The 108,360-nt window shown below is 42.5% G+C and overlaps 3 protein-coding genes across 8 annotated transcripts; 1 reads left to right on the top strand and 2 right to left on the bottom strand.

The window, feature by feature from the left end:
* Positions 1-1,123: 1,123 nt before the first annotated feature.
* Positions 1,124-22,359, bottom strand: pitx3 (paired-like homeodomain 3). 2 transcript variants are annotated; one of them, XM_041049822.1, is made up of 4 exons: positions 22,131-22,359; positions 14,222-14,339; positions 6,577-6,782; positions 1,124-2,674 (listed from the first exon to the last, which is right to left on the bottom strand). In XM_041049822.1, exons 2-4 carry the CDS (start codon positions 14,328-14,330, stop codon positions 2,105-2,107), a joined length of 885 nt encoding a protein of 294 aa, XP_040905756.1. In that variant the 5' UTR covers positions 14,331-14,339; positions 22,131-22,359; the 3' UTR covers positions 1,124-2,104. The 2 variants fall into 2 exon arrangements, with proteins under 2 accessions (XP_040905756.1, XP_040905757.1); XM_041049823.1 differs by lacking the exon at positions 22,131-22,359 and adding an exon at positions 18,210-18,295.
* An 8,518-nt stretch (positions 22,360-30,877) lies between these two features.
* gbf1 (golgi brefeldin A resistant guanine nucleotide exchange factor 1) lies at positions 30,878-93,913 on the top strand. Of its 5 annotated transcripts, none has more exons than XM_041049474.1 (40): positions 30,878-30,923; positions 33,636-33,740; positions 37,592-37,658; positions 63,846-63,977; positions 69,594-69,712; positions 69,935-70,043; positions 70,304-70,364; positions 74,104-74,158; positions 77,355-77,499; positions 77,702-77,934; positions 78,091-78,259; positions 78,456-78,667; positions 78,906-79,004; positions 79,182-79,376; positions 79,480-79,672; positions 79,848-79,985; positions 80,079-80,167; positions 80,278-80,480; positions 80,591-80,714; positions 81,137-81,262; positions 82,657-82,739; positions 83,081-83,317; positions 83,836-83,929; positions 84,716-84,892; positions 85,078-85,142; positions 85,286-85,409; positions 85,589-85,660; positions 85,801-85,895; positions 86,050-86,203; positions 86,328-86,553; positions 86,702-86,859; positions 87,002-87,251; positions 87,917-88,149; positions 89,257-89,407; positions 89,516-89,646; positions 89,788-89,889; positions 90,148-90,261; positions 90,408-90,585; positions 90,745-90,927; positions 91,264-93,913. In XM_041049474.1, the coding sequence occupies exons 2-40, from the start codon at positions 33,645-33,647 to the stop codon at positions 91,515-91,517; spliced, it is 5,646 nt and encodes a 1,881-aa protein (XP_040905408.1). In that variant the 5' UTR covers positions 30,878-30,923; positions 33,636-33,644; the 3' UTR covers positions 91,518-93,913. The 5 variants fall into 5 exon arrangements, with proteins under 5 accessions (XP_040905408.1, XP_040905407.1, XP_040905409.1 ...); XM_041049473.1 differs by having other exon boundaries at positions 30,888-31,166; positions 33,641-33,740; XM_041049475.1 differs by having other exon boundaries at positions 30,888-31,166; positions 87,917-88,137.
* Positions 93,914-95,542: 1,629 nt separating this feature from the next.
* LOC121189526 (core histone macro-H2A.2) lies at positions 95,543-103,554 on the bottom strand. The gene is made up of 9 exons (XM_041049716.1): positions 103,375-103,554; positions 101,672-101,849; positions 99,369-99,475; positions 97,740-97,937; positions 97,317-97,421; positions 97,132-97,231; positions 96,915-97,004; positions 96,130-96,304; positions 95,543-95,928 (listed from the first exon to the last, which is right to left on the bottom strand). The coding sequence occupies exons 2-9, from the start codon at positions 101,841-101,843 to the stop codon at positions 95,763-95,765; spliced, it is 1,113 nt and encodes a 370-aa protein (XP_040905650.1). The 5' UTR covers positions 101,844-101,849; positions 103,375-103,554; the 3' UTR covers positions 95,543-95,762.
* Positions 103,555-108,360: the final 4,806 nt, after the last annotated feature.

Genomic DNA, 108,360 nt, shown 5'->3' with positions numbered 1-108,360 from the left:
GAGGGGTAGAGACCGTTTCTGTGTTGGGAAATAAAACAGGAACTTAAACCTTTAGTTTTAAGGCAGAATGTTTTGTCTTTTTAACGTCTTTAACTTCCACATTTGTCTATGAAACCTTCCTTCCTTCCTTCCTTTATTTATTTATTTATTTATTTAGCTAACTAGCTGTGCTTTTTCACTATGGAACTGACAGACTGTGAAATGTAGTTGAAAGCTCTGGGAAAAAAAAGCTAGAGATTAAACTTTGGGTTAAGATAATTATGCTATAGTCCATGCAGAGGTAGTTGGACCTTTTGTGTTTTTTGGCCCTCATATTTAGTAGCCTGTAAATGGGCCTTGCGTTATTAGATTGTTTGGTCAAATTTCTAAGTGCCAGATCAAAGTTACTGAATTTGTTGTCAGTTCTGTTTGACGTGCCAAAACGATTGGTGCTTTTTTTTTTTAAATCTTAGTTTTGAAAATATTTGTGGTGGAATCAGCAGCTGAATTTCAGTGTTGAGTGGTTTAACTGTTGAGATCGTTCCACCTTCATGACAAGATATTTAAAGGAAGCTATGTGATTAAAAATGTGACTTTGTTGAATTTACCAGGAAAAAAAAACACACACACACACACACGCACACACAACATTGGAAATGTCAGAGCAATAAACAGTTGCGGGGGCTGATGGGGATTGATGGGCTGCTAACCCCTCATTTGTGGCTCCGCTGGGACACCTCGCTCCTTGAGGCCCTTATGTAATCCTGGCGGCGCTTCAGCCTTCGGCCTCTGTGAATTCCTGCTGTGTTACTGGATAGCCTGCAGTTACCACTCGGAGTGTAGGTCAAACATATCAGTGAGCAGCTATTGGGAACATCTACGCCTCCCCACGTCTCTGCCTCCAACCTACTACTCCTGTTCACCGTTACGTAAGTGTTGCCATGGAAGTGAGTTGGGGTTACCATGGCGTTGTGCACATTGTTGTGAGTACATCATGTTTTGGCCTGTGTCATGCCAACGAACGTCACAGGCTATAGATTAGCGAGATACGGAGGGACGGGAACTGTTCCTTTCAATGTAAAAGTCCATTTGTAGTTCATAAAAATGGATCCTTTAATTGGTTCTTTAATGAGACAAAGCAGGCTACACCAGGAAAAAAAAAGCTTGAATTTTTTTCTTATAACAACTGCACTCTTACATACATTTTTACAGTCATGGACTCCCTTTGTATAACACCACACAAATCTATATACTCAATGGCTTTTTAGAGTTTTACTTGGAAAAAAAAAATCTTGCTGATATTCTGGTATATGTGTGTTTGTAAATTATTGTTGGGTTTTTTTTGTGTGTGTGTGTGTGTGTGTGTGTGTGTGTGGGTGTGGGTGTATGTGTGTTTAACTGCTTGAGGGTGTGTTCACTTTCCAGTATTGCCTCCCTCTCTCACCTCTCTCCAAGCTGACCTTTGACCTATGAGCTTCCAAGGGGAAAGGAATTCACAACAAAAGTTTAAAGCTCCTAAAAGGATGTGCTCATAGTACATCAACTTCAGGCCCGTTTGAAAGAACATGCTTTTCTCATCTTTAAAGTACTACATTTTCATATATTTTTTTTTGTCACATACAAAACAGGAAAAGTCCATTATATACATCCTCCATGTCTCCCGCATCGTAACGACAGGTCCCTTTTCCTGCGACAGTAGCAAAGATCACATTTGATATTTTTTTTTGGGCCAAGGTGTTGACCACCAGTCCAGTCGAAGCATCCGTGTTTTTTTTACCCTTGGTTTCTACGTTTACTCTAATCATGCAGTTCAAAAGAAGGAGAAAAAAAATGATTATGGATAATAGCGTTTAGAAATCCTTTGAAACAGTTGGTCAGTTCAGTGAGTCTCACAAACAGAAGAGAATTCCTTTTAAGTGTGGTGGTCCATCTGGGCATGGTCTATTCGCTGCATCAGTTTCGACAATGATTCTCACTGTGTACCAGCAAAACATGATGTGTCAGTCTGCGGTGCATCTGGTAGCTTAGAGATGGGAACTGAAGAGTTGTGAAGTTGGGTAATAATGGACTTACAGCTGGTCAGTTGGGTCGGGGGTGGGGGGGGGTTCACATCGGAGCTTCTTCTTCATACCGGCCGATCCACAGCGTATTGGCAGGGGCTCAGGTTGGACACAGGGTTCTGCACCGCCGGATACGCGAAGTTGGTGTGCTGCTTGGCCTTGAGCCGCAGGCTGGCCAGGCTGGAGTTGCAGGTGTCTCTGTACATGTAGGGACTGGCTGTGGTGGCGTAAGGGCAAGTGGCCGCAGTCACTGCTACTGAGTTGAGCGCCGTGGGGCTGTTGAGGTTGTTGAGGTTGCCCAGGTTGTTGAGCCCAGTGGCAGGAACTCCAGCCACCGCTGAGGGCACCATGCTAGAGGCCATGTTCATGGAGGGGATGGAGCTGGGGGGGGAGAACATGGGCTGGGATGACAGGGGGCTTACATTCATTGAGTTAAAGAATGGAAAGCTCTTAGCAGAGAGCGGGCTGTTGGCTAGGCTCTTTGTGGCCCAGTTATTATAGGAGTAGCCCGTGTACATGTCATCATAAGGCTGCATGAGTCCATTGAACTGGGCACCAAAGCCATTTTTGCATAACTCTGCCTGCTGGTTCCTCTCCCGCTTTCTCCACTTGGCACGTCGGTTCTTGAACCATACCTGGGGAAGCCAAAGGGAGAAAGATACCTGCGCTTGAGTGTACAGTCGGTTTGGAGCTCCACCTACAACACCCTAAAAACTTGACATCTAATGTCAGGTTTTTCTCAATAACATGAAACATGCATGACTATGTAAGCAACAGTCAGTGTTGTGATTTTTTTTGGGGGGGGGCGGGAAGAGAAAAACACAAATATAGAGATCATTGATGTGAAGTAACCCCAACTGTGGCAGATTATTCAGGTAAGATCCTGTTGCTCTTTGTAGGAAGCTTCACTGAGAAAATATGTTTTCAGGATTTCACTTTTTACTGAACAAAATGAAGGATCCAAGCACACTGATATTAAACACAGGGGATGACAAGAGGTTACAAGAGGGACACCAACTGTATTATATAATACAAATTGTGTTAAATATAAAGAACAACCACGCATCTGAAGCTGTCCCTAAACACAACCGCAGTGAAGTCTAACTGAGGCTTCACCCTACTCTACACACGTAGACAGTGAACACAGACTGAGGAAGTTATCTTCAAATACTTTTGAAAGAAATCAGAAAGAGTCTGGAGTCAATAAAGTTTAATTCTAAAGCACATCCAGTCAGAGTATCCTAACTCCTCTCAAATAGTTTCAGTAATATTGTGTGCATGTGTATTCAGACTTTTCTGACATAATGATCCCGGAGAGTAAGTTGAAGTGTATCATCAAACAGTCATATTAAGCAAGGCTTATTAAAACTAATCATTGACTTATTTGAATAGTGAGATCCCAATGAAAGAAATGTCAGGGAAGGGCAATCTTCACATTTTGTCATTTTATGGTCCTATATTTGGAGGATATGAGTTGGATTAAAGCTTAAGAGGAAAATCTAAATTGAGAGTTTTTAGAAATAAAAAAAAAAAAACTGTGGTTCTGCAGGTGAAATTCTGGACCAACTTCTGCTCTAAATTTGACACAAATTTTTTCTTGGTGGATACTGAAAAGGGCACAAACAGCACCTGACAGAAGCCTCCTGGTCATCTGATAAATATCTGTGTATTTGTTTTACATTAAAATAATTTGGTATCAAATGTTTTATATCATCAATCGTCCTAAAGCTTTTACAGGAATTTCCTGTGTTGATACTCAGCCATCCCTCTGCCCCCCTTGGCATACATGCTGTGTATCATCCAATCCTCTGTTATTATAGCAACAGAATGCTGTTGATCATTAATATGAGTGTAAAGTGCATGACTCTGAGTTTTCCATCCAACTCAGTGACAGCAGGGGAAATCCCACGCTGGAGGACAGAAGCTACCCAATTTTGTAGCGTGACTCAGAGTCAGCGCCCGTTTGAGGGTTTGTGGAAAAGGCCGAACTTCAAGGTTATTCAGAGGCTCGACTGCAGCCATGTTTTTATGGCCTCTGAGAAATGGTGTAATGATTTCAAGAGAGGGAGATTGTTGGAGCCAAAATCATCGTCTTGATATGAATTTGCATTTTGATTCATCGTGTGTAAGTATAAGGAAATATGGGGAGTTTAAAAGGGAAATTAGTCATTAATTTATGGATGAGTTATTGTTCGAACTCCCCTCTGGACAGTCTGACAGCTGACTGAGGCAGTAATTGAAACAGCTGGTGTATCAGAGCTGTCATGGAGGCTCTGGTCTTTGGTTTCCATGTATGTATGTATGTATGTATGTATGGACAAGAGGGGAAATACATTACAGCAAATACTGAATGAGAAGGAAACATACATACATATTATAAAACTCAGGCACTCATTTCAAAGGTTAGCCTAGTTTTCTTGTCGATGTCAGCACACTGCAGGTGTGTGTGCTACACAACATCAACCTGAACATGTGCAAAAATGCATTTATTTGATTTTAAGATCATGGCCCTTGTTAAATATCAGTCCAGTCTCTTCTAGAACAATGTCTAATTCAAGTGCTCAGTGCCAGTGTAGCAGTATGACATTTAGGTGGAGTAACCAGAGATAAGGGGTGAATGTGGATGTCATACAATCAGCTGGTTGCTAAACTTAAACTTGTATCCATTTGATTTTTTTTTTTTTTTGGCTTCATTAAAATGTCTGAAAATCTGCTCCTCAGTGTTTCACTGTATTCTAATTGCTCAGAACACCTCAGCATCAGGCCACATTTTCACTTTGTCACATACTGCGTGTTTGACTTTTGCCCAAATACCTGCAAAAACTAAAGACATTCCCATTAGCTTCAGCTGTGCTTCGCACTTGTGATGCTAATTACAAAATGTTAGCATGCTAACACACCAAAATAAAATGGCGAATGTGGCAAATATTCGAAATATTGCCTGCTAAACATCAGCATGTTAACATTTGAATGGTGAGCATACAGCATCCTGACAGGAGAACTCAACTCAAAGCTCAGCTGATTTATCGGGGCTATATACCAGAACACATATAGCGTGTGGCCTATTTTGGTGTCATGCTCTGAATGTCCCATGGCATGATATACGATAAAAGGGTATCAGTTGAGTGAAGTCAATTTTATTTATATACCTTGAAATCACAAATCATACATTTGCTTTCAAGGTCTTTACAGTCTGACACCCCCCTGTGCTCAGACCCTCAGCAAACTTTGATGATTAACAGCGGCTCTCTGAGAAATCACATGAATCAAGCTGACAGGTGAAGTATTTTGGGCATGTAGGAATTTGCCTACATGCAGGGGTTAGACTGGCCACTGATAGACACTGGGAACCAGACAATGTGTGGTCTGTTGTCCTTTCAAAATAACAACCAAGAGTGTGCGCTATGTGACCTTTCATCCAGCCAACATTAATTTGATCCATTACTTGTCAGGCAGGCCAGCGACTGTATTGTCATCCCTCAGAATGTGTGTCCTCCTGCTCCATATAGCTGCACTGACCAAACCACTGGGTGTGGGCACATTCTCCTGCACCTTTGACATTTCGGTTTAGCGTGTGAACCGAAGCGTTGACAGAATGGAGTAAAATATCTTACCTCGTACATGAAATAATATTTTTATTCTTGTATATACATATATTTTTTTTTTATATTAAGAACTCACGGAGGCCTACATGACCACAGAATGTTTATGATTGGAGCAGTGTTTAGCTTTGGGAATGATAATGGCATATTTTAAAAGTTTAGTAAACTGAATAGATGGTCACAGGGAAATTTGTGAAAATCAAATTGCATTTGTTTTCACGTGGTGGTCATAGCCATATATTTTCCTCCTATATTATATTTTATTCATAATTTCATGTGGTAGTGGACAGAGTTTAAAAATTGTTTAAAAAGTTTTGTTTATCAAAGGCTTTAAATCTGCTTCAATAGGCTTTTTGGGGGACGATGAAAACTTGTGAGCAAATTGTTGCAGATAGAGTAACATTAGCATTAATACTACAGCCGCTTTGAGTTGAGTATGAAAGTTGATTCTCAATCTTAGAAACAGCAGCTGGACCAAAAAAAAAACAAAAGTTTTAATCGCATCTCACAATCTTTCACAGTCACAGATGGCAGATGGAGGAAGATAAAGAGATGTGGTTGAAATCCCTGGAAAAACTAGTAAGTGGTCATAGATTACCCTTATTTGTGCAGCTTTAAGTTCATTCCCCCGACAATTCAAAGGTTTTCAAAAGACCTAGCAGCATATGGAACACTTTGACACTGACTGATGACAAAAAGCCCTGTGTTAAAACTGTGCTTTGGATCTGCACTGGCTAAGGTGTATTGTGCACCCCTGAGACAATGGAATTGTCTGTTCTGTTATTCCTCAGGCTTCTATTCTAACCGGGTACTACACCTCACTGATTAACACACCTTTCAGCTGGAGAGGAGAACCTCATTACTGAAATCAACTGCTGTAAAAAAAAAAGTTCAGGGTTGTATGTGCCACAGGGGCCGTGGTAGAGTGTACCCACCCTGACCCGTGCCTCTGTGAGGTTGGTCCACACTGCAATCTCCTCTCTGGTGCTCATGTCGGGGTAGCGGTTCCTCTGGAAGGTCGCCTCCAGCTCCTGGAGCTGCTGGCTGGTGAAATGAGTTCTCTGCCGCCGCTGCTTCTTCTTCAGAGAGCTGTCCTCAGCGCTGGACTCATCCAGCTGGTTGTGGTGGGATTTCTCTGTGTCTGCAGACACACAGACACACGCTTTTGAGTTCATCATACATTATGTTATGTTTGGGATTTAAACTCTTAATCTACAAATATTGCTGTCAGTATTTTTCTCTGAAATGTGGTGGGGTAGAAGCATGAATTAACATCAAATGGAAAAAGTAAAGTAAAATGTACTTAAATGTATATAGTTGCTTCTCTTCACCTGTGTAGCCAATGAAATGTTCCTAAAGCACTAAAACATCAATAACTGAAAAATAATCAATTTAAAGCGAAGATTTCGTAATTTACAACAATGAATATTCCTTTACAAGTGAAAGCTTTATTATTATTACTGAAATAATCATCATCATCATAATCTTTATTTATAGAGCACTTTTCTAAACCCACATAAAGTGCTCTACACAAAGTAGCAAATTAAAACAGGCAGGTCAAGGCACAGACATAAAACAGCAGATGTCAGGGTTCACTCTGGGGAGCCAGGGTGCTCTTATTTTGTTTTGCTTATTTAGGGTTTCCTGTTTTATTTTGACAATATCTTAGTTTCCGGTTGTTCACTGTTCTCCCTCTCGTTTCAGGTGTCTCGACTTTCCCCTCTCCCTGTGTGCTCCTCCCACTTCCTGATTACCCTTCCTCTCCTAATGTGTTTCACCTGTTCGTAATTGACTCACCTCCCCCTGATGTATTTAGTCCTCGTCTTCCCTGCACTCGTTGCCAGATTGTCTTGTGTGTTGTTGACCAAGCTTTCCAGCGTTCTTTACCCGTTCGAGTTCTGTTGTGTTCTTAGTGTTTGTGTATGACCTCCGCCTGGATTTCTGGATTACGAGCTAGCCTTTTCCCTCTGGTACTCCTGCTTCCTCGGACTGATTCTGTGTAACGAACCTGGACTGATTAAACTGTGTTGATTCCACATACTCTGACTCTGCGCCTGTGTCCTCATCACTACTCCCTCGAGCCTGACAGCAAATCATAGAAACAATTGCAGTATTTTGTACTGTGGTACAAATAAAACCAATTACAGTGTTACCAGCGAAGAGGCAATCAATACTAATCAATACAATCTGTAAAAATCTATAAGAATCAAACAAAGGGCCTACTATAAAAACAAAATCCAATGACAGAAAGGCAATCAATAAAATGTATAAAATCCATAGAAATCTATGAGAATCAAGTAATCTGGGCAGTCAGTAAAATTATGTAAAATCAGGAGAAGCTCTTTAATAAAAATGTGTTTTAGGAAGAGATACAAAAGAGGAATCTGATCCTGCCAATCTGATTTCCTTCATCGTTCCATACTTTCAGGGGTCTGACTGCAAATTCTGGTGTTCAGTTGCACCTCAGGAACAGATAAAAGGCCTCTGCCCGAGCATCTCAGGCAACATACTGGCTCGCACGCTAAGAGGTCAGATATAGGGAGCACGGGGAGAGGCAGTAAGATTTTAAAATCAATAATGGGAGCCAGTGCAAGGAGGCGTGATGTGATCCTTTCTCTTGGATCTTGTTAAAAGTCTGGAGGCTGAGTTCTGAACAGTCTGGACCCGATTCACAGTTTTTTGGTTGAGGTTGTTGCAGTAGTGGAGGCGTGAGGAGACGAAGGCTTGTAAAATGGTCCCTGTGTCTTTGAACGATAAAATAGATCATATTTTGAAATTATTTTGATGATGATAAAAACTCTCTGCGCAAAGTCTGCACAAGTTTTGTTGTGTGCTGTTCAAAATCTAAGTCATGAACAAACCAATCACCAAGATTCAAGATTTAATGTGTTCCAACAGGGAACCAGCAGATGGCAGGATTCATTTAGCTATGCGATGGGAACCAATTACAACGATCTCTGTTGCGTTTGAGTTAAGCTGCAAAACATTTTGTGTCGTCCAGCTTTGCACATCACGTAGGCAGTCACGCAGTGAACACGGGCTTCCAGGATCAGTGGCTCTAACGGGCAGGTATATCTGTGTGTCATCGGCATAGCAATGAAAGGAAACACCATGTCTATTAATAATGTGTCCAAGGGGAGGCAACAAAGACAATAAAATTTGTCCCAAAACTGACCCCTTGTGGGACACCATACTCAGCTGGGTATTTTGTTGGTCAGGCAGGCGAAGCTGACACGGGGAGGTAAGTGGGGCCATTTGTTGTAGATATGGAGACTGGGGAGCAGAGATTAAAAAAAGGCCAGCACAGGTCTAAAAGTGAATAGAGGTTTCTCCAAGTTTCTTGAATCATATGCTCTGATTTTTTTATGTCCATGCCCTGCTGTGCTTTGAGTGATAAACGGTCTTGCCATTGGGACTTCTGTCTTTCATGTTACTTTACTTCTAATAATTATAATCCCAGTAATATTCCTGGTAAAAACAGATTGCTTCTCCTTTCAGATGGGGATGAAGACCAGGACAAACTGCCATTCTTTGACTGGAAGCTTACAGGCCCCGCATTGCCCTCTTCATCATTTGACTGATCCTCATCAGTTCTCACATAGTCTGGATCATGTTCTGCTGTCTTCCACCTCTGACACTTCCTCTTCAGTTTCATCCCGTCCTCTTGCTTCCTCACCAGTGTCATGATCAAAGATCCAAACGAGAGTTTCACAAAGAATCAGTCATGGTCATTGTGGTGCCATAATAAAATTTGGGCAATACCCAAGAAGGTTATACTTCACAGAGCTGCCAGGAAGGTACTTCTGCACCAATGTTGTAATTGTTTGCAATGATGATAATATTCCCATAGTTAAAACATTTTGTCTGGAAGGTTTGGTTCCTACGGGGGGGTCCCAGGAAATGTAGTTCTTCCCTTTGCTCTCATTGATTCCACCAGATGTTGGAAACCTTCCTCTGAGCTTCTGCTCCATGTTGACATGATTCATCACATCATTCAAGCTGCCAATCTCCTGTTCTACCATATCCCAAAGGTGTTCTACTGGATTCAGCTCTGGAGACTGTGGAGGCCTCTGAAGTTCACTGAACTCACTGTCATGTTGATGAAACCAGTCGGAGACGACTTTAGCTTTGTGACATGGAGCATTATCCCGCTGGAAGTAGCCATTAGAAGATGGTGAACTGTGGCCATGAAGGGATGAACATGGTCAGCAACAATACTCAGACACACTGTGACATTCAGACCATGACTGATTGGTATTAAGGACCAAAGTGAACCAAGAAAACCTTCCCCACACCATCACACCACCACCACCACCAGCCTGGACTGTTAACACAAGGCAGGTTGGGTCCATGCATTCATGTTCTTGACTCCAAACTCTGACCCTACCATCTGCAGCCTCAGCAGAAATCCAGATCCATCAGACCAGCCAACATTTTTCAGGACTGGAACCTGATGTGGTTTCTGCTGTGTAGTCCATCCTCTTCAAAGCTGGATGTGTTGTTTATCCTGAGAAGCTTCTCTGTTCTCCACAGCTGTACAGAGTGGTTTTCTGAGTTAGCGTAGCCTTTCTGTCAGCTCTAACCAGTCTGACTTCTAACCTCTCTCATCCACAAGATGTTTCCATCCTCAGAGCTGCTGCTTCACTTGGTTTTTGTTTCTGGCTCCATTCTGAGTCTGTGTGTATCTGTATCTGTGTGTGTGTGTGGGGGGGGGGGTCTGGGAGTAGAAGTCTGTCTATTTGATAGATGAAAATCTTTTTATACACTTTGCTCTTAATTGTAGTCTCAGCCATTCATTTCCTATGGTTGGTCACAACACCACAGAAGGACAAAACTTTAAAGCAGAGTTCTTTAGGTAGAACACTTGAACCCAGCTCTTGTCCATGTCGAGTCTAATTAGCCGAATTCTGCACAGAGAAGCAGAAACTGTCAACACTTAAAAAGCTAACACATTCTGTATCTGTTAAACAGCACATTACTCCAACACCTTTCACTCTGGATCAACACCATCCAATCCCCGCTGACACTGACTAGACAATATTGTCAGATCAAACTTCATCTGAAATCTCTCGATCCCATAGGCTGGAAAATGACAAGCGTGGCAAGAGAGAGTGATTCCAAACACTGTATTACGTTCAAAGATGTGCAGGAGCAGCAGGTGATTGCTTTTGGCCCCCCAGCGCAGTGATTTTAAAGGACCACACATCCATGTTATGTCTGCCAGGGCTTCTCCCTGCCAGATCTGACTCCCACAATTTGAGGACCTCACAGAGAGAAGTGAAATTAGTTTGCCAGCTAATCCTTTGGATCAAGCTTTTGTGACTGGGGCAGGTTGGGCTCTGTTTGGCGAGGGCTTAGCTCTCTGGGAGCAGTTCAAAATGATCAGCAGGGTTTAAAAAGAGGCTCCACAGGGCCACCAGCAAAACCAATAAGGGCCAGGCCGAGGCTGTTATCTGGCAGTAAACTGACACTGGGTAAGCTGTCACTTAAGGCCAAAGTCTATAACACAATACAGAGTAAAGGGCAGCTCTTTTTAGAGCAACGCACTGACCAACAATAGGAGCAATCTGACTGATAATGCGCCGACATGACAGAGTTGTTCCAGGTCAGCTTCTCAGAGTGCTTTAATCTGGAAAATGACTACAAGAGGCTTTTAAAGAAATCACTTCTCAACATCTTGGAAAAAAAAAAAAAAAACGTCCACAAAGTCCACAATCAAAGAGCAATTATGACTGGACTGTCAGATATTCAAATTTATATTTTTGTCCGGCTCAGAACAAAGTAGTTTCTACAGGAGCTGCACCTTTCTTTTCACAGAGGGAGAGCTTATTATAAAGAGACACACTCAGGTCATTCAGTCGTGTGTGAGATAGTTCACTTGTCCATGCCTATGGCATGGGCGTCAGCTTGGAGTGGTAAGGTGTGGCAGCCACATTATACTTCATTATGACTGAATCCAGATTTAAGCTTGTACTTTGTGTTCATTATAAAGGAGAACAATAAACTGTAAACATGTATTCATGCTGATCTTAAAAACAACCAACCGTGGATAATTCAGAAGCAGCATTTCCTCAATATGGTTTAGTAAAATATACTGGAGAAAACATATTCATAAAGGGATCGTCCCTCATCAAAGAAAGTCATTTTGCAATATTTTCTCAAAGTGACATGGTTATTTGTACAAATGCTTTAGCCCTGAGAGAAAGTCCTCACCGCTCTGAGAGAGCTCTGACCACAAACCAAGGTGTCTAAAATCTGTATTTATAGGATTTTCTCTGTTCCATTAAATATACAAATGCATTTAAAATTGTAAATCTGATAAACATTTCAGGGGAGAAAATATGATTAAGACTTTGCAGGCCTATGAGTTTTCCCATTGAAACACATGAAGTCTCAAAATAGTGAAATGAGTCCCCACAGTGTGCTTTAAAAATGTTTCCTCATATTTGATACAAAATCTGATCCTATTGTTTTTCACAGCTCTTACTGTGAAACATTTCATTTGATTAATAAACGTGTAAATTGGAATAATATTTACACACAAGTTAAAATTCATAATTGCCTAATTTACAATAATAATTATAATTGTACATCATCACTACATTTTCCTGTGATCATGGTTTTTACCTTCAAAATAAAAGCCTTCAATCAATTCAAAAGAAACACCACAGAGCACTAAGATGTCTGAGAGATGCCTGTCAGGAAGGAATGTTGGTTCAAATTGCATTTTTTAAAATTAATTAATTTAATTTTTGTTTGTTTTTTGTTTGTTTTTTGTTTTTTTTTCCCTCTGCCAACAGACACCATCTGGAGCTGTGTTAAAATAATCAATCTGACATTTAGGCTCCATGAAAACGCATAAGGTCCCATTAGAGAAACGGATTCAGAGATAGCAAGTGAGTCTTCTTTAGGATTAAAGTAGCTACATAAGTCCTCCTTCAGAGAGCAGGAGACATCTGAAAGCATCTGTACACCACACTTCTGTCCAGAATAGTTTGTGTTTGACAGTTTGTTAGGACTCGACTTCTAACCACATACAGTTTAGCAATAAGACCGGGTTACAACACACACACACACACACACACACACACACACACACACACACACACACACACACACACACACACACACTCCACAAGACAGATATAAATAGACAGGTAGATGGATGAGTAAAGATACTGTATGGCGAAGAAGTTAGAGTGTGTGTGTGTGTGTGTGTGTGTGTGTGTGTGTGTGTGTGTGTGTGTGTGTGTGTGTTCAGGTGAATATTAGTAATATATAACACTTGGTGAAGTTACATAACTGGAACGAGCCAAAATGGTCCATTTACAGTGAGTAAGAGTTTTCAGAAGCAGAGGAGCAGACGTAACAGAGCTGACCTCCGTCTGACTCTAATAATTATCACTCACAATAATCCTCTGATCAATACTCAACATTTACACGACTCAAACAAGTAAAGCACCTCCACGAGCGCGAGGAAAAAACCCGCTCCCTGATGAACGCCGCGAGGAGCGGCTGGGGAAAAATAAATAAATAAATAAATAAATAAATAAAAATAAATGAGCCTTGAATTATTATTAGTATTATTGACAGATATGTTTCAAAATAGAGCTTTGTCTCAGTCTCAATATAAAAGCTGAATGCCCCGGCAGTTCCCCTCCAATCACCGCGAACGAGGTTGAGTTTTTTTGTTTGTTTTTGAGTAAATAAAAATAACCCTGATGTTATTGATAATCATATACAGATAATTGAAATAACCTGTAGGTCACACATGATGAAGCCGATGACTATGAAATAAGATATTTCTTGATTTATAATGTTGCGCGGCGGCTTTGATTTGACTCAGCATCGTGTCCTGGAAGCATCACGCGCAGGCTTTTGCTCTTTTGCAATTCATTTTCATATTCAAAGTCAGATGAGTTCGGATGTGTTATTACAGCCCGTCACCTCAGCCTGAGCCTGAACAGGTCGCTGCGTAAAGACACCGTCGGAGAAACCGACACGAATAAACCTCCAATTAAAGAGGCTGTGGTCTCAGCGTCAGGGGCTGTGCGGGTTCACGGACTGTGATTCCTCTCCAGCTCGTTTACAAGCTCAAAGGCTGCAGAGTTAATAGCATGTTTGTTTGTTTGTTTTTTCCTTTTTATGAACTGGCTTTGATTGCTCTGTGCTGCATTGACTGGTCGCAGTGTGGGGATGGTTCTGTTCTGTGATCCGTCTCTGATCCAGCGTGAAGAAATACCCTAAGACACTCTACAGGCAGCAAACTCTGTTATTAAAGCAGAAGATAATTACAATCTGCTCGGTTTGGGGCCAATTTGCATCCATAATTTATAAAGAATTATTACTAGTAGTAGTGTTGAATGTCTCTTTTTTTTTTTTTTTGCATGATCTGCCTAAGCCTCCGCGTTTTCTTTCATTTCAAAGATAATGTGTGTTGATCCAGCGGTGCACCAGGCGAACCGTGACATCCAGTCCGTGTGAACATAACATCATCAAGTCTACTTCACATCACATATATCAACAGATATATAGAGAAGCATGCACGGTGCACACACGGTGCTGGGGGCTTTCACTGACCGCTGTTGTCCTGGCCTTTACATCCCTGGTCGTGCTGAGGGGTCCCGGAGTCCGAGAGCGACAGTGCCGGGCTGCGGGCTTCGCTGTCCGTCAGCAGGTTAAAATCCATAACCAGGCTCTGCAGACAGACAGACAGACACACGCACACACATGTCAGGCTTCATCCTCCAAACAGTGACACTCAGTACCACCCCCGTGCCCAGCATCATCCTCATCATCGGTTATTACTCTAACTCGCGGACGGATGATGGACGCGTCCTTTAAAATGTTCCCACAAACACATTTAATGCGTTTATCAGAATTATATTTTGTTATCACTGAATCCCTGTAGCATAACTATAATGTCCCCGTAATTGTGATACACAATTTAATATATATAATATATGATACTTAATATAAAGAGACTTTACATCATCATCTTAATTCTTTTTTTAAAAAAATAACATTTTAGCTGGAAGATCATTTTGATTTGTTGGCCTGATAATATTTCTATAATTCCTGAATCTGGAGGGTTGCTTTGTATAATCGTGGATCTGACCTCAGAATTGTTTTTTTGTATTTTAGTTTTTTTATTTTGTATTTTAGGCTTCATTTAACCTTCCGACTGGAAATTAAATCATTAAATCTGTAGGAGCCCGACATCCTAACAGAATGACTGCAGACACTACTCAGGTAAAAAAAAAAAAAAAAAAAAAAAAAAAACTTACGGTAAAATGATTAAAAATGGATTATAATAATAATAATAAGAAGAAGAAGAAGAAGAAAAGATTTTACCATTTATTTTCTCTTCTTTTCAGAAAAGGACATTGCTCCTTTTTTTTTTTTTAGTAAAAATGCAGTTAGAATCAACTTAATCTTAATCAATAAGACCAAATGTGATTTTAAGTCTATTAATAATTTAATAATTTATAGAGTGTTTCTAGCTCAGGTGCAGGGGGCCTTCAGGTGGCCCCAGGGTGGGAAAAAGAACCCCCCCCCCCCCCCCCCCCCCCCAAACGGTACTGACACCGGAATGACAACAACCACAGCAACATATCATTTGAAGTTCATTTGTTGCAATAAAAGCATGATTCCCATGATTTCATCATAAAGTGTTAATACTTGATTGATGAACATGTTTTGTGTCCCCCTCATAAATATTCACACTCTTTTCCTCCTGATTTCCAGTTTCCAATTTGGGGCCAGAGTATTATCAGTTTCTTAAAATCCGTCCAGACTCTGTGTGACGTGAGTTTGTGTCCATTTGTTTCGTTTGTTGGTGAACTCTGTTTCTATTTTCTCCTCGATCTTTCCATTCACCCCTGGATGTGGTTGTCATCCTGATCCCTTTATAGGAGCCTGACATAAGCAGCTATAACAAGACCCATGCCCCGAATGGTCTATTTCGGGCAACGTGAGAGCAATAGAGTTATTACTGTAAAATATACAATGACATTTCCACAGCGAAATTCCAGCCGCTGAGGTTCGAACTTTCAGCCCCCAAAAATAGTGTCAGTGTTTATTTATCTGAGAGCAGTTAACACCATGAAAACACTGATGGAAAAAAAAATGCAGCCTAATTCAGTGACAACCGCAAGAAATATCACGCACAAGGAGTCAAAGGTCCAAGGTTTTGCTTCGAAAAAAGCAACCACGGCCTCATGTGACTTATCTGTGATGTGATGTCAAGTCCCATTTACCAAATTTAAATCTATTGTCATCACATGGAGTGAAGGAGGGACAGAGCAGGCATGCCAGGGAGCGCTGGGCACCACCTAAACTCAGTGTTTACCCCTCCTGTTTACCCTCCTCTTCTATTTACCCTGCTCTTCCCAGGACATCAGGGAGTAAAAACCTAAAGTTTACAGGTTTGGAGGGAAAGTCTTAAGGCTGCAGCCGACTACAACCAATCCGCGTCATTAAAGATTTACAAAGGCGATAAACCTGCAACCCTGCAAATCAAAGGCCGACTCCGAGCGGGGCTTTTTAACCATCCCTCCTGAACTGTTTGGACACTGCCAGCCTGTGTGCATGTAGTCAGCATTGTGGCCACGAGCGTTATTCTTAGCAGCAGAGTGTTTGTGCCCCCCCCCTACCCTCACCTCTCTTCACCCCTGCAGAATGAGCTCCCTTGCTGAGTTTCCCTGCTCTCTTTCTGCCATCATGCCAGTCCTTTGTGTGCCAGTCACATGTGACCTGTGCTGGGGTAAATCTGAAGCCTGAGGTGAGGGGGGGGGGGGGGGGGACTGGGTGGTCAGGGGTTCAAGGAATGGCATGGCATCAAACAACACACACACACACACACCTCCTCCACCACAACCGTCAACAACAAAAACAACAACACATTGTACAACTTGATTTGAACTCTTGAACCAGAATGGCTGTCACCGTTTGAAGCCGCTGACGTGACAGTGTTCACCGTGGTGCTCTCTGAACATCAGGACATGCTTTCTACGTTATCAGCCACTCAGCTCTGAGAGCTGACAACAACCATCCTCCCTCTGAAAGTCTTTAATAACACAGGAACCAGCGGAATCAAATGTTCTTAGCCAGTGAGACGCAGTCTTCAGTCTGTATTAAAAATGTTCTATTATCATTTAATTCGCTGTTTTTGTAGAAATGCAAAGCCTCTGTGTTCGACTGTAGGATGTAAACTCCTCCTCCTTTGTGTCCTGATCAGCAGCTGCAGCTCTGTTTAACTCTCAGGTAAAAGCCTGAGTTCCATGTTAAAGACTCAGAGTTCAGAGAGGTTAGAGGTTTGTTTTTACTATGAAATGTTTGGTTCATGTTTTGCTGCGTCCCTGCTTTTTATTTACTGTACATTTGAAGAAATGAGAGGAAAAGTGAAAACACATCCGAGTGAACCTGAGGGTTGGACCTGGATGGATGAATATGAAAAGTTTAGGTTTTTAAAAGACCTAAAAAAAAAAACATAAAAGAAAGAATCAGCTGCAGTGATTGTCTCAAATGTATCATCCACTTCAACTGGGCTTTAAAACCCAGTGAGGTTGAGTTGTCATTTTGCTCCCAGCTGGTTCCCACACAGATCATTAGCATCTTCCTCTAAACACTTCCTGCCCTCTCACTTAACATCATGATCAGTCACTCTGACAAAGCGACATAATGCTGCGCCGAAACCAACCTGCATTCTCTGATTAAAGGTTTAGCACCTTGTTAACATCTGATGGGTGAATCAAAAAAAAAACAAAGAAACAAACCCTACAGCTCTTAAAAACACTGCCTGACGCACATTTCATATTTCACTGCTGACACAAGAAACATTTCCTGGAGGCTTCATTTGTTCTTGGTTTAGCGTCCGTGAGAACGAGCAGAGCGTTTCGCAAAAAAAGATTAGAAGGCACGGAATCAGGCTCCGACTCTCAGCAGAATATCCCTGGGAAAGAAAGATGCGAAGCTTGAGGATAAGGTCAAGTCTCCCAGTAGAGAGATTACCTCGGTAAGCACACTGCCTCTGTGCTGTGGCTTTGGATTAATGAGCCTCTGATATGGATTTACGGGGTTAAAGTTGACGAGCGGGTCAGAGGGATCTGCTGTCCCCCCTTGTTCCTAACCATACAAATATTGTTTCTTTATCATCTTTTGAGCTGGTAGTTCAAATTAAGTGGCTTTGTTGGTTTTCTGTTCGCAATGGAGAATACCTGATCTTACATCTGTCTCATTTTCTCATCTGACATTTCAGCGAGCCTCATCTGATAGAGCCGCGTGCACCGTGTTCCATAACCTGCCACGGTGACATGTTACGGGCAAATGAACTAAGCTGGCAAACATAACCAAACCATCACGCTGTCGCCTTTGCTGTAGGATTCTTTAAACTTCTCTTAATTAAAGATAAAACTGCTCTATGCTTTCCTTCTGCTGAAAGCAGCACAACCCAGAATGAATGTAGCACAAAAAGAAGCAACAGCATCAAGAGAATTCAACACACAACAAGCAGCTTCTGTGTTTGATGTTTTTTTTTTTTTTTTTTTTTGATATAAAGCAGCGTTACCTTTGCCTGTAGTAGACCTGTAGTGTGCTGAGGCCGTTTTTAAAATCAAAGACACTCCACAAATGGCTCGCAGAGGCTGGTCAGGGTACTTGCCCAACAGAGCAACAGCTGTCCCTTTTGTGAGTGCAGAGCCAGTATTTTGGTCAGAAATATGAACGTGAGCCAGTCGGGGTGGTGGTGGTGGTGGTGGTAGAGGTGGAGGGGGGCTATTTGCTCCCCCGTGGCAGTGATGGATGGACAGACGGTCTGGTGTCAGCGTGGTGCTGAGAGGTTGGCCCTGCTTGACAGCGAGGGGAGTGCAGGTGTGATGCAAGCCAGTCATTTTGCCCAGAACAAGGTGTCAGTGGTCCCCCATCCAATTAAAAAAAAAAAAAAAAAAAACCCCAACCCTCCACTGCCCCAAACCCAGCCCTCCCGCCCCCGCCCATGCCACACAGCTACACCACATGATTATATTTCCAAAATCAAGGGCAGTTCAACACCACCCCCACCTCCCTGTGAGCTCAGCGGGGCCAACAAGCTATCACTGAGATAACCAGCAGGCTGAGGCCCTCTCAGTCAGTCAGAGGCTGATCACTGAGGCTCTCTGCTGCTCAGAGCCTGGATGTGCCGCTGCTGATTTCCTGACCTATACTCCTGAGTAAAGTTTATGGAAATCAAAGATTAACCTGACCTGATTGGTTGCATCTACCTCAGTGGGTACCAGCGGGCCCAGGCTATTTCCTTGGAAGACCTGTTCTACTGAAGCAGTCAACTCCAACCCAGTTCACCTGACATGCTGTCCCGCTCCCTGCAGGCTCGTGTAAGGCCTGAAACAGTGCTGGGGACTGGACTCTGTGTTTGCGCCTCGTGCTCAGAAATGGACGCAAATCATCATCATCATCAGCAGCAGCAGGATGAGGAGATGAGCGTCTCTGGTTTTGCATAAGCAGGCGCCCGGTGACGGCGAGCTCATTAAAATATATATTTGGTAATAATAATAAAATAATAATAATAAAGATGAAGGCAAAAAAAAAATCCTTTCATTTTTCGGGAGATTGGCGGGTCCATCTGGCGGCGCGCGCGACAGACTGCTTGCATTTCCACGGACCGCAGGCATTAGCCCGGGAATTATTCATAAACGCTTGGAGAATTAATTCCCGGGATTAAGAGTTGATTAAGATGTGTGTCACTTTGCTGTCTGAGAACTTATTAAGGACCTCCTCGAAGAAGGCGGCAGATGGAATTTCAGTCCAATGTTTGTAGATGTTAATTTCTGCCCTCCTATAACAGCCATTTGCATATGATTGAAGGAGCGAGGCCGAAAGAGAGAGAGAGAGAGAAAGGAAGAGAGGGAGAGAGAGCCTCCGTGCAAAGACGGCGTGGGGGGGAATAATGGGCCGCGCGAGCCAATGGAAGTCCGAAGCAGTGATTACCACGCGGCCTTTCGATATCAAGAATTTATTATGGCCTGATCAAAAAAAAAAAAAAAAATAGATTTCACCGATTGGACTCAGTCTGGACGCGTCGAACAACGTGTCCGATTTAGAGGAAACCGTTTGTGAACCGGTCATGAAGACCAGATGATGTGGTGATTTTTTTTTTTTTTTAAACTGACGCATCTTTATGTTCAGGACGTGATGCTCCGTTTGCAAAAAAAAAAAAAAGTTTCCCTTTTTGCAGTTACAAAAAAAAAAACTATATAAATTGAATTTCCCGTCTCCTGCTTTGAATGAATGGAAATGCGTAGCTCTGCCTGTGTGAGCTTTGTTTTAATGGCCGTGTGTTTACTATGATGGAGCTGAAGCCAAACGCAGCCTCTCACCTGATCTGCGCAACGAAGTTTGATTTGTCCCGTGTAAAAAAACAAACTAACGCGATGTAAAAATACATATAGATCTATAATGAAGATTTCAAATGAAAATGGAGATTTGAACATGTTGGACCTGACTAATGTAAGCAGCGGTGTGTGTGTGTGTGTGTGTGTGTGTGTGTGCCAGCTGTGGCCCCCCTCTCTCAGCACAGCAGGCCGTGGCCTGCTAGACCTGCCTCTGAGAGCGGCGTGGTGATAAAACCACTGAAAAGAGAAATATTTATCCCCTGCGCCCTGAGGCCAAACGTGAACTTCGATTAAACAAATCTTATTTTCATACGTCCTGACCCCATGGGAAAAAGATGCAAAAGAGGCTCCTAACTGAAGGCCTGCAGGAGGGCGTCTGCTCAGGTGATTCCTGAAAGCCAATCTGCGTTAGCTTTGATTTGAGTTTAAGTTGTTTTGTTTTTTTAGTTTTTGTTTCCGCTTCTTTTTTTTATTTTAGTTTTTTTGGTTTTTATTGCTATTAAAGAAAATTAACGAACGTGAACAGTTTGGTAAAACTAACCATTTATGGTCTAAAATACGGATCAGGCCTTTTTAGATTGCAATAAGAAGAAGAATTCTAACCTCTCTGGGTTCAAACATCTATTCGCTTCTTCTTTAATTTCATCTAATGAAAGCATTTTGATTCATGTATTTATTTTGTAGTAATAACGCAGGAAGGGCTCCGGGTTTAATAAAGCCTTAGCCCCGCTCTAACGACGGGCCTTGTTAGAGCAATAAGGCAAATATATTTCTTTTTTAAAGTTTTTTTTTTCTTCTTTTTATTGATACCGACCTAAAATAAAATATGAAGGCTATTTAAAATCCATCCATCCCAACCTGTGAGACGCTGGTACAAGGCTGGTACCAGACCTTACATTTATATTATTATTATTATTATTATTATTATTATTATTATTATTATTATTATTATTATTATTATGTCATTGTTATTGTTGTTGTCGTCGTCGTTGTTGTTGTTGTCAAACTGTTCATCGAATTCAAGAATTAACCTTAAATGTCTAAACCTAAATTTGAAAAGCCCGAGTGGTCTGATCCTCGTGTGTGTCCCATGGATGTAAATATTAGAAACAGAAATGAGATTGATTTTGTGGGTGTGTGCGGCGCGTGTAGACGTTTGTGTATGTGTGTGTGTGTGTGTGTGTGCGGATGGGGGGAGTGGGGAGGGGGGTGGTGTTGCTGGTGGTGGAGGTCGCACAGTTCTGTTTTTCTGTCCGTGGTCTCCTGTGGCCTCGTCAGCCACCTGCCACCTATCAATTTCCTCCACATCCCCAAATATTCCTGACCTCCCAGATATTTTCACAATGTCCGTTTCTGCGAAGCCCGAGAATTTAAGCAAAAGACAAAAACCGAGCTGGACAACACGATAATTAACACGGTATAATAATTCCCTCTAAAGCTAAAACAGAGAAAGAGCTGATTTTTTTTTCTTTTATGGGCGTGGAAGTTGAGCTTCACGCAGTTTTTTTTTTTTCCTACCAACAGGCCTCAGACACGGAGAAGGCAAACCACACCACACGGAGCTTTAACCCTCTGATCCAAGACTTATTTTCTATTTCTAATCACGGGGATTATTTATTTATTTATTTATTTATTTTGGCCTGTTTTAAAGATGAAATACAGACTTTAAAAAAAAATCTGTTTAACATTTAGTGGATAGATGCGTCGCCTCTCATCAGCATCATTATCTCCTCAGAGACAGACACACACACACCCTAAAGTAAAAAACTCCTGCGTTTCTCCTGCTACAGCTTGTTTTAGACCTTTAAACTCGGACGTGAAGAATCACGCTCTGCTGCTCCCAGGCACGGCTGGGAATTATAACTTTAAAAAAAAAAAGAGTTCATGAAACTTCCCCCTCCTCCCCCCCAACCTCTCCATCCACCACCCTCCTACTTCACATCAAGGTTCTGTCAACTTTTACGCACCAATCAAATAAAATAAAAAAAAAAAAAAAGAAATTGCCGGATGTATTCCAGCTCCACAAAGACAAACAGAGATCATACAGACAGAAAGAGAGAGATGATGTGGGGGGGAAACAAAGTGCGGTCATTCACACTTACGTCGAATCCCGGTCTGGTTAAATTAATCCGTGGAAAATGTAGAGAGCTGTGCTGCAGGCTGGTGGCTGTCCTGGCCTCAGGTTTGCTAGTGACATGGACAAAAAGTTCCCCGGTGCGTCAAAAAGTCCGAAAAATAAAAAAGGCGTCAATCAGTCAGTCAGTCAGGCAGTCAGTCTGTCTGTCAGTTTCCTCCTTCTTCTTTCCTCTTCTTCCCTCTGTGTTGTCAGACATGAAGGCTGTGGAAGAGTGAGGCTTGATCCCCACGCAGAGTATAGCGAGGGCGGGAGGGAGGGAGGGGGAGGGCGGGGGGGCGAGGAGGAGGAGGAGGAGGGGGTTGACTTCATGCTAAATATCGTGTGTGACAGGTCCGCTGTAAGGACGGCCCCCCCTACTCACTCTCTGTCTCTCTCCCTCTCTCTCTCTCTCTTCTGCACCATGTGCGCACACACCCGAACTCACACACACACACACACACACTCAGAGAGCACTCTCTCCATCGTTTTCTCCCTGCAGCCTCCACAGGACAACTTTCTATTGTACCTTCTAACTTGTACCTTTTAACTTGTGTTTATGTATATATATATGAACACACTATTGCCCATAAAGTTGGAATAAAATATATTTTACCTCTTCTCATGAAATGATTGTGACATTGTGATTTATTCTTGATAGATAAAGTGAATATCTTCTCAAAACTTTATTGATCAATCTCTTCCAATGTGATTACTGATGTGTATAAATAAAATAAAAAGAGGAATATGTCTGAAAACAAAATTATTCCACAGTATATATATATATATATATATATATGAAATCAAAGCAACAGAAACAATTTCCAATAATCAGTGTGACATTTGTTGGCGTACGGTCAGTTATGATAAACAGTGATAGTACTAGTACAGTACAGTAAAATAAAATAGAAATATATTCACACATATATACACAACCTTACTCCTATTGTACACATATATTATACACATATAGTAAAGTGAGTCAAAGTGTGCAGAGAAATCTAAATTTACAGAGGGAAAATGGTCCTGATTATTTGCAGTTGAAATGATTGGTTGGATTTTTGAACTCGAAGATGAAGATTCACTTCTGCTCCTGCTTACAACACTAATTCAGCCCCTTGGTCATTTCTGACTATCGAATATTGTCATGGGTAAGAAATAACACAGAGGCCGAATGTATTCTAGTGAGTGTGTGCTTTGTTGATGGAGCTGATGAAGACTCACATTAGTTTGGCAGGTTTAGCCATGTCTACAGGAAAGGGCAGTATGAGTCACTTATCTCTGCTGCTGCTGTTGTGTCTCCTCTCCAGGGTGTTCGGGCCCAAAGAATCCCTGAAGGCCTCGACACCACTTCATTTTTCCAGGAAGTTAGGTCATTCAAAGTAGTTTTAAAGAAGGTTATCAATTTATTTTGAAATGAAACGTGTAAATATAAATGCTAAATATTCTGTGTATTTAATCTTTATGTATTTGATTGTGAGATGAGGATCAGACTCCTCTGTTGAATGGTACCTCTGGTCCAAGTTGTTTTATTTTGTTTCTCATGTTCACTATGGATGAAAATGAACTCTTGGTGCTGCTAACAGGAACATAATGGACTCCTGCTCGCTGCTGAAGATTTGCAATTAAGATTTTTTTTAAAAAAATAGTTTCCTACTGAAAACAGCTGAAGCTCAAGTTGGATCTGAAGCTGAAGGGGCAGTCTGAATCCAGTTTCACTGGCATTAAAGTGGTGGTAAACTGGAAACCAGTTGATGTTATTCAGTCAAACACAGCCAACGAGAGCAGCCCTCTCTTTGCTGTCAGGAGGTCGCCATCACATTTTTCTAGTGCGCATGTGTGTAACATGATACCCTCTCATAGTATGTATAGAAGCATGTGCACATCCGCATGCAAGTCCACAGCTGTCCACATCCACGTCTGTCCTGGAGTGTGATCAGGGCTTGATGGCGTGTCCACATAGAGAGAGAGAGAGAGAGAGAGAGAGAGAGAGAGAGAGAGAGAGAGAGAGGGCTTCAGCTGTACTTTTCAGTCGCCTGTCTCACGCACGTCTGAGAGAGCAGATACTCTCCTAACTTTAATCAATAATCCAGTCTACACAGGCCACATAGATCTGACAGTAAACATACCCTGAAATGTGTTTTTACACTTTAAGTCTATTTTTCTGCATTTTATGTGCTTAACTTTTGTGTATTGGCAATTGATAATTTTTTATCACTGCAGCACAGCAGTGGTCCGTGGCCTCTTTAACTGCACATGGCTGCTTGTTGATGATTGGCTCCTTGCTCTGTGGAACCCCCCCCCCCCTGCAAAATCACTTCCTCTTCCGTCAGCTTCCGAAACACACCAATAATCCAAAAACCAGCATATTTACAAAGATGAGAAAAGAGAGGAAGCAAGTAGAAAGCAGCAGATACAGGGTACAAAGCAACACACAGTCACTCAGTCCTCCTCTGCAGCAGTCCCCATCTGTGTCTGATGTAAATGAGTCCACAGCTCCAGTAAAACTGTCAGAGACTGATGGCAACTCCTGCATGCACAGGAGCTTGGTTTGAGTCACTGTGTTCACATTAGTTGTTGCAGACGGTGATCACACAGATGTGGAGCATGCTCAGAGCTTAAGACACGAAACAGCTGAAATCAGATAAAAGTTGATTGTTTGATACTTCTAATTTTTCATGTTGGAATTCAGGCTCAGGCGGTAAAGTGAGTTGTTCCCTGGAAAAGATGAAATGCCAGGGAAGCAGAGAGGAGCAAAGTGCCCCAAAAAGTTGTAGCTTATACATAAAAAGAGAGCACACGAGCCATAATCTTTTAAAATGAAATCACTGGTCTGAACATGGATGAACATGGATACACCAAACCAAACTCTCTTAAGTGCAAGGACAAACTATGTGTTTTGTAGTTGGATTTAAAGGAGTTGTTGACTTTGACTCAGGGCCCCGCTACAAACCACAGTACACCACAGGCCACAAGACAATGCGGGATCCATCTTAGTTGATATTGTACTTTGTGGCTGCAAATTTCAGCACAAATGTGCAATCAATTCCATCAAATCCTGGATGTTTGGGCGTTTTCAAGTTCTCCAGCATTGTGGTCACAGCAGCACAGGACACACTAACATGATGTGTCAGTGCTGAGTGGGTGTACAACAATGTGCTTCAGTATTCTCCCTAGATATGAAGCTGCAGGCTGCAGACAGGTGATAACTTCTGAGATCAAAAAGTGTTTTTACTACTTAATGTGATAATTGTGTTGATGCTACATGTGTATTTTCACAGCAAATAAACAAAACTCTGCCAACACATACACATGTTGCATCATGGCAGTAGTACACATAATATAAAAAACCAAACCTGGAGACAATAGAAGTATTCAGATCAGAGCAACACACACAGCTATGGTAAACCACAGATTCACTCTGTCACCACCTGCACTGAATGAAAACAAAATACACTTTATCACACAGCACTCAGGCGAGTTTGAAAGACTAATTCTTTCATTCATACACGTGACAGTTATGTTTTAATATGAAATACAGTAGGTGGGTGTAGATAATAGATTCTGTCAGTGTTGGATTTAGCGTGCAGGCATACGACTATTTCCTGGAGGCAGTATGTATCAGTGTAAACTTAAATCATGTTGCAAAACTTACAAACGCAACAATAAAAAACAGGGTCTTTTTTTTCCTTTTTGACCAGCACTATCCTTCATCAATCAATCAAAGTTCTCAAACCAGCTAACATACAGTGAAACTGAGGGTTGGTTATTTTTTTGGACCCACAGGGCCTCGGACCCTGAACTTGTTCAGCCTCTTTCTGTTTAAGGCAGAAAGGCTTTTGGGGGGGACAGTGATGGGGATTTCTCTCCCACTCCTCCTTGATCCCTGCCTGTACCTCAAGCTAAAAACAAATGTTAGCACGCCAACACACTTAACTAAGATGGTAAACATTACACCTGCTGAACGTGAGCATGGTAGCATTGTCACTGTGAGCGTGTTAGCATGCTGGCGTTCGTTCAGAGCACCACTGTGGCATTTCACTGTCCAGCTGCTTTTATTTTTAATATTCTACTTATTCAGTTAGCTGTCCAGTTATGGTCTAACAGTTATCCTAGCTTAGCATAAGGAGTGGAAAGTTGGGAAAACAACGTCTCTACCTTACCAATTAACTTGTTGTATAAGATGTTTGATTCATCTGTAAATAAGTAGAAATGTGATGATGTATTATCTCTGGTTGACCCACTAGAAACAAGACGTATTTGATTTGTTGGTACTAAAGAAGCACCCAGTTCACTCATGGTTGACCTGTGGTGTTATAGAGGACTTTTGTCCGTCTGACAGAGGCTGAGTGAACACCAACAATGATGCTAAATGTTTTCTACACTACCCTTCTAATGATGCTAATTAGCATCAGAAGTTAGTGAGTGTGTGTATTTTTTTTTTCCGCTTCAAAGTCCGAACTTGGGTCAGTCACACTAATTTTCACTCATGCTGCACTGTAGAGCCCAGCTGTTTTAAAGGAGAGGAGCTGCAACATGAACAGGCTGAGGTGGACAGAGCACAGTAGAGCCTTTGTTTTTGGAGTCAAGAAAGAACAATGTCACAAAGTCAGCGCTCAGCTTCAATCACTAAAGCTGAAAACCACGAACCAAGGCAGAAATCTTGGTGTAGTCATGGACTTAGGTCTGAATTCTAACAGCCACGTTACGACAATGACAAAATCAGCCCATGGAGGTGGATCATATCACTCCAGCTGTCAGATCTTTACACTGTAGCTAACCCTAACCCTGTCTGTTAAAGAACTGACTTCAAAATACTGCTGTAGGTTTATAAAGCACTGAATTGGTTTAGCGTCAAAATATATTTATATATTTCTGATCTGCTGCTATGTTATGAACCGTCCAGGCCCCTCACATCCCCTTTCTGTCCCCAGAGTCAAAACTAAACATGGAGATGCAACATTTAGCTTGGATGCTCGTCATATCTGGAACAAACTCCCAGAGAAGTGTTGATCTGCTGCAGCTCTCAGTGCTTTTAAATCAAGGCTGAAGACTTTTCTGTTTGCCACTGCCTTTTATCGAATCAACTAATGACTCATTTCTTACACTGCACTGTAGCTTTTACTCTCTAAAGGTGGTGGTAATAAGTAAATCTGTCTCTATGGACAGAGCCAGACTGACCGTCTTCCCCTGCTTTCAGTCTTATGCTAAGCTACGCTCACTTTTCAGGCTCCAGCATTGAAAAATTGAACTGCTCCTTTAATTATAGAGAATAAACTGGATGTGACCCTGAATGCTCCCCACTGATTCTTGACAAATTACAGCTGTGACTGTGATGAACTGGGAATCGTAGTCAAGTCCACATCACTGTACTACCTGCTCTGCTGACAGCGAAGCCAAAGGATGACAAACTGTTTTGGGTGGTTGAACCGTCAGTCTCTTAATTCTGGCACCATCACTTTTACTCACATTAAAATAAAATGGTTTGTTCCCTTCTCACACCTTCTCATCTGCCCTCACCTGTATCGATCCACGTCATCTGTACCGCTGAATGCTGAGAATCAGTTTATCAGTGCTGGTGTGCAGAATGAGCTACATTTCACACACCAGGTGTTACAGAAAAACAAATACACCTGCCTTCGAGTTTTGGTCATTTTCATACCTAACCTGCTCTGGTGGTCGATTTTGCAAGCCTCCGAATTCCAGCATCACACAGCAAAGGTCACTGAGAGATGACAAATGTTGGCATTGTGTACACCAACATCATATCTCAAAGCCCACAGCTGTGTTAAGAATGTGTTAACACTATTCAAATAACTGTGATTCATAGCTTGCTTTGAATCGGTGTAACTCCAGGACAATTAGTCTCTCCCAACCTTTCAAGCTTCTGCTACTGAGTGAGTTTTCCATTCTGCTAAATAATAGGCAGAATTAGGAAATATGTATAGTTTGTAATGTTTAGCATTCAACAAATATCATCCCATGTGATGACAAAACATTACTTTTATCTGGTTGAAATTCACTTTTGAGTGAGTTTGAAGTGTAAAGTTGACAGCTGGGTCCTTAGCACCAGTGGCTGAGGCTCATGGTCTGAGCATATTTAGAGCCATCCCAAAAGTTGAAGTAATAATTTGTGGTCACTCCAGAAACCTACAGAATCATCACACCACACAGGAGAGTCCTGTGTTTCTATTTTCAACAACTTTCAGGATGTCATTCAAAGGAAAAATCTAACATGCTAATACAGAACAGGGGGAAAACACCGGTGGAAGCAGTGGCTCCTCCTACTCTGCAGCTCCACAGGGAATTATTGGTGACAGGTTAGACTGTTATTATCCCCTGTCATGCACACATTTTCATAACCACCAATACACCCTCAGGCCCCAAGCACTGCTGAAAATTAGCTCCAAGAATGTTAGAGGAACTTGTGATAAACAAGCCTCAATTCATCACTTCCACATCTTTCAAACAAGAACACACTTGCCAAAAATGACACAACTATTTTGCAACACAAAGTAGGGTCTATATTATATTGTCTGGGTTTTGTTTGTATGTTTTTGGGTTTTTTTTTTAAAAGCCAAAATGCTGATTCCTTGTCTTCTTACCAGACAACCATGCTCCAAGGCAAAGCAGAAACACAAATGACACAAGTCATTGCTCACTGAAGCATCTAACTCTCACCTGGAGCCTGACAGAGTGGTGTAAATGTGTAACTTGGGATTTTTTTTTTTTTTTTTTTTGGTTTGAAGGATTTTGGATAAGTTGAGATGGTTAAAATGAAATGCATCTCCTTGCTCTTATTCTTGTGTGTGTAATTAATGATGAACAGACTCACATCCAAGACGCTAGCTTACATAAATATTTTCAGTTTGGATGAAGGAAATATAAATAAGAGAAATCCAGCTGTTTCATACATAGCTGAACAAGGATAGGGCGGGGATATGGAGGATAAAATGTGAGTTAAAGTCATGGTTATTAACAAAGATTTCTTAAAGTGTTACAGTTTGTTTGATGATGGAGGCTGAGTCTGTAGGAAGTGACATTTAAATCAGTGTCTGACCACATGTTTATTTTCCATGTGATAGAATGTGAAATTTACAGTTTCTTCAAATGACACATGTATGAAGTGTTGTTGTTGCCTCACTGCTGCAGATGTATCTGCCTCTGTGGAAAATGATGTGTGTATATTTGCAGATGAAATGTTGCAGTTACAAATCCCACAGGTGATCAAACACTGCACAGAGCAAACAGAGGTCTGACACCAGTAGATTCTACATGCTTTAAAAACACAGAGCAGTACTTTGAGTGTAGGTGTTGAGCAAATGGCTGTTTCTGATTGCACACAGAGATAGGAGGCTGTAGGACTGTAGCTGTGCAATCTTTGCCTGGACACCTATAGTCAATGTAAATCACACACACACACACACACTGACACATTGTCACAGACCCCTCATTTTTGTTTTGCAAAGAACGACTCCCGATTCTTTTCTGAGACCCAGAATAAATGTTTCTTCTGCAGTAGTCAAGTGACAGACGTTATCTCAGGACACTTTTCATATAGATCAGGTCTGGACCATACTCATACTCTTTATAATATTATTTGCAGAGACCTAAGGTGGTCCTCCTTGGTCCTCTTTTTGCTGGACCCCATGACATTCACATTTTGGGTGATTTCAACCCAAATGTCTTTTTTTGCCAGTCACTTCTCCACCCTTTGTAGAATCAAAACTTCCTACTATTAAGGCACAATGGCACCTAACACACAAGGAGTGTGCTTTTCCGCAGCAGGTCCTTTTGAGTCCATGGTTCCACCTCTTTGGTGCAGTGATCATAGAGTTTATAGGCCTTGGGCATGATTGATTTATTTAACACAAGCCAAAGCACATCAGCTAATTGATGTTTACTCTGTGCGTGTTTGAAAAGACCAGTTACACAGTCATCTTATTCAGCCTTTCACAGAGGACTTGCAGAGTCGTACTGACGTCACAGGTATTGGCCTATCACCACCACTGGTTTGGTAGGAGAGGATACTGTCAAAGGGTGTAAACAATACATCACTGATGCTGTTGTAAACAATACACCACTGAGGAACTGTATGCTCGGTTTTGCTTTGGGAATGCTGATATCAAATACAGAAAACTCCCACGAATGAGAGGATGGAAATAGACAATGTATGGCATTCTCACATTGAAGTGATCATCATCCTCTCTTTGGACCTGTTGACCTAAGTCTCAAATGTCCAGAATGAACCTCCATGCTCAAAAATCTAAATAGGTACATGAATGTTCATGTTAGCAAATCATCCCATTCAGATTTTGAGGATGATACAGTACATCCGTCACACCGTGTGCCCTCACCACCTTTCACTCCACTGCAGCATTAGGCCACAGACTCCTTTACACAGTCTCTATGACGTCCACTTGTCAATGTGGGACTTTTCTCTCCAATGGGAGGTGCAAACTGTGCCCCCGTCATCAACCCCGGCGCAACCAACCTTCACTTCACTACTGCTTCCTTTGTCCCGCCCTTTTTTCCTCTTTCACACATTATTTGTTTTCTCTTTAACAATTCCTGTTGTGTTACAGGATTTCAAAAATATAGAAGGCGCTAATACAGCCTCAACTTAATTCTCTGACCTCTACGTTTATTTTAGAGCTCCGCGTGACGGTTAAAGTGATGAGTATGGTAGCCTGTCAATCAAATCATCATCATGCTAGGTTGAGACTGCAGAGTTTTTCCACGTCAGTGTGTTTACCAAGACCAGATTGACAGCAGTAGGAAGGTGCCAAATTTATTCACGTATGGAGCATTGTTTTGAAGAATGAATGAATAAGTGGTGTTTGGACATATTACGCTATCAAGCAGTGGAATGTCCGAAATTTTCAGTTTGTCTGTTTGTCGTAGTGAACTGAAGTTAGGTCATCCTCATTCACTGTTGGCCGACTAGCCTAGCGAGCTTGCCGGGCTAGGTAGGCTTGCATTAGCTACAGCAAGACTCCGTCTTCGAAATAGCAGCCACACACAGGTAACATATTTATTTCTACCCAAACAGATGAGCGTGTTTATATGTGTGTTAGTAGGCATTTTGCTTCATTAAACAAAAGAAATACATTGCTTGCCTGAGATGACAAACGCTGAGGAATCAGCTTGCTACCTTCAGCAAGTTGAAACGCTAGCTAGTTGAGCTAAGCTAACTAGTTGGCTGTAAGGTTTCTGTGCAGTGTTTATGCAACGACTATGTTAACTCTTCAATACGCTGATATAGTAATTAAATAGTGTTGGCGTGTCCTCTCATTGTGTTTTTGTATGTCAACAATCTTTCAACCCCTTAATGTGATGGGGAGCTAACCCCTTTACTTGGTGTTTGACTAGACGCTCTTGACTTTATCTCATTAGCAAGCTAGCACCTTCCTAGCTCACCTGACAAACAATTGGCTGGCTTGTAATAATTGCTTTTGACCATATTAGATTTCAGTGAAATATAAGTGTTTAGGTTTTAATTATGACTATGATTGGCTGGGCCTGTATGTCTGGAAAAGTTACCGGCAAGGGTGTTGTGGTTATGTGACATTCAGCTGGTTGTTATCACAAACCAGCATGAACTGCCAGCTGTTACTGATATGCAAGAATAAGGGAGAAAGTCTAGAATTCACACAGTAACATGCTGTTCATTGGTAGACTGACCATGAGCATCACTAGGAAAGTTTTGCTCAAGACAGGCAAAAAAACATCACCTTCCAAAATAGTTAAATCTGAATATCTCCCTTTGTAAACAGCAGGGAGTCCTTCTGGCCCCTGAGGTGACAGATGCAAATGTAGTATTAGACCCTGATCTGGAGGGGAGACGTAAACATACAGGATTTTAATTTTTTCGGCAATTTGAATGTGTAGAAAGTGTTAAATAGTATCATTTCAGAATCCAGAATGAGGAAGTGCCATTAGTATTAAGACAGGCATTGAAAAACCCCACAATGTACACATTGTCAGGCGCTCTGGGGCAAATTTGTGAGTTTTGGGCTAAATTATTAGACTTGACATGACTAGGTAGCATTACTTTCAAATGCTGCTTGGCAAACCTGCAGGTAAATTGAAATCACTGGTTTGTTTTTGACAAAGGATTTGAGAACTAGAGGTGTATAATATTTTGAAAACAGAATAAATGAATAATTCTCCATCGTTCTGAAACAACTGTGGCTTATGAAATGAACATCAGATGAATCTTCTTGACTTCTGTCTGATCGGTGGGCTTAGTCTCTTTTTAGCCCTTTCACCCTTTTCCTCTTTCTGCATGAAGGGCACTGAATCTGCTGTGTACACTGTACAACTGTACTGTGCCGGAAAATATAACATCAGATCAAGACTCAACATCATTGATTCAGATTGGAAATGGTGGTTTAAAAAAAAAAAAAACTTAATCGGTACATCCCTAGTAAAGTCTCATTTATCCGACCGTCTTATCAGCTATAACCCTGTCACTCTGTCCCTACATCCAAGCCTCTTCCTATTACACCTTCATCCTCTTATTATTTTGAATAGGCTGCTTTCCATGAATTTGAAAGAATGTGACCTCAGTCACCTGGTCTCTACGCTCATAAGTCTTTCTGTAAAATAAGAGTATTATTTGGCATGACACAAGGAAAAAGGTTAATCCAACCATTTTTGAGGCATACTGGTTGCCAAATATGAACAGCATGTCATTTTATTTCTGTTTGGTTATCCGTATTGGTTTTAGGAAATATGATGTTCGGGTCTTAGATTGTATATTCATTTGAGGGTGAGTGTTTTTGGTTTGACTTTAAGCTTGGCGACTTAATTTTCATATACTTTATGTAGCACTTCATATTTTTATGTTTGATTTGTTAAGTCTAAAAGACAGTTTATCCATCACTTCTGTTGAATTCCATTGTACCCACATCAGTTATTGTAGGCAAAATATGTTTAACATGCAAAACACTATCAAATGGTTTTACTTGATGGGTCAGTGGCCTGTACTGCATTATTTACAGTTAACAGGATATGGCACATCTCTTGTGCAAATTCTGTGCACGAGAGATGTGCCATATGTGCCATATAAATGCAAGTTTGTTCTATATGTGATTTTGAAACCCCACATATTTGTGTGTGTTTAATTGATTGATAGGACTGAATTAAAAAAAAAAGCAAGACTTTCGAATTAATTGGGATTTATATTATTTGAGATTGAAGTATTGATTCTTAAAATCACAAAATGTGTTCTGCATGTGTCAAGGAAAAGAAAATGTTGGTTGACAGTTTTATAAACAGGAAATGTGTTTACAAGTAATGTGTGCTTCATGTAATATTTTATTCAAGGAAGTAACAGTGTTGCTCACTTGTTGTATGTTGGCGACAGCAGGTTTATTTTAACCAGCAATTTTTTTTTTATGAGATGGAAGAGTGACATATAGACTTATTATTCGGCCCTGGCTTGAATTTCTATCAAAACTAACCATCCCCTCTTCTGTTTTTCTGTCAGAAAAGCAGCATGGTGGACAAGAATATCTACATCGTCCAGGGTGAAATTAGCACTGTTGTTGGAGCTATCAAGAGGAACTCCAGATGGAATACCCACACTCCTCTGGTAAGTTAAACACAACAATAATAGTTACTGTGTTTTAACTGTGGTAATGTTACATTAACTATTTAGACGTATTATGAAAAACTTGTTCACATAAATTTGTGTATCTGGAGGGCCTGCCAACTCACAAACTGTGAAATAAGACAACCCAGTCTGTAGAATTATTCTGCCCATCCATCTGAATATCTCCATCCACAGCTTGAGAACTACCTTTGTGGTTAGCACTGTCGTCTCACAGCAAAAGGATTCCAGGTTCGAACCCTGGTCTGGGCTGTTCTGTGCGGACTTTGCATGTTCTCCCTGTGCCTGCGTGGGTTTTCTCCGGGTACTCCGGCTTCTTCCCACAATCCCAAAAACATGCACATTAGGTTAATTGGCTACAGTACATTGTCCCCAGGTGTGAGTGCGTGCGTGTGTGGTTGTCTGTCTTTGTGTGTTGGCCCTGCGATTGACTGGCGACCCTCTCGCCCGTAGTCAGCTGGGATAGTGACCCTGACGGATCAAACGGTATAGAAAATGGATCTATGGAGATGCGCGATTTTTTTCTTGCAAGTGCCAGACACGCTATCATTGTGTCGAAGCTAAGTGCTAAACAAGGGATCTGCTCTGTAGGCTGCGCAGACCAGCACACATCGCTACATCGGTAACTACTTTGTGTGTGACTGATTTTAAAAAGTGGGTTGGTACAACGCGGGACTGGCAACAACTTTTCCTTAAAGAGATCAATACCAGCTGTCTGTGGCAGATGAAGGACACGTAAGTATTTAAAAAATAATCATGCTATGTGTTTCTTGCTACGTGCTACGTTTAGCACAAGCTAACTCTAACAGCTGAGGTAATAAATTAGATGGAATTTTCTAGAAAGTTACTTCCATTACTTAGTGCAGGATTCACAATATTGCTAATGCTATTAGTTTGTTGAATGGCTGTAATAGGACCTTATCAACGCTCTTAGATAATGTGAAAGTAATCTGGGTGTAAATCGCTCTATGCATCGCCGGAGTGTTTCTAGCTGCTGATTTTATAGAGATTCACAAGAAGTTTATCACATGCCATGAATCACTGAGGCCCTTTCATCCTCACCCCCCCCCCCCCCCCCCCCCCCGTCCCCTCATGTAGGTGGCCTGCAGTCAGAGTTACAGTTGTGTTCCACTCTGTAGTCAGGGGTTAGCAACGCTATCATGTTGTGCAAGGGATAAATGTGCTTCATGTCCTTCTGTAATTTGTAAAGCTGGCAGGCTTTGCAGTGTGTAGGTATGTATGTTAGACTATGTGTGTCGCTGCTAGAATGAGCATTGACCTGATGCAAAAAAAACTGTATGGGAAAGATTAGCACTCTGATGCAGGTCAGTCATTAGTATCGTCATCAGTGCTGTTTTTCATAATTAAATATTGTAAATAGAGAGCGCTAAAGTAAAAGAAAAAAGCTGACATGGTTAACCATGCTTTTATCTGCTTTTTTTCTTTTACTATCAGAGTAATTAAGTAGGTGGAAGCTACCACATTGAGAAGGAGGGTCTGAACGTGGTATGGCTTTTTATTGTCACAGACTGTCAGCCTCAAATCCAGAAATTCCTTAGGGATGCCAACATCACACTCTACTATGATGTCTGGCTCATGGATGAAGGTTCTGTTTACTGTGTTTGTGTGTAAGGGAGTGGGGGGAGGGGGGGGGGGGGGTGCTCGGCCCGTTATCTGTAACAGCAAAGTGTACATGATATTTAGTCAACAGTATACAGTGACACCCGTTTATAGTGTGTCCGTCTTTTTTTTTAATCAATTGTTTGACTTTTGTTCATTGTGCCTATTGTCCAACAGTCAGCACTGCTGTACCAGGTGGTATAATTTTGTTTCAAAAGCTGTATGGAATTTGCTGTAGTAATCTTTCTGACAATAAAAATTAAGTCCGTAAACAGATTTCTTCCAGTGTTTGATGTGTAACACGTTAACAAGTGACAAACGTTAAAGATAAACAGTAAGCAACGTAACATAGGGGGAACGGTAATTTATTGTGTTCTTTCTTACTCATAATTGTATTGCAATTATAACTGATAGGTAATATGCTTAAAAAAATGTACTGCTCTGTCCCCCTTAGACCTTAGAATATAGAAAAGGTTACAGAATTTCATTTTCATTCACCAAGAATTCATGCTGACTGTGTCAGCAGACATTCGTTTTGTAGGCGTTGTTGCACAATTCCCACAGATACACCTTTGCCAGGAAAGAGATTTTACAAGCTTATTTGAATATTGCAAATAGAGACATAGGAGTCACTACTGTAAGAATTTAATAACATTAATGTTATTAAGTACATAATGCTTAAAAGCTGTAATAATTCGTATACACATTACTGCGAGTTAGTAGTAGTGGTGTTGGCAGACATCTAATCCAACCTGCCTGACCCATTGATCGGTACTGTTACCTACAGTGTTTGAGCTTTAGGTTTTACTGGTGTTACGGGAGTCGCTTAATTACCTTTACATGAACTAATACTTATTTAAATGCCAGAAACCTAGCTTTTAATAACCAGTACATAAACACACCATATACACACCCCAATCGCTAGCTGCGTTGTCTGTGACAGAGACACAGCCAGAAAGGCCATGTGACCTTAACCAACTTACAAACGCACATAAAGAAATGCCGAAATGACATAAAGTTAATAACTAACCAATCAGAAACGTTCTGTTGTATCCTCGATTCACAGACCTGCTCAGGTTCTGACTCTGGTTCAGACATTTTTCCCAGGGTTCACCCTCCAAAGTTTCCATGATTGCGCGAAGCCATACTCGTGTTGCAAACACCTTGCGGAAGAGGGTGAGCAAGTGGTTTGTTATCATTTAAAGGAACAGTCACTCAAACTAGCCGCTCTGAACCAGGCTGTTTAGGGAGGCTGAGAAGGGTGCTGTGGTGCTTGATCCTTGTGGTATTTAGACCAAAGCACGTCACAGACATTTAATTAAGACCCCAGGGAACTCTGTTGACTTGTGGGAAAGAGGTATGTCTTCGTTTAAGGACGTTTTTCTGGTGAGAATCACAGGAATGGCAGACTAGTCCACAACAATCGCTGCAATTCATTGCTGCTTACTGCAGCTATGCCTTTGTCTTCCACTTAAATATTTTGCAATTAGTGGATGCTGATGTGAAAGGAACAGCATGCATCAGGTCTAACAAATAAATTATTATCTCTTCAATTTTTTTTTGTTACAACACAGATGCCAATGGGACCACTTTAACTTGTTTTTTTCCTGATTACAATAAGGAAAGAAATAGAAAGAGATCTGGTAACCTGACATCATTGCGAGTCCTATGACAGTTGAGCTGAGATTATAAAGCAAACATGTTTGAAGCCAAAACCATTGGTTGTAAAATTGAGTGAATTAGTTTAGTTTTAAAAGAGATGACCGATATGAAATTATTATATAATAATGCAGAGGCTCTCAGACCTGGCTACACTTTAGCTACCCGATCAGGGACTGATATCGTTAACCTGCTGACTTCATGACAAAAACATTGTAATCATGTTTTAAAGAACTGGGACTGAGTACTGCTTCCACATGATGTTAAACTAGAACAAAACTGCAAGGTATTGGGTATTGGGTACTTCTTTGGAGGCACAAACATCATAAATCACAGTCTGACTGATACATTTCTGAATTAGCCGTGTCTGTTTTTATATAGAAAATAATCAATAAAGGGCTTTACGTGTTACTAGAAGTGGTTGGTTTTATTACACACATTCAGCTTCACACATACCGAGACTGAGAATTCACCTATCAAAATTGATTGATCTACTCTTTATGTATTAGATGCTCCCATCATTGTCTTACCACGTTTTTTTTTCCTGTGTCCAGGACGAAGAGCAGGACCCATTACTCAACAGCTTTGGTCAGCTCAAGGAAATACTCAACAACATTAAAGGTATGTGGGGCTGGGGAGATGTAGGTTGGGTGTAAGGTAATGGGATCGGTACCGTTTTGAATGGTGTAAACCAAGCTGTTGGACTGACTGACTGACTTGAATAAACCTCAGGGGGTTAGCACTGTGAGTGCCTTTTCTCCCATTTGGTCTGAATGGTAAGGGGATATTTAATCAGATGTGCTCAGTAGATTTTCACTGAGGAGACATGTCTTGGCCTTTCAGACTTCACAGTTCTGTCTTGCTGTATTGGATCCTTTCTCCAGATCTCATAAGATGAGAGTTTTTATTCTCATCTCACAAATGTGACGAAGCTCCAAATATTCAAAATAATTTACCTTTCCTGATGCATTTTCATTAATATGTTCCCATAATTATGATAAATACTTTAAATTGAAAGAGAAATACTTGACAACCATTTCGATATTTCATTAAGTTTCAAATCATTTGTCATTGGCTCACATATATGTGTGTGTGTGTATATATATAGATACAGATATAGATTGATAGATTGAATTCCTTCTACAAAATGAATGGCTAAGAGTTACGACTTTCTCCACTGTAATCGCTCTATCTCCAAGTGTGGTGACTGATCATTTGTGAGTCCAAGTGTGTGTTGAAGTGCTGCTGTCCGACACCTCCTCTCTCCTTCTGAGAGACCCAGTCTGGCTCTGAGGACAATCCTGCATGTTGTCATGCCTTTGCAATGATGGTCCTGGCAGCTCCCACCGCCCTACTCCACTGTTGTATAAGTCATAAGCAATGGGAAAGATGCAACACATGGAGCTGCCCAGCCTGAGCCCCCACCCGCTGCTGTCTTCCTCCAGGGAATGCCTCTGCCGCTAAGACAGACAGGCGCTGCTGGCTGAGGAGGAATCCACTGTACTGGTTAACCCTGCTTTTTCCTTTTCCTCTCCCAGTAACCCTTTCCCTTCAGCCCTCAAATCGCCAAAAGACAGCGTTTCTCTGTGACCATCCCCTGAAATGATTTCATTGTTTTATTGCGTTTGACCACATTTGAAGTGGAATATGAAATTGAAATGTTTTTTTTTTTCACTTTTTTGTAGGGCATTTGCATGAAGTAATGAATCCATGTCAAGGATGTTTGAAGGCTTGGTTGCATCCTTAAGCCCAAATCCCTTGTGCGCTCAGCCTCTCAAATGTTACTTCCATGCCCTGATGAGAGACAAAATGGAGCTCAAATAACCACAGTAGAGATGAATTCTGTGCTTGACAGACTGATCAATTTGTTTGGTTTTTCAGCGGCGTAACAGTCTAATAGATCTCTCTAGCTGTGTCTGAGAAACACAGGAATATTTTGGTAGGAAATCTTGCGGGTGGGCTGTGTTTGTGCCGCTGCTTCGAGGCTTCGCAGTAGCCCAGCTGTCTGCTTAATGAAAGCACAGTTAGTTCATTCACTCTGGCAACAAAAAAGCCATCCAGCAAAGGAAATATGAATTAGTCCCCACAAGGTTTCTCAGCCACTATCTGTCTCTCTTCTCTTATTTTCTTTCTTTCCATCGTTCTCTGTCGCTCTCTCCGTTTGGCCGAGGCTTTCGCTCCTTTGGCGGTCCTGCTCTGTTGTAACTGGTGTGATTGACAGGCCCATGTGCCATAGAGCTTGAGAGTAGTGCAGCTGGAAGTATATCATCTGCAATTTTAGTTGGGTAAATATAGCAGGGAGCCTTGTCAAGCAGAGAGATAAATTGTTCTGGGAAAGGAAGTGTTGCCTCTCTTTTCTGAAAGCAGGGGGAAAAAAAAAGTTTCCTTCAACTCCTGGAAAATGGAAGGTCCTCTCTCGACTCCCGAACAATGAGAGCACAGTTGAAGGCAGGCAACGGTGGACCATGTGTTGTGATGCCTCAGCTCCATCTTGCTCAGTCAGCTAGGCAAATCAGCCCCAGGAAGCAGCAGCCTTTCTGATTTAAATGGGCCTGATATCTAATGCCCCATCCCTAAGCTCATTCGACCCATATAATTGACTGCTTTCCACAGTTTTGTGGCCAGCATCTGTCTTTAAATGTGCACTGGCTTGCAACGAGATATGGTGTTTGCTGTCCAACAAAGGTTTGTTGTATTTAAACCTAAAAAAACGGCAACAATAATAAAATTTTAAAAAATAATAAAAGTGGGCAAAAACAAGCTTCCATTTAATCTTTTGCATTTTTCAGATGGCCACTGGGTGGAGAAGAGAGCAGTGAGATGTTCACTTGTACAACATAAGCCATTATACAAATACACATACTGCTGAGAATATACAGCAGAGCAGACTGAACTGTCGGTTCAGTCCTGGAGTAAATTGTGTGTAACATCTTTTAGTTGAGTGTGATGCTGAGCCGTTACACAGGGTGTTCAGGTTGTTATGCCCCATCAGCATCGAGAGTAGGTCCTTTGTAATAATGCTGGATCCTTACTTGCGTCTTTTACTTATAGTGACCATACCAAAGTTGTGCCTGCGTACTGTGACCCCTAAGTTGCACTCGGTTCTGAACCGTGGATTGTGTGTAATTAAACCCATAAAATCATTTGAACATTAATATGTTGTTCACAGTTTCATATAATGATGTTTGATTAATATTTTCATGATCATTTGAACCTTTATCTGACAGTCCTCGTGGTGTTATTGTGATCCTACGATAACGTTGGCGAACACTTCGCTAAACAGACCCGTAGCTGCAGCAGTGACATGAACACCCATATGGGTGGTGTTAAGTCTAATCCAGGCACTACACTAGAATTAAAACAAGCCCCTGATAGTGACACATCAGTTGCTTGTTTTTTTTTTTTGAATTGTTGCTGCGTATAAGCATGAACTCCCATTGCTGACTATCAAATATAAGAATGCTCAGCGAACCTTATTGTATTTGGTGTCCTAACATCTGAAGCACAGAGCTGCAGATTGAGCCTTTTCTCTTACTTGACATTGACGGGGGGGGGGGTCTCTCCCGAATAGGATTGTCATCAATCTGACAAATCTGTTTCAGTCTCTTGTTGAATAATGTGGATTTGTCTTATTGCCGGACTATACCTCAGACAGGAAGAGTGTGTGGAGAAGAGCCTTTGATTCTGACATACATTTTATTTTCTCTCCTGCTCAGTTTTTTTTTTTTTTTCCAGTTGTACCTTTTTTTTAATGCAGAAGTCACTGAGCCTCAGCTTCACAAATCTTCAATTCTTTCCTTCCACCCTCCTCTCCCTTCAACCCCCTCCTCTGCAGCGAAGGGCAGATTTTTTTTTTTTTTTTTTTTGACAAGTCTGCTCCTAAATCCCTTCATTTTTATTCATACAAATACAGGTTTAGAGCCCCTTGCAGCCCCTTAGATACAAAGCCAGAGTGGCCTTTTGACTGACAGCTTTCTTCTTTTCATCCAAACACTAACGAAATTCACAAGCACACCCTTAATTGACCCGAATCAACCAGCACAGCACCAGAGGTAGATATCAGGGGGCATAGCAGTGGATTTGCAGCATGAACATTGTAGAGGATGATTTGATTACTCTCCAGATGACCTTTAAAATAATTATCCTGGTTTTCCCAAAGCAAAAACAGAAAATAGAGCTAGTTTGCCATGGAATAGTAGAATTGTGACAAAAATAATATATATTTTAATGACCTAATTTTAACCTGTAATGTTCACTGAATGCACTCATTGAGAGCTTTTATCTGTCGAAATAAATTGAAGGCGTTCAGCGATACAGTTACATTTGTTTGGATTTTTTTTCTTTTTTGTTTTCACATAGCCTAATCCATGTGCCGCTGGTAACCACACTAATTCATCACATTTTACCGTCGTGTCAGTCATCGAGACAGAATGCACACATGCTGTCCCCCTTCGTCTCATTTCAAGGTCAAGCGTGTATGTGTTGTCTCCCCCCCCCCCCCACCCCGTCCCCGGCCGCGGTCAGGCAGCCGCCGGCGGGCCTTTGAGGGTCGCAGCCTGAGAGCACTTGGGAACTGGCTGCGACCTTTTACCCTCCTTCCTTCCCTCACCAGTCCCTTCCTCTTCCCTGCTACCTGATCTTCACACATATATCACTCCCAATTGAACCGGCAGAAGGCAGCTGGCAACTGCCGAGGAAGAGGAACCATAATTCATGTCGCTCAGCCACTTATGCAAATATGTTTACTCATGAAGGCATTCTGAGCAAGGAGAATCTGCCTCATGGCAATTCTTTACATGTCTGCCGCGTGGCCCCGGTGTCCCGTAGCTTTAAGTATGAGATCACGGGTCAGATTCTCGGTCCTGCTGTCAGTGTTATTTTTATGGCATGGTCAAAAGACGATAAACTGAGTGGGTGGACTCGTCACTTACATTAATTTCTGGTCAGGCTTGACATTGGGTGGCTGGATAAATGAATCCCTTAATGTTTATGGATAAGCATGCACACAGGAAATGTAGTATCTATAACTTACCTCCATTATGGATAAATCCCATTGTTTTCATTTTCTTTATTGCTACTTTATAAAAGTCAGAAAATATTAATAAATGTTGATATTCTTCTTGTTTTAGTCTGCAAAAAACAAAACAAAAAAAACAAAACAAAAGAAAGAAAGAGCTGAAATTCTTTGTATTTGAGAAACTGGATCGACTGAATTTGGGGCATTTTTATAATTAAAAAAAATATGTGAATGATTAATTGATTATTGAAATTGCTGCTTTTCTGTAAGCTAACCACTTGATCAGGTGGGTAGTTGTTTGAGCTCTAATAGCTTAGTCAAGGTGACAATGATGGAACAAATGATAAAGGAATATACTGAAAATCATGATCTCATGTTTCACATGACCTTTTTACAGTCATACAGATTTATCTTTCCAAGTTATGTTACTGTGAACGCCTTACATAATTGTGCAGACGGGTGTTCACATAGTTGTCAAAATCATACTTTTAGTTTTGTTTTACACTTAAGCTTCTTGTTTGATTTTGCTCTGGTGGCTTCAAGTGGAAGCCTGCAGACTTCTTGGACCTCAATTTGGACTCTTAAATTTTACCTTTCACAGAACAAGTATTTATTTATTTATTTAGTTGACAATGAAGTTTATGAATCCGTAACTAAACAGTCTCATATTTTGTTGCCACGGCAGGGCGAGGGCATTTTGGATTTTCTTCATTTTACTTAACTCAACTGGCCAAAATCTACAGGTGTACTCAGTCCAGAATGATTTGCTGTAGGCTCTGCTTCATCTGATTGTCAGAGACATGGTCCAGTCATTGACCCTTTCATTCTGATGGTCAACTGACTGACTGTCTTAGGTTAGTTTAATACACATTATTGCAGAGCGTAGCAGGAGTAGACTAATTTGTTTGTTTGTTTGTTTGTTTAACAGGGACCATACAGATTAACACTGTTACATACTGATACATTGTGACTTTTCTGAGCATTAAATCTTAGACTATCATTTTGCCAGTGTTGTATTATATAATAAACAATTCTGAACTAATGATAAATTTTAGAGTTGATTAATCTTGTGATTATTTTAAGATTTATTATTTTATCTATAAAATATTGGAAAGTTGTAAAAAAAAAAAAGTCATCTGAATTTTTCCAGAGCCCACGTTGACATATTGCTTTTATTGTCTGACTGACGCCATGGATTATGCAGGTGTTATACAGTGGCAAGCCTTTGGCCTACCAGTTGAAAAACTCGACATCAAGAGAACGATGATTAATCGTAGCGGCTCCCCCTTCCCCAGACAGGCTGCCACCTAGTGCTGGTTAGTAGCTGTAAATCTGGCCAGTTAACGGCGCCCTAACCGGGGACTGACAGGACGGCTTAGGCCCAGTGTGAAGAGGGGATGCAACTGTTGTCCTGTCTCAGAGGCTCTCAACAACGTGCTGAGTGGATAGAGAGTCCCAGCAGAAGGCTATTAATCATGCCGCCTGGGGTGTCTGTTGGGTGGGGGGGGGGGGGGGGGGGGTGGTCGGGCTCTGGCATGGAGGGAGCTGAGGGTTAGATGGAAGAGAGGGTTGAGGGTGCCATGGAGAATCTGGATGCGCTGACAGGAACTGTGGAGATGATGTGAGCAAAACAAACTAGCCCCCCATAAGCCCCAGAAGAGAGGAGGCGGAGGGCAGGCTGGGCTAGGAAAGCAAGAAATGTGCTATGCATTCACACGAAAGCCTCCAGCACGCATGGAGGAATTTGAGCTTGTTTGAATGGGATTTAGGTTTTATGCACTGTGTTATACTCTCCACAAATGGTGTCCAACCAGTTTGGCAACACGGAAACTCCACTTATTTGGGAAATAATGATAATGATAATGAGTGCTCCTTGTCAGCATCTAAACTAAGTCACTGATTAAAAACTTCTACCAACACTTTAACCCGTTTGCATAAACAAAAGAAATGTCTTCCCAAATCAAATTGGGATTATGCCAAAGATGCTACAATAGGCTGCTTTTAATGGGGCTATATGTAAGTATTTTATTTTTAAAGATCATCAACAGAATGTGAAGAAATAACAGTTTTGACAGTTGTGTTGCAGAGATATCTACTGATATCTACACCTTGAGAGGATGAAGAAATAATTAGAGAGGTGGACGCCCTGACTTCCTGGTAATAGGCCCCTATTTGTTTGGAGTATGAATTCATCTGTTGGCCATTTCTTACTCAATGGCCCTATAAATGCTGTGTGTTTTAGGCAGCTTTTAATTCTCTTATACACTTATTGTCACACATTTGCCTTTGTTGCCACTGGCAGTAATAATGACAGTAATTGTAAATTGTTGTTCCAGTTTCTATGATGTTGTGGAAGTGGCAATTATATAATAAAAGTTAGGCTCTATTATCATTTTCCTGTAAGTGTCACTTGGTTTATATTTAATTGAAAGCCTGTTCCATTGCTACACTGCTGTATGAAGTTCATTGTTTGAGCAAACTCAAACCATGAACAATATTGCTCACATTAGCAACAATATGAGCTAAACTGACCTTGTTTCATTGAAATAACAGTATGTTGATACAAGCTGAAGCTTTCATGAGTTGCCAGTGCCTTTAGGCACGAAGGTTATTGTGCTTTACATTTCATTTTGCTGTTGTTGAAAAGGTCTGGCTAACCTGAATCTCTTTGTCTGTTTCCACATGAAGCAGATTCATTCATCTTTAGTTCAACTCTACATTGTTGTTTTGGTTGTACAAACCTAAGATTTGGCATCTGTTTGTCAAAAAAAAAAAAATCTCAAACTTATATCAATGTACAGTGCTTTTGATTGGCTGACTTGTTCTATTGGAACTGGAACTATTTGTGTTCCCTGGATACTTTTAGCTTTGTATTACCTGTTTTCACCGCCTTTAACAGTGCATTGCTTCGGCCTAACCCTTGTACACTGCAGAGCGGTTAGCTTAACAGTTCATTGCTGGAAAACAACCCAACATAAATAGGGCTAAGCGTGTTAATGTCACAGAACTGTAGTTTGACTTCATGTTATGTTGTCAGAGCATAAGTCATGGCTGGTTAATGGCATCCCACACCATTCTGATTTCTGCACTGTTGCCTTACTGGTGGTTGTAAAATGTGTTTGTGAGTACACAGACTAAAAAGGGGTCTTTAAATCTGCTGCCCCTTTGACAGAGCCCTGTAATTCCATATTGACAGTTATATAGGGTAAAGTGATACCAGAGCAGTGTGAAGCCTAGTAAACCAGGCTTCACACTGCTCTGTTGATCATTATCATAAACATACAATGTTCGGAGGGGTGAATCACAATGGAGGGTCAGCAGTAAAGAATTGAGGCCGTTGTTGATAATCTCCTCAGTAGGACAGTAAAGCTGGTCAAATCAAAGCACACCCCAGCACTAACGGTGGAAGCAGTGGTGGTATGGAGGTGTTTGGCTTTGGTGTGTGTGGGGGGGGGGGGGGGGTTTGGGAGGGTTGTTGTGGTAGAAAATAAGGGCCCACATTAGTATTTCGGAGAGGCGCTGTCTTGCTGTCTTGCTTGTGTGGCGCTCACATCCTTAAGCCTTTGGTGTCTCAGTGTGAATCCCACAATGCCTTGATGGACTGGGTTAATAAACCTCTCAGCAGCCATCCCTCCCACACACACACACACACACACACAGACACACACACAGACACACACACAGACACAGACAAACTCAGCACACACATGAAGTCTCTTGACACACACACAGCTGCTTGTTATTTCATGCCCCATAAGGGTGCTGTGACCACGGACATTGTAATACACATATCCAATTAGCTAAGCATAGCATCACGCATTGGTCTCGAGCTGGGAATCTCACAGAGACATACACGCTCACTTGTATTGGACGTAGAATTTATTTTGCTGTTTGTCTCAGGTCAGTAAGCACTGCTTTTTATATATACGCTGGACTTCCTTCATATAGAAGGTTAAGCGCCAAAGTGAATCTTTTATGCTGTTTAGGACGATGATATTTTTGTCAACTGTTAGCAGGTTTCTGTTGATGGTGTGATAAATCACAGCCTGGCCCATATCACCATTATCACAGACTCCCGTGACCATATTTAAAATCATTACTCTTAATTTGAAAGGCCTCACAGTCTTTTAGGTTTTCCCTTTAGAGTCGAAATTAAAAAAATAAATTGCTGAGTATGGATCCATGAGGCTCAGTGCTAGATCCTAACACATTATGAGGGACTCGATTTTGCTGTAGTCTTAATTTTATTTGGCAAAAATGGAGTATTTATTAGTTTTAGTCAACTATTAGTTATTTTATCAATAGTTGTTGTTGTTGCGTTGATGCATACAGTGGACTGTATGCCTCCACAGAGATCTGCTGCTCATAGAATAAGACTTTGTATTTAAACAGTAGTTTGTCTTTCAAATTATTGGTCAGTTTCATTGACTGAAACTGTAATACATATTGCCACAGTGTTTGTGGTCAAAGGTAACTTCTTATTTTGTTTGCATTACGGGAAAAGCTTGTCAAACTTTTTCATCCTAACTTTTATTGATGAAATGACCACAGGACGCAGGCTTATTCAGTGAATACGGAAAGGGTGACACTCGATTTCATTTCAGGGAAATCATTTGACAAACTCTGCTCTTCATCCATATGGTTGTCATCCCCCTCCTGTTTGAGCTTGGAACAGGACACTAGCACAAGACACTCGCCTGTGAGTGGACACCCAGAATTAGAAAAAGCTGTCCTATTTCTGGGCTGCAGCTGGGAGTTTGAAAGGAGTGTGTGCTGTAAAGGTGACATGGGTCAAAAATTTCTTGTCGATGGACGGTGGGAGGGTTATTGGTGGGTAGAGGAGGACAGGCGTGCTGGTGGGCATGTACAAAGGCGATGGGGGTTGGGGAGGTCGGGTGGGGTTGATTAAACAACTGGTCGCATTTCATAGCACAGATATTGAGTCAAAAAGAGGTGACACATGCAGCAGGAGTGCTTTAAACTTGTTGACACACCCCTTCTTAAATAGAGTAGGATCAGCATTGCCGATAACAAATTTTGACAAAAGCCACCCTGCTGACAGGGGAGGGAGCTGAGCAGGCCGGTGTGGCCCAGTGCAGCTGACGACGAGACCTACTAACAACCTGGGACAACAAGAAGGTGTTGATTGCTCTAAAAGCAAAATAGACCCGCCGATATGTATGACCATGTTTACTCTCTGTTCTCTGGTCCGCTGTTTTTTTTTCAGTAAGACATCCTACTCCTGTTGATAATGAACGCCTGGAGGAAGTTTTGTCCACCGGAAGAGGCTGATCTGAAAGAGTGGAACACAAACTTATTCCTTAGCAGCAGTGATAGAGCTTTATTTCCAGAGGATATTGGAATCACCATCGTTCGACCCTCTGCCTCTCTTGTCCCTTTATCCTTTGGCGTAAAAGCAGCAAACTCTGGGCAAGAAAGTGATACCTGCAGTTAAAAATGAAGATTTCAAGAGAAAAGGGAATTTTAAAAATCTAAATGTCTGAGTTAGTAGAGTTTAGCAAGTATTCCTGTGAATGAATCTAAGTATGTGTTTTGTTTTGTTTTTTTTTTTCTCTGCACAGTTTAAATATACCTCCATAGCTTCCCCACAGGTGGTAATAACGTAGCGAATAGCAGATGTCTGTCCCTAGATTTGTCCATTGTTCTTCGTAATCCCTTGTGAGAAGAGCAACACTCTGTGCTCTGGCTCTTCCCAGTCTGAGCAGCGCCTGTACGCACAAGGCAAGCCAGGAGCCATCCCAGCTATGCAGATATGTCTATCTTAGTTTTAAAGTGTAAAAATTCCTGCTAAACGGGCAGGAGCGGAGCAGGTTATGAGTGGTGAAATGTGACTGAATTTATGGCCTGGAAGGCGGGGTGTCTTCTGGGTTGGTTGACTTGAGGTGGGGTCGGGGCTGGGTGGGGGTGGGGGTGGTGGCAAGGGGTTCAGACGCAGAGGTCAAGGGAGAATGAACTTGTGAACCAGTGGGCATCAATGTTACTGTTGAAGTCAAGTATAGGTCAAACTAATCCAGGGCTCAAAGCACAGATTCCTCCAGACTCAACACCACAGATGTATTGGTCTGGACTTTATACTACATGTGCTGTGAGAAAACAGGGCCCCCAGGTTTGTACCTTTTCTTACAGGGACTGGAGATTTTAGAGAAAAGCATCTCACCCAGTTGCTTCAGTTTTCTTTATAACTCTACATTTCTCTGTATTTCTCTATAACTGTAATCGTTTTGTTAATCCACGGATGAAGTAGATACATTTTTTTTTTTTTGGCCATTGATTCTGGTCTGAGTACTTTAGTATTACCCTTTAATGTAGCTGGATCTGATACTTGTGTTTACCTAATACTAATCACATATCTAATCACACGAAGGTCCTAGTTGAAAAATATGAAGTTTATAAGCCTAAATTAGGAATATGAAATGAATGGAAGTTTATTTGGGAGTTTCTTTTTCCTTTTGCTGAATTTGATGTGATGGGATCCACTGTATAGAAGATTGTGTCACTCACTGCACTTGTACAGATGTTACGGTTGTGGAGGATCATACCTCCCCAAATGATCTTTGCTGAGCACAGCTAACAAAGCCCACAACAGACAAGTTCAGTTACACTTGTCATCAGGTTATTCCTGTATTTAATATTAATTAGCAAGAACTGATATGAATTGCTTTGAACCAGTGGAAGTGATGGCCAGCTGGATGTCTGATACACTGTTCTTAATGAGAAAGAGAGAGGAGGGGGTAACAGATTAGTTTAGTGACTCCATAGGTTTGTTTTGCCAGTAAAGCTGTATGAACTCAGACTCACTCACATTCACACTCACACTCACACACACACAAATTTTCACTCACATATGCAGTGAAATGCTCGTGCTATAGAGAGGCCGGCTCTTGTAAAGGACAGCGGTTGCTGAAACACCTGCAGGCTGAGGTGGAGATAACACAGTAGAGTACCGAGAGTATCTGGTTTTTGATGGACTTTATTTTAGCTAAGGCTGATCCATTAAAAATATATCTGGGTTGTCCCTGAAACAGCTTGGGACATTTCTAAAAATTCAATGATTCAATGGTGTTTTAGGCCAGTGGGCATCTGTGACCGCTGTGCTCAAAGTGCCTCACAGCCCAGAGCTTTTCTTTGAGGTCTTGTTGTGATCTCATCACCGATCGTTAGGGTCTCTAGTTTGTGATTAAAAAAAAAAAAAAAACCCTGCAAAAAGAAGATTCTATCAGTCTCATCATGGAAAGCATGTTAACATCACTGTGATCATGCATCAGTCACTGCCACTTTTAGATTTACTTCACCTTGACTGTTAAGAACCAAAACCAAATGTTGGAATTCAGCTTGTCCTACTTACAGTTTGGTTTTCCTCACAGAGAGTATTACAGCCTCACAGTTTGGTAACCTAACCTTTTTTTTTTTTTTTGCTGGAATTTTTCAGTCTATAAGCCATTGTGACTGTTTCCTGTTGCTATAGTACCTGTGAACTGATGTACAACTTGTAAAGCTGTAAAACAACTCCAACACACTGGGCTGTCTCTGAATAGATTCATGTGACCGTTGTAGGACAGATTGAAAGGAAGTCTCATCAGATGTAACTTTTTTTTTTTTTTTTTTTTTTTTTTTAAATTTCAGTATCAGTGATTGAGTAGAAATGTCTTTTCTGTCCCGTCTGAAGAATCCAGTGGATTAAGTAAAGGTGTGAAAATGATGTGTATGTGGTATAAGCTGATATAAGTACATCTCTCTACTGTTGTTTACAGAGAAGTTGCATTTAGCCATACAGACCGTTTCTGTCACTTACACCCATGCCATCTTCTTTAAAGGTGACAAAGGGGATAACCAATTGTTTTTCTGTTTATCAGAGGTGACATGACCAGTGGCGCAAGGGGGCGAGGAGGCCCTGTGTTGCCATAGCTAAATATACATCCCTGACAGCTCCATAATAGGTTCCAGGAAGTTCAGTCGAAAATAAAAACAAAGCAACATTTCTAGCTGATTGGCTTTGAAAGGCCGTTTTTCCTTGCTGAATGGGAAAAATGTGGACTTCAGCATTCCATGGCCGTGATGCCAGTCGCATTGGATAGGCGCAGCCTTGCGTGTGCAGAACGAGCTCGGCGAGTGGGAGACACATTGCACTGCAGAAAACCAACTTTATGGGAAAGAATTTGTCTACATGTTTGAAAGAGCTCACAGCGTAGAAAAAATAAGGGGGGAATATTTTGGAGCGGTGCTGGCCTGGTTTTTTTATTTTATTTTAGAATTTCGTGAGCGAGCGAGCGAGTGGTTGTATTTCTGTTCTTTTAACCCCCCATACAGTGTAGTTTTTCAAACATTAACTATATTGACCCTGGCACCTTTTCACTTTTCTTTTTTTTTTTTTTTTTGTAGTGTGCAACATTGAAGAGTATGAGGCCCACCATTTTGTGGTTTGGATCACAGTGTAAGCCAAAGTAACTGGAAACCATATACTCCTAATTTTCATGTGGATTATGTTAGGTATCTTTTCACTTTAAAGTTTTTTTTATTTTTTATATTTTTTTGATTTGACGTCTACGATTTTTGCTTTTCCAGATGTTGGTTCCCGAGCAGGGTGCAGCGACGACGACACTTACGTTTCTCTTTTGACTCGAGCAGCGATGCAGGCAGAAGTTCAGTGAGGCAAACGGAGGCACGTGAAAGCACACTGCCGCACACTGTACTCGCTCTTCAGCTTTTTATCTTAAAAGCTGACCACAAGACACTGTGTTTACAAACACCTTCCACTGTCACTTTCAGACAAGATTTAGTCATGAATTCATAAAGATAATGCACTCCCTGGATACCTTCCCATTCGCTCAGCTGTCTGACATTACCCCACAGTATCTTTTGACGAGCCACTTACTGCAGCATGGTTTAGAATTACTGCACTCCTGGCAAACGGCCTCAGTATTAGACTCCAACACGCCTTTTGTAAATTATGTTTGTATTCCTTTTTTTTTTTTTTCCCCTCTCTCTCTCTCTTTCTGACTCTCAAGTTTGGTTAAATTATGTGCTGAGAGATGTTTTATGACAAACAGCAAGCCCTAGGGAAGTGCTCTTTATACATCCGTGGAAGTGAGCTGCCATGTGAACAGCAGTGAAGTGGCTCATTTTTTTTTTTTTTTCTTCCCCTCCTTCTCAACCACTCAGCCCCCTTCTCGAGTTGACGTGCAGAAGAGAAGGCTGCAGTGTTAGAGAGCGCGTTCTGAAGTGATTTACCACTTTTATTTGATGGAGGATTTGTTCATTTGTACATAGATCTAGAAAATAAGCAAACAAAAATATACCAAAACGCAAAACGCCTCGAAGTGAAAAAAACAAACAAAACAAACTCCCTTTTCTTGCTGTTTTCTTCTTCATATATGAGTGAAGAGGTACTGCAGCAGTGTTACTGTTGTGTGGTGATCCTTCTGGCTAAGTTTCCCTAAAGCCGTTTCTTGAATGGCCGACATGCAAGCCCACAGGGGAGTCATTTATGACAGTTGTCACCTTGGTCTCCTAAGCCAGCACGGGACATCTCCAGCCACTTTGAGCGATGCAATTTAGTGCCCCAGTGGGGATAAAACCCGATTGGCTTTAATGTTTGCCCGTCATGGAGCCTGTGTGGCATCAGCGGACAGAAATGCCCCCCCCGTAAGCCTCTGTTGTTTGAAAGTCACCATGTGTTGCCATGGAGAGGGCAACCTGTTGCACATGGAGCTCTTACATGACACTGAAGCTTGTGTGTATTTGTCCTTTGTGGACAAAGCTGTTATGAAAAGAAGTGAGACTTCTGAAATAAATAAAGCTTTATTAACAGATTAGGTTTTTTGCATGCCTTCACTGTGTGTGTTCCACTCCGTTGACAGCCAGTGACAGCAGGTAATAACATGAGCTATCTTACCCAACGGATCAAAGAGCCAAAATGAAAGTGCCTGTTACGTTGTAACCCAGAATGTCCACAGTTCTTCAGTAATTGGTTAGATTCATAGGTGACTCTACTGCTTTGTTTTTCAAAAACTCAAAAAGAGGACCTAGGACTTCTTGTGGCCTCAGGTCACTGATCGCCAAGTGGATTCTGAGTCTTTCAGCTCTGTATATCCAGTCACAGATTTTGTTTGTTTGGGTGTTTACCCCAGCTGTTGGGGTGCTATATGTAGGGGTGTGTGTGTGTGCTCTCTGGACTAGCTGAACAGAACGTGGTTCTGGCGATGAATCACCAGCCAGGCTTTTTCTTTGGCAGTGATGAGCATGCAGAAACAACTCAGTAATGTACTCGTGTTGTTTAGGAAGAGACGGACTTAGCTGCTGGCCAGGGGAGGACACACACACACACACACACTGTTCTGTTGTCCCCTCAGACCACCCGTCCCCTTCAGCCCAGAGGAAACTGAAACAAGCCAAGATTAGTATTAATCCCTCTTAATGCCGTGGCTCATAATTAGGTGACTTGAGATCAAGCCATCCCACCTAACTGCTGCGATCTATTAAACACACACACAGGATTTCCTGTCAATGCTGGGAGGTTATATCGTGTCTGAATACACTGATGTCAGCTTATTAATACTGATGAGCCCGATGAGCTGTGAATGATGTGAGTGGTTACTTTAATGCTGAAGCAGGGATGACATGAGATGACTGGGATCTTCACTCTCTCCTAAATCTTTAACCTCAAACACCATTAAACACATTTTTTTAGACTCTCATCTCTCACCAGTTATGGTATAGTTGGCTCTCAAGTAATGTTAAGAAAATCAGCCATGGCCCTGAGATATAGTTGAGTGTTTTTTTTTCTGGAGGGATGTCACGCAGAGCTTTGGAAATCTGAGGATCATGGTGATTGCCTTTTGTCATGTCATGATTTCTGTTTGAGTTGCACTGTATTGATATGTAACCAGACCTGAATATTTTTCGGACTGATATTGTGCTGCCACATAAATCATAAAACACTGAACGCCTCTAATGGTGCCATTTTATTATTACTAATAATTCATTATTCATTCTGACTGAGAAGATGTGAATCTGAATCCTCTTGATTCCCTAATCAGATTAAATTAGGTTTAGCTTTTAACATTTGCAAGTAACTTCACTCCTAAATAACCGAAACTCAAAGAGATTTTGAGTCTCAGTTCAGATCTATAATCACATTTTGTCGGCTCAAGGGGAAGAAACTGCGGTTTTTAGTGTGAATAAAAATGAGATGACAAAATGTAACAGTTAGGAACTATTAAAGTTGATGAAAATGAAATGCTGAAATGAAATGCTAAGTTTAAGTAGGAAACTTTGACTCACGAACTTCACATGACATGATTAGCGAGATCGTTTCACTACAGAAAGCTTACTACTCTTAAGTGTTTTGTTGGATCTACAAAAACACCAATCCACTTTGGCAAGTACAGACACTGGTTTACAGAGAAACACCGGCAAATACCCAGTCAGGCCATCCTTCTCTAATTTCAGCCATTAACAAGCTGTTGCTGTTGTTGCTGACAGTAATTTTTTTTTTTTTTTTTTTATATTGCACAATGTTGTATAAACTCCAGACCCTTGTGGTTCCCAGGAGGATGGCTGGGCTCTGAGATACTGGTACAAACCACTTCTGGCACCAACACATCGCTGCATGTTCAAAGCCACTCAGATCACTCGTCTTGCCCACTCTAATCTTTAGTCAGAATGTAACCAAATCTCTTGAGCCTGGCTACACGCTTCATAAACTGAAGTTCAGCCATATAATTCAGCGGCTAATAGTGTTAACAATAAAGTCGGCCGATATATATATATATATAGTTGGCATTGTGTGGATTCTAATATAAACATTAAATATATTAAAGAGTGAATATCGGTTAAAATATCATAACATGACATCCACATCAATGTCATGCTGACTTTAATGTAGCTGTGAAATGCGGCTCTCAGGCTAAGGCTAACAGATCCACTTTATGTAAATAACACTCTGTGGTAGTGTTTCATGTGAAGAGACCTTATCCATTCGACTGCAGTTTTTTCAAACAGCACATCAGTTTGCTCCTAGCGGCTGTGTGTGTGTGTGTGTGATTCCCAGCAGAGTGCAGTTGCAGTGTGTGCCTCTGTGGCAGTGGTGTATTGTGTCTTGTGTGTGAACACAGTAGAGTCGGCCTGTATAGCGCATTGGTTTCTGGAATCTCTCCTACCCCCCCCCCATGGGAATGCCATTAGTGGGGAGCTGAAGGAGTGCAGCAGGTGAAACAAATAAGGACGATAACTCCCCACTCCTCCACACACACACTCACACACACACACACACACACACACACACGCCCTCACCCAGCTTTGTCTCTGTGTTGGCTGCTTTGCTTCAGTCTTTTTTTTTTTTTTCTCTCTCTCTTTTCACATCTCACATATTCTTGCCCTCTTTCTCTCATCAACTCCTGTCTGTCCACATTCTGTTTTTTCCTCAGTGCCACTTGGTATCCTTGCGGTGGAAATGATTTCCCTCTTGTTTGTACAGACAAAAGCACCCGTTTGTCAAAAAAAGCAAACAGTGTTGTAATCTTTCTACACACACACACACACACACACACACACACACACACCACCATCCCCGCAGCATGACTATCTGTGTCCTGGCCTAAAGAATAGTCTGACCAAAACTGGATTTGAAGGCTAACACTGATATCAAATGTAAAAAAAAATCAGATAATAATGCATCGGCTCACAGGAAATGTTTTTTTTATCATAAACATATACACAAACAATCTTCATATGGATTCTTTACTTAAATGTTTTTTTTTTAAATATTTATAACCAAGTTACATTTAGAGTGATATATATAGAGTGGGACATTTGACACAAAAATCAACTTGTCAGTGCTCTCTGGTGGACAAATGCCTCTTCTGTTCTGCATCAGCTGACGTGTACACTGATACTGACGTGTGTAGATGTGAATGTTTTTCTTCAGAGATGGGTTAGTTGTTTTTTTTATATATATATTTTCCCCGGCTCAGATCCCTTGATGTCTAATTTAATACCTGACTGACTGGCGGGCCAGTTTTCTCGGCCAGTTTTAGCTAATTGAAAACAAGTTGGTCTCTGTAATGGAAAGATAGGCACAGGTGCTTGAGCTATTTCTTTACCGGTGTTGCTAGTACATAGTTTGTTTAGCAGACAGCACGTGACACACACTAAGTAAGTAAAAGTAAACCTTACAACAGGTCATGTCAGCTGTTTAGGCTATAGCCTGTTGACAAACTTGATTTTGCATTTATTTGTAACTGACAACGTTCCTGTCATTTTCTCCCTTGTCAGTATGGTGTTGACAGCTGCTATAAAACACATAGGCTTGTAGTTTTTTTGCTGCTAAATTAGTTAAGCATGTAGTTAGCTAATGGCATGGCTTATCAGTGGAAGACAGTTAACGTTTAGAGTTATACTCATTCTGCCTAAATGGTAAATACATCTGGGATGCACATGTCAGTACAGTTACAGTCCATGCTCTGGGAATACTGTACTGATTTTCACCAACTGTATTATACTGGCCCTTTGTTTTAAAGTTTTAAAGCTGAGACAATTCCTTTTCAGAATTAATGCTAAGACATATCAATGACAGTGAAAGCTAATTCAGACACTCCCTATACTCCCTATACCAGTAAGATTCATGGAGCGGGGCTGTGAGTTTATACCAACAAAGACTGGTCCTCAAATGCTGTGGTGCTGGTCATACCATTTGCTGAGGGCATTCAAGTCTTACCCTTGAGACTGTGCGATGGTTGTTTAACCTGCTGTTGCTTTGCAGCACCTCACCTATACGTCTCTGACCCTCCGTTCTTCTTTTTGTCCGTGCTCATCATGGATGGTGTTACTGACCAAGAGGGGTGTGAACACCAGCCTGAGCATGTGAGCTGGTTTACCCTGCTGAATGGATGCCATCTGCAGCTTAACCCTACACTTTACCCAACCCTGAGCCCCCCAAACTTCATTGCCCCAACTGTATGCCCCTCCCCCCTCTCTCTCCTAACCCTCCTGATCCTGTCCACATTAACCTTCTTGTTTCTCCGCCCAGCATCTTAACCACAACACATGCTCACATTGGCAAGGATACACCGTCAAAGGATGGGAGGGGAAATGATCTTGCTCTCCACTGTTTGTCTCTCTGGAAATACAGGTGATAATACAACCCGGCCTCATCTGAAGGACACTTCACTGTGTCAGTACAAGCAAAGAATTATGCATCAGATTGAAATGGAATTATTTGGTTGAGGTGGCTGCATTTACGGCTAGACATTATCTAAAGATATGTCTAAAGAGTTAATGCTTTGTCAGCTCCAATGAAGGACAAAGTTATTTAACCATGAAGGATAAATTCATGTGAGGAATGTCCTGATGAATTACTTCTTTGAAGTCACAGGGCTACAGAATGTATTTCCTTCTCCTATTTACCACATCCATACAGAAATGTGCACTCCCCACAGGTTTAAACTGTGCATGATAAAACATCCGTTATTTATAAATACTCTGAGCGTAAAGTATGTCCATCCATCACAGAGGGGACAGCAGGCTGTGAAACACATTAAGTGGACGTTGGGGCCCCGGCCCCTGTGCAAAGTATGCAGCATAGAAAATACATTTTATGTACAGGATAACAGGTGCAAAGCAGCGCAGTGGCTGGCAAGCTCCAACCCAGGCAAGGTTTTGTAATGAAGTCATGCTGTTTGAATGCACCTGCTTTTTTTTTTTTTTTTTTTTTTTTTTAACTGGCTCTGCTTTTTTTTTTTTTTTTCCGAGGTGACACACAATTCTACTGAAAGGAGTCGTCCATGAACCTAACAGAGTATTTTGGTCAAGTCGCCGCTTTGTTTAGAGATCCAAGGTCTACATATTGTTTCAAAGGCACAAAATAGTTTTTTTTTTTTTTCAAAACCTGCAAAACCAGTTCAGTGGGTTACCCCAGTAAGTAAAGCACAGACATCCAGTTTAAAAATCATTCTCAGTACAGACAGGGCAGAAACCAAAATCAGGTCACTAACTCATTTACTCCCTTCAAACCGACACCACCAGCAGCTGGCTAGTTAGCATTGGCTACCGGGCTATACGCGGTTTTCTCGCTGCTAACATTTCTCTGTGGCAGCGCGCCAATTCCAAAAACTTTGTTGCCAAGCAAAAATAAATAAATAAATAAAATCAAACAAAATGATTTTTTAAGGAGGAGAAAAACAGACTTCTAGTAGTTGGGGTTACGAGGCCTAATATTTGACCTTGCTATGGCAATTAGCCTCACCAGCTTGTCCGTCGAAAAGCTATACTATGTAGGCTTCATTTATTACCATTAGTAATAACACAGATGCTGTTGTCAGAGATAAGAAAATTAGGTGGTTAAAGGTAAAAGATCACCTTAAGGCAGTTTAAGTACCACTGAATTTTCACTGAGATAAAGTAAGTAAAAACTGTTTCCTTTTCTGAAGAAAAGATGTGAAGACATCTTTGATTGGCTTAGTGATTGATTTGGCTTCAGGAGTTTGTCAGTGCCTGTAAGGCTATTGGTTCTCTTGCTTGCTGATCTTTCTTCCTCCTTGAACAATTCAGTCAGGGGGTTCTTGTAAATACAAATGCAAACTATATTCCATGTGGCCCTTCAGGAAATGTTTCCTTGTAGTAGCCATTACAGCCGTCCTCCCAAGCATTTGGAAAACTTTTAATTTCTCTGGGGCTTTCAAATTGCCTGTTTAGTTTGCGCAGAGGCATTGTTCCAAGCTTCTATAAAATACCACTGTGGCCCAACGAAATGACCATATGGAGCTCCATAGCATTGTTCAATCCTAATTGCCCCCTTCTACAAGTGTCAATTTCATTCAGGAGAATACAGGGACCAAGGGCAAAAAAAAAAAGAAAACCGAAGAATGAATGAAACAAAGGTGGGGGCCGACAGCTAAGGAGGCTGACATTCATCAAACTTCTCCCGACAGATGGATAAGAATACTGTCGTGCGAGACTTTGTTCAGCAGACGAACAGTAGAATTCTCCCCGGATTTCATTTAGCCTTGCTGGTCTTGTTAAAGCGTTGCCTCTCTCCTCAGCATCCTCAGCCTTGGCATTGCAACCAAGGACCCTGACTCTTAATTTTAGCAGCTGAAGAAGTCCAGATCAATAACCATCAGTGTTTGGTTTTGGGCCGCTGCGTCGATCAAAGGGGGGAGGGGGGGAGGGGGGTGCTAACCCTTCCCTCCTCTGCTGCTCCCCCTCTCCCCCGCCTCTCTCGCACTGTTATAGAAGGTGTCATTTTGTTTAGTCCACTTTCACTGAGAGCTTATGAACTGTGTGTGTCAGTGTCAAGGTTGAGATTTCTGTGTATGTGCCCTGCACACAGATGTATACTGTAGTGATGTCCGAGATGTAACAACTGGACAAGTTTCTTTTTGGATTTCCTTTTGCTGCTGTCTACATACAGATACATTGATTTTATTTTAAAGTCCAGCTTTGGCACTACTGAACATCAGTTCCCACCAATAATTCTTGCTTTCTGTCAAAATGTTTTGATCATTTAAAATTTTTTTTAAATTCTAAATCATACAGGTCACACTTTTGGATGGACAAGCAACAGTAGGAAGGGCCTATCTGTTGCTGTCACACTCGTCCTGTAGTTCAGTTTCCTTGTTGTAGACTAAGAAAAGAATCAGAATCAGAAAAACTTTATTAATCCCCGTAGGTAAATTCTTACTGTTACTTACAACTCCCAGTTGAAAATGAAGAAAAGAGGAAAATTGCACATAGAGTGTGTAGTAAGAGAAAAAAGTTTCTAAAATAAATAAGTGAAGTGAAAACAAAATAAAAGTATAGTATAATGAAAATCAAGTAAAAATCAAGTAAAAAATATTGCAATAGAAAAAGCACGTTGCCTTTTAATTGTTGACATTTTTTTTAGTCTTCACCAGAAATGAAGAAGCTTCTGAGATGAGAGGCGAAACGTCTTCAGGCCACGGACATATCTCTTCACCAGAGTTTTGGTGATATCTTTCAAACCAGCTGTAAGGAACTGAACTAATCAGGCAGATCCACCAGATTTCTTATCAACCAGGCCAGTGATATACAGTGTCCTGGGACTGCTACTTAGCCTGATGATAATTTGATTGATGATAAAAGCTTAAATATATATTGTTTGGAGCTGTGGATGGTAATGCAGCTGAGGCAGAGGCCTGTATCACATATGGTGACACATTGGACGGGCAGATTCAGTTCTCCATCCCTTTGTGATTTTAATGAATCGACAACAAATGAGCTTCCGAAAACTCATCAGCTGCAGAGTGTTTGTATTTCTCTGTGAATAGCTTCCTCGCGCCGTCAGCACCACCATATCTTGATCATAATTACTATGGCAGTCCTCCATCACACACAAGCACACACGATGCACACCGATGCATACATTCCAATGGCTGCCTAGTTTGGAAAATTGGCTTTTTGTTTGTACAGCATCACTCACAGAGATTCTCTCTCAGCTTGTTTAGTCTCGTCGTGCATCAGAATGGAAACGAACAAAAAGAAAGATATGAGTGGAAACCAAACAGTGCACGGTAAATTCAGACACTAAGATCACACCACTTTCTCTTCTTGAAGTCTGGACCTCCAGGTAATAGTCACTTCAATATTAATCTGCGTCTTACATTTTTTTTTTAGATCCACAGTTAACTTTCAGTATTTTTTAAGTAATGATATTAATCACTGTGACGTCTTGTGAATATATGAAATACTCATTAGATATGTGCTTTACACACTGAAATAACAGGTGGAGCAAACTTTTAACTTTTAATCATATTTTCACAAGCTACTTGTTCCAAATATTGGAGGCCATGATCTGAACTGGAGAGCTGGTAGATTTACATTTATGATAGAAAATGAAGCGTGACAGAGATTGTGACTGCTGAAATGAATGTAACTCGATCGGTGAGATCCTTTCAGTTGAACTGCACACTCTGTTAAGTCTTTCGGAGCTACGAAAACACACAGACCCTTTGTAGTTGCAGGGTTACAGCCAATTCATAGTTTTGGTTTCCCCCATCCTCATGTCTGCATGACAGAAATTTTTTTTTTGTCCAACTGCCCAAAGTCTGTGAGCGGATTCCTGTGCGGATGTTCAAAATTTGCTTCCATGTGGTGAATCCGCATTGTGATCGCTGGATGCCGGTTTTGGGGAACTGCACGAATGTAGCTTGTATTTCCATGGCTCCCCTTTGTCATTTTAACCGACAAAGGACACCTGCATTACCCCCTAAAAATGACAAGCTGCCACCTGAATATTTTATTCAAATTTTGGGAATGAGAAAGACCTAGCAGGTAAAAAAAAAACCCCAGATTTGTGAACCCCGGAACTTCACATCTGGGTATTTAGCTCTGCACTCTGTTTGACATGCTTTTGTAAGACAAGCAAATTGCTCAGTTGCAATGCCAGCGCTATAAGAATGTCATCTTCCTCTGCTTTGAATGTATCGGCCATTAAAAGAACTTGGTATTTTGCTGCTTAGTGCTCAGCTCCTCTGCACTGTGAATCCTGTGGAAGACAGGATGTTTGTATAACTCTTGAACGCCTTGCAACGATCCCACATTGAAATATTTGTGTGTTTCGAATTGAGATGGTCCGGTTGGGTGCAGATATTTTTTGTGTTTCGTTGTTGATGTTCTTTGTCCGTGTTGTCTGGACAATAAGGTGCATCTGCCGCTGTTGCTCCCTGTGTTCTGAGGCTTTTCTGCTCCAGTGCCAATAGATGTGCATGTGTTAAAGATGGCTTCTGTTTTGCGGTTAGCCGGCCTCATCTTGAGGTGCTCTCCTGGGGCAAAGGTCCACCCCCCCCCGCCTTCCCTCTCTCACTTCGGTGGGGTCATTTGGAGAGGTAAATCCACACATGGCTGGATACTCTCACTACAGCTCCGAGCAGAAAGATGGAGCTCCGGCATGGTAACGGTAGATAGGATTAGGCTCATGCTGAATCGTAATGGGCTCATTTCACACAACTATTTTTTTTAACTAGCTAAGCTAAGCTAAGCTAAACTTGAGTTAGGCTTGTACACACTCTTAAGTCAGGTCCTGTACCCAGAAAACCCAGCCGTTAAAGGGCGACATGCACAGCTGGGTGAGCCACTTTAATCTTGTGTTTTTTTGTTTTTTTTTTGGGTCAATGTCAGCCAGAGGTCAACCTGGTTATAGAATGATTGCCTCACCGTGGCTGCAGCCGTCGTTATTTATTTCACTCCACTCCACAAGCCTCGGAGATTGAGTCGAAGTACAGAGCCTGTATTTAGACTTTATTTAAGAAGATTGGTTGTGGCCACCGACAGACTGCTCCCGTCAGCCCTGTGTTCACCGATGGCCGGCCGGATCAATACAACACAATTGAGTTTTCCAATCTGTGGTCTTTGGGAATGCAGCCATAGCACTTACAGGGTGATCGCTTCTGATGAAGTCTTCATCAGGATCTATTGACAGATTCATTTGAGCACCCTCATTCCACCCTTACTACATGTTTTTTTTTCACACTGTAAAGTAATGGGACACTAAAACCCCTTTTAAAAGTTTTCTGATGGACAGGTTGAACCAGCGGAGCTGCTTCGCTCTGTGAAGTTGACACCGATTCTGATTTTGTATTTTAGTTCAATCCTAAGTTTATGTTTTTATTTGAATCTTTTTTTCGCAGGGAAAAAAAAAACGGTTTATTTTTTTGTGCAGCCGTTGCTAAATTTAGACCCGGTGTCACCCATCACCCGTTAAACCGAAACGGCTGCGCGCTTTCTGATGTAACAATGATTAAAATCATCTAACCAGGTGAAAAAATATTTAATTAAGCAGCAAGCAAGAAATTTGCTGTTGAAAGCGAGGCCTAAAAGTAACCTGGCGGCCGATAAAGGGACTGTGTAAATTGCCAAATTATTTCATATTTGATTTCTAAACACGCCGCAGGGGATATTGGATATCGCACGCTAATTCACGGCTGCGACATGTGCACCTTGGAAATTGGTTTTGATGTCCAAGTTGTTTTTTCTTGTCTTGAGTGGAGCGGCTCTTAAGAAAAGCCATAATCCTCATGGTATTGCTGTGGCAAGCAGTCCGCTGGCACAACATTTCCCAGCGCTGTGCGTGACTCCGCTAATTTTCCCCATTGTTGTTTTACCTGTTTTGTATTTTTGCTTCCCCCAACTTGACCCCATTTTTCTCTGAATTCTCAAGAGAAAGAGAGCCCGTTGAAGTCGGGGTGGATTGGCCAAAGGTGCTTTCCCAGAGTGGAATGCCAAGCAAAGCGCCTTTTTCCCTGTGAACTGATAACTGCAGCTGGCTTTAATAAACTGTAGGATTCAATTGGTTCGGCTCATCGACGCTAATGCTGATGATCGTGGTTTGCTTCTGATGGCTGGTATTTTACTGTGGTAAATTATATAATGGCTCATTATTTGAGGTGTTTATTGGTAAAAAAAAAAAATAAATGTATCATTATTTATTTCTAAAAAAAAGGTCAAAATCTGATGAGCCCTGTGCAGCACAGACACTGCAGCCTTTTGCATTTCCCTCATGAAGGAGTTGTTACTGTTTTTAAAAGCAGTTAAAATCCGTTCAGTCAGGCTACATCCACACTGCCAGCTCTTTGAACATGCTCACAGTGACAGTGTTAACATGCTGATGTTTAGCAGGTATGATTTTTATCATGGTCACCATTAGGGCTGTGCTATATGATGAGAGAGAGAGAGAGATATCTATATCTATATCTATCTATCTATCTATCTATCTATCTATCTATAAATATATATATATATGTGAAAACAGATCATTGTCCGTCTATCATTTTGCTGTGTCATAGATCGTACTCTTTACAGTAATATTTTTTTTTTGTCTTTTGGATGACGCTTTGTTTTCTTCCAAACACCATGGCTGCAGGCAGGAACTTTAAATAAAGGCAACACAAACAAACGGGGAAGAGAGTGAGCGTGACACAGAGCGGGGTAATTCTGATATAAAATGAGGAGCTCATACCTGAAAGAGGAGATATTTCTGCTGCGCAGATGTGGTTTGGGTAGGAAAAGTTGAAGCTGAAATACAGTGTCATAAGAAACAGATATTATCATCTGGTAATTTCTTTTTAAAATAAACTATTTATTCTTTGAATCCTCAGAAAATGAGCAACATTATAATGTTTGCAAAACATCTAGTTCAGTCTGATGGAAATGTCATTAGTTCTGCAGCTTTAGGCAGGTATTAGGTAAACACTGGTTTTGACCTGATTACTGGGTTAGATATTATTACAGCATGTACTGTCAGAAGCATAAATGTCTGAACCAAGTCTCATGGCCAGTAACAGTTGTTGAGACATTTCACTCTGAACCAAAAATGTCACCTTCAAGGTGGTGCCTGAGGAAAAGTTAGGGGACAGGTGTGGCACTTTATTCTGACAGTATTTGCAGATTTACCACCCGATATTTATCTGACATTTTTGGAACAATAGACCTTCCACTTGAAATCGAATTAGAAAAGCAAGCTTCTCCTTTTTAGCCAGAGACAGTTGACTTTGGCAGCTGTAATGGAATATCACCTGAAACCACAAGGAGTTGATTTTACATTTCTGATCAGGTGTTGAATGTGATCTTTACAGGTGTTGGTAGGTGTATTTCTACAACACTGGATATAGCCAGGCCAGATATGTGTATATGTGTGTATATGTACTGTTTTAATTATAAATATTGAACCTGTTGGTAAATAAGTTCATATAAATGTGTGTTTAGTGTGTGTTTACATGGCTCATGGGTTTTGTGTATCTTTCTCCTTTCTCCTTCAGAGCTGCCAGATATTGAGCCCAACGTTTTCCTGAGGCCCTTCCTAGAAGTGGTCCGCTCTGAGGATACCACTGGACCAATCACAGGCCTTGCCCTTACCTCTGTCAACAAGTTCCTCTCCTATGGCCTTATCGGTAAGAAATCTTGACAGTGTCATGTGTATTGAAACTGTGTTGATTCAACTTCATGACCATTTTTTTTTTGTAGGATGTAATTTGTCGGCTGCTCAATCGTATTGTGTTATAAAGACAGATGTTTCTATTATTTTGTCCACCCTGTTTATATCAATAAGGGTAGCCTAAGTTAGAGAAACCCCTCTCTGTGTAATGCAGCACAGTTCAACAGCACCACAAGCTACATCCTCCAAAACAGTTACATTTCAATAAAAAGGAAACTCTGGCCACTTTAGAGAGGTGTGTGGTGCAGAGACACAGGAAGGCCTGGTAATTCTTAGTCCCTCATTCATAATGGGGTTGATGTTGATACAGCTTAGCATAATAGTCAGTTGGCATTACCTCATCGACTTGTGACTTTTTCATTTAATCAGAGAATCATCTTTGGCAAGTTTAATAAATATCTGTACACGGGCTCACGGATCCGGTTCACACCTTTCACGAACATGCATCTGGTAGTATGTGTTTTTTATGAAGCAGAAACACATGCTAATGCCCGTTTATCATCTTTAGCAATCTCAGATGATTCTGAGCTGTCCGTTGGGAAGCTCCGCTTTAGCCAATAGTGTTGCTCATCATTAGGTCAGTCCAGGAATGCCAGGAATGGGGTCTATTCTCATCATTGATGCAGAAGAATTGCTGGCGGACCGTCAGGACTGCCTGTCCTCATTAGCCTCATCATGGAAATATGGCCCAGTGTCTGCCAGTTGTTTTGTTAAGTGTGAAATAAGCATGCATCACCAGATGTTAGTCTAAATAGCGGGAGTTGAGTCAATGTTACAGTGGGGTCAAAACAGCTGCAGTTGCATTGCTAAACTAAATAAGAGCCTAAGATTATAAGAACATTGAACGTTGTTATAAAAGCTGCTGGGAATGGATCTTGCATTTCCTCGGTCCTATAAGTAGTTTGTGGTTTTCTTTTTATCACGTTAAAGTGAGCAACCATAGGCGGTGGGATTTTATGTTGTAGCTAAAAATGTCTTTAAAACAAAATGTCATGCATGTATATAACATTTTCTGGAGCAGATGAGGACTGAGCATTTGCGGGTGTTCATTCAGACACGAAGACCAGCAGTTGATGCTTTCCAGACCGATGGAAAGCATGAAGTGCCTGAGAGTACGAGTTAAGAGGACCGTCTGCCCCTCGACGGGGCTGACACATGTTCACACAATATCTGTTCAAAGATCACCTCACAAAACTCGCCGCCTGAGTCCCAGAGCCTCTGTCTGTCAGTCCAGACCTGACACCAGCTCCCTTAATCCCCGCCACCCCCATCCTGACGCCACTGCACCGCCACCACCACCACCACCAGCATCTCGGCAGCAGCGTTGTGAGAGACGCACGAGGAAATGCGACAGTGGTTCAACAACTTTATCAGCCCTGCTGCGTATCAGTTTGGCTTTTCTTCCTCAAACAGAGCAGCTACAGCAGCAGCCTGTTAACACACACTCGCCTCTCTGCTTGTTTTACTTAACCATGCATCCATTTTTTTTTTTTTTTCCTCGGGTCTTGGGGGCAGGGTGGAGCTATGGAGCAGGACGGCTTTGAATTCAAGTTCAAAGAGAATTGAAACCTAATCTGAAGAATGTGTCAGATGCTCCCAGAGGAAACTGAAGACATATTTTCTTATGAAAGAAAGAGTTTCTTATTCTTCTGAAAGTGTAGAATGACTGTGAATAAGATTTCAATTCAGTGAGTTAGTTATAGCGTAGTTATATGTACCATGTAGTCATGTGTGTAACTACAAAATTTAGCTTTACAGGGAGTTTTTCAAAAGTGCTTTTTCCTGGAACATATATAAATATATTATAAATATAAATGTATATATATATATATATATATTTCAGGATAGCTTAGTAGATATGAGTAATAAGTGGACAGAAAGTACAACGACACTGGTGTTGTCAAGTACTGCCATCTCCTGGCTAGGATGAAATGGAAAACCTAACACCGTCTGTGATGAACATCGTCTCTAACAGATTTATGTGGCATTAGCTTTGTGTGTGACATCTCATTTTCAGATTTATTTATCTACCTGCAATAAGACAGATCCTTGTGTTGATGTGTCTCTGTCACTGGACATGATTTGGCTGCTCAGTTGTGATGCTTGCTGAATGATTCGTTTTGCCATGTTGTTGTCCCCTAAGCTTTGTGTGTTGACGTTTAGGGTCAGTTTAGGTTTACATGATCATCCCTCTCATCTCTCTAAGTCTTGAGGGAGAACGCAGCCTCCAGCCATCGGTTGTGTTCCTGTCCTCTGTCCTGGATGCTGTGTTGAATCTTGTCCTCCTTTTCAGGGTGTCTCCCTGTCCCCTGCACCAACAGCACCACCCACTTTTGTCTTTTTTTTTTCTTTTTTTTTCCTCAAGGGCCAAAAGAAAGGGAAATGTCTCCCACTCACTCACTCCCCCCCCCACACACACACACACTTATTTCACTCACTCATTTCATTTAGTCCGAGGTAATTCCTCTCAGTCTGTGGCCTGAGGTCTACTGGCATGGAAGGAACAGCAGACTAAGCCTCGGTGCTGACAGATATCCAGATTCCCATTGCCCCTCTCTCGTCCCCCGTCCTCCCTCATTTTTCCCCTGCGTTTCTCCTGCCCAGCAGAGTCAGCAAAGCCCCCCCCCCCGCTGTGCTGCTAGCAGCCGCGTGGTCACTAGCCCACCTAGGGCTCAGGGAGAGGCTCAGCTGAGGCTTAAGTTGCAGCCACTGGCAGAAGAGATGAGCTTAGAGCGCAGCTGTAGCCTGCCTGTGACTTCAGGGTTGAGTAAATTGTTATTAAATAAAATGGCTGTTATAATAAAAGACCAAAGGACATCATTAGCATGAGCAGCAACAAGGTTCGACAAAGAAAAGAGAAACACCTCCTGCACAAACTCCACGGACAGAAAATCCATGGGAAAAGACTCACAGATGAAAAAGGGGATTTTTATTTTCATATAATGGACGGGGGTGGTTTGGTGGTGTAGCCTCACAACCACAAGGCTCTGGGTTTGAACCTGCTGTCCAGCCGGTGGAGTCTGCATGTTCTCCCTGTGCCTGTGTGACTGGCTTCCTTCCTCCCACAGTCCAAAGACATGCAGGTTAAGTTAATTAGCGCAGATGTGAATGTGAGCATGAACGGTCGTCTGTCTCTTTATGTCAGCCAATGTGATAGACCGGCGACCCCGCCTCTCACACAGCGTCAGCCGGGATTGGCTCCAGCTCCCCCCCCCCCCGCGACCCTTAAGGATAAGTGGTACAGCTAATGGATGGGTAGAATAATGGACTGACAAAACTGCTTAAGCATTTTGGTGTGAAGCCCTCACCACAGCACGGATGATGACAGCCGTGGATACAAATGGGAATAAAATGAAAGAATGAATTGAAAAAATAGTCCAAATTAAATAAGAGATAAAGCTATGAAAATAAACACCACCCCTTTAATAAAAATACATTTAAATAAACAGGAGGAAGATCATAATCCAAGTTCTACATTGATAAAGCTCCTGAGACAGTGAGTTGCTCATGCCACAGTCATGTCTTCATGTCTCATCATGGCATACGATCTTGGGAAACGGTAGTGCAAAAAAAAAAAAAAAAAAAACACCACCACTTACAATCAAGAAAACCCAGATCTTTAAGTATGTGCTTTTCCATGTATTTAGCGTAGTGCACAGTAGCGGTGTAGCTGAAGCTGGGAGCAGAGCAGCCCGGTTGAAAGGTGATATTGTGCTATTCAGAAGATGAACAGGTGAACAAACTCATTTTCTTCTCTGACCATGGAAAATGCGGCAGCGCCTTTTGTTTGATTTCTAAAGATGTATTGGCCCTTAAGCAGTGTGCGGCTCGAGAGCTTTTTGTGTGTGCTGCTTGCTTAAAACCAGCCACTCTGCCCTGTGTGTTCGCTCTCAATCACGCTATGGCTTTGATTTTTTTTTTTTTTTTTTTGACCAGAGTTTGATATACTTAAACTTCTTTATGTGGCAGCTGGTTCAACCCCCTATTGACTTTGCCCAAATACCCTCAGGCACGTACACACACACACACACACACACATGTTGAGCCTCTCCTTTCCTCAGTGTTATTTTAACGAGCCCCCAACCCCTCCTCCCCACCTCCAACACCCCCCCCCCCCCCAAACCTCCAAACTCCCACCCCCTTCAAAACCCCTCCTTTGGACACTGGTTGTATAGACTGTGTGCCAAGAGAAGGATTAGTGTTTTATATCACTTATGACATTCTGCTGGATCCCTCTGTGGCTCCAGTTTCTGCGTCTGGGCATTGGGTGTTTTCAGCACAACGTCCACGCTTGTTGTCGCCCTCGCCTCTGGAGGGATTTTAGCATTGCTCCGTCTCGACGGCCTTAACCACACTTAGACCAGTTTTCAACAAGTAACCAACTTCTTACTGGTATACTGTGTGCTCCAGTCCAAACTACTTGCTAAGTGGGTATTTCCCTAAGTAGTATCTTCAGTTATCCAAAGGCTTCTTGGAACCACAGGCTCCAACAGAAAGCATCAGTGTCCCTTTCCCATGTTTTCCTCATGCCAGCGTCTTCATGTTGACAGGTTGCGCTGTTGTTTTATTTGGAAAAATCTTCATCAGCACCTATTTTTTTCTCCATCTCTCCCTCCCCATCCTTCCGCTCCCTCCCCCCCCCCCTCCCTCTGCTTATTAGTTAATGGATTACTGCTCCTGAGGGCAGTGGGAAAGGAAAACAGGCTGGCTCCAGGCAGATAGCTGGCCGGGCCCGCTCGAGTTTCAAAAACACTGGCTCCTGTTGCTCTGACAGCCAATTTGTCCCCAGCCTGCCTCCAACAAAAGACCACATTTGGTCATTAGATCCCAGGGTTTGAAAGACAATGTGGATGGACCATACTAGATTTGTCTAGTTTTGTTGACACATTGAGCTGCTGGAGCTGTGTTCTTGGTCGCTGACTTTAATAACAATTATCCACACTTGTTCGATATTATCTCACTCAGTGACTTTGCCACTGAAATCGTAATGAATTAGTTGTCGGACACAGTTTTCGTTTTAATTTCCTCTCAGAAATCCAATTCAAACACTTGGAGTGTGTTTCCAGCACATGCTCTGCTACTCCGCTACACTGGATGGTGGAAATAAGTAGTGCGAAGGTGTCCCCGTTAGACTGGGAGTCCCACCACCCTGCTGTGAACTCGGTCTTCTCTGAGCAGATGTAGTAGGCATGGCAGCTGCAGATATTAACAGGCTGGTACAGATGTTCTCTTAACTCTGATGTCAGTACAGCTTGTAATATAATATTCCTATAGAATTTACTGGGACTCATTCATGGAAAGGTCCCATGAAAAAATGGACCATAGGATGCAGTATTTCCAGTATAAATGCATTCCTGTGAATTCTACAAGTAGAGGGAGGTGAACGGCACATGCTTGTTTAAAATTGTGAAGATAATTGATTCTATTTAAATAACATTTACCTGTGTACATACACTTAATGCAAATAATTTATTTTGACACTGACTCAGCTGCAGGGTAAACATTAACATGAGTTTGGATTTTCTAAATCAGCCTTTTGAGAAAACCTGTTGTGTTTCTTGCTCGTTTGCAGATGCTAACCATGAAGCCGCAGCAGAGGCCATTGAGAACATGGCAGACGCAGTCACTCATGCTAGATTTGTGGGAACGGACCCTGCCAGCGATGAAGTTGTCCTCATGAAAATCCTACAGGTACAGTACAGTGGTCTGTATTAGGCGTGGAGTTCTTTGCGTCTTAACTATATTTTTCTGTGCTGAATACAAAACATGCGTGTAGCAAAGTAGTAGTATGTTTCCTCTCACTAATTCCAGTATAGAATTATTTTCACATTTGTTCTCTTTGGGGGGGAAAAGCGCGATGAACTTGACGGATGAGACTGTGGATTTTAGTCCAGCTGTATCGTGCTGTTTCAGGTCCTGAGGACTCTGCTGCTCACGCCAGTCGGAGCCCATCTGACCAACGAGTCTGTGTGTGAGATCATGCAGTCCTGCTTCAGGATCTGCTTCGAGATGCGGCTAAGTGGTGAGTCACATCCAACATTCCTCAAACACTGTTTCTAACACCATATTTCCAGGAAGACTCACAAGCTGATGGGAAATGGTTTTACTTACTTCCCTTAGAATCACATCAACTCATACTGTGAAATATTTTAAGCAATTCCTGTGCTTAACTCACATTTTTTTTGTCTGTCCTGTCTCTCACTCTTCTCTCCACTGTATCTTTCTTCTTGATTTATTTCTGTTTGGTTCTAATGGGTTTTTTTTTCTCCTCTGTGTTTGTAGAACTCCTCAGGAAATCAGCTGAACATACACTGGTTGACATGGTGCAGCTACTGTTCTCCAGGTAAATAAATGGGACAGAGGTGGATGAAGAAGGGTGTAGATTCAATGCAGGCACATTTTGTTCAGTTATATCTTAATGTTTAGACTCCTGAAGTGGTTAGGACATAGTCCGGGAAGTTGTTTATTCTGTTGTGTTGAAATATAACACTTGTCAGGGACTGATTATTTAGGTGAATTGCCAAATTTAAATGAACCAAAAACACTTCTCGTAGGACTCAAACTGAAACATATATGCTGCTTCCGGAATATGTTTTTTTTTCCCTTCGCTCACAATAATAAGAAGAAGAAGGACAGAAAAGTGAGGAGCAATTTCGTACCTCATCACAGAAGAAGAGCAGGCCAGACTGCCGCTGTTCTCTCCCATCACCTCTGGATCACAGATTGGTGGTTTCCTGCATATATTTGTCTCTCAGGCCTCATTATTCCCCTTGAAGCTCATGAATTTCATTTTGCACTGTGCATAGGGTCAATGGGCCACACATTCACTAATGTCATAACATGATTTCTCCTTTGGCATTTAGTATGAGAGCCCTCCAACACACACACACACACACACACACACACACACACACACACACACACACACAAACTTGTACTTCTATCTTTGTTAGGACACTCATTGATATAATGCCTTCCCTAGCCCATTAACTGTCACAACTATATATCTCACCCCAACCTTTACCCAAATCTTAAACCAGGTCTTAACCCTCATACAGCTCTTTGTTTGAAGCTGTGTCAGAAAGTGAGGACCAGCCAAAATGTCGTCACCCTATATGGTCCTCATAACGATAGAAATACCAGCTCTCACACACACACACACCCACGCACACACCATCCCCATAAACCCCATCCAGGTGCATCAGAGTGCCAGTCACATTCAGTCACAGACAAAGGGATGAGCCAAGAGAGCTACACACCGTATGATCTGCATATAGATGAAGCTGGTCTCTGCTTCAACAGCAAAGCTCCCAGCCCCATAAATACTAAGAAGCATGTCTACGTGCACACACATGCACACAAACACACACATTCAGAACCAGCATTGCCAGAGATGCCAGACAGAAGCAATCAGGAAAATAAGCTACAAAAAAAAAAAAATTAAAAAAAAAGGCTTGTGCGCTCATATGAATGTGAAGGAGCACACCGAGAGAGCAAACAGAGCTCAAAATAAAGTTTTGGTGTGATCCGCCTCCCCGTCTGAAGACGTGTATGTCACTACCAAGGCTGTTTGACGCAGGATTTGTTGCAAAGTGATGGGTTATCTTCCCTCCAGTCAAGTCCAGGGTTGCTTTTTGCCAAGCTTGTCGCCATTCACTCGCGCTCCCTCCAGGCATTCTTGGCCTGTTTTTATTTATTGGCAGGACTCTTGTATGGCACCTTGTTATCCTGTCCTCTCACAAGATTTTACTGTCTGAGCATAGAAATAGAAAAAGCGCAGCAGCCAAAGTCATAAACAGAGGCATCTCTGCACATGAGCAGGAAATACAAATGTAGTGTGGGCTTTTTACTACACCCTCCTGATACTGCTCACACACATACACACACACACACACACGCCCCACATCTCATTGTGCCCACGTTCCACCCCCCCTCCCCACCCACCACTTGTCCATATACCCTATGAATGGGACTGGGTTGCCGCCCCCCCCACACCTACACCCCATCAGACAATAATGAGCAGCAGCTCTCTTCAGCTCCTCAGAAGGAGCCTTAGATTGCCTGCTGAAAGTATTAGGCATGTTAATCTGTTGGACCCACAGATCATCCAATAATCGTGCTCGCAAGACAACACTCTATTAACGCCGAGCTGATGTCAGAAGGGGGCTGCTGGCTCCTTTTTTTTTTTGTTTGTGTAGATGTGTGTGTGTGAATCGGGGAGGGGGGGGTTGACATCTCATTTTCCAGCAAAGCTTCAGAGTCCACAGAAACCCAGTGGCACACACACACACGCACACACACACTCACTCTCTCTCTCTCTTTGTGCAGTGCCCCGAGAACAGCAGCCAGCACTGCTCATCAAATGCTGGAAATGTTTATTTGTGGCTCAGGTTGAAAATGTTGAGATTATGACTGTGATATTGCCTCTTAGGCAGCTTAGGACATGTTCTTCGTTCCTTTTGTACTAATTGTCTCAGCTTTTTTTTCGGTTAAGAAAATACATCAGAGGGTCGCTCGGGGAAATTTATTAGAATACTTTAATAGTGTGGGGCGACTCACAATAGACATTTAAAAATGAAAAAAATCTGAAACATTCGCCTAAATTTTGCAGGTCTTACAGGTGGATAATTAAAAGAATCACCACACGCTTGTGATGTGTTTTCTGAGATTTTCATGAAGTTTGATCACAAATTTGGCAAATTAAGATATGTGGTGTGCACAGGACGCGTTTCACTAAAACAGTCCTTGTCATTGCGTTCTGAATTTGAAACATATTTATTTGACAAGGTTTTACCTCCAGACTCTAAACAATGTGTGACTCAGTTTTGATAGAACAAATATGTTAGGAGTTTTTTGAGTCACCTAACAGAAAAGTTTGAGTTACAGACTTTGTAATTGACTATAAGCATTGATTTTGATAATGTTTCTAACTTTACCATAGCAATACATCTTTTTGAAATTTCTCACTCCGAAACATAACCTCTTTTTAAACATGCAGTAGAAAAAAACTCCTAAAACAGTCCTTATGAGACGTCTTGTCATTTTTCTCTGTAGAACTCAATCATTATCACTCCTGCCATGAGTCTGAGCGGCCTGTAGCCTGTAGCAGGAGTCATGACATTGTGGTGTCAGAGTGCCCTCTAGTGGTCAAAGTGTGGGAAAAACCATGTAACTTGATCTGTCAAATTTACATACGTAGATTATGTGCAGTATAAAAAAGATATTGAGTTTCATTACAGTATAAGATAGTATAAGTATCTTAATTAAATAGAATGTAACCTATTAGTGGTTTTGAATTGCTTATATCAGATTTGTGTTGCTTCTACAAAAGCTAAACTAAATAAAAAACGTAACCAGATGAGATCATTTAAGTATCAAAATCAAGAACAAATCAGTCGAGGCGATGCAAGGTGGACCTGCAGGCCCATGGGTGCAATGCAAGGTTCAGTTGAGAGCAGCACAGAGATTAGAAAACGTTCCTTCAAAGTTGGAATATTTCCAATTAGTATTCCAGTGCGCGATCTAAGAAAGTGTTGTTAAGCTAGCCTGGTGTGAAACTCTGGACTTAAGAGTTTAGTGCACCTGTTCCGACTGACACCATGAGGGTCCCGAGGGTCCTTTGAAGCTACATGCAGATTGGACTTCAGCCTAAGATGAGTTTAAAAAAAAGTAGGAATAGCCTGGGAGAAGCTATTCGCATATTTCATGACTGTGCAACAGAAGCGCCACCTGGTGACCGATTGGTGTGGGCCCGCTATTTGATCTGAACGCTGTTTGAAACACTTTGGTAGCAACTGAGTGAAGAATTGTGGAGATATAGATGTTAACTGATTTAGCATATTTTAAAAAATAAAATAAAGTGACTTACAGACTTACAAATTGATTCTAGGTTGCAGTGAGGCAAACCTTTGTCACAATCTTTTGTGTGCACCTTTCTATACATCCCCATGCAAATTTCACTTCCATAACTTTTATGGTATATGCTGCAGTACCACACCGCTTTTAACAATGGAAGAATAAAAACCTGAGTGTCTGTCACTTCAGTTCTTCACTAAATTTGATGTTTTTTTTTTGTCTTGCAGACTACCCCAATTCAAAGAAGAGGCCAAGAGCTACGTGGGTGCCAACATGAAGAAGGTAACAGGACTGAGATATTGAATGTGTTGGCTTACTGTTATTGTGGTGTTTTTCTCCCTTTTTCTCATTATCATTGTGCAGTTTTATAGGTTTCTGTCTGAACATTCTGTCTGTGGCTGTGAAATACAGTTAAGAACGTAGAAGCATCACTTCACTGACTGAGAGATGTGAACATGTCCTAATTACCAAGATCAGCCACATCATCCCTGCATATTGTAATCAGTTGTACTTGACCTCATTTTAGGTAAAGTGATCTTGACTTGTGAAACAGTAGTAGTGTAATTAAGGACTCAGAGTATGGAGAAACCTTAATACAGCAGTTTATGGCTCTTCTTTCTTATTTAGTCTGATTTCTGCCCTCTCAGTCCACTTTTGCTTTTTGGAACATTTAGCCTTTGGTTTGACTGGCTCATCTCTCTGTGTCTGCCTGTTTTCCTTTCCATGGATCCCAACCTATATGGTGGATACTCTGGATCTTAATTGTGTGCAGACTCACCTAAGTAAATGAGTACTTAAATGGCCCAAATGATTGGCCCACTGTCATAGTTCACTAAACACAGGCAGCGTTACTAGAACCTCTTTGTGTGAGTGCATTACAGTGCACTGGCTTGTTGTGTGTCAGGGTATTGAAAGTAGTTTTCATGTCTTTTCAAGTTATTAAAATCATCAGTGAACTAATTCTGTAAGCTATTAAACAGTTTTTCTAATATTTCCATCATTACACAGTGACTGTCCAAATACTTCATGATCTTTTCAACACTTGGTTATAAAACAACATAATCCATGTTTGTTGCTTGATCTCTCGCAACACATAGCACATGCAGGAAGTTAAATGAGTAATTAGGAACAAGTAGAACACATCAGGGCGGGACAAACATTCACATAAGGGGGGAAGCCTACTGCTTTTGTAGACATTATTGTTTTTATTATTATTGTTGTTGTTATCCCTCCTCTTAATTGCATGTTCGATGGGCTTGGGTTGCTCGAAATCTCACCACCATTGTTACGTTAGAACCGGCCAAAATTTCCCAGGTCTCACACATGCACTCATACCACTATACTGGTACCAGTATACTGGTATGAGTGCATGAATTGTGCATGATCGTGCCTTGTTCACACATATGGTCACATACTTTGGAGATGTGGATTTCAAACAGGACGTGATTAAACATGCTGAGCAGTGTAGCGTGGGGCAGTTGTCAAAGATTCAACAGGCCATGGTAACACGTCGCACAGGAAGTAGACTGCTTGTCCATGTGTTGGTGTAGTGACAACATGACCAGTGTGTCAAGTTACAGTGTAAGCTTTCAAATGTGGCATCCTCTTCACCTCTGGAGCTCGATCCATACTCGATAATAGCAGCCTTGGACAAGTCACACAGAGTTTTATGTTTTTATCTGATGATTTTCAAAACACAAACCATTTACAAAATGGTTTCGCCAGAGCTTTTCAGTGGGAATATTACAGGACCACGCCCCCCCTCCCCCATGTGGTGTATGAGTCTGTCCCAGGCAAGGCCAGGCCGAAATTGGCTTTTAGTGTAGCTGATTTCTTTCAGCTTTTCCACTATCGTTTCTGCTGCAGCTCATACTAATGAAAATAAGCTACATACAGTATAAATATACCCTATCACCAGATTTTCCCTGTCTTGCTGTTTTGTTTGAATGGCTGTCACGTTGCTGGTGTTTATGTGAGACCTGAATATTGAGCTGGAAGCGGTTGTTCCAGCGGTTGCTGCTTTTTTGCATGATCTGCCTGCTCATCCACTCCCACCGCCTGCTCATTAGCTGGGTCCTCATTCTTCTAGTGGGGTTAGACTATATAGTGGCTGTGTATCTTATGTCTCAAAACCCTGTGAACCCATGTTAGGGTCCCCTCACCCCTGCCATTATCATAGACATTGATGCCCGAGTGTGTTATGTGTTGGTCGCACTGCTTGACATGTTACTCATCACTAATCACGGGCACCTGTCCGCTCCCCTTCTCTTCTGAGGCTTACAATATCTTGTGGAAAAACAAACGAGTGCAGGTAAGGAAGATAACTTCAAGTATTAAGGCTGGAGAATCTCTCCCTATTACCTTTCCCCTGTCCTTTTTTTATAGACCTCACTAACCTCCCACTTCTTCAGTCTGTAAACTTGGCAAGAAGAAGCAACTTGACATGTGCTGTATTTAAGAAATGATCATCTGTTATCAAAGAACAAAGCAACCTGCGTTGATGATTCTGGACGAGTCTTTATCACGCGAAACATAGTTCACTATGACGTGTCTTGTGTTTGTGAATGCTCGTATTATATTTGTATTGTTATGGAATTTTGTTGAGTCATCTTTTTTAGTTTACACCCTCATGCATATGTCTCAGCCTCTGTATACCATGCCACCCACATGCTTTCTCATCTCCTGCAGGATAGAGCATGTCTCAGTAGATTTATGTCTGTGTTTTAAAAAAAGGTTAGATCCCATCATGAAACAGATTTAAAAGAGTGTCTGAAACCGTAAATGGTTCGCATCAATAAACACAAACACACCGATAATAACAGCACCCCACATTAAAACAGAATAAGTGGCCGTGGCTCTTCTTGGTGTACAACAGTTGTGTGCATGTCCTGTTTATGCTATGCTGTTTTTTTTTTTTTTTTTTTTCCTGTGCATTGTCTTCTGAAATTCTGTTAATCCACTGCTGAAGCTGTGTTTATTTTTCCCTTTTAATGAAATAGGATGTTCTCTTTTGAACCTCACTCCGTAAAATGATATAACTCATGTCTCAGAGAACACTGGTTATCTTGGTATCTTCATATCTTTTTTATGTGCATCTACCCTTTGCACCCCAGTTATATTATACAAGATGATTAGTCCAGGGGTATGTCTGCTTCAGCTTTATTTGCATGATCATAATTAACCGTAGTGTAGCACGCTGTGCAAGGTTAGCAGTGTAAGTATGAGACAGCTCTGTACGTAGCTTTGTTAATGCTGTGGGAGGGAAATAATGCAGCCGGATCCAAATCATTATTCCATGCATTCTTCTTCCTTGTCAAAACTTCCCACATTACCCATAGTGCCACTTGAATGCCAGCATCAATCAGAGTCTCGTGCAGTGCCAGCAGTGGCTAACGTAGCCTGAAGCGCAGATAAGGAGACTGCTGCGTCGATCTGGTACGCTCCCCTCTTACTCAGTGATCCGCTCTGTTTCCTCTAGCTGAAGATGCGCGCCGGTGGAATGAGCGAGTCATCCAAATGGAAGAAGCAGAAACGCTCGCCGAGGCCTCCTCGCCACATGGTCCGAAGTCCCTCAGGTCAGATAGACCCGACCCAGTCCGGCTCCCTCAGCAACAACCTTTCAGGTTAGAGACACTCTGGTGTAATAATACATCAGGACTATTTTTTAAGCAAACAAATGCGTAAGGAATCTGTGGTGGACCTTTAATGAAATCAGAAGATTATCATTGTCATCCTTGAGAGAAACATACTGCCCACTGTGCATGTGAGCAAATGGTGAAACACGTCATTTTTACACCATGGCGTGACCGCGTCTCTTTCGTTTAGGTGGTGTCCCGTTCATTGAGCAAGGCTTGTCCACCTCCAGCTTACCAGCCTCAGACAGCGCTGCCTCATCCATCTCCAGCCCTACAACCACAGACAGTGGCCTCGACCCTTGCTCCAAAGCCACCTCCAGGGAAGACCTCTCTGACTTGGACCAGTGTAGCTCATCCGCAAACACCCCTAGCACTGCTACCGCCACACTCTCTGGGACTGAGCACGGCTCTCCAGATGCACAGGTGAGGCCGTTTGGAATAGACAGTGTTCATAAGACAAATCATCTCTTTGCTCAAGATCTGTTTTGTTTTGTTTTTTTTTCACCACAAGCATTGTTCTTAATTTGGTCAACTTTCAGGATGGTTTATGATCCGTGTTCCTTTTCCATTTGTGTTTAGTCTGAGGGCAGGCGGGTCGAGCCAGCTCCGTCGGCCTCAGTGGAGTCCATCCCTGAGGTTCTGGAGGACAAAGACTCCATTGCAGAGCAGTCGGATAACACCTCTGTCCATGACATGGACTATGTCAACCCTCGAGGAGTCCGTTTCACGCAGTCCACACAAAGAGATGGTATGAATACTGAAGGTTACGCCTCTGGTTTCTCTTGTGCTGCTGCTTCGTGCCACGATTCCCCAGCATGAAACGATTACACAAAAACCGTTGTTACTCCTGCTTTACAAACAGACAGTTACTTTTGATAATCCTTGAGCTGAGGCCATTTTCTTTACCTGTCAGATCTCAGTCCTCCTCTTTACCTCTCTTTTAGGAGCGTCCCTCATCCCTTATGGCCTCCCATGTCTCAGGGAGCTCTTTCGCTTCCTGATCTCACTGACCAACCCCCACGACCGCCACAACACTGACGCCATGATGCACATGGGGCTGCAGCTGCTGACTGTAGCGCTTGAGTCGGCACACATTGCTAACTACCAGTCCTTACTAGGATTAGTCAAAGATGAGCTCTGCAGACATCTCTTCCAGGTAAAGAAATAAGAATGCTAGCTCAGGGGCTGCGGCTGTGCATGAGTTTTGTGTTCAAAATGTCCTTGAAATTATGTGCAGCACAGTGTCAACAATTTTTTTCCATCAGTCTTTCATTCAAGTCCAAGTTGGATCAGGCAGTCAGTGGCTATAAATGACATGTATTAAATCCGAAATGATATTTGGAGAAAGTCGATTCGTATTCTGATGCATCACATCGCTCCCGTCTGTGCTGCAGCTGCTGAGTGTTGACCGTATGAACCTGTACGCTTCCTCCATACGAGTTTGCTTCTTGCTTTTCGAAAGCATGAGAGTACATCTGAAGTTTCAGCTCGAGGTAAGCAGTTGTTATTAGAATTTATTTTTTTCCCCCCATAAAAATCATCTTTATGTTTATGTCATCAATTGACTGTGACCTTGAGTAACTCATATGCTAGTTGCTCCAGATTTATTATGGTAAAAACGGATCCTAAGGCCTGATAATCACTGTCCTGTGTGTGCGCCGCACTGGCAGATGTACCTAAAGAAACTGATGGACATCATCACATCAGAGAACGTTAAGATGCCCTATGAGATGAAGGAAATGGCTCTGGAGGCTCTGGTCCAGCTGTGGAGGATCCCCAGCTTTGTCACTGAGCTGTACATCAACTATGACTGTGACTTTTACTGCTCCAATCTGTTCGAAGACCTCACCAAGCTGCTGTCCAAGGTAACACTTCTAAGCTTATGGATTGACTGGGGAAAAAAACATGGCTACATGTCACATGAATGTGGATGATATTTTTATTTTTTTTCCCCCACCCTTGCTACAGAATGCATTCCCAGTGTCAGGGCAGCTCTACACCACCCACCTCCTTTCTCTGGAGGCTCTGCTCACGGTGATCGACAGCACTGAAGCCTACTGCCAGGCCAAAGTTCTCAACAGCGCTGCTCAACAAGACCAGTCAGAAGCGCTGCTGGTGGAGGGAGACGGCTCAACTAAAAGCGGCACTGACGCCACAACTGGTATACACTCCCCTGCACATCTGAGTATCACAGTGTAGACCAAAATCAACATGAATAACATTTAAAGACTTGAAATAAGAACAGAGATGTCAGACATCAGTAGGCTCAGTGCAAAAATGCCAGTGTCAGCCTGGATAGTTTTTTTTGACAGAACGTGTTTTCCTTCTGTTTTCAGATGTGAACATACAGGGCAATACCAATGGTACGAGTCTCCCACAATCTGAGAACGCACCAGTGTGTCCACCGACCAGTGGACATCTGATGGCAGAGAAGATGAAACTAGGTGTCCAGGATCAAGGAGACAGTGATGCCGGTGAGAGTTTGGTCTCCGTCACAGTTGTGCTTTTCTTCCTGGATGGAAACGATAAGTTGAAGCTGCTATAAATTTCCCTTCCTTTTTATCCAGCGGAGAGGAGAGCCCCGAAGAAGCCTCAGCGCTTCTCCTCGTACTTACCTGATTCCCAGGAACTGATGGACATTAGAACAAAGAAAAAGGTGAGCGGTGTTGACAGACCTAGATTAGTTTTATAACATTACACATCACCACAGCCGATTATGAAATCTACCGCTGCACCTTCAGACCGCTTTGCTTGTCGTGCGTCCAGCTGCTGATCACAGGCACAGAGCAGTTTAACCAGAAGCCCAAGAAGGGAATCCAGTTCCTGCAGGAGAAGGGCCTCCTCAATAACCCCATGGACAACAACCAGGTGGCCCAGTGGCTCAGAGAAAACCCTCGACTGGACAAAAAGATGATCGGCGAGTACGTCAGCGATCGCAAAAACATGGAGCTCCTGGACAGCTTTGTGAGGTAGCGTGAAATGTTTTCTTTACAATCTGGTCTTTAAAGGGTGCGGAGGTTTTTGGTTCCCATGGTGCTTTGAGGGTGTTTGGTGTTCATAATGTGAATCTTTTTGGCAGCACATTCGCCTTCCAGGGGCTTCGCATCGATGAGGCCCTGCGGCTCTACTTGGAGGCCTTTAGATTACCTGGAGAGGCTCCTGTCATCCAGAGACTCCTGGAAACCTTCACAGACAACTGGCATGTAAGGCACATTTTCCTCAGCCTCTAAAAAAAAAAAAAAAAAAAAATGTCTCCACAGTTCTTTATCATGGATCAGCAGCATCTCGTCACTCAGGTTAATATAGAACAAAGTTTGTAGCATCTGACTTCTCAAAATAGCTTTGGAGGAGCCATGTGACCTGGAAAGGATTCGTAGGAAAGGCCTTTTCTTAGGCTGACCACATGCACACAATTAGTAGCCTTGAAAAAGAGCTGATGAGTCATGTTAGGCAGTGACACTGTAAATGAGGTTTCCACTCTGTGGGGGTCACGGGAATATCAGCAAGGCGATAGTCAGTGGAGCCACAAGGTTAGCTGTTCTTCTGTAACACACAGTAAACCAGTCCTCTGATTTGGTGTTTGCTTAGAGACAGTATATTGTGTCTTTGTGTGTGTGTTTTGCAGAAAGTGAACGGCTCTCCCTTCATGAGCAACGACGCAGGCTTTGCCTTGGCCTACGCCATCATAATGCTGAACACTGACCAGCATAACCACAATGTCCGCAAGCAGAACATCCCCATGACTGTAGAGGTGAGTGATCACACACGTGTGTGTGTGTGATTTCTTGTCATCGACCAATAAGAGCTGAATGTGTTTATGTGTCTTTATCCTGCCAAAACAAACGTTTGTGATGATTTCATTCGGAAAAGGGGCAACAAACTGCTCTCTGTTCCTACATCTATTTTCTTCCTCTGACTGGGACATGCCACCATTTGTGTGTGTGTGTGTGATAGCATGACATTCCCCTGTGAGTGCTAGAATTTGCACCGGTGCAAGCTTGGCGGCTCAGAAAGCCCAGAGCATAGCAGCTGTAGCCAGTGGTGGTCCGTCTGAGAGGTGAACTCATCCTAAACAGGCGGCGGCGGGGGGAGGCGGTGGGGGAGGGTTTTTGCTCTGTCTCTGTCTCTCTCTCTTCATCTGTGGCCACTGTTTTTTCTGTCTTTGATTGACAGGGGGTGAAGACTAAACAGAGTGTCGGGGGCAGATTGTGGGTCAGCCACTCGCACTGACAAACAATAGCAAGCACTTTCTCTCTGTCTCGCTCTCTTTTATAACACACATGACTGGTGGGGTTGATCTTTCTTGAGACGAGTCATACCTCATCATACAGCTGTTGAACTGAGTTGTGGTTTGGTTAAAAAAAAAAAGTAGAAAAGCAAAGAGCTTACTGACCTCTATGTTCAGACAGACAGAACAGGCAGAGACGTCCACACAATAGTTTGGAGTGGGGGCAATAAAAGTGGCGCCGAGCACTTCACTTACTTAGCAACTTGCAATGCCTGTAGTATTCACCACGGCATGTGTTGGCAGGGTGTTCAAAAAAAGCGTTCCCAGAATCACTGTCTCTAAATCAGATCTTTATCCCAAGGATCTCACAGTGCGATGACATGTGCTGAGTGAGGTACAGGTGAGGGCAGTGGGGTAATGTTCATTCTGTCCATAAAACACTCGGCGCTGCTCGATTTGGCCGCGCGCATGTGTGTGTTGTCCCTGATATGAGCGTAACGAATAGAGGCATGATCCTCTGCAGCCTCCTGCTCTCCTCTCTGTGTGTGTGTGTGTGTGTGTGCGTGTGTGTGTGATCCTGTTTCTCCCTTTCAGACCTGCCAATAGGACAAACCCAAGTCCCGGGCATGAAAGCGAGCCTTGAGGCTGTCAGTCATCGCCGGGGCATTATGTTTATTTACAGGAGGCTCTTGGCTCTAATCCCTGTTTTCCTAAAGCTTCAGCTGAAGTGTATTAAGTGACACATAATGAGTGCGTTTCCACCCGAAGCCTTATTAATTGTTGATTTGATGCTCAGTTAAGGAAGCCCTGAGTGACAGAGGCCTTAGCTGTCTGAGCTAAGCTCCTGTGTTGAGATGACAGGACACACACAGGCTTAATCATTCCACTAACCGCCGTGTCTTTTATCTTTAAAACAGCAATTCAAGAAAAATCTGAAGGGAGTCAACGGAAACAAAGACTTTGACCAGGACATGTTGGAGGACATCTACAATGCTATCAAGTAAGCTGCCGTCACTCTGTGTAGGCAGTACAGTAATGTTAGTTATCTCATATCTATCTCTAAGTTATCTCTTATGTTGTGATTTCAAAAAAAGTTTTTCTTGTCAAGAAAACCTATGACGAAATGTTGTCTTAATAAAGGTTAGGTTTTCTTTTCAGGTGATGTTAGTTCTAAAATGTTTGGACGCACCTGTAAACTAAAGCTGGGATTGTTTACAGTGGCTTTAACATGCAGGAGGCCAGTCTGAGTCAGCACCGTCGGACTCTGTCACTGACTGCTAGCTACAGCGGCTAAGAAGCACAAGTGTTAAGTTTTTTTTTGTTTTTTTTTCCCCTCTGTAGGAATGAAGAGATTGTGATGCCAGATGAGCAGACAGGTTTAGTGAAGGAGAACTATGTATGGAGTGTGTTGCTACACCGCGGAGCTACGACCGAGGGTGTTTTCCTCCACGTGCCACCCGGCAGCTACGACCATGACCTGTTCACCATGACCTGGGGTCCCACCATCGCTGCCCTCTCCTACGTCTTTGACAAGAGCCTGGACGACAGCATCATCCAGAAAGCCATTACTGGCTTCAGGTAAACAAATTTCAAAGCGTCAGCAGCTAAAGTGTTGTGGAACAGGGAGAATACTTTGAATAAGGATTTAAATATACAGCCACACACCGTGAAACAGCCCTCATGTGTCCTCTTCGAATCGTCTTCTATAGTTCTGGAACAAAATGTCCTCAAATACTGGAGTAGTTAGTAGTTGTAGAACTTTCTGTCAGTCACAGGCAGGCTGTGGCTCATCTGTCTCATTGTACTGTTGAGTAAAGGTGCATTAGGACGAGCATCATTTCAAAATGACGGCACACCGTTCCGTTATCCTTGGTCTCTGCTTCTGATTTTTTAAAATGGGAAAACCCTATGGCTGTACTGGGAATACTGTTACATTATCACGGTTATGGACTTGAAGTTCAGGGCTGCCAGTGAATGAAATCTATCTGCCTCTGTTCAGCAGCAGACCAGACCTTTACAACTGAAATCCTCCAGAATGCAGTGTCGTGTTTGTCCGGTTTTCATGTGCATAGTCACGTGTGTTTGTTTCTTTGCAGGAAATGTGCAATGATAGCGGCTCACTACGGCTTCAGTGACGTGTTTGACAATTTGATCATCTCTCTCTGCAAGTTCACCACTCTGAGCAGTGAGGTGAGGTCCAACTTGGTTCACCAATACAGAGTGCAGAGGTCCAATTTTAGGTTGCTGTTATTTTTCACACTTGAACATATAGTAATAAAATGTTATTTTTCTAATTAACTGAAGGATTTGATTGTAATTTGAGCTCGCATTTGTGGAAAATCTGGTTATGGCGACATCCTCTTCGGATGTGGTGATGTGATGCTTATAATTTCATTTGGTTTATTCTAGAATTTATTTAGATGAGCCTTGAAAAGGCAAGACAGAGTATGAAATATTATTCCCTTCTCTGAGTAAAGGATGATACTGTAGAAACATGCAACGCAGCAACAACAAAGCAAAAAGGAAAAAGACAACACAATGCAAATACACAGATCCACATCTACATGCCTACACACCAGTATCAATAGCTCTCACTAAAGACGACACTGAGGTTGCCTCATGAAGGTCTGAGGACTTAATCTATTAAAAAATAAATAAATAAAAAATAAAATTATATATATATATATATATATATATATATATATATATTTTTTTTTTTTTTTTCCATCACTTAATACCTTCTCCTCAGTATTATTTTAGGTAAAGGTGAGAAATTCTGTTCTATCTGCTGTTAAAAAGCCTTAAATATATAATTTCAGATTTTAAAAAGGATAACAGAAAGATAGTTTACTGATCACCACTCAAAATGAAAGAAAGCGCCCTTCTGTTTTTTATGCTGTATGATAGAAAACCGTACAAACACACAGTAACTGTGCGAGCATGATTGTTTTATTGGTGTGCCCTCTCCTCCCGCAGTCTGTGGAAAACCTTCCCACAGTGTTTGGCAGCAACGGCAAGGCACAGACAGCAGCCAAAACAGTGTTTGACCTCGCCCATCGGCACGGCAACATCCTGAGGGAGGGCTGGAAGAACATCATGGACTCCATGCTGCAGCTGTTCAGAGCCAAGCTCCTGCCCAAAGCCATGGTTGAGGTCAGGACTCCATTTCTAACCTCTAAACACTCTTTTCCATTCTGTCACTGATTGGTGACTGTTATGAAAACACTGCAGATACAAATATCTGTGCTGTAGCTTCTGTTTCAAAGAAAGAGACTGCTTTCTCTGTACTCTGCTGCCACCTACTGTTCAGTGCTCTGACACCGTGCTTGTTGCCTCAGGTGGAGGATTTTGTGGAGCCAAATGGGAAAATTTCTCTTCAACGAGAGGAAACGCCTTCAAATCGGTACGCACACGCACACATCTCATCTGCCCTCTGCATTAGAAGATAATGGGAAAATGTTGTCAGGTTATCACAGGTTATGAAATGTATTTAACTGAACCGTCCTGACGGTAAAAACTGAACGCTCCTCCTCTGTTGCCTGTCAGCGGTGAGTCTGCCGTGTTGAGTTTTGTGAACTGGCTGACGCTGAGCGGGGCCGAGCAGTCGGGACTCAGAGGCCCATCCAACGAAAACCAGGAGGCCAAGCAGGCTGCCATTCTCTGCATAAAGGTACCGAGCACTGAGCATGACGCCTCGACACTGTCTGAAGCTTGCTAATAATCTGCTCTGTGTTAGAGAGTGTAGTAGTTGAACTGTTGGGGTTTCCCCATCACCCACTCAGGTCGTTTTCTCTGTATTCAAATTGCATCAACGTGACATGATTTTTTTTTCTGTTTCGCTCTTTCTAGCAATGTGACCCAGAAAAGCTGATCACAGAGAGTAAATTCCTACAGCGGGAGTCACTGCAGGAGCTGCTGAAGGTTGTTATGTTTCTTACTACCATTTATATATAGTTCATTATTGCTGACTGTCTCAGTTTTAACTGCCTGGAAGAAGTATTTGCTTAAGGTGCTTGTTGGCAAATGGCAACAAACTAGATTAACTAGATTCTCCTCCTCAGGCTCTGATATCAGTCACCCCAGACGAAGAGACTTACGATGAAGAGGATGCTGCCTTCTGCCTGGAGATGTTGCTGCGTATCGTTTTGGAGAACCGGTAGGAAGGACAATCTTCAACAGTACAGTAAAACTGTACCTTCACGAGACAGTCATATGTGTTGTTTTAGTCTTTCTGAACACAATGATCATCTGTGTGTCTGTGTGTGTGTGTGTGTGTGTGTGTGTGTGTGTGTGTGTGTGTGTGTGTGTAGAGACCGGGTGTCCTGCGTGTGGCAGACAGTACGCGACCACCTCTGCCACCTCTGCGTCCACGCCAACGAGAGCTGCTTCCTGGTGGAGAGGGCTGTGGTGGGACTCCTTCGACTCGCAATCCGCTTGCTACGGCGAGAAGACATTAGCTCTCAGGTACGGCAGAGTGGATGGCGACCACTTCAAGTCAACACACTGTATTGATAGCAGAGGGATGAGACATGCTGTCCTGTTAACTCTGATGACCCTACAGTACACTAAAATGCCTTATGCTCCACAGGTGCTCCACTCCCTGCGTCTCCTGCTGATGATGAAACCTCATGTCTTGTCGCGGGTCAGCAGGGAGGTCGCCTACGGCCTTCACGAGCTGCTGAAGACTAACGCGGCCAACATCCACTGCACGGACGACTGGTACACGCTCTTCTCCCTGCTGGAGTGCATCGGAGCCGGAGTGAAACCTCCCGCTTCCTTCCAGCTCACCTCCACCACTACTGACAACGACACAGGTGAGAGGTTATTTGGGCTGTTTGAGTTTACAGTTAGATTCTTGTTATCCCTGAGCAAATTACTAACAGATGGAAGCAAGAACACGGCAAAAAAAAAAAAAAAAAAAAAAAACATGTCCTGAAGATGTGTCTGCTGTTTGTCCCACAGGAGCACAGTCGGATAGCGAGCTGTCTTCTCATCATCCAAGTGAACTGAGTTTAGACCGTGGCTACACGTCGGACTCAGAGGTTTACACTGAGCACAGCAAGACCAGGATCTCTCGCTCTACGACGGATGTGGATGTAGCAAGCAGTGGATGGCTTGTGGTCAGCACACACACACACACACACACATCCTCATATATGTACAGAACAGCTGCTCAGTCACATGTTACTCTGACATTATATTATATTCTCTAATGTGTGTTTTTATACATGTGTGATTTGTGTTTTTTTTTTTTTTTTCCAGGTTGGGAAAGATGACCTGGACACCAGTAAGACCGCTCCAGTAAGCTCTAAAGCTCAGCTGAATCACCCACTGGTCAACCAGTACAGTCTGACGCTGGGCCAGGACCTGGGCCAGCACGACACAAAGTCTCTCATTAAATGCGTGGAAACGCTCTCTTTCATCGTCCGCGACGCCGCCCACGTCACCCCTGACAATTTTGAGCTGTGCGTCAGAGCTATCCGAGTGTTCGTGGAGGCCAGCCTCAATGGAGGTGAGACACCGGAATTCCATCTTCAATTTCATGAAGTACTTCAGAGGCTGACTGGGCAGCGTTCCCTCATTTTGATTGGTTCACTACTGAATACACTACATAAACATGGGAGGTGGGAGGTTTTTATACCCAAACACTCGAAATGATGACTGAATGATCCAAAACACTGCAAATTATTTTTTGTCCTCCTCCGTGTTTCCACCTCAGTGTCTTACCCTACGTTCTCCTCCCTCTTCCTCTTCCTGCTCGTTATCCTCCTGATCATCAGCCCATCTGCAGTCAGAGAGTGACGGAGGCTGAGAACTGGCAGCGCTGCACTTATGTTTACAGCTGATGGTCTATTCATGTTCTCCCCAGTGCCTCAGGCCGTTGGATCCGTGCTGTCAGCAGAGCTTTACACTGACGAACAAAAGCCGCGGTTTGATCAAAGCGCTGGGCTGAGACGCTAACAGAAAGTGCAAAACCTGCTATTACACTATTAAGCTTTTGTGGTCTGGCTTCATTTCTTTTTTTTTTTTTTTTTTGTTAAAGGTAGTTTCAAGATAAATGGAAAGCTTTCCCCCCCCCCCCCCAGCTCTCTGGTTGTTCTAAGAATCAGGCCATCTTGTGTTATTGCCGTTTTTGTCGAAAGATAATGGACAGTAGTAATGGATTTTCTTCCTCAGGTTACCGCAATCACGACAAGAAGAAGAGCCACAAGTACGACTCCAAGTCCCGCCTGAGGAAGAAGGCGGGGGGGAGGGAAAAGGAGGGCGGAGGCGGCGCGAGGCGAGGCGGCGGCGGCGGCGGCGGCGGCCGAGCCTCCAGCCAGCGTCCGTCGCGTTCCCACAGCGACGAGGAGGAAGACGAGGGTGTCCCAGCCAGTTACCACACGGTGTCATTACAGGTTAGTCAGGACGTAAGTACAACAGCCCTCTTCACTTTCACTTTACTTGGGGAACTTTCCTGACTTTCCTTCCAGCTGTCATGTGAAGCCTCTTGATTCATGTCAATACTTGATCAGTACAACCTTCCTGTTAGTATCTAATTTGTCCTTTGTGTTGTAATGTGGACTTGGGTGGGGATTTGAAATGGCTTTTTTGTGTTTTTCCTAAACTTGGAGGTGTAAAATAAAATACGTAGTCGCTCACTGCTGCTGTTCCTCCAGCACCCCTCAGCAAGATGCCAGCCCAGCTTTACAAGCCAGTTCGAATTTGATCTGGTTTCTACATCGAAAACCAGAAAACCAATAGGCGTCCAGCCTGTGGGACAGTAGGACACTGTAAACAAACTTGACAGTCCTTTTCACCTAGAGAAAAATCTCACAATGCATCTGAATGTATCAAATCTGAGAAGCCGGCTCCGGTTTTTGTTCGTGTTACAGGAAGTGAATGTCAGACTAATGAATGAAAACTGCTCGCCGTGCGGTGCTTAAGCCAAAGACGTTTTCTAGCTTCTGGGTTTGCTTCCACATTGTGCGTCCTACTGCACCTGCGCATTAGCGTTTGACATCTGTAAACATCTGTACACTTACAAAGCAATTGGAAATAGGAAAAAAAAGAATATCACATCAGTGTTATCCTGAAATGACAGTGCTGTGAATCCTTTTTCCCTCTCTACACAAACACACAGTCAAAGCTTCACTGTTTGTACTGTACAGTATAGTATCTGTGTTTACTAACTACATGAAACAAACTCTCTAAGTGAAAGTCTTTAAAGGTGAAGGTCTTGTTTTCATAAACCTAAGGGGCAGCTATTCTTCATGGTTAACTAACATGGATTTAAAGACATGATCTACTTTTTAAACAGGGCTGTTTTCTATCAATATACTTGGAACTGGCACCATAAGAAGAATAAAAATAAAAATACATGTTTGTTTGTCTGCAGCGCATCAGTTACACAAGTGAATGCCTGTAATTTACAGTGCGATGACCTTGTGCTCGATATTTAGTCTTTTACTGTGTCTATAAAGCCGTACATCCATTTTTCTTGTTAACACTGGTGTTGGTGTTTGTGACCGCTGCAGCTGTTAGACCTGATGCACACCCTGCACACCCGGGCTGCCAGCATCTACAGCTCCTGGGCAGAGGAGCAGCGCCATCTGCAGGCCGCAGGCAGGAAAATCGAGGCCGACTCCCAGACTCTGTGGACCAGCTGCTGGTGCCCGCTGCTGCAAGGTAGACCCTTATCTCCGAAGTACTGGACAAGTACTGGTTTTTCCAGCTGTTATTTATATATTTTATTTATATTTTTGTTGTGCTGTTGTGCCGTTTCCCCCGCTCCAGGCATTGCTTGGCTGTGCTGTGATGCCAGGAGACAGGTTCGCATGCAGGCCCTCACCTACCTCCAGAGGGCGCTGCTGGTCCACGATCTGCAGACGCTCGATGCCACTGAGTGGGAGTCCTGCTTCAACAAGGTGAGACGGGAAGGGGAGAAGCTACGTGTCTGTGCTTAGCCTCAAATCCTTTATCTGCTCTTAGATTATACAGAGAAGTATAATATATATATATTGCTGATGTTGTATTGTGTGTTTGTGTGTGTGTGTGTGTGTTTGCAGGTGCTGTTCCCCCTGCTGACTAAGCTGCTTGACAACATAAGCCCAGCAGATGTGGGTGGTATGGAGGAGACCAGAATGAGAGGCTGCACACTCCTGTCAAAGGTTTAAAGCATCACACACTGCAGCACTCGCTGCCAACAACAAGCAGACACACACACGTCACACACACACGTCACATCACTGAGCACCTCGTCAGGAACACCTGCTTCTTCGTGCAGTCATCTAATCAGCCATCACCTGTAACATGCTAATGCTAATGTTAAAGAGTACTGTGTGTAGAATGTGGTCCACGGAGCAGCCACTGACTCAGAACTGAGCTCATCCTTGTGGCTGACGTCTGATTGTTTTCCCTGTCTTCAGGTTTTCCTCCAGCACCTGTCTCCTCTGCTGTCCCTGCCCACCTTTGCTGCCCTCTGGCTAACCATTCTGGATTTCATGGACAAGTACATGCACGCAGGGTCCAGTGATTTACTGGTGAGGACGGTGGTTCAGTAGATAAGTGTTAATACTGATCCAGTATCAGCCTGATACCTCATGGCCCTTAGATAAGTTCATCAGCAGGATTGAACCATTGACTCTGTGACCTTGCTGATGTGCTGCCTCCGTGTTTGTATGTGTAGTTGGAGGCAATTCCTGAGTCTCTGAAGAATATGCTGCTGGTAATGGACACGGCAGGGATCTTCCACAGCGCTGACTCCAGGACGGGATACTCAGACCTGTGGGAGATTACCTGGGAGCGAATCGTCTGCTTCCTGCCTCACCTGAGGGAGGAGCTCTTCAAACAGACCGTCATACCAGGTACGGTGCAGACCCACGGGGATGTGTGTGTCTGCTTTCACGCCATTGTTCTTTCCACAGTCTTAGAAGGTGAACTTGAATGACAACATGTGGGTATAAGGTTTTTTTTTTACCATGAGCTTGACACCAGTGTTTCTTATGTAACTTCTTCATTCTTAGATCCAGTACCCAGTCCTCCAGCAGAGCCTGTGCAGCCTCCACCCGCAGCAGGTCGGCCTCCATCCCCTCAGGTGTCTCTACCACCTGCCCAGCCACCCTCCCCGGTCCCAGTACCCCCTGCAGAAACACAGACCCCCAGCAGGCCAGCATCACCCCAGGACCTTCAGTCCACCAGTGCCACCGGTAAAAAAAAAAAAAACACTGAAGCTTTCCTGCCTCAGCACAGTCACATATTATCCCACGTCATGTGATCAGCACAGGTTTTGAGCACATACATGACAATGGCATAATAGTATACTTGAATTTCAGAGCCAGTTGATCGATCGTGTTACATTTCTGTGTAGCAGCCACCTACATGCTCCTCAGTCCTCCTTCTTCAGTCTGACTAAAACTCTACTAAAACGAGAGGAAGATAAAGAAAACAGGCCAACCCCTGCTTCACAGCTGTGTCCCATCCTAAAACTGACCAGTGGAGCAGGAACTGAACTGTATTAAAATGTCTGTTCTTGTTTTTTTCAGGATCAGACCGATCACCTTCGGTTCCACCCTCCGTTCCCCCCATGCCGGGGCCGTTAACACCGCCCCCTGTCCAGGCTCCCTCACCCTTAGGCCAGTCCCCCCTCATCCTGCAGCCCCTGGCCTCTCCCTTGCAGGTGGGAGTCCCGCCCATGTCCCTGCCAATCATCCTGAACCCCGCCCTCATCGAGGCCACTTCCCCCGTACCGCTGCTTTCCGGTCCCAGACCGACGAGCCCATCCGACGAAGTCAAGTAAGAGAACCCCCCCCCCCCCCCCCCCCCCCACGCCCATCACACCCTCTTTAACAACTGGACCCGACAGACTTCAACTACCACTTCAAGAGCTGCTCATCACCAGGTTTTTGACAGGATGGAACATATTTGAGGGCAAAGTAGATGGGACACCTCAATCGTACCACGTTTGATTTAAAAGGTTAATATTAGGGGCAGGGTTCAACATCTGATACTGTACAAAAAAACCCAAAACAAAACAAAAAAACACCACCTCCACCACCACCATGCTCCGTTCATTCTTCGTGCCATTTTTCTGTTTGGTATTTTTTGAATTCCTGTGGACAAATGACTAAACAGACAGGAGGTGATCATCATGTTCAGATATTCAGGATATTCAGTCGCTCGAGGAAGAAACATAACAAGCAAAAGTTAGATTGACTAAAAACGGAAAGTAGAGGCAGAGCTGCAGCCGCCTCAGTCTCATCCCTGCTAATAGAGTTAATGCTGTTCTCCACACGGGGAGCGTTACTTCACTGGCTGATCCCAGTGTTTTTAAACTCAGTGCACTGTAAAGATTTTAGACCAGTACACAATAACAGATAAAAAGATCCAGTGTTTCCTCACCACAGTTTTATTCTTGGGAGGAAACACTGAGTGTGATGCTGATGGTGATGAAGGAATAACAGTGGAACTAAGACGTATGAGCCTGTGGACACACACACACACAAACTTGATATAACAGTCCACAATATGTGGAGATTTTTTTTTTGGGGGGGGGGGTTATTACTAATATCATCAGCATCAGGTTCATGGATTTAGGAGAATCAGTTGTTTTTATGAGATATCAAGCCTGAGCTTTAGATTCAGCTTCAGTCACTCTCATCTTCTCTCATCAGCTTGGTAATGGAAATAATTCTGAAGTTTCCTGTAGCAGAAGAAAGAGCCCCCCCCAACCCTCCCCACTCCACCCCATGAGATTTTTTAAGTTGATAAGACCAGGCTGACCTCACGGCTTTGCTGCTCGTTAGCTCGTGCTTCATGTGGACGTGCAGACTTCAGACAGGGACAGGGTCTCTGGGTGTTAGGTACTGTGTGCTGTAGCGGAAACAGGATCGTCGTCACGGCACTGCATCAGCATCTGATTGAAAACTGTACAGAGAAACCGCTTAATTTATTTGATCAGAGATCCTGTTCTGTTCACAGAAAGACGCAGCAGACTGTTTATTTCTACCCGTTTCTTTTCAGTTGTTCATGACGCCAACAGCAACGGCCAAAAAAACAAAACAAAAAAACAAAACCCAGCTGTGATGGATTCCTGCCTGGGTCTAAGATGAATCTGACAGGTATTTTACATGTTTATCATGTGTATGTAGCTCGCTGCACACGACAGTTGACAACAAGGCAACGAGGCTGGTTAATGGTCACGTCACGTCCAAATCTGTGGAGGCAGATAACAGCAGGAAAGCATTTAATCATGGCTGAATACTTACACGAGGACACTGAATCACCTCTGAGTTTATGGCATCTGTTGTTGGAAACCACATACACACACAGAGCAGGAGCAGCAGAGCTCAGCACGACTCAGTCACCAGGATGTTACTTTCACTGCGACACCAGGCAGGACAGCGTTACTGAAAGTGTCCAATAGAAGAGCGAGGGACCAGTCCAACATGACGCCATTTTACTTCTCCGGATCGTTGGCGTGAACATGAACCAGAGCAAAACTTAAAAAAGGCAACAGTGGATTTTAGTTTTTTTCCTTGGTTCAGACCAAATGCAGCAGAATACAGGTGTGAAGGATCTGCCTTTTCAAACTCTGCAGCTCGAATCTTCAGAGTGAAGCATTTCAGTTCTGTAAACTCTGAGGTGTTTCCACAGTGAGTCTTCAGCTGTGCTTAAACTGACTAATGGCTGTTCGCCTGCTGCAGTTCTCCTCCACTGATGCCCGTGGACATGCTGACCGTGTCTCGTGTACACTGACGTGTTCTCCGACGAGCCCCCAGCGGAAGGCACATTGACCACTCTAATGCCAAACTGGTGTCTTTTGAGTGTGGTGGTGCAGATGTGGACAGGAAAAGCTTAACATCCATTCACAGTGGCCCCCGCAGTGGCTCTCTGTCTCACTGATGTTTAGTGTTAATGTTTATTTATTGAACTGGGAAAGGAGAGAAGGACTTTTCCACTGCAGTACAGTCGACGTAGATACAGTGTGTATATGTGAGTCAGGTAACACTACAGCCTTATAGAGACACCAACGTCACACGTTTTGGAAGTTGTGGGTTGTTTATTTGTTGTATGGGACTCTTAGATATATCAGCTGATTCTTGCTTGAAGAGGAAATGACATGAATATAATATGTATATATATATAAATGAAAGGTAATGTACTTTTTACTATGTAATAAATGAAATGTAAAGAAAGAAAGGTCTCATTCTGGTGTTTGGTTTTTATTTGGAGTCCTAGCCTCTCTCTCTCTTTCTCTCTCTCTCTCTCTCTCTCTCTCTCTCTGTGTGTGTGTGTGTGCACTGAGCCCCTCTCTCTCCATCTGTTCTCATTCATATCCCATGTTACTAACCCAACTTCTTCTCTTTTCCCATAGTTCTCTTCTTTCTCTCCTCTCTTCTCCTGTCGCTCTCTGCAGGTTCATCTGCCTCCGGAGCTGTAGAGTCTGGATCTGCTGCTGTGGGCCACCTACTGCACCCATTACTATTATGAGTCCTATTATTAGTACTATTACTTTCACTATTGTTATTGTTAGTCTTATTATTAGTTCTGTCACTGTCCTTTCATTATTATCAGCCTTGCCATTATGTGGAACCTGCTCTTTCTCTCATTGCAGGATTTTAATGTGTTTAGATTTTCAGTCCTGGTTTAGAGGACATCACAGACACATCACAGAGACAGCGCTGCTGGACGTTACCAACGATCTTCTCATGGCCTCAGACAGTGAACTCGTCTCTGTGCCTCTCCTGTGAGACTGGAACATGTCACTGGGATTAAAGGAAAAGCGCTGTGGACATTAATCGTATTGATTCTGTTCTGTTTGTGTTAACAGTGACTCGTCCATGTACACAAAAGTTAGTCATGGCCAAGTTAGGAACTGCAACACTGAATGCATCATCTGCTGTGTGACCACACTGCCACCTAGTGACCGAGGCTAGTTAGGCATCTGTAATCTTTGTTTTCTTTGTGTTTCATTATGTTGTTAATCATATTAGTTGCTTTTTTAACTGTTGTTTGTTTATTTACAGTATTAAAAATCATCTTTACGGTCAGTGAACGCATCAGCGCTCTGTCCCACCAACTTCTGCAAAAATCCTCATCAGCCTGTAAACTCTGCTCCATCACCCCTGGAGTGAGTTAAGCTGAGGATCCCTGGTATTGGACCCTCGTTGCTTGGCAACCGCTGCATCCCGGGGAAGCATCACCTCACAGGGAGAGAGGTGAGTGAAACCAGAACTGGACGAAAAATAAAAACTGATACGAAAAATGTATATAATGATTTGATGCTATATAAATTGATTGAATATAAGTTACATACTAAATTTATCTGTACTATTTCTATATTTTCTTCCCAGGTATGAGTCCAGTGTGCCTCATACACCTTCTCCCTGTTGCACTGGGTGACATGGAGCTGCAGTGTCCAGCTGTTTCAGGAAAATCACTGAACATCTGTGCACAGCTGCTTTTATAGATTTACTGTCCACCATCAGTGGGAGCAGTGGGCTCGGAGCTTGGACGTCAGACAGCTCTCAAGACTGACAGACGGACACATGGACGTGGGATCCAGTCGATTTAGGTAGGTAGCAGGAGACAGGAACAGATCTCTGGTGTAAAACATCTGAGTTTTTATTTCAAAGCAGAATGAGAACCACAGTTTGTTTTTTTTTTTGTTTTTTTTTATTTTAGTAAACTAACTGTATCCGAAACTACAGAGGCCAGGAAAAAAAAAAAAAAAAAAACGGTTAGATTTGTACATGGAATGTAAAAACATCAGTGAAACGAGGAACCATGATGGCAAACCGTACGGACTGAAACGCTCTAATCTACTGTTGAAGGGACAGTGGGATAAAAACGTGAAACAGCACTTCACTCACACATAGTTTTTTTTTTTCTTTTTTTCTTTTTTCCTTGTTTAACCAAGACGGAACCAAAATCCCTACGGTCATATCGCCTATCTACACCGTCAGCAACAAACAACATTTAGAAAAAAAAAAACAAAACAAAAAAAAAACCCCCAAACAAACAAACCCTAAAACAAGAAGCCTCACTTGGCGTCCAGCTTTGCCATTTCCTGAAGGTATATTCCAATGCTCTCACTGTCAAACAGAACAAAGTAAATGTTTTTCAGAGAGGAGCTGGTGGACGACACAAAATGGTTGGAGATAGCCTTGAGGATGAGCTGGGCGGCTGTTTGCTTTGGGAATCCGTTCCTGTGAAAGAGAGAGAGAGAGAGAGAGAGAGAGGATGTTAGTGAGGCTGAAGTCACAGGAAACAGGTGAACACCGATGATCTGCTAACTGCAGGTCAGGACCTGCTTGTTCACTGATAAGCACAGAGGGTTGGGGGGTGGGGGGGGGGGGGGGGGTGTGGCGCGTGGCGCGTGGCGCGTGGCGCGTGAGGGCGGAGCTCACCGTCCAGCAGGAAGTGAAGGGAAAGCGACAGACTTGAGCTTCTTGTCCTCTGCTGCTGAGAGACAGTTCTTCACCGTCTTCTCTAGCTGGTCTTCGCACTTCTCAGACCCCCACTGAGGGACGTTACAGTGGATGATGAAGCGAGCTGCCATCCCACTGGCCTGGCTCACTGCCACTGCAGAGGACAAACCGCACACAAGGTGTTAATGATGAGAGGAAAACCTTAAATATGGAGCCACATGATAAAAACCTGAAGAAAACAGTTCTGGTTGCTGCCCGCTGCTGCTTCTTCACATGCTCTTCACCTCCTGTCAGAGGTCAGACACAAAGACGTCAGTGGACAGGGTCACAGACTGTGGTCCACAGAGCTCAGCTTTATGAGCGTGGACATCTGAAAGTTCAGTGGTACAGAGACCAGAGGTCCCGGTCTATAGAGACGTGGAAACCAGTGACATGGTCAGTGAGTCGTCCTTCACCATGTTCCCCACGAGAGGACATGGTGTAGTTCAGGTATCCCTCTGTCCACAGGATGTGATTCTGCATCTGGACTTCCATCCTCACTCACACACCTGATCCCAGTTCAGCCAGTATTTATATCAGCTCTATGTCCCCCCAGCTGTCCTCAGTGTTGTCTGTGTATGTCCCTGTGTATGTGTCAGTGATGGTCCTCGTGCCTGTTTATCCTCCCATCTACGCGTGAGTCTGTTTACTTATATTAAAAAGCTCCTTCACTGTATTAAGCTGCAGGTGTGTGTCTGCGTTTACCCCCCCCCCACAGTCTGTACCTGATGCCACCTCCAAAGGCCCCTGTGCTTTCCGCAGCTCCTTCACTCCCTCCAGGAACTCTCGGCCTCCGGCTTTCTCCAGGGCGTTGCCTGGACAAAGAGCACAGCACAGCAGGTGAGCAGCACAGGACTGGGGACAGCTGGAGGGAACTGTGAGAATGTGTCATTAAAAAAAGGAAAAAAAAAAATCGAATCCACGTGAATGTGTCTTCCTCACCCACTCCGTCTTTGAGGTCCATCTCTGCGTTGGTTGGATTAATTATCCCTTCCACCTTGATTGTTCCGATTTTGCTGATTTCACTCTCTGTTAGTGAAAGCTGTGGATTCACAGCGGACATACCATGAACTCATTTCATTACTTGCCCCCCCCCAGCTTCAGTGAGTCTAATCCACATGTCTTACCTTCTGTCCGAGGAACAGGCTCTTTGCTGACAGGATGGTGAATCCGTCTCCAGGACCGTCTTCAGCTGTGGAGTTTGGTACGGACTCTTTGTCGTTGTCTATGCTCTTTGCCAGACGGAGGAACAACAAGGGACATTTAAACCACAATAACATGGTAACACAATGAGCTGTCCATCACACCTCAGTCAGCTGGAGTCTGTCTGTCCTTTCACAATTCATTTTCCTTCTTTAAACATCATGTCTGTGAACCTTTACTCTGGACAGACCACACAGTCTGTACGCTGATGTCCACACACAGGTCCTTCTGGACTTGGACAGATGATGAAATTAGCATCATACTACGCATACTGAGGTCTTAATGCCCCCCCCCCGCCCCACACCAATCTCCCTGTCCATTCTGTCCACTGTGTCCCACTGACTGACCTTTGGCTTTCGTCCTCGTTTGCCTTTAACCTTCTTGATGATTTTGGCAGGTTTCTTGCTCTTGGAGCGCTCTTCCTGTTTCTCGGGGACGGACGACTGGCTGTCCGTTTTCACCCGGCCTCCCCTCTTCTTCGAGAGCAGCTCTGGGTGGATGCGAGGCAGAACGCCTCCGTTTGATATGGTGACCCCCCGCAGAAGCTGAGGGGAGAAACCATTTCAGAGGTCAAGAGTTTGACTGGGTACTGTCCTACAATATATACGACAGCACACCTTATTTCTTCAGAAGAATGTCACTCCAGCTTGTCTTATGCAAGCAGATGTGAAATGACTGTGTTGTCCCTTTTTGGAGCCATATTGCTTCCTCATACTTTCACGTTTAAACATGGTTGAAACTTTAAAGACTGCATCGGGTTAAATCAGCATGTTGATACTTAGTATGGTTCTTATGAAATCATAGTTTAAGTTTAAAGCAGTTTTTTGACCGTCAGGTTGTATAATGACATCACACTCTGCCGTCCCTGAAAATTTACACAATTTATATGTCAAAGCGTAGAGAAATGTGTCCTCCCTCACCCAGTGTTACTCCCATTGTGACATGAGTTACAGTTTTTAAATAAACCCCCTCAGTGCACAGAGAGTGCTGACCAAACCTCCCACAGACTGCCATGTTAGACTGAGCTCTCAACTTCTTCTTCTAAACTGTGACAGCTCCTATACCATGGACAGGAGGGACATATATAAGACATGAATGTCTTCACTGAAACCTTGTGATGCTCATGCTGAAAACATTTTGTTGCTAGGACCTGTACTTTTTAAGCTATGAGGACATTTTTGATGACAACTTTTGGCTTATGCGCTGTTGTCTGCTGGGAACACAGAGCGGCCTGTCTGTGTCCAGGGGGCCGAGTCACCATAGCAACCGGTGACCCAGCAGTATCTAGGCAGAGGTGGACAATTCTGACTCTGATTGGCTAATTCGATTAATTAACTCTTAGTTGCATTGGGGGCGGGGGGGGGGGGGGGGGGGGGGTCAGGGTCAGGGTCAGGGCCTCCTCGCATGGGGACCATTTTTACTGTCGGCCATCTTGTCTTCTCCTAACAGGAAATATCAAGGAACAGCTTTAAGGCAGATCAACACAGCTGTTACTGATGATATTAACAAGGCCTTGGTACCTGTAGTGACAATGGTGAAGGTCAGGACAAGACGCCAGGACATGAATGAAAGTCCATTGCCACAACTAACACCACCCACAATCCTTCAGGTACTCCTGCATCAATGTTACCATCACAGCCTGTGTCTGGCTGCCCTGCAGTGCTGCCTCACATCTACTTGTACAAATACCCAGCATCTGACAGCTGATTATCCTGGATACACACCAAGCAACAGGTATATTAATAATTCCTCCATAAGACACTTTCTTATCAGTGACCAAACAATTTAAAGTTGCCCTCATCATCAGTGTGTTTACATTACCAATGTATCAAACGAGTGTGTGTAATGTCTTTCTTCTTTCAGCAGGTGAAAACCAGTCTGACACTGATCTGTTCCTGGGTCCGATCACTTGGTAAGCTCTTCTGAAACCACATGCTGTGATTAAGAGTGGGTGAGCGATTAAAGCGCCGTGTTACCTGGTTGAGCTCCTCGTCGTTGGCCACGGCCAGCTTGATGTGCCTGGGAGTTATTCTGCCTTTCTTGTTGTCCCGTGCTGCGTTTCCTGCCAACTCCAAGATCTCGGCTTAGAGGAAAGAAAACACTGTGTGGAAACCCATCAAACATGCAGTGTGTGTGTGTCCCTGGTATGATACAACAGTTAGACCAAAACTCTCCTATGAGGAAGCTGGACATGGACTCGGCAAAAAAAACAAAAAACAAACTTAAAATAAAATGTATTAAGAAAAATATATGTTGCTAGTGAAAGGTATGAAACATAAAATAGTCAGGGATTAAGACATTACGTTACATTAAGTGGTAAAGATGTATTTAATATATAATAATGAAGCACATGATATTTTAAACTACTTCTAATGTGTAATAAGTAACTTCGGGATATATATGTTGGGAAATTTAGCACAAACTCAGTCGGAAAAGGAGCATGTTTACATTTAGCACATGTTTATGTTTACAGCCAGAATTCCATTCATACAGAAAACACTGAAGCTGGTGTATATGAAGCTGGCATCACGTGATGCCGCCCTACTATGAGGTGAAACTGGGATCATGTTCCATAACATTCAAACTAGGATTTGAAGGGTTGACGGTCAATTTTGAGAGTGCAAACTGTGTTTTTTTTTTTTTTTACACAAAATAAGATCTGAACGTCTGAAATGACTGCTTCACTCTTCCAATGTTAACATTGGAAGGTAGAACCAAAAGACCAGACCAGTCTGGGCAGAAGCTCGTGGACCCTTATGTGGCGTCTAAGACCGTAAGCCACTTGTCTAGCAATGATCTTTCTAAACGATGGGTCACACTGGACATCAGTCAATCCAACATGGTTAGGAAGTGTATGTCTGGAGTTTTGAGCCATGCTGCTGACATGGATGTACTAAGAGAAGTTACTCATACATGGCATCCAGTCACACATGTCACCGAGTTGTTTTTTTTATACAGTCTACGGCACGGTTGCACCATGAATATATACAGAAACCAGCAAAAAGAAAATATATATTTCTATATAACACTACTATGGATGTGAACAGTATATACAGGTGTTTGTGGTGCCTCTGTTGTCATGGTGATTTCAAGTACCACGGTTATTGCGGGGACTCCCGTCAAAACAGATCTCTTCTCATTCTCTTGCAGCGCAGCATGTACTGCCTGCTGGGACCAGAGAAGAAGAGTCTGTTGGCTGCTTGATCAGGAACAAAAGGACAAACGGAGAAAGCTGCAGTTCAAAGTCAAAGGAAAGGACAATGTATCTGAGGTTCTGTTATATTAAACATAAAGCCACTTCTCCCACTCAGGCACAGGAGGTCAACAAGTACAGTTCACTTTTAAATACTGTTGAACGGCATTGTATTTTAAACAAACTGCATTTATGTATTAAACACTCTCTTTCCTCTTGCTCTACATGTGCAGACACTGTCTATAGATGTGACCCATTGTGTAATTAAACATAACTGTTGCACTGTGTATTACACAGTGTAAATAAATTCCATTTGTTTACCATTGCCTACTCCATACAGATAAGACAGGTAGAATCAGCAATGGAACCGAAGGAATACTACGAAGCCAAGTAAAGTGTGATCAGGATGAGAACTGGCTGTGCAGTCATGACTCTGTAGTGCAGGGGATGAGAGAGGTGGAGTATTTACCACAGCATGCTGACACTGATTCCTGGCCTGCTTGTTCCATCAAGCCAGGAGATGAGGTCCATGCTAGAGAACAGCAGGAGCCTGGATGAGTGCTTCCACTGAACTGATGTGTTCAGCTGTCATTTCCAGAGTGGAGATGACACTGGGGAGTTACATGTTTCCATGGCCATGTTTCATGTTTCCATGTTTCCTATGCATGTCTGAGGAGGTGTATCGTCTTTGATGATGAAATAACACTGCATTTCATCTGCCATCTCTTAATTTAGCCACTGTTACACCACAGCAGGTTCCTATTTAACCTGTTGCTGCTGTGATGCGTAGCTCACTGAAACGCCACATACACACTTCCTACCCATGCTGTATTGATTGATGTCCAGTGTGACCAATGGGAGCATGTTTAGATGGATTCCTGTTAGCTGAATGGCTACACTAGATTTGTAACACTGAAAAGAGTGAAGCAATTATTTCAGACATTTAAATCTCATTTCTAGATGTTTGAATCCTCAATATTTTTCAGTTTTAAAACCACTGTTTACGCTTTCTAAATTTCTTTTCAACCGCTCAAACCCTAGTTTTAATGTGAAGGTATATGAACCCAATTTCATCCCATACCCTACCTGCCAGGTACTCGATGACAGCTGCCATGTAGACAGGCGCCCCCATGCCAATGCGGTATTTGTGCGTGCCAGTGCGCAGGTACCTCATCATCCTCCCCACAGGGAAGATGACACCCGCCCTGGCTGAACGGGACAGCTTGGTGGCCTTCTTCTTTCCTCCTCTGGCTGACATCTTGCTCTGGACACAGGGAACACAAGCACAGAGAGTGGATAACCGAAATAACTGCACGCATCTACGTAAGTCCACGCAGGCGGTTCTGGTTCTATTTCTCCAGGCTCTGACACATCTGCCTCTGAGTTATTTGCCAACATCCAAATAAGTGGTGGTATCAGGGTCCTTGTTACCCTAGATAATCCAAAACACACACTGAAGACAGATTTCATAGGGGACTATTTCTTTGTTAGAAAGTTGTTTCACTGAACCTGGACAAATAAAACCTAAACTGCACAGTTTATTTTGCTTTTTTTTTTTTTTTTTTTTTTGGTAACTTTTTTGTAATTTAGGTGAACTGATACTTTATATGTAATATATCTGATATCTTAGTATAATTACCAAACAAATGAACCCAGGATGCTAAGAACAAGTAGAATTCTGAGCTATTAACTAGTTTTTACCATAAACCTTTGTGCTTAGCTGGTTAATAATTGGATAATAATCAAAACTGCATTCAAGTGTGCAAATGATTTATGAGGGTAAATGATTCATAAGCTAACCACACAGGATGGTAATTTTTTTTTTAAACTGCAGTTTTTGAACATTTATTGACTATATTAAATCCTAGATAAAGAACTTCTAAATACTCAGTGTAACAAATGATGAACAATGAAAGAGGTACAAGTACAGGAGAGTCTGAGACAGCCCAAACAATCTGAACAACTAAGTGCTTTAACATGTTACAGTGTGAGAAAAAAAACAAAAACAACATACGTCACATCCGTTACTTCTATCTAGAGCCATAATGAAGGCAAGTGCTTTTTTTTTTCACCCCCTCCCTGCTTCAAACACTGACCGAGGATGTTTCTATGTAAACACCGTGTCCCGGGCTCTACGCGGCCTGATAAGCTGCGGCCCTCGGCAGCGCCGCTGGAGCTCACATATCATTTCCATGTATGCACTAATCAACACGGGAAGCTCTCTGCTGGCGCGAGCGGTGGAGGGATATGATGCGTGCGTGCGTGAGTGCGCTCTTCGGCGCGTGAGCCCGGTGGTGAGAAGAGACGAGGTTGAGAGCAGGGCCACGCGAGCTAACGTTACTACACCGAACCTGATATCACAGTGGAGCAAGTAGCACCTCCTCCGCGTAGCTACGCAGACGTTAAAATACACTTTTTGCTTGTTTAAATGATTAAAAAAAGACCTCGCACGGTGACACCAGCTCTCACGGAGACGTGTAAATGTTTAGTACACCGTTAATAAAGCAGGGAAATGTTAGCTACGTCAGGTCGGGTGCGTTTAGCTAAATTATTCGGGGACACATTAGCCGCGGTATTTCTGTGAGTTACCTACAACAGAGACATTAAACCACAACGAGACATTTCTTTAAACAAGCCCCGCCCGCCCCCCCTTTATGCTTTCATGAAGCCTCCGGTCCTCTGCATGTGTGTAATCACATCAGACGTGGAAAGCGAAGCGTCCCCGTCACTCCGGATATGCGCCGAGGCATGAAAAAAAAAAAAAAATGGAAACCCTGCTAAGTTTCTACCTGTTTTCTCCTTTTGACGGCGAATCCACGCGAGTCCGAGGTGCTCCTGCACGGAAGAGCAGCGGATTCCCCCTCAGTGAAAGGCGGCGCGTTTTTTTGTTTAGGTTCTGTTTTATTTGCTGTCCTTGCGCGTAATCTTGCTTCCCAACCTTAGGGGGAAAAAAAAAGAAAAAAAAAAAAAAAACACACACACAGAGCAAGCAGGAACAACGTAGTCTGGTCGGAGGCTGGCTCTGTGCTACTGATGCTGCAAAGGGGAAAAATTCAATGGAGGGAAAAGTCGCCTTCTGAATATGGATTCACGAAGGGAAAATGTTGGTTGACAGAAACGCTCCCACAGACAGATGGCGTTATGTTGAAAAAAAAAAAAGCAAATATGTAACTTATATTAAGAAAAAATAATGTCCTCTAGGAGGCCTCATAGATCCAAAATGGTACCCTCAAATGACCTTACAGAAGGCCTTGAAGTTGGTTTATTTCACCTCAGATTTTTCCAGCCTCCCCTGGCAGTTTCTCAGTGATTTACTGTGAACTTTGAATAAAATGTGAATGAAACCTGCATGATTCCAGGTCTGACAGGTAGTGAAATAGTACAGGAACACGTCTCCTCCTTGGACACAACAGACAGCGAGGACGTGAGTCAGACAGATGATCCAGGCAGCCTGTTTGATGCATCAGAGGAGAAATCACAGGGGACACAGAGACTCATCCAGTCAGATCACTTGATCCGTCTTTCATATATGTCAAAGCCAATAGATCCATGGAGGGGGGGGGGGGGGGGACAGCCACATCTACTTACTGAGGATGTGGCACTGCATTGTATTGACTATCACGTCTTCTTTACATCATTGCAAACCATTTTACAGGACGTTCCATTGTGTTTTGTGTTTTATTCCTGTTATGTAGGCCTGTTATTCCTCCATTCATCTCAGGACGTCAGAAAAATGCTTGCAGCAGTTTAGATTTCCTTGAAGCTGGTCATCTGTCACAATGAACATCACTGTCTGCTTCTGTTGTACGCTGGCATTACTGTTCCATTGTAATTCTGTCCAGACCTGTCAAATCAATCTGTGCTGCTGTGATAACATGCAATCAGAACAAGCACAGATTAGTTTCATTGTGCACTGAAATAAATGGAAACAAAAAGTTCTAAAGTTCTGCACTCAGAGATTTCATTGTTTAAATCATACATCCTGACAGTGAGTGATGATATTGAGTTTGTGGACATAACACGGCAGCCACACGATATCAGAAAACATTCTGTGAAATAACACAGCAATACCAGAGCGACTTACAGTACATATATTATAAGCTAACACACGCTGCAACGTTTGCATAATATCCTTTCAATGTCATCAAACCAGATAAATCTATACTGTCAACATGAACAGATAAAGCACTGCTGTAGCCTATAGAGTTATTATATTAACCACATAATATTTATTCCAGCATTCTTTGCACTACCTTTACCACAGTTCAGTACAATTACAGTACATAGAATTATTAGTAGTATAGATTTATAGGAGTACATAGGATAGAGACAAAGGTGGACACAGGGATATGCATGTGTCTCATAACCCCTACAGTATGTGGTCCCTGGGCAGCAGCCTGATGCCTTGCAATTACCTATAATCAACAGGAACCCAAATCATATGCTTGGTCTCCTCTCCTTCTGTCACCTGTATACCTGCTTATTCATGCAGTTATCCAATCAGCCAATCATGTGGCAGCAGTGTAATGAATAAAATCCTGCAGATACAGGCCAGGAGCCTTCAGTTCATGTTCAGGTGAGCTGGTCTGAGTGTTTGTGAAACTGCTGATCTCCTGGGAGTTTCAACAGTCTCTAGAGTTTAACTCAATGGAACTAGAAACTAAAAGCATGAGGTGAAGCAGCAGCTCTGAGGAGGGAAACACCTTGTTGATGAGAGAGGTCAGAGGTCAGACTGGTTGGAACTGACAGAAAGGATATGCTAACTCAGATAACCACTCTGTACGTGTAAGTAGTATTAGATGATACTGATACTGGTTGTAATTAGCGTGGCATTAAGTAATATAGGAGGGTGAACACAAGCTGTTTGTGTCTTGAATGATTTAATTTACTTGAAGCCTCAATGGAAGCATCCGTTCAGAGGAAAAATTGTAGTGCAGACAGAGTTGAGCTCATCTAACAGGCTGTGAAAAATGAGCTCAGCAAGCTTTGGCACAAATAAAGACAGGAGGAGGAGTCAGAGGAGTGAATGATGGATAAAGGATGTTTTGCTGCTCTTTCATCACCTGCCTTGTGCCAACAGCCCAGGCTGGTGGTGGTGGTGGTGTGATGGTGTGGGGAAGGTTTTCTTGGTTCACTTTGGTCCTTAATACCAATCAGTCATGGTCTGAATGTCACAGTGTGTCTGAGTATTGTTGCTGACCATGTTCATCCCTTCATGGCCACAGTTCACCATCTTCTAATGGCTACTTCCAGCAGGATAATGCTCCATGTCACAAAGCTGAAGTCGTCTCCAACTGGTTTCATCAACATGACAGTGAGTTCAGTGAACTTCAGAGGCCTCCCCCAGTCTCCAGACCTGAATCCAGTAGAACAGCTTTGGGATGTGGTAGAACAGGAGAGCAATGAATCAATGAATGAAAATCAATGAGAGCAAAGGGAGGAACTACACAGTGTTAGTATGGTGTTCTTAATAAAGTACTTGGTGAGTGCACCTATTTATTGTGGTTGTTAAAGTCCTACTATACAAATGCAAAACAGGGTGTTTCTAAATCAGTATAACTGTGTGGTGTTTATTTCATCTATTGATTTTCAGTTCTTAGGATGAAGGTAAAGCTGTGACATGTTTATTGTTTTTAAGACCTTTGTTAACTTTTTTCGTCTCCTTTCAGCCTCAGCTTACAACAGTGTAATAATGCAGCATGGAATGAGAAACCTGGGCTCTCTCATAACATTCTTAAGGTTTGTTTCAGAAATGATCTATTTTGATTCCATTTTTCTGCAGTTCTGGTGGAAAATTGTAAGCAACAGCTTAAATAAATGGTAGCTATACATTCCTCCCTTACAGCCATGTTGTAGTTGTTAGTAGAATTATATTTACATGATACATTGCTATTTATATTTTATATTTGCTTTATTACCTACACTCCTTTTTTCTTTTATTAAAAAAATCAATGTCCAAGGATGAGTTTAGAATGTAAGATTTCTTGGCAAACACCAACTGCTACCTCTGGGATATAAAGGTTTGAATTGAATTTTATTATTTTATTGTATCTGACTTCACTTTAACATTCAATTTGACATAAAGACACAAAAGTAACTGGAGGTCTCTGTTTCTAACCTGCTGAGGAAATGCTGTTATTATTGACTTATGTGTGTGTGTGTGTGTGTGTGTGTGTGTGTGTGTGTGTGTGTGTGTGTGTGTGTGTGTGTGTGTGTGTGTGTGTGTGTTACTTGATTTCCTTCCCTTCTTTAAGTGATTTTCACCTTGCTGCAAAAGAATTATTTCCCCACAGGAAATGCAGATCCAGCCAATCAAATTAACTCCACATGTCTAAACCTTATTTGGTGTGATGCTGTTTGTCACATTCCCAGTAGAAAGTGAAAGTTCTGCAGGTTATCAGACATATGTCTGACATATATGAGGCAGTACGTCAGTGGTCTATAGAGGGCAGCAGACATTCTGTGGTTGTGTGTGACCAAGCTCTGTGTGTAACTAAAATGGACACCTCTGTCAAAGCTCACTTCTGACAGTGGAAACAAGGTTTGAGAAAGAGAAAGAACAGAACAGGAAGAAAATTCAAAAACTGAAAAAAGACATTGGAACAGCTACATTTGCATGATAACTGTAAATCATTTCAAAATCCAGGTTACAAAGTCAAATCAACAGTGATAAAACAAACTGACAAGTTAAGACATCGACTGTAAAAGAGTCAAATGGGTTAAACAGATTCCAATCAAGATAAATAAATATAAAATAAAGAAAAGAGAGGAAAAAAACTGATATAAATGATAAATAATGATATAAAAATATTACTATTTAATATTATTATTTAAATATTATTTATATTTAATATTATTTAAATTAAATTTGAAGGTTGCCAGGGAGTCCAAGGTGCTAATGAAGGTGTCTGAGAGCATACTAACTAAAAGGTCAGACACATAGCAAGTAAAAGCCTTACATGTAATTAATAGGATTGTAAAACCAATCCTAAAACATACTAGAAGCCAGTATAAGATGCTGAAACATGTCAAAGCGCTGTCACCAGTCTGTATAATAAACAAGGCCATTGCACCAATCAAGGCGTGAGATATAAAAACATGTAAGATGGTCTCTGCGCCTTTAACGTTTACAATAGATCTTCATTTTGAATGTTTAGCGATTTGATGTTCAAATCTAAGATCTGTTCAAGCAGGAATCCAGCAGATGTCAGAGTTTGTCTTACCCTGTGCTGAGACGCAGTAACAAGGAGGGTTGTGTTTCTGTCTGTGTGGATGATATCAGGATTTAGGATTTCAGTTTCAGATCAATCCAAACTGGATGAAATTAGGTGGACCTGCTGAAAAAACGTCATCTCACCAGTCAAATATTTAGTCCTACTCTTCTCCCCACTTTGATTTGGTTTCTGCTGTTTGATGAGATTATATGTTGGGAACTGTTTGACAGAACTGGAAATAATACAGCCTTTGGTGAGCTGAGTGTTTCAGGGGAGGTGATAACACTAACACAGCCAGACAATGACAGTCAGAGCACATTTACCGGTGCATTACACATGAGGTTAGGAAGCAAAAAGTTGTGTTTGTTTCTGATTTTAAGTTACGTTTACTTTGACCGAACCGATTTAAACAGTGGATGACTGGATTTAGAGGATTGGATATGGATGAATAAAACAGGAAGGCACTGGGATTCATCCCCAAAAAAGTTTTCATAGATTTTAAGATGCTGAAACATTTTATTTTGACAATATTTCAATTTATAATCAGGCAAACAGTGAAAC

This window comes from Toxotes jaculatrix, chromosome 11, assembly GCF_017976425.1.
Source record: "Toxotes jaculatrix isolate fToxJac2 chromosome 11, fToxJac2.pri, whole genome shotgun sequence".
Classification (NCBI taxonomy): domain Eukaryota; kingdom Metazoa; phylum Chordata; class Actinopteri; family Toxotidae; genus Toxotes; species Toxotes jaculatrix.
This window is presented reverse-complemented; position numbering and strand designations above follow the sequence as displayed.

Excerpts from the sequence above, each read along its gene's own strand:
- pitx3 (XM_041049822.1), bottom strand. The coding sequence starts at position 14,330 with ATGGATTTTAACCTGCTGACGGACAGCGAAGCCCGCAGCCCGGCACTG. Across the intron at positions 6,783-14,221 it reads TAAAGGCCAGGACAACAGCG|ACACAGAGAAATCCCACCAC; the intron begins GTCAGTGAAAGC and ends GTGTGTCTGCAG. Across the intron at positions 2,675-6,576 it reads TCACAGAGGCACGGGTCAGG|GTATGGTTCAAGAACCGACG; the intron begins GTGGGTACACTC and ends TGGCTTCCCCAG.
- gbf1 (XM_041049474.1), top strand. The coding sequence starts at position 33,645 with ATGGTGGACAAGAATATCTACATCGTCCAGGGTGAAATTAGCACTGTT. Across the intron at positions 63,978-69,593 it reads CCTCTCCTATGGCCTTATCG|ATGCTAACCATGAAGCCGCA; the intron begins GTAAGAAATCTT and ends GCTCGTTTGCAG. Across the intron at positions 78,260-78,455 it reads GCAGTCCACACAAAGAGATG|GAGCGTCCCTCATCCCTTAT; the intron begins GTATGAATACTG and ends CCTCTCTTTTAG.
- LOC121189526 (XM_041049716.1), bottom strand. The coding sequence starts at position 101,843 with ATGTCAGCCAGAGGAGGAAAGAAGAAGGCCACCAAGCTGTCCCGTTCA. Across the intron at positions 97,232-97,316 it reads GCCTGTTCCTCGGACAGAAG|CTTTCACTAACAGAGAGTGA; the intron begins GTAAGACATGTG and ends GTGAATCCACAG. Across the intron at positions 95,929-96,129 it reads CCTTCACTTCCTGCTGGACG|GAACGGATTCCCAAAGCAAA; the intron begins GTGAGCTCCGCC and ends TCTCTTTCACAG.